General features: G+C 49.4%; 2 protein-coding genes and 1 long non-coding RNA gene across 8 annotated transcripts; 1 reads left to right on the forward strand and 2 right to left on the reverse strand.

Annotated features, from left to right (window-relative positions):
* Window positions 1-11109: 11109 nt before the first annotated feature.
* On the reverse strand, window positions 11110-17042 carry ROPN1L (rhophilin associated tail protein 1 like). The gene is made up of 6 exons (XM_037530326.2): window positions 16973-17042; window positions 16270-16438; window positions 14911-15034; window positions 14170-14331; window positions 12582-12757; window positions 11110-11337 (listed from the first exon to the last, which is right to left on the reverse strand). The coding sequence occupies exons 2-6, from the start codon at window positions 16398-16400 to the stop codon at window positions 11274-11276; spliced, it is 657 nt and encodes a 218-aa protein (XP_037386223.1). The 5' UTR covers window positions 16401-16438; window positions 16973-17042; the 3' UTR covers window positions 11110-11273.
* Window positions 17043-17662: 620 nt separating this feature from the next.
* LOC119260525 (uncharacterized) lies at window positions 17663-61955 on the forward strand. Of its 5 annotated transcripts, none has more exons than XR_005128739.2 (6): window positions 17663-17839; window positions 19523-19606; window positions 19720-19801; window positions 26983-27094; window positions 31172-31349; window positions 60398-61955. It is a non-coding gene; the product is annotated as an uncharacterized LOC119260525 (long non-coding RNA). The 5 variants fall into 5 exon arrangements; XR_008549371.1 differs by lacking the exon at window positions 60398-61955 and adding an exon at window positions 31377-31630 and having other exon boundaries at window positions 31172-31232; XR_008549370.1 differs by having other exon boundaries at window positions 17820-17839; window positions 19526-19606.
* MARCHF6 (membrane associated ring-CH-type finger 6) lies at window positions 24287-86461 on the reverse strand. Of its 2 annotated transcripts, none has more exons than XM_037529476.2 (26): window positions 86390-86461; window positions 69792-69888; window positions 68973-69046; window positions 66867-67010; window positions 65312-65384; window positions 59642-59810; window positions 57905-58094; window positions 55573-55634; window positions 54941-54973; window positions 52813-52864; window positions 49262-49320; window positions 47412-47492; window positions 47076-47144; window positions 46921-46995; window positions 45950-46084; window positions 43472-43591; window positions 42371-42471; window positions 39581-39718; window positions 38318-38522; window positions 36331-36400; window positions 32710-32891; window positions 30759-30893; window positions 28618-28707; window positions 27163-27295; window positions 25736-25871; window positions 24287-24653 (listed from the first exon to the last, which is right to left on the reverse strand). In XM_037529476.2, exons 1-26 carry the CDS (start codon window positions 86406-86408, stop codon window positions 24563-24565), a joined length of 2733 nt encoding a protein of 910 aa, XP_037385373.1. In that variant the 5' UTR covers window positions 86409-86461; the 3' UTR covers window positions 24287-24562. The 2 variants fall into 2 exon arrangements, with proteins under 2 accessions (XP_037385373.1, XP_037385372.1); XM_037529475.2 differs by lacking the exon at window positions 86390-86461 and adding an exon at window positions 71479-71541.
* Between the last annotated feature and the right edge of the window lie 25801 nt (window positions 86462-112262).

Below are 112262 nucleotides of genomic sequence, written 5' to 3' on the forward strand. Positions count from 1 at the left end.
CCCCGCCGCGAACCCGCACGCGCTCCTGGCTCCTCAGTGCCCCCTTCTCAGAGGGGCCGACAGCGGCTTCGGGCAGCGGGTACCCTCGGCGGGGGCGGCGGGGGGCGCCGGGCGGGGGGCGCAGCGTCTCTGCTCGCCAGGCTGTGGCCGGGCCTTGGGCTGAATTCACAGCACGTGCACCTTTTGCTGTTTCTGGGGTTGTTGTTTTTCAGCTCAATAAACACTCATTGAGCGCAGCTGGGGTGGAGGCCGAGGCCCGCCAGCCTCCCGGCCCCCCACGCACACGCTCGCCTCACCGGGCCGGGGTCCCTCGGTCCAGCAGCTCCGCGGCTCTGGGTTCCAGCCACACTGCTGGGGGTGCTGCCAGGCGGTGCCTGGCACGGTGGCAGCACAGCCACATGCCCGTCATGCTCCATGACAGGTTTACTCAAGAAAGATGGGTCTCGGGCCTCCCTGGGGGTGCAGGGGTTCAGCCTGAGCACTATGAAGCTGTGGCTGCCTCCCCAGCGCAGTTCTTGCCGGGCCAGGGAGCTGCCCACAGGGCACAGCAGACCCCTCCTGTCTCCCCGCTGCTCCCCTCAGCAGGGTACTTGGGTCAGTCTGCCTGTTCTGCTCCCCGCTCTGTCTCTGGTGACTCCTCTCACCCCCCCACACCTCTGGCCTGTGCCCCAGTGCTTGGATGCATAAATAAATCTTTTAAAAAACAAAACAAAACCAAGCCCCAGGGGTGCACCCAGGTCGAGGTAGCGAGTCCTGCTCCACACCTGAACCTTTGTCTGCTGAGGACACCTCGGTCTGGGGAGGACAAGGGTTGAGTCCTAGATATCAGCTCCTCGATGCAAAAAGTTCAGGAAACTCCCGTTCGTGCAAAGTTCTTCTTTCCACTGCTTGATGATGTCAGTGGGAAAAGCATTTATTTCTCTGACAATTATGATTTCAGGCAATGAACTAAATATCCCCACCCACCCACCCATGACATTTAATTCAAGCACAAATTCAAACAAAACTCAGAAGTGTAGGAAGGAATAAGCAGAAACAGGGATAAGGAAGAAGTAAAAATAGAACAGAAGCAAGGGGCATGTTCCATCTGCTTTTGGATTTAAAAAGATCTGGCCGCTGAGGACTGCAGGTCTGGGGCCCCAAGGACACAAGTGGGGGGCTGGGGGCTTGGGGAGCCTTCCTGGTAGAAGAATAATCAGGAATTTCACCCTGCCTGGGGCAAAACAAAACAAAAACCCATGAGCTTTCTTTGCCCCTCACTTGAGGGGCAGGTGACAGCCTGGGGGAGAGAAATTAACCAAGAGGCAGGCGTTAACCACAAGGAAGTGCTGTTTCCTGTGTGGCCAGCCCACAGGAGCGCTGCGGAAGCTGCTTCCCCGGAGCCGAGCCGGAGCCAGGACCCTGACGACAGCGCCCGGGAATGCCCACGCCACCTTCTTGCTGCAGCCGCCTCTTCTTTGGAAAATGGCCACGAAGTAGCCCACTCGAGTCAGGTTGAGACAGGGCAAGCTGGGGTTATTAGGCAGTTTTAGGGACAGTGCAGGAGGGGACCTCTGAAGAATTTAGGGAGGCTTCAGAGATAAGGACAACCAAGGAATGTAACCAGTTCCACTGGGAAAAACAAACATCCTAGAACCACAGACAATCTTGTTAAGGATGGTCCTGGTTTTCTTCAGGTGATAAAGATAAGGTGTGGAGATGCTCTCCCGGAAGACTAGGCCATAAAGATAAAGATGCAACAAATGGGGAAAGAGAAAGCTGCTAGATAAGGAATGTGAAGATCCCCGCTCAGTAGCAAATTAAGTGAGACAGCCGAGACCTGACCCATCACAGAGAGACGGGTGGAGCTGTAGAATAATCAGGGAAAGAAGTTCTATGTTCCCTGAGACACGACTCCGCTTTGGCTTCCTTGCCCCTCGCAGGCCTGGTTCCCTGGCCCGGGAGTCCCACTTTATTTCTGCTCTTTTTCTCCTCAATAAACTTTTTCTTCTTCTAAACAAACCTGCCTCTGCTCGCTTGCTGGCCTGAGCGTCTGCGAAGTTCCTGCTGCGGCTTCGTGAGACACCAGCCCGTGGGGGTCTAGGGGCTGGGGCTCAGCGCTGCCCTGCAGCCTGGGATCCGTTCCTGGCTGGGAGACTAGGCCTGACAATTCCCGTATCAAGGTGATGGGCGTGGACGACCAGCTCAGCTCCAGGTGAAGAAACGCACCCAAAACCCAAAACAGGCACCGCGCACCAACCCCCCCATCGTTGTCACCTGGTCCGAAAGGCTCCAACTCGATGACAGTGAACCAAGTGACAGGAGGAGCCTCGCTTCTGCTCAGCCCCCTCCTGGAGGGCATTTCCAGGAGAATAAAGCAAGGGGAAAGGATCCGGAAAATGATAGAGTGAACTTGCATAAATTGGAAAAATGGCTCATTATTTTCTAACCTCATTAGTGGCGACACAGACGACCCTGCCGTCTTCACGGGGCAATGATGAGGCAGGAAGTTTGCTTGCGGAAGGAGCAGGGTCTTCATCCACCAACGACAAAAAATTAGAAAAGGAGAGTGATGAAATAAATAATAAAATTGAAAAATAATTTAAAAAATACAAACTCCAAGCCTCCCTGGTGGCGCGAGGGGTTGAGCACCGCACTACGAAGCAATCCGCAGCCTCTGCAGCACGGGTTCAAGCTCCGGCAGGCCAGGGAGCAACCCACCTGGCGCGGCAGCCCTCTCCTGTCTCCCCGCGGCTCCCCTCAGCAGTGTGTTTCAGTCCATCTGCCTTTTCTGCTCCCCACTCTGTCTCTGGTGAATCCTCTTACCTCCCCACACCTCTGGCCTGCACCCCAACTCTTGTATGCATAAATAAATAAAATAAATCTTAAAAATAAAAACTCCAGTGCTCAGGAGCGTGGAGCTTCTCAAGGTGTGCTGGTTGAGGGTGCAAGTGATTCTGTCCAAAAGCGGGTCCCTAATCCTGTTCTCTTTCCTCTAGCTCCCACCCACACCTCATTTTCGAGGTGAGCACTTTTCAGACACAGGACAGGGGATGCCGTGGGTGCCAAGGAGAAGGGCAGTCCCTGCAGGGCAGCTGGAGCACAGGGCAGAGAACGGGGCGGGCTCCCCTGGTGTGGCCTACTGCGGGGGAGGCGGCCTTAAACAGCCCATCGGGGGCAGTGGACGTGCCCGATCAGGGTGTGGGCAAGACCAGCGCCCTCTGAGACTCTGCTCAGACACTCCCCTGCTCTGGGGTGGCCCACGTGCTGCAGCTTCCTTGGCCCTGGGCACCCCCTCCTGCATCCATATCACCTGCTCCCTGTGCCCCCCTTCACAGGGCCTTCTACCTGAAAATCCAGCTCATTCTGGACTCGGGGCCCACCGGGCTCCAGTTGTCACCTCATCGTAAGTTACTCTCTGTTCCAAGGCGGCCCCATTTGCAGGATTTGGCGGGGACAAGGAGTAGGACAGGACTTCAGCGTCTTTTCCCCCAGGGGGACCCGCTTCAAGCCACACCGTCGCCTGCACCTGGTGGTCTCTGGGGCTGTGTTAGATCATGCCCCCAACCCCCAACCCCAGGCTGCCCCCCAGCGAGGAGAGCCCTCCTTGGAGACCCCGGGGACCGTGCCCGGGGATCTTGAGATGTAACTTCAGTGCCTGCTCTTCCCGGCCTCTCACTGGTGCCTGCTGGTGAACGCCCCCCCACAGCGCGCAGGAGAGAGGGCTGTGAAGCCCCCCAGCAGGGCAGCCAGCCAGAGGGCACAGGGCCAGGCTGCGGGCAGGCCCCATCCTCGTCAAGACCCGGGAGCGGGAGGGAGGCCGGTGGGCTGCTGTCACAGACACAGGGCGTGTCTCTGGAGATACCGGGCACAGGGGCTGGCACTGGGCTGGCAGGCAGGGGAGGTGGGTAGAGGGAGGAGTGAGCGTGGGCAGCCTGGCACGGCCGGCCAGAGGCAGGGAAGGGGCAGGAGCCAGAGGACGCGAGCCAGAGCGCAGACCCCCTGCGTGGATGTCCTTCCCCGGGGGACTCAGCTTCCTGTCCTGCCCCAGCCTCCTGCGCCAACTCCCCTGAACATTCTCCATGCCTGGGTTTTCACAGCCCCCCGCAAGCACCCCCACTGTGAACAGTCAGGACACCCTGATGCCCTTTCAGCATGAAGGTGCTGGCGAGGAGGGGCGTCTCTTCCAGCACCCGGAGGGTGTATTCGATCCCATGGTGGTCGTAACCAGGGACCCCAAGGGTGGCTGGGAACCCCAGAACCGAATCCTGTCCTGGTTCCGGAGACCAGAAACCTGGAGTGGCGCGTCCAGGGCGCAGCCAGAGGCTCTGGCCACTCCGGGCGGCAGACTCGGCCCTCGACTTGGCCATACCACCCCCAGCTCTGCCTCCAGGGTCGCATCTCCGTCCCCCTCTGATGTCAAATCTGCCTCTGCCTTGCTCTTAGGAAAACACCCGAGATGGCATCTGGGGGCTCTGGGATAATCCCCCGCTCTGCTGCACGCAGGCTTTGCCCTGGGAGACACCTCCAGACTCCGGGGATGCCGTCTGCCTCAGGGTGGGGTCGTCACCGGCCTGCAGCAGCAGGTGGCACCCGAACTGCCCCCTCCGCTCGCCCCCACGGGTGCCCTGAGGGAAGAGCACAAAGGGGGTCTTCTCTAAACTTTGCTCTGAAACGTGCCTTTTGCAGACACAGCGGGGCCTGGAGGCTGATCACTAGCCTGGGCTGGGCTCCGACGGCTGGGGCTGCGAGAGGCGCGCACAGAGGAGGGGGCTGGCCTGGGTGGGGGGCACCAGAGCTTCACAGCTCACTGAGCTGCAGAAAAGCCTTTTCCTGGCACGTGGGAACTGCCCTGAGATTGGCCGGTGAACTTCAGCCGCCTGCACGGTTCTTTGCCCGGCCCATTTTTTGGCCAGTAAAACTTAACTTGGTTTCAACTCTGGTCCCCAAGACTCGGATAACATTTCCTTCCTCGGCTGGTGTCAGGGCAGGACGGGCACAGAGCAGGGTCTCTGTGACCCAAGCACACGGGGCAAAGGAGGAGTCCTAGAGCCCATGGTGGCTTTTCAGGCTTTTATTGGGGTTGACCAGGCACGCGGCAGGCAGGGGCGCGGGGGGCCGGGAGGCTGGCAGGCTTCACCCTTCCCGGGCTCTCTCATGCTCTCTTGCGCGCTCTCTGCTTCTCTCTCCGGTTCTGCTCTCTGCGCCCCCGCGACGCCGCCCTTAAAAGCCCCATCTTAGCCCAGGGGCATCCCCCCTACCTGTGCCCACCCCCCACTGCAGGCGCCGCCACCAGGCGTGCATTCGGGACGGCAGGGCTCTGTGGTCCATCCTCATGGCGGGAGGGCAGAGAAGCCGGCTGCTGCGTCACTGGCCCTCCAGGTGGGAAGGCAGGTTGGCAGTCACTGCCAATTGCTTAGCAATGCAGCTCCTCAAGGTCTGCTGTCACCGCGCCAGCCTCTGCGCCCTCTGGAGCGAGCCCTGCCGCCCCACAGCCACCCCAGCTCCGGCCTCCGCTTCATCCCAAGAGGGAGAGCAGGACCCCCCGACAAGTTCCCCCCGGGCCTGGCCGGGGGTCTGAGAAGCCCCGCCTGCCTCGTCCTTCCAGCTCCTCTGCGGGGGACGAGCCCCTGGAGCTGGGCGTCTTGGCCTCCCGGAGAGCCAGCTCGCCTCTCCCCGGCCGGCCCTTCGTCCTCTAAGCCCGGCAGGCGTCTGTGAACAAAGCTGCGCCGCGGCTCTCCCTGTCCGCATCCAGGCTCAGGCCGGCCTCCGAGGCCGAGGTGGGGTTAGGAGCACCTGTTGTTTGTCTCCAGCCTCCCTCCCCATCCTCTAGAAAAATCCGCAAGCCTCTCCCCTCCCGCGGGAGCCAGGTCATGTGGCCGCCCCCAGCCCCCGACTCAGGTAAATCCCTGAACTGAATCCAGACCAACCAGTGTCCCGCGCCGGCGCTTCTCACGCTGAAGCTGGGAGGCAGGCTGCTCTGGGGCGCTCCGGACGGGGTGGCCTCACCGTCCTGCACCCCCAGCTAATCCCCTGTGCTGCCCAACCCCTGGACACGCCTTCCAGGACCCTCCTGCGCCCGACACCTACCGGACACCTGCCCTGAGGAGGGCGACGGGTGGGGGAGGCCCTTCCCCTGTGGGAGGCGCACCCCAGGCGCGGAGGAGCGCAGCTCAGGGGCCGGCGGCAGAGGGAGTCCCGCCGGGCCAGGCCGGGTCTGGTCCTGAGCTCACCGAGGCCCCCCAGCCGGCCCAGCTGTGGGCCACGTTCCCTTTTCTGCCTGAGCGGGTTGGAATTTGGTTTCTGTCCTTTGCCACAGAGGCCTGACTTCGCACTCTCCTCTGGGAACCTCCGGTGGCCCGAGCTGGGCCCTGGGAGCTCTGCAGAGGCCTGCGCCCCGCGGCAAGCCAGGCCCTCAGCCACGGGCAGCCGCAGCCGCCCCACCAGCCACGAGCTGCCTGTCCCCCCCCCCCCCCCCCCCGCCGAGGCTGTGCGCATGGGGGTGGGGAAGGGGGGAGACCCAGGGCTCCACCCCAGTGTCTCGGGGTTCGGAATCCTAGAACACGCTTAGCCAGTGTGGACGGAATGTCCAGACTCGCCGTGGCTTTGAAGTCCCGCTTGGGGGATGTTTCAGCGAATGTCCCTGGAATCGCCAGAAGGCCTGAGGCCGTCTCTGTTCCTCAGTCTCCCCGCCGGGGAGCCACCACCGCCCGCTCAGAGCGGCCCCGGGGCTTGAAGCACTGAGGCCCGGCGCCCAGGACCACCATCTGCTTGTCTGCTGGAGGCTGTCTCCCCACCCCGCCGCCCCCTTCCTCTGGCACGCTGGCCCCGCGCGGGCACTGGATGAACCAGGGCGCTGCCCCAGGGAGTGTTTGGGGCCGGCTCTTTAGTAGGTAAGGAGGTCCACCAACACCTCAACAGAAAAGCAGAAAGGCCCCGTGGCCGCTTATCCACCCCCTTATCCCATCCCCACCATGACCCCGATTTCCAGCCCGGGACCCAGGGCGCCGCCCTCTGAGCTTCTGGACTTAAGCCTCGGCTCACCCCACTGCTGCTCACCCTGCTGGATCAGCAGCCCAAGGCGCTGAGGCGGAACCTGCAGCTGTACCCCCCACCCCCACCTGGGCAGACACACAGTGAGCGGTTCCGGCCCCAGGGCAGGCCTTCCCCGAAAGGTGCGAAGATGCATTTCCTCCCAAGCACCTTTCTGCTCTGCCTGCTCTTCTCTGGGCAGATTCACTAGACTATTTAAGCCTTTGAACAGTCCCTGCTGACTACCGGGGTTTCGCTCCCTGGGCCCCGGGCTCCAGCCAGGCAGGGGGAGGCCCAGCAGGTGGGCTCCGAGGTCACAGCGGGGGAAGGTGCTTCTGGGCACGCTGAGCGCTTGCTTGGAATGACACGTGCTGTCGTGTGTGAGGGAGGGAGCTTCTATGGGGGGCAGGGCAGGGGTGAAGGGTGAAGGGGAGCTGCGCTTCTGTGGGTCTTGCCTGTCGCCATCAGGCTGCAACTCCGGCAGCAGCCCCTGAGTGTCCTTGGGGAGGAGCCCTGGGTCCCCGGGCAGGTCAGAGGACTGTGGGGTTTGCAGGAAGAAACCGAAGCTCTGGACGCAGACATCCCCCTCCCGCCTCCCTGTCAAATGGGGGTGGGAGGAAGCAGAGCCGCTGGGCGGGCCCCCAGGCTGAGAGGGTCTAGGGCAGGCGCCCCAGGCTCCGAGGAGCCCGACACCCCGGGGGCTGGAGAGAAGGCAGCTCCCATTCGGGCTCTCGGGCTGGGCTGAGAGCTCATTTCTAGCAGGCTCAGGGGGATGCCAGGGGCTGGACCTCAGGCCTGGACTCACTCAACACAGCGGGCATTTGCTGCTGTGCCCAGCTGGGGAACCCCATACTCGACTCCACTGCCCCGCCCCAAGCGCACATGGCCCCCATCAGCGTGGATTCTTAATTCAGGGCCGAAACGCAGCACCGGCCCTGGGATCCACCGAATCTTTAGAGCAGGAGCCAGGGCCCTCAGCATGGCCCTGACCGCCATCCCCTCCTGCCCTCCCGGGGGGCCTGCCTCGAGTCCCCCCCAGGTCTCTACAAAGCAGGCAGCTGCACCCACTGCACGCAGCCGGGGGCCGAGCATGTGCGTTGCATTACCTCTGGGAAGCGTGTCGCTCTGTTTGTGTGTTTGTGGCTCTGGGGGCAGTGGAAAGAAACCCCCAGTGGGAATGTTTGTTTGTGGCCTATTTATTCATTCTTCTGCTCTTCTGGAAGCCAAGGAGGCCCTATTCTTAGCACCTCGTGCTCAAGCATGGGTTTCTTCTTTTTCCTTTGAGATCTCGTAAGGAGAGGCCGTCTCCCGGCCCCCAAACTGCAAGTCACGCTGTACACTCAGCAGCAGCGGGGGCGCAGCCCAGGCCAGAGCCTGTGCCCCGGCCCCAGGGACCCTCACAAGGCAGGAAAGGGGACCGCGGTGGTGCCCGGCTTCGGGGGTCTGTCCCAAAAGCACCCTCCGGCCTGGGCGAGGCCCAGCGGCTGACAGCGGGGAGAACTCTAGCCCGTGTGTCTGCGTGTCCCAGACTGACAGTGTCGTTTTCCACCCTTCCTCGCTGCTGAGAGATGCAGGGGGGTCGGGGGTCCCCCCCCCCTCCAGCGAGTGCTTCTCTTGGGCCTGAGAACAGGTTTGGCGAGTCCTCCCCAAATCTCTCCCCAAATGCGCCTCCAGCCAGAAGCCCTGAATGTGACCTTGTTGGGAAGCGGGGTCTTTGCGGGTGCCCCAAGTGAGGAGGCCGTCACAGAGTGGACACGCCCGCATCAGCCTCTGGTGTCCTTCGAGAAGAGGGCGAAGAGGGAGGCAGAGACAGAGCGGCGCCCCCACGAGCCCAGGGACCCTAGGGGGGTGCCCTCGGCCACAGACGCTGGACGGATTCTTCCTAGAGCCTGGTGGAGCGTGCCGCCCGCGGACACCATGACCGGCTGTCTCGCCTCCAGAGCCCTGGGGGTCCGCCCCGTGCGAGGAAGGCCGGGCCCTGGTGCATCGCCGCCGCAGCAAACTCCTCCGGACGGGGAACTAGAGCCTGGGAACGGAACGCCCAGAGGGGCCTCCCAGAGCTTCCAGAACATTCCTGGCTGCAACGTGGGCTTCTGCAACATGGGCCTCCTCGGTCCCATCTCATCCATCCCAGGAAATAGGCACCAGTGGGCCCAGCGGGTGCCACGAGGATGCCAGGGAGTCCAGGGTCCTCTGCCCGCCCCGCCCGACCAGCCCAGCCCCTCATCCCCGCCCGAACCCAGGGAAGGAGAAGCAGCTTCTGAGCAGAGCGTGTGTGTGCCCTGCATGTGCCCCCACGACGCCCGTCAGATGCCGGCCGGCCACGGCCTCAGCCCGGCGCGTCCCGTGTCCTTATCCGGCCTCCCCGAAGGGACGCGCCTCTGCCCCCGCAAGGTGCCGGTGACGGGGCGGGACCCGCGAAGGTGGCGCGTCCAGAGGACAGGCCAGGGCCTCGCAGGCCTTCCCAGCGCCCCGGGGCCAACCTGCTCGGGAAGCGTCTGGCGACATCTTCAAGGGGGTCAAGAGCGACCGCACGGGCCAGGGGTCGGCAGACAGCCCAGGAGCGATGGATTTTTTGCTGTGGTTTTCCATGTTTAAATAGTTGGAAAAAAACTGAACATCCTGAGAGATTCAGACTGTGCCCGTTTCCTTGGAACCGGCTGCTCTTGTTCGTTTGCCTGCTGGAGGCTGCTCCCCCCGCGAGTGGCTGTGGCGCGGACCACCCGGGGCTGGGGCCTCCCTCGAGGGGCTGCCGGCCTGGCCCAGCCTCAGGGCCCCCCACCATCGCGCTCCCTAGCGGGGTGACCCGGGCAAGTTGTTGTTTTTCCTCTCCGCCTCCCTCTCCACCCGTCCCGGCTTCCCGAGGCCTGGGGGAGCCTTGGGGGAGCCAACATTTTTAAGCCCTGAGAACAGCGCCTGGCACACAGAAGCACCGTGGATGGATTCGGTTATTTCCAGCTCTTTATTTTAATCCTCCGTCGCCCTAAATCCTTGAGCATCGCCATCCGCGCCGCAGCGGAGGGGCTGAAAATCCCAACAGGGGCGAGCGCGTCCCTCCTTCCCGTCCTGCCCCGTCCCCTCAGTGCCCTCCTCGCGCACACAGGTCTGGGCAGCTCAGCTCAGACTTCTCAGGCCCCACCGGGTTCAAATTCGCTACATTGGAGGAAAAACTGTTCCCGAGCAGGTGCGGGAGGCCTGCTGGTGAGTCACACCTGCCACCCCCTCACTTTGCAGCCTGCAGTGCTTTTTTGCAAGCGACTGAAAACAAAAGCCGCATGATGAGAATTTCCATCCGGCAGGAGGCTCCCTCTGTTTGGGGTGATGTGAGGGGGAGCCCTGCAAGGCTGAAACATGGGCCCTGGGTGTCACCCACGCCTGCCACCCTCTCCCTTCCACCACCTGACCAGCCAAGACCTCACTTCCCAGCCTCCTGTGCAGCGTGGGCTGGTCACGTGACTGCCCGCACCCCACCGGCCTGCATGTGGAGACGCCACTTCAGAGTCTGGGCCTGAAGGCTCAGTCCTCCCTGCCGCTGGAACCACAACCCGCAGATGAGGGGAGCCCCAAGGGAGCCTGGTCCCTGAATGACTTTGTGGAGCAGAGACCCGCCCCCCCCACATGCCCCCCCACCCCTGCTGGGGACTCTTGCTTGCTTGACAGAGTAGGTGTCTGTGTTCTCTGCGTCACCTTCTCGTGGTGGCCGAGCTCTCAGCCAAAGAGACACGAAGTCCCTCCAGTCCAGTTGATCACAGATGGGGGTGCACCCCCATGCTGCGACCCCCATTTAGCTGCAGAACCAGGTCTGGAGCCCATCTCCCACCTCACAGCCCTGTGCTCTGACACTCGACAGGCACAAAGTCTGCTCACTGCAGACAGGCCGTGGCTCCTCGGGTCCCGAGATAACCCGCCCAGCTCAGGGCGACCACTGTGCCCACGTGCCCAGGGGACAGTGCCCCAGCCTGAGCCCACCCAGGAGAGAAGTGACACCGTCTCTGCAACAGGGAAAGGCCAACGTGACAGTAACTAACGTGCTGGACTAAATCACTGCGCCCCACCCCCAGGAGCCAGGTCGATCGCTGCACCCCAGGAGCTGGGCGGCGGGACTGAGGCTGCCCTTGATCACCTCCTCCAGGAAACGCTGCGTGTGGTTAATGACAAGCTGTATTTGGTGCCACGGTGGTAAGAAGCACGATTATGACATTAGAACGCGTTCTTCTCTGTACTAATGGCCTACGCCGTCTAAGGTTTCTCTCCGAGGTCCCCTAAACCCTCCTCGCTGGAAAGCTGAAGTCTGAAAGGCCGACCATGGTCGTCTTCCTGGCCTCTCTGCGGGGAGAGGGGAGGCTCGTCAGGGACTTCCCACGCACGCCTCGGCGTCGTCATCAAGCCCAATTTGGAAGTTTTCCCTTTGAAAGGCCGTTCTTCACGGCGTCTGACCTGCCACCTTCTTCCACAGACAAGGCGCCGTGTTTCCTTGGACCAAGCGGCCTCTCCTCCCAGGTCAGGCGGCTCTGCTCTTCCAGACCGCGGCGTGGCAGAGCCCTGTGCGCGGCCCGGAGGACCCCGGGCCTGTTCTACCTGGGAGCCTGCGTCTCCCCCCTCCCTGCGCCAGGTGCTCCTCGCCAGAGCAGGCGCCGGGGGTCTCTCTACGGCGTCCACCAGGCGGAGCCGCGGGTCAGCCCGTGAGGCAGTGAGAACTGCGCGAGGACTCACTTTGGGGGTACAAGGAGCGCAGAAGCACTATCCCCCCTCCCGGGAGCGCTGGTGGGCAGCCTCCAGTGGCAGGTCAGGGAACGGGGGGAGACGAGGGAAAAGGGGGTGTTCGAGCCACAGGGGCCCCCAGCCTCTCCCTGGAGGCCCCAGAGGTGTCTTTGCTGTGGGAAAACCCAGCGGGAGGCCCAGGAACAGGCTCTGGAGGCAGAGCACGGCTGGGGCTTGGGGCTTCCCCAGGGAAGGGCCCTCATCCTTCCTGTCCCACAGGCAGCTCCCCACAAAGGCGCAGGGGCTGCTCCAGGGGGTCCCCAGGGCACAGAGCAGGAGCCCCAGAGATGCAGGCCGTGAGCAGGCCACCAAAAGGGGGGACTGGGGCCCCCTGTGTGGAGGTGGGGAAGTGGAAGGCCTCAGGGACCCGCCTCTTGGGGGCTGAAACCTGGGGGACCTGCTCTGTGCCGCCTCACCTCAAGCCCCTTCCTGCTCCCCTCTGGACCCCAGAACAGCTTCGCCTTCCCACAAGAACCCCCACCTGGGGGCTGGGCTCAGCTCCCTCCTCTGTGGTGCCCCCACGAACCGGCCCGCTCTTCCTGGGAGTCCCCCCGCAGAGGCCCCAGAACGGGCACAAATCCGGCGCCCCCTGCGCCTGAGCCCCGCTCTGCCGCCTGCCTGGGCGCGCCCCGCTCCGCCCTCTGACCTGCTGCGCTAAGAGCCCGGGTCAGCTTTGGGGGAACTTTTCTCAAGGACAGGACGGATGTTCCCCCAAAGGACCCCAAACCCCCGCCGCCCCCGCTCCCCGGCCCCGGAGACTTCGGGGGACCCGGCGGAGCCCCGCGCCGGCCGCCAGGGCCGCGACTCACAGGTTGGTCTTGAGCGTGGCCAGGTAGGTGTCCGTGTCCGCCGGCGACACGTCGCGGTCCAGCCCCGCCAGGTAGCGGTACGCGGAGGAGAAGGTCTCGAAGGGGATGCGCGCGGGCCCGCCCTCGGGGTCGAGGGTGAGGATCTCACACAGGTGCTTCATGGCGGAGTTCAAGGACTGCAACACGGGGGGCGGGGGGGGCTGTCAGAGCCCGTCAGAGCCCCCCAGCGCCCCCGCACAGCCCCCCCACGCGCCAGGAGGCGGCCGGGACCCGCAGAGGCGGAGCGGGGAGTTGTGGCCGGGCGCGGCCGGCCTGAAAAGTGACCGCAGACTTTGTCGTGGAGGAGATGGCCAGACTCGGGCGCCTGCACGCTCACTCGCTGCTGCTTGCCAAGACGCCATTACAAAGGACCAGGCCCAGGGCCTCCCCGCCGGCGCACGGGCTTAGGCACCTCACACGAGGCTTCCGCAGCCTCTGCAGCACGAGTTCGCTCTCTGCTGGCCAGGGAGCTACCCACATGGCGCGGCAGACCCCTCCTGTCTCCCCGCTGCTCCCCTCAGCAGTGGGTTTCAGTCCGTCTGCCTGTTCTGCTCCCCACTCTGTCTCTGGTGAATCCTCTCACCCCCGCCCCCCCGCACCTCTGGCCTGCACCCCAGCTCTTGTATGCATAAATACAAATTAAAAAAAAGAAAGCAAGCTGTGCCACCGGCCAGCAGATGGGAGGCAGCGGTGGCGGGAGGAGCAGCTGCTGGGCGGGAGTCGGGTGAGGGAAGTCGGGGCGCCAAGTGAGCGGCAGTGAGGCCCTGTAAATCAGCCGTCCTCAGTGCCTTCACTTCACTTCACTTCACTGCCGCCTTCTTAAAGTTTGGGTTTTTTTAACCCATAAAGAAAAATGCTAAGATGCCAAACCACACCAAGACTGTCTCCTGGAAGTCGCAGCCCCACGTCCTCAGGGACCCTGGCGCCGCGGGCACACCGCGGCCTGGACCAGCGGGTCTCGGCCACGGCCTGGCTCCCGCAGACCCCAAAGACACGGTGCAGCCAGGCCTTCCACACCTGCTCACCTGTGCGCCAGGAGGCTGCCCCGCCTCACCACCAGGCCCAATGGGGAAGGCGGGTCTTGCACACTTGAAAGGGGCCGTGGTGAGGCAGGGGTCGAGGGCCAACAGTCACCACCGTGCCAGGGAGGCTGAGTGAGGGCACCTGTGTGGGAGGAGCAGCAAATCCCAGAAAGGAACAAGCCGGCTGCTCTGGATGGCTCCGGTGCACACGGTGCGGCTCCGAGGGGAGGCGAGTGTCTCCCTCCAGACTCCCCCGCACCCGCAGGAGCCCTGAGCCTCCAACAGGACAAGGTGCTTTGTGTACTGGGTGGGAGGGGGCGGGGGTGGTAGGCATCATGACAATGGACCCCCAAAATATGAACTATTCTGCTTTCTCATCGTGATTAAAGTCTGAACTCACAACAACGTTGAGAGGTGCCCACAATGACCTTATCTGTCAGCCGGGCCCGCGATTGCGCAGAATTGTTGATACGCTCTGCACAGAATATTAATGTGCGCTTTGCAATACGGTCTTCACGAACACATACCCCGCCCAGCATGCTGCATCCGAGCGCTAAGAATTTCATCCACTCGATTTTGTTCTCACAAGGATCCAATTGCAAGAGAGCTCTGAATTTTTCTACCGGCAGACACAAGTTTTTCCATTTCTGCTCAAGATCGGCTAACTCCACGTAGGACTTGTGACTGCACTGTTTAGAAAACACAGGAGGACACAATTTATATACATTTTTAAAACCTGCAAAAAACATACAGTGATGCTGTGAATACTGAAATATACCAGGGGCGGGCTCTGAGCAGCAGGTGCCGCTCCGGCTCCTAATAACTCGTTTCTCTAAACACTAGACAGTGAGGCTCTCGGGACAGGCCCTCTGGAGGCTCGGAGCCCAGGCCCCATGCTGCCCACCACAGTGGCAGGTTGTGACTTTAACAGTTTGCACTCAGCTTCCATACATGCACGCTCAGCTTCCATACACGACCCTTGTGTCTGGATTCATAGTTGCTGGGTTTTGGGGTTTGGTTTTTGGCCAGCAGGATCCAGCATCTTAATTTGGATTTGGTATTTCAGTGTTCTACAACCTAACCACCAATAGCTATTGGGGTCTCCTTAATGAGAGGACAATGAGGCCCCCAGATTCCTTCTGAGAAAGAAACCTTGAAGGTTCACTGCAGGGAAAGTGAGCTGGCGGGGCCAAGTGGGTGGTTCCCGCCCTGCATGTAGGGGGTGGGCCCTGCTTCATCCCAAGTTTATCTCTGAGCCCCGAGTGTACCTGCTTGTGCAAGATTTTCAGCAGTCCTTGAGTGAGGCCTGTGTCTACTTTCTGAGTGGCCACAGGCATTTCGATTCTGTCCTTCACAGGAAGAGGATCTCCTCTGGACAAAGCTGAAAAATACCTGACAACACAGCCCCCTCTGAAGATTCATCCAATGCAACAGACCCCTGAATGGGTGGCTTCTGAGACGCCCCCAGCCCGGGGGGAGACAGCCCAGGGGGATGAGAGCGGCAGTCCCTCACTCTCCCCTCTGCTCTCCGACAACCCACTTGGTGAGCCTCAGTTTCTCAGTGGGCCCCTGGGGAGCACTGGCAAGGCACCTACTCAAGATTTAAGTTTATTCGGATACCTGTGATCCTAACATTGAGCCTCTACCTCTGCTTACTGAAAAGGGGCAAAGAGCTTTTCTGTAAAATCAAAAGGGTTCCTTTTACTAGCTCTAAAGTCTATTTTTGGCCCTCCCCAGTGGCGCAAGGGGCTAAGCACTGCACTATGAAGCAATCTACAGCCTCTGCAGCACGAGTTCGATCCCCGGCCGGCCAGGGAGCAACCCATATGGTGTGGCAGACCTCTCCTGACTCGACCGCTGCTCCCCTCAGCAGTGGATTTCAGTCAGTCTGCCTGTTCTGCTCCCCACTCTGTCTCTGGTGAATCCTCTCAGCCCCCACCCCCACACCTCTGGCCTGTACCCTAGCTCTCGTATGCATAAATAAATAAATCTTTTTTTAAAAAAAAGTCTATTTCCTTGTAACTTGAAAACGATGTGTTCTTGGAAATGGCTAGAATGCGTGCTGCAAGAAACTGCAGACTCACTGGCTATAGACTAAGCTGGCAGAGGTCAGCCTCCTTAGGATGATGACCCCCACATCATCTCAGCTGTTTTGGTGCCACCAGGAACCAGACTCTGAGGGGAAGAGGGATGGAGCCTTACACCGTGGAATACTACTCAGCCCTCAAAAAGATAAGCCCATGCCATGCGAGGCAACATGGATGGAGCCGGAAGGAATAAATAAGTCAGAAAAAGAAACAAATACCAGACGGCGTCACTTATACGTGGAACTGAGAGAAACCAAAGGGTCAAATAAAACCAAACTCAGCAGCCAGCCCTCGAAGCCGACCCCCAGCAGGAGCGGGGTGCGCAGGGTGGGGAGCGCGCCCCGTGGCCCAGGCGGGATGAGTGTGGGCGCCTCGGTCGTGGCCGCGCTGTGGGATCCCGTCCTCCCAAGACACACACAACAGTGTGATCCAACGCAAGCGCAACGAGAAACGAGAACAAAACATTGCGCAAAGCAAAAGAAGAAGCCGCCGCCTTGGGGAGCCGCCCCCAGACGGCAGGGCCCTGGCGGGCGCGCTCACCCCGCGGACCACTGCAGCACGTCGGCGGGCTGGGTGCGGATGGCCGCCTTGGTGAACTGCTTGAGGATGTCGGGCAGCTCCGGGGGGATGTGGATCTGCTGCGCGCAGAACATGGTGTCGGGGAGCGGCATCGCTGTCCGCAGCCCGGACCAGGCTGGAGAACCGGTGCCTGCGGGGAAGGGGCCGGTCGTCTCGGCTGCTCGGGCTGGGGGCTGGGGCTGGGGGCTGGGGGGCGGGGGCCGGGGAGCTGGGGGGGCTGAGGGGAGCCGGAGGGGCTTGGGGGCTGGGGGGGCTGGGGGGTTGGGGGGCTGGGAGGATGGGGGGTTTGGGGGGTTGGGGGGACGGGGGAGGCTGGGGGACGGGGGGGCTGGGAGGACGGGGGGTTTGGGGGGTTGGGGGCTTGGGGACGGGGGGGATGGTAGGACGGGGGGTTGGGGGTTGGGGGGCTGGGAGGACGGGGGGCTGGGGGGACGGGGGGCTGGGAGGGCGGGGGTTTGGGGGGGCTGGGGGGACGAGGGGGCTGGGGGGACGGGGGGACGCTGGGTGTTGGGGGGCGGGGGGCCGGGCTCGGGCGGGCGGGGCCGGGCTCGGGGCCGAGCGGGGTCCCGGGCTTGGGCGGGTCCCGCGGAGGCCCCGGGCGCCGTGCGGGCGCGGGCGCGGGCGCCCCGAGGCGGGCTGGGCGGCCGCGGTCGGGGGTCCTTACCCGCCCCTCCTGGTGCTCCTGGGAAAGTGCGGGCCAACCGCCCCTGCCAGCCACACCCCGACCCGCGGCGCCGGCCGCAGCTATTGTGGCGCGGCGGTATCCAGGCAACCGGACGCGCGCGGGCCCCGCCCCCTGGCTCGGCGCACGCGCACTCGCCTCTGGCAGGCACCGCGCTTGCGCAGTGCACCCCCGCTGGCAGGTGCCCCAGAGCGCGCCTCGGCTCCCCCGCCAGAGGCGAGGGCGGGGTCACGGGCGACCCCCTGCCCCTTGCTCTGGGCACCAGAAGACTCGGGCCCCCGAGGGGCTCGGGCCTGCCTGTGCGCCCGGAGGCCTCGTCCCGCGTGCACGTGCCCGCCCGGCACCTGCCGTGCCCCCGCGGCTCGCCCCGCCGCCTTCGCACCTGCTGCGCCCGGTGCCCCCGGCCCCTCCAGATCTCAGTTCAGAAGGCACCTCGCGTTCATAGACAGTGGGCTGTTTGCAGCTAAAAGAAGATGCTAGTTTTCCTGGCTACAAGCCACCTCTTCCGATAAATAATAAACAGGCTCTGGTCAAAGGGCGGGAGAAACGCGTTCTGGGGGATGCTGACCAGGGCAGCGGGCCGAGTGGACCCGGGGTGAGGGAATACTGGCTGGCCGCCGGAGACCACCCCACCCCACCCACCCCCCTCACAGGGGAAGATGAGGACTAGGATCTGGGGTCCAGCAGGGCGGCTGACAAGGCTCTTCCCTCCCGCAGGCATCCAGCCCCAGCACGGCTGCTCGGGCCCAGCCACGCACCCCCAGTGAAGACACACATGCTGGCAAGTCCTCAGCACCAGCACGGGCTGCCAGTCGTCACCATTTCATGTTGATGACTTGAGTGTTGCTAGTAAGCTGGGGAGCAGAGGGGGGCATTTATTACCTTAAATATCTTTGATTTAATCTTCTAGGAACCCATGCTACACAACACTAGTCTGAGCCTATACACGTTTATCATATTACATTAAACCATGGGCTGTCTTCTGGAAAACACCATAGCTTCATCCATGCAGTGAATACAGCCTGACCCTTGAAGTGAGTGGCTGCTATGGACTGACATAAAAATAATGCCCTTGAAATTGAAGGGCGGAAAGCTCCCCATGGTGCTCTCTGGGGAGCCCACCCCTTGCGGTGATGTGGAGCCACGGAAGTGGGCCATGTGGCCGATGGTGGCGACCTCTGAGAAGGGCGTGGTACTTTCAGGTTGTATTCTAACCACACATCATTTTGATCCATTTACTCAGCATACTCAACACCAGCTAGGTCCCAGTGACTATAATCCCCAGCTGTTATTTTAACCTCTGGCGTAACAGGCAAATACAAACAAGACAGGTAAGCTATTCCCCCTCCCCAATTACAAGGATAATAGAGAAAAACAGAGTGGTAACAATGAACAATCTTGATGTTACACTAAGGTGACCCTTGAGGGGCCTCCCTGGCGGTGCCAGGGGTTAAGTCTCAGCACTATGAAGCTGTCCGCAGCCTCTGCAGCACGAGTTAGATCCCCAGCCAGGGAGCTACTCACATGGTGCCCCGGACCTTTCCTGACTCGCCCGCTGCTCCCCTCAGCAGTGTATTTCTGTAGATGTGCCTGTTCTGCTCCCCACTCTGTCTCTGGTGCATCCACTCACCCCCCTCCCCCCACCTTCCACCCCTCTGGCCCACAGCCCAGTTCTTGTATGCATATCCTTAAAAAAAAAAAAAAAAAAAAAAAACTTTGTAACATTTTTGGCTTAGTAACTATAATCCAGCCAGTCTCTACCCACTAAGATGGGGACATCTGCAATGGTAGATTTGGGGGAGGGGATCCCCGTGTTGTTTGAGGGCAGCTGCAAGGGCAGCTGCTCAGATGCATCTGAAGTCCCAGGAAGAAGAGGGAGTGGTCAGCACACAGATGGCCTCCGCGGCCACCAGATTGGGTGACATCAGCAGTCCTGCCAGAGCCCTGGGACCAGACAGGCTCAGCAGAAGAGCTGATAAAGGAGTCAAGATGGGGAGGGGGGGGTGTTGAGTGACAACACAAGGGGCACCTCCCCAACCCCCTACACGGTGGGGGAATGTGCATTTGGCACAGATGCAGGGGAGCGCAGATGTGATGGTATGAGTGAGCAAAAAGCTGAGGGTGCCCATCCTTTCTGTGAAACAGGAGGAAGCCATCAGCCAAACGTGAGGAGGAGGGTTCAGGCCTCTGAGACAGCCTATGCGAACACACAACTGCTTTTATAACTTGTGGTATAAGTAACACGCAATCCATTGCACAAAATTGGCTTGGTTTTAAAAATAGTAGCTTCACTAGGAAAAATCGTACACCACCGAGTCTTGGTGGATGTCCACGTGCACCCCGAGTCCCACCAACACAGTGAACAGGCTTCACCCATTTTCTACATGTTCCTTTCAAGTCCAAATTCCTCCTGACCACCCCCTCCACCTCCACCCCATCTGCTTTGTAGATATTTCTGTGGGTTACTTTGCATTTTCTGGAATTTTATATAAAAGAAAGCACAAAGTATGTTTCTGGTGGATTTTTATCCAGCAGGTGTTCTGGGACTTGCCTGTTGTTGCTGAGCGCTGTTCCCTGGCGTGTGCACGGTTGCTGGCTGGGCTACTCCAGACACAGGTACGTGAACACTCAAGTTCAAATCTTCATGTGGACTTAGAAGTTCTTTCCCCTTAGCGAGGAGTGGGAAGTACATGTTGTAACCTTCCGAGAGTTCTCAAACTGTTTTCCAGAGTAGCTGCAGCGTTCTGATGGCTCCAGCAGAGTCTGACAGTTCCTTCCCTCCACAACTTCCTCAAGCCATACGGATATGAGGTAATGTTAGCCATTCTACAGGGGACGCGGTGGTATCTCACCGTGACTTAAATTCGCATTTTTCTAATGCTTCATGACATTGAACACTTATGTGCTCGTTTACCATCTATATCCTCTTTAGTCAAGTGTTCGCTTAAATATTTTGCCACTTTTAAAGTATTTTCTTTCCATCAGGTTTTGAGACTGCGCATTCGGAACGCATGTCCTTTGTATCAGCAATGTTTTACAGACGTTTGCTGCCACTCTGCAGCTTGCCTTTGTCTTCTGAACACTCTGCTCAACGAGCAGATGTTTTCATTCCTGAGAAAGTCCACGTCCATCCTTCTATGGACTTTTTTTTTCTCCTTTTCTTTTAGAGCTCGTACCACTTGGGGTTTTACATTGGGACTATGATCTACTTTGAGTTGATTTTTACATACTGAAGACATGGGTCAATTTCAGTTTTGCTACTGGATGTCCAGTTACTCTGGCACCATTGGTTCGACTTTTGCATCTTCGTCAAAAACCCCGTCTATATACAAATGAGCATCTTCCTGGACTATGTTCTGTTCCATCAGTCCAATGGGTTTGGGCAGCAAAGAGCAAAGGAGTGACTGGTCCCCTGTCATGAAGCCTCTGTGCAAAACACACACGGGGAACGGAAGACCTGGTGAGGCCTCGCTGCTGGGCCCTGCTGCAGAGGTGCAGGCGGGCAGTGGAGACGGTGTGTGACTCTGGTGCGGAGAAGGGGTGTGTCCTGTGCAACTCGACTTTTACACTTCCACTTAAAACGATGGCGAAGCGGTCAGCACATCTAACTTGAGTCACTTCTTCTTCTAACTATCCTATTAAAAATAGCTAGATTAGGGCCTCCCTGGTAGCGCAGCAGTTGAGCGCTGGGTTGCAAAGCTGCCCGAGCCCCTGCAGCGCCGGTTCGATCCCCGGCTGCTCCCCGGCCACCGGAGGAGGGTCCCACATGGTGCGCAGACCTCTCCTGCCGCCCGCTGCTCCCCTCAGCAGTGTACTTCGGTCCTTCTGCCTGCTCTACTATCCGCTCTGACGCTGGTGAATTCTCTCACCCTCCCGTGCTTCTGACTGTACCCAGTGCTTGCATAAAATAAATCTTTAAAATAAAAAAAACAGCTGGATTATAGCTACCTCTGCGGACCAGTAATGCATGTTTCTGTCATTTTGAAGCATTCTTGCAATGAATGCAAAAACCGCAAGCCGAGGACTTAGGCTACTGCTAATATTCACTTTATTCAATTCTGTTCTCCCAGAAGGCAACAAATGACCACATGAAAAAGGAAGCATTTGAAGATATCCACACATAAAATCAGTCTGGGTATCTAGGTGTTTGCTTTAATAGAAAATGGACATCCCAAATAACTAAAAGCTCTGATTTAATTCAACAACCGTCATTTCTAGGTCTTACAGTCATTCCATTTTCATTTAAGACACTATTCCTCTCGTGACTACAGAATAGAGGGGGACAAAAACTGACGTGCCCATCTGCTCTGTACGCTGGGTTAATGCTGAAGCTATGTCGGGAATGACTTAAGGAAGTCCTTACGTGATGACTGTTTCAAAACATGACAGAGGGTGGTAACAGGCCGAAAGGAAAGCCACTAAGGCAGCAAATGAAGGCAGCCAACCAAGGGAGCTGGAGATCTCCGGGAGTCTGTAATTCCCACTTCAGGGATGACACATCTGAGTTCTCTCTCCCGGATGGCAACTGGACAGTGACGCAACACCCGGCGAAGTAACTCTCTATGGGAGGATTTTAAACATCATCATTAAATTTCACAATGTAAAATTCTGCAGTAAGTAGAGAGCTTAAACTACTGCAAATCAGAGTAAGTAGTAAATTTATGAAGTTTAAAAAATGCCAGTGTTCTCACATGGGTGCAACATCCTCTGGTGGACGTGTGTGCATGCACGTGTGCACAAGTGTTCCTAAAGGCAATATGATGTAGAAATGTGCAATGCTTCTCTGTTTTGTCTTAAAAAGCCATCAATTCAACCTAAATTCAAGAATTACACTTTAATAGTAACGTTCTACCAAAACAGAACGGACATATCTAAGATCAAATTTGAGGGAAAAGTTATTCTCTAGTACTTGAATATGGGAAAGAAAAAAACACAAGACAAGAAATCCACAGTAATAACAGTTATATTAATATTGAAATAAAAATTACTTTTACATCTGGAATTGAGGTGCCCAATCTCCACTGTTTCTCTAGAGAATTAACAAGATAAAATCACCTAAAAACATGGCGTTCTCGTAAGGCCAGCTACACATATTGGCATTTTTCTTCAGTTTTCATCTCAACTATTAGTACTTAATGGTTTAAAAATCAAACATAATTTGCTAATAATAAGCAACTGCACACTGCAGACTATGACCATTTGGTAACTGGTTGTAAAACTAACCCCAAATGTTGATTTGTTTTCAACTTATAAATAGTACAAATACAGCAAAAGGTCTTTCCTAATTCACTTCCGTTGAAAACTGTTTCATAGCCCGATGTAAAATAAAGCCAACGGACACTACCGCTATAAAAAAATTGTACGCAACAGGTAGCAATACTCTGACCTAGAGGTTTTAAACAGCTCCAAGACTACTGTAGTTAGTAAGATCTTGATGCCACCCAAGCATGCCAGGAAGTGCTGCGAGAGGAAAGCACCCCTCTCACTGACAGGAACAGGACAACCACAACTGAAAACCAGGAAACTCCTGAACAAAGACAAGACAGAACCATCCGCCAGGATAATGGAGCGCAAACATTCATACTTTTTTGTTATACAAAATATTTGATAAGATTCATTCAAAATTTTGTACAATAACAAATTTTACTCTTTTGCAGTATCTGCTTAGTTCTCTTTCTGGTAAAACGGATAAATGTGCCCCAACCACTGTGTATCAAGAGCTACAAATCTCTAAAAAACTAAAAAAAATATAAATTAATATAAATCAAGTTATAGGCCCAATTTAGTATTTTTTCTCCCAAAGAGAACAGTTTATATAGACATACACCGTTACAGGTGACATTAGTTTTAAATACTCCTAATTTTTCACAGCAGGATTAAATTTCCAAGTAAAGGTAAGGATAGCAAAGACCTTATTCCAAACACTAGAGAAAGGGCTAGTTCCTCAAAGTGCTGGGAAGTGTAACACTGACTCCTATGTCAAGCTTTTCTTCTGATACTGATATTTAAAAATATATTTTAGAGTAAAGTAATTGCTTACCACTTCAGGAAAAATTGTGGAACTATAAAGCAACCAGAACATGTCGCTTTTGATTTTGGTAGCTTATGTTTGGCTGGCTTTCATATTTTAAAAAACCCTCAGATTTGAGTATATGAATTTTAATACTATACGGAAATTCTTCTAGTTTCTGAAGACGTATGCTGTCCATTTTCTCTGAGAACATCTAAGTTATCATCCAAAACCAACACTCGCCTTACAATGCCCCATCCTACAACACTTGGATGGCGGGCCTGACTACTCCTCACTATTTCTCTCATCTTCTAACTTGAGCTTTGGTTATGTGGGAAACCAAGTTCAACCGTGCATTTTCTGACTTTACAGTTCATCTCCAATGAAGTACAGCCTGCACTCCTATGTTAAAAGGCCAGCTCAGCCAGCTTCCTTCTGGACAAATAAAATCAAGATGGTTTTATTTGTAGTTTTATTTTGTAAACAAAGTGTTCTCACAGGAAACTAGGAGAAAAGTTCTTGCCAATCCTCACCAAATGATGCCAGAACCAGCAGGTCTTGGTGCTCTGACCGGTCTCCTCTAATGCTGTCCCGATCTAGACCAAACACCACACCCACATGTAACACATATCTCAGGACGGCCTAAGTTCCAGTTTGCTGCAGTACCGCTGGTGCTATTATTCTGTAGGATTTAAAATCAGACATGGACCTTTGGCCACTGCTGCCAAAAAAAGAAAAACAGACAGCTCTGTGTGAGAAGGGGGGTAGGGGCTTACAAAAATTTTCTTTTGGATAGTTTTCCCTTCTACATATAACATGCCCCTAACAAGCAAAAAAACCCAGCTCCCAATGCTGATCACTAGAAATATTAAATTATCAAAATTAAAAATAATTTCCTCACCTACCACAAGATACTACACAATATTACAAACACAGACACATGGGAAAGAAACAGGCAGTAGAAAATGTACAACAGCTTTGGTGTTACACGAAATAACTTCCAAAAATGATTGACAGTGAAGCACAAAGTTCATGTTTTCTTACCACAGAGACTCCACTGGTGATTTCTACTTGCTTCCTTTTACCTTCTGGTAAGGTATGGACAGCCAAGAAAGACAGAATGTACAGCTTACTGGTGAGAGCCGCCAGGACCCGTGGCACTGGGTTCCAGAAGTCATTAAAAAGTCTCCCTCTGCCCGACGGCTCTGTGGCACGCTGCCTGTCAAGATCACAGCAGGTCCAAAATAAAGTGACAACTAGAATTTAATAAATTAATATACATTTTGTTTAAAGATGTACAATGCACATTCTGTTTAATCCAAAGTTTCGGGGTATCCAGGAACTTCTATTTACACATATACAGATCTCAGACAGCGGCGATGTCAGAAGATGCAGAAAGGGCAGCAGAGCCTTCCACTGCTGCGCTCCGAGGCCGAGACACAAGTCAAATACATTTAACTTAAAACAATGCTGAGAGATCACCAGGAAAGTCTCCAAAGAGAGAAGTCCACAAGAAAGGACACGTAAAGGCAAGGGAAGATCAAGGTAGTTGAGAAACTGCTTTATTCTTGGGACGACGCTGGCGGTGGAGGAGATGTGCCTTGCTTGCCTGATTTCCGCTCGTAATTCACAAGGCGCTGGCCCACCAGGTATCTAGGTGTAAAAAAGGGAGGTTACTCTCTCATATATATGATTGACACAGACAACATTCTTCTTAACAGTGGCAAGGGGTACATACATTCTTTTTAATGCCAATCCAATCGCTTCACTCCTACTTAAAACCCTTCCACGGTGAGGGAAGTACAGGGCGAGTCTAGAGCAAACACCTGCACAGGCACAAAGGCAGGCCGGCCCTCACGGCAAGTATGGGGTGGCGCGGAGTGTCGGGAGCAGCAAATGTCAGAGGCCCCAGGCTGTGGCGGGAGGACTTACTCCCACTGTAGAGCGGAATCCTCACTCACCAGCTCAGCTAGACTGAACTCAAGCAAGGGACTTATCTGTGATGGATCGTATTTTACCAAACGGTTTAGTGGAGCTATCTGAGGAAATGTATTGGCAATATCATCAGAAAGTTGGGTAGGGAGGAAAGCAGGGCCTAAAACTCTCTCCTTGGAGAGAAAAGGAGAGATCAAAGGACAAAGATGTCAATAAGGTCAAAGGGGTGATGGTGTGGAAGTGAGTGTATTATGCTAAGGAACGGGAGGGGGAACGGTCCAGGCCCTGGATTTCCCGTAGCACTTGGCAGTGACTTTGCTCTGTCTCTCCACGATGGTTACAGTAACCTGTTGGCCTTTAGCTGCACGAGGGATACAGCAGCACTAATTCTTAATGTAGGCTCTATATTTTTATCTAAAACTAATACAGTGTCAAATAAAAGAACATCTGAAAAGACACCGACTGCTATTTGGGACTCTTGCTATCTACTGCTACACCACTGGCGCCCTTAACACAGACCCCTACTTGCATGTTAAACACCAACGCTCCCAACCACTCTGCTCCAGTCTTTTTCACCTCTATTAAGTGACAGCTCCACAGCTCCAGGTACTCAGGCCACTGAGTCCTCGATCCCACTCTCTTTCACATCCTATATCCAAGCTGTCAGGAAATGCTGGCAATTCCACTCAAAATATATCCAGAATCTGAGCACTTTTCCCTCTTTTATCACACTGAACACAAAAATTAGGAAATGGGCTATCTTCACAAGAGCAGCGAGAGCAACGGAAGTCTACACTTACTTGTCATTTTTAATATGTTCATAAAGGCGCTTAAACTGGCGGACCTGGAAGGACAAGATGCCCATCAACACCACAACCATCAATAAAAAGGGATAAATCCGCCGGTGAACCAAGTTTTGCATTTCCGCAGTGACACCTGCAAAAACAAAAACAAAAACTCGTGAGTGTATACAGAAATAACAGTGGCAACAAAGTGTGTTCTTTCTCTAAGAAGCAGGGACTGGCATGAAACTCGGGATGACACTGAAGGAGGCCAGGAATGGGGCCGGCTTGGCGAGGCCTCAGCTAGAGGCAGAGCCGGGTAAATGATGGCAAGAATCGTGTTTTAAAGGTCACAGAGGGGCCTCCCCGGTGGCGCAGCAGTTGAGCGCTGGGTTGCGAAGCTGCCCGCGGCCTCTGCGGCGCCGGTTCGATCCCCGGCTGCTCCCCGGCCACCAGAGGAGGGTCCCACATGGCGCGCAGACCTCTCCTGCCGCCCGCTGCTCCCCTCAGCAGTGTACTTCGGTCCTTCTGCCTGCGCTGCTCCCTGCTCTGGCTCTGGTGAATTCTCTCACCCTCCCGCGCTTCTGACTGTACCCAGTGCTTGTATAAACAAAACAAACAAACAAACAAATAAATAAATAAAACATGCCTCTATTAAAAAAAAAAGGTCAGAGAGGAAACAACCCATCGGATGCTGATCAACAGGAACAGTGAGACTTGGTCTTTAAAAGGCCACTGTGGCCACAGCCTGGCAGCTGCACAGCGGGGACCCAGACCTAGTGAGGGAAGTCGGTGGGGGGCAGGGATGACCTCATCTGCACCTGCACCACTGCCACCACGGGCACAGGCCCCAGAGGCGGACAGAGCCCAGAGGTGAGATCAGGGACCTGGAAACACCTGAGTGTGGGGAGCAGAGAAGCTTGGGTGATGTGGTGACCTCTCAGGTTCTCTGAGTTATACAACTCGCCGGATGAGGAGAGAGGGAGTTTAGAAGAAAAGGATTCGGAGGGGGAAACTGTCCTTTCCATTCTGAACATAAGCTGGGTTTAGCCCAATGAAAAGATAACGTCTTGCTAGCTGCTGAAAAGTCACACCCTAGCATCACTTCTCCTTTTACGTTAAAGAAGATTTCTTAAAAATTAAGTAATAACTTTTTCTTAATTTTATGATTATAAGATCATAGCACTTCTAGACAGGGAAAGACAACCTGGAAGATATCTGTTCCTATTTTGGGGAGATTGTAAATGTCAATACTTTCTCCCTAGAGAGAAAAAGTGCGCTGAAGAGCTTTGTGACCCACCTAACGTTGTCCCAAGTAATCAAATCTAAGGAAAGTGGATTTTGACACCACCGCGCCAGCTGGATTTGTATTCACAGGTAAAGCAGTCTAGCTACTGACAAGAGTGCACCAGCACACTCTCCAGCTTCTTGCCAGCACTACTCACCAAGTAAAGGAACGACACCAGATGCTATGACGTAAGGGACGCACAGGGAAAGCAGAAGCACAGAGATCACTGGGGCTGCGAGTTTGCGAATGATATAGTGAAGGTCAATGTTCCGGATGCCATTTGCATAAACCTGAAAGGGGGGCAAGGGAGCATGGAAATTAGAACATTAAGACTACAAAACAGGGCCTCCCCGGTGGCGCAGCAGTTGAGCGCTGGGTTGTGAAGCTCCCCGCAGCCTCTGCGGCGCCGGTTCGATCCCCAGCTGCTCCCCAGCCACCGGAGGAGGGTCCCACATGGCGCACAGACCTCTCCTGCCGCCCGCTGCTCCCCTCAGCAGTGTACTTCGGTCCTTCTGCCTGCTCTGCTCCCTGCTCTGGCTCTGGTGAATTCTCTCACCCTCCCGCACTTCTGACTGTACCCAGTGCATGTATAAACAAATAAATAAAAAAAAAAAAAAAAAAAAAAAAATACGTGCCTCTTTAAAAAAAAAAAAGACTACAAAACAAATTCCTCTGGGTTGACAGAGTAACTTCTACTGAGCCATACCACATAGACTTGACTCTACCAGTCCTCCAAATTTCAAACTAATTTTCCAAAGTCAAAGCAAATTCTGAATGCCAACACGGGAGTGGCAGCAACAAGTTTTTTAAGAAATGCATTTCTCCACCACACTGTACAGTTCTCTCTGCTGAGGTGAAATGAGACTAACCTAACACCAGCTGTGCACTAACCCACGCCAGGTGGCATGCAGAGAGGCGAGCCGAGGACCACTGCGAGGTGAAGGAAGGGAAAGCGGCAGCTTTACTGCCTCAGCACTGTCACAACTTTTTCACTTGGTGCTGACCTAAAAGACAGGCTGGCTGCTCCAAGCACATTTTCTAAGTAATGAAAGTAAGTATCAAAATCTGTTCTGTTGGCTATTTTGGACAGAAATCTCGTTGAAATGAATGATTACAACGCCCAGCCTTATTATGAGAAGCTCCCGCGGTCGTCACCGCAATGACCCGTGACCAGAGACTCTGTGGCTCAGCATGGCTCTCAGGTGCTGCACAGCGAGGATATTTCCAAACAGCTCTGCTTTTTTTGTTATAATTTTTTCCTTCCTTTCCCTGTATACATTCCCTTCAATAACTTTGGTTTGTCTCTGCTGTAAGCTTAGAAAACACAGAGGATACACAGCATTCCTGCCCTGGAAGTCGGCACATGTGCTGATTTTTGCATCCACTATGGACAGGCTCGGGGTGCTTTAGTTAGGGGTTTACCATCCGGTGAGTTTCAGAGCAGCGGATGAAACGCACGGCCACATCACACACAGTGCCACTCTCGTAAAATAAACAAGTAAATAAATAAAGGTTATATATGCTCATTAAAGAAAATGCAGATATAAACTGTCCCATAAGTCAAACATGGTCACTATCACTCCAGCCTTTTCCTAAAAACTGACTTGCTCACCTGCTCAATCACGGTCTTCAGCCACCACTGAGGCCCCATCAGCGTTATCGCTGCAATGATCTTCGCATGCAGGACTCCAAGTGCCCAGTCCTAGGGCAATAAAAACATTTATCTAATTTTTTGGTTTGTTTTTAGCTATAAACCCAGCATACAAACTATATAAAATTTTCTTATTTCAAAACAGAAGTCTTACAAGATTGATAACAATTTTACATTAGATTAACATATGCTGGAAAATCCGGAGTATTTTCTCCCATCAGTTCAATGTTCCTATCAAAAATCATTCTTGTGTATCTTTCAGGGATCTACGTTTTCCCAAGATTAGTAGTAAAAGTGTGGACATTAATGGAGGTCTTAACACACAAACAAACAAACAGAACAGTGTCATGGTATCCTTTCACTACACTATTTTTACCTACAATAAAACAAAGTTCAACTTCATTCTTTTTAACTGCTGCACTAAATTCCAAAGAAGATATACCTGGCATTTTATTTAATCATTCTGTACTGGACATCTAGTTGCTTCTGACTGTTTCTGCCATTATAAAAATCACCTTCAAGTTACGGAGTCTTCCCAAGCGAGGCCCCAGGTAATACAGAGCAGAGAGGGGTTAACCTGCCCTCTCTGAATTTCTGATCCACACACTGGTGGCCCCAATAAATGGTAGTCTTTGATACGAAGTTGCTCGTTATGCAGCAGTAGTAACTGAAGACCCATCAACTTACACCTGGTGGGTTCAGCACTCATAGGCGTTGCTTGGTGGAATCAATCTGTTGACTCCCTCAGAACAGTGACTTTCTAATTCTGTTATTTAAGCCTTTACTAGCTGATACTGTTCTGTTAAAAAAACAGCTTTCCATCAGTCATCGATGCTGTGTGATGACGCTGCAATGAGGTTCATGCAGAAAGACAGCTTACATACTTCAATATTCCCCTTCATTCCTTACGTTTCTCTGCAATTCTGTGAGGACCCTGGACTGGAGGCAGTTCCCTAAGATGTGCTCTTGCTCATGTGTCTAGGGCATTCCCGCCTTCTTGGAAATACCTCTTCCTTTCTTATTGATATTTCGTCTCTACTAGGCTGTCCTGACATTATCTCCTACGGAAAACCACATCTGAACCCCCAAGTCAGGTTAAATGCCTCCCGACACAAAGCCACAGCTGCTTCCAGCAGTGACAGCACAGTTTACCTGTGCACATGTCTATCTTTCCCACCAGCCCATGATGGCCTCAAGAACTTCCTACATTGGGCCTCCCCAGTGGCGCAGCGGTTGAGCGCTGGGTTGCGAAGCTGCCTGTGGCCTCTGCGGCACCAGTTCGATCCCCGGCTGCTCCCCGGCCACCGGAGGAGGGTCCCACATGGCGTGCAGACCTCTCCTGCCGCCTGCTGCTCCCCTCAGCAGTGGACTTCGGTCCTTCCGCCTGCGCTGCTCCCCGCTCTGGCTCTGGTGAATTCTCTCACCCTCCCGCGCTTCTGACTGTACCCAGTGCATGTATAAACAAAACAAACAAACAAATAAATAAAACATGCCTCTATAAAAAAAAAAAAAGTTAAAAAAAATGCCTTAAAAAAAAAAAAAAAAGAACTTCCTACATTATAGTTTGAAATCCACCTAAGTTACTTAGTGCAGAGGTTAGGCACACACTAAACACTCAGGTAGGTATTTATAGTTATGAAGTCTGCGAAGGTTTCCATGAACTCTATGGCCTTGCTGTAACCGACAAAGGTTCCCTCTGAATGCGCATTTTTAAAATAAGACTGCAACTTTGTGGGAAAACGTGCTGTAATTACTGAAGAGAGTAAGTCACTGCTTAAAGTTTTAAAGCCAACAAGAGGAGGAGACCTCACCCTAATCAAAAGGTGAAAAGATTAACATTTTAGTTTATACTGATGAAGAAGCCTAAATGAATAGCGCCATTTTAACCTAGAGAGTAAGGGCTTTTACACAGTAGTTATAGGACCTATGTGTTTAGAAAGCAAAAAATTAAAATATGTTATTTAATCAATGTTCCAAGGGTCCCTAGAAAAGAAAAAAAATCACCTTTCTAAATAAATTGTTTAAATCACATTAAAAGAACTAAGGAATTTTATAACCCCAAATCCATAATGAAATATCATGAGCAAAAGAGACAGACTTACCTGCCATGGATAAAAAAGAGGAGTCTGATCCAAGGGAACCCTCAGGGGAGCGACAATGACCAGCTCGAACAGGAGCCCCAGGAGGAGGGGGACAACCCCAGCCAGCAGCACCGCAACGACCAAAGTCTTCATTATCTACAGGGGGACGAGGCTGTGTTAGCAAAGACTCTAGCTTTCAGCCAAAGGCTATTCCATTCCAAAGTTATTTTTCTTTTTTCACCCCATGCCTGACAGAATAGAAATCTTACATCATCTACACACATTTTATGTGTTTTAATGAGACTGCTATTAAATACCTAGGAATATTATAATGAAAACATGAAATTAGGCACTGCTGCTATAAAATTATAGGAAATTCATTTTTCTACATAAATTAACCAGATGTCTGTGCTGTTTTTCTATCTCATTCCCAGGAATAGGCTTTTTTTGGTCCAAGAAAAGCTACGGGTCCCTGGCACAACAGCCCACCCACAGGTAGATCGGTTACTGCTGAGGTAGCTGGCATAGAAGGGCCATTAAGATGATCCATTAAGCTGATTGAAGTGGCTCCCTTGGAACAGCGCGGTCCATCAGGACTTACTATAATGACAGGTATGTCCTCTGTGTTGCCCAATACAGTGGCCACTCACACACAGCTACAGGACAAAGTGGCCCTATGAAAATTCAGCAGGACAGAGAGCAAAGAAGAGGCGCAGGGAAAGCACCACTAGGAGCTCCTGACAAAGCAGCAGTCTTCATGGTGGCCCTAGCGGCCCGTGACCCCAGGTAACCTCAGTGAATACGCGGCTTCTGCTGACTAATAGGGTGTGTGTGAAGACACATCACTTGCTTCTTTACACACCAACTTGTGGTGACATGATTGAAGACCATATTTAAATAGTGGAATGTCTCACCCTTATGGCTTAAACAGCAATGAAATCCCTTCACTTGGGGCCTCCCTGGTGGTACAAAGTGTTAAATCTCAGTATTAAGAAGCAATCCACAGCCAATGTAGCATGAGTTCAATCCCCAGCCAGGGAGCCGGCCCACGTGGCACAGCAGACCTCTCCTGTCTCGCCTGCTGCTCCCCGCAGCAGTGTGTTTCAGTCACCCTGCCTGTTCTGCTCCCCACTCTGTCTCTGGTGAATCCTCTCACCCCTACTCCTATTCTTGTATGCATACATAAATAAATCTTAGTAAGAAAAAAAAGAAATCCCTTCGCTCATAACATACATGATCTCTTATGTTTACAGTTTTGTTTCATTACTAGTATTAAATGGTTGTTAAACTTTCAGTGAAATCAAAACATACAAATTGAGATACAAAACTAGAATTGATTATACAAACAAACAGGCTTACGCAAGAGGCCTAAATATATTTACCAGTCATACTTGAATGATAATCTTACCTTTTTCCCGACAACATCTGTAGCAATTAGGTTCTTTACCAAGAGTATTAACTCATTCCATTACTTATTACACTTTTACGTTAAGTCAAGACAGTCTTGAATTCTAGCTTTAGGAGGAAACTATAATTAAAGGAATTCCGTTTATATTGAAAACATGACAGGATCCTCAAGTCAAGATTTACATATTTAAATAGTTCAAAATAATCAAATTTTAGAAAATCATTATAATGAAAATTCCACGTCAACTAACTTGGTTTTATATTCTACAGGATATCTTATTCCTTAAAAATACAATCAATCCCCTACGTTTCTACTTATGGTACATACTTGACAGCCTTATTGGATCACTTAATAGCATTGTTTTCTTTTAACCTTCAAATACACCTGTGGTTCTTAGAATGAAGCAGAAAGCTACCGTCTTAAAAGACCAGTCCTTCTAATCTAAAAAGATCAGCTCTCTAGACGTGATCAGAATAATGAAGAAGCCGAGTGTAAGGATTTAAATGTTTGGAAAAACATCCACTCTACCCATCAGACAGATCAGTCCTTATGACTAAAACCTACCATGAGGGACCACTCTTTAACCTTCTGGAAGATCACTCTGCGCCCCTGGGGCATCCATGCCACCAGCACGGTCACTGCCCGTATGGTCAGCCAGCAAACGTAGAGGCCACAAGCGGCAGTGTAGAGTTCATGGATTTTGGCAGTCCCCGTCCAGAATGACATTAACCAACGGCCGGCAAATACTGCAAACAGAAAGGCTGATAAATGAGACACATGGCTATACAGAAAGAACTATAATCTTGAGGTTAACGTTCTATTAGTATTTTCATATTGGTAAAAAGACATCACATTTACTATATATCAGTGTTTATGTTTTTAAAAAAAAAAAACCAAACCACAAACTCCATTTGATGAAGACAACCAACACACAGAAGTCCCTGGGGAGAGGTGCTCCTGAAATGGCAAGTCAATTATCTGTTTCTTTGGGGACTGAAAATGCATGCGGGGTTGTTGGTCTCATTGTTTTTATCACCAATTCAAATCATTATGTACATAATAGGACAAAAATGAGGATTTATGTTTATTATTTGTGCTTTTTAAGAACATTACAATAATTTAGACTTTCTTCTACCTGGCTCACTCATCAAGACAGAATACTTGGTTTATTTTAGTAAGTAGTAAGGCAGGAACATTTGAAAGCACAATGATCAAAGAATAACATGGTATTTTTCTTAGGGACAAAAGTTAAGACTAAGTTACACAAAGAGCTTGGACACAGGCTGAGGGTCGTCTAAGGGACTGCTCCCCACGGAAGCCTTACCAATGGGCTCAACAATGTCCCATCGACTCCTCTCAGGCGTGATCATTTGCGTAGTGAGTGTTCTTTACATGGTCACTTCTAGAGAGGCTAGACGACACCAGCAAAAGCCCAATCTCCAGTATCAATGGATTGGTTTCTCCTTAACAGCATAATGAAGCTATAATTTCTGGACACCTCAAAGGACCTAGTGCTGTGCTAAGCACATTCCACACATGATCACATTAATCCCCCAATGTAGCTACCACCTTCATTTGGAAGACTGAGAAACCAAGGGTCAGGAAAAGCACTTTGCGCAAGCAAAGTCACGCAGGGTGGAGGCTAAAGTGAACTCTTTTCTACGCGACAGAGCTCATGCTCTTGACCACAACCCGTGCTGGCTCCAACATCAAAGGAAATCAGGCCCAAAACTGATATCACGGGCTGCCTTCAACTTCACAAAATAGTGTGGATTAAAGTTAACTCATTCTTACAGACAAACACATGGATATGTTACATGAAATAAGCACCTGTGCATGTTAATTTGAAGATCTAAAAATCATCACTGATAATTCTGTAGAAATGTCTATGGTGGTATGTATATACCTACTTAAGCATTTTTTATTGTGGAAGGTTTTTGTTGTTGCTGGTTGCTTGTTTTTAAATATTTATCGGCCACCTTCTATCCCACATTTCACATACTGCTTATCAAAAGTGTCTTTAAAAGGACAGATTATTTTTTTAGTTTGTAGTAACTTATTATCAGCTGGCTGGAGCTGCAGGAAAGCAGCTCCAAGGACATGCGCGCACGCCCTGGGAGCACCTGTGATGCAACAAGTGCAGTGCCCATCAGACAGTGGGTCAGTTAATCTTTAGTGGAATGTAAGGACTTTTATTTCCCAATTCAAATAATGAAACGAGTAATTTTTGTTGACTTTTTCTAACTTTTTTTTTTTTTTTTAAAGATTTATTTATTTATTTATACAAGCACTAGGTACAGTCAGCACTGGGTACGCGGGAGGGTGAGAGAATTCACCAGAGCCAGAGAGAGGAACAGAACAGGCAGACTGACAAAGTACACTGCAGCGGGCACGGCAGGAGAGGTCTGCGCGCCATGTGGGAACCCTGACTGGCGGCCGGGGATCAAGCCAGCACTGCAGAGGCTGTGGGCAGCCTCGCAGCCCAGCACCCAACTGCCGTGCCACCAGGGGAGGCCTGACTTTTTCTAACTTTTTAGAAATATTTCTTTGATAAAAGCATGACAATAACATTTTATAAAAGCCACAAATGTAAAACTAAGTTTCACACTTACATAAAGTCCAACAACTAAGTTTCCTCAGCAATATGCTTACTATCCTGCACCCAAAGGTTAACTATACATTGCCATTTCAAGAGCTGTTTATAAGGAATAAACAGCTTAATAGCAAAGTTCTAAATGCCAAAGATCATTTTGCAAAACACACACAAAAAATTTTTTTACTAATTTTAGATAAAATTACAATTCCATTGGGTTAAAAAAAGTGTATTATTTAGAAACCTCATGCAAAATAAAATTTCCCAGTTGCTTTTTCTCAGGTTTAGCACTCACCAGGAAACTTGAGTATTTAGCATAACTTTTACTTACAAATTAGATTATACTGCATTAGTACTATGATCAAGCCACTACTTCAATAGACATTTATGTTTGATAAAAGCTATAAATCACCTTCTACTATTTAAGTGGCTAGCACACCAGCGTGGTATAGAGTTTTCTAGCTGGCAATAACACTACCGGGGAGGCTAAGCAGGCCTGCCACACTATCACTGGCTTTGAAGCTCTCCCTCACCCCATCACCAGGGGCCTCTGGGAAAAAGGACAAACTACTATATTTAATGCACAGCTTCTTATGTGTTAGATGAAAATACGTTTGGCTGAAACTGAAAGATAAGCATTTGTGAATACCAAATGATAAAAGAAAATAACCTGGCTTCCTGAACATCATATAGTGGCTGGGAAAGATAATTACATGAGAGCAAATGTGACTGATATTGGGCCTTCCTGGTGGCTCAAGGGGTTAACAAGCACTGCACTATGAAGCAATCCACAGCCTCTGCAGCACAAGTTCGATCCCCAGGTGGCCAGGGAGAAACCCCAGGGTGCGGCAGACCTCTCCTGTCTCGCCCGCTGTTAGTCTGCCTCTGTTCCCCACTCTGTCTCTGGTGAATCCTCTCACCCCCTGCATCTCTGGCCTGTACCCCAGCTCTTGTATGCATAAATAAATCTTTAAAAAAAAAATGACTGATATCAAAAGACTGGCTTGAAATAATGGCTTATATCACACAGATGACATTGTCAAAATTCATATATAGGGCCTCCCCGGTGGCACAGCGGTTGAGCACCGGGTTGCGAAGCTGCCCACAGCTTTTGCAGTGCCGGTTTGATCCCCGGCTGCTCCCGGCCACCGGAGGAGGGTCCCACATGGCGCGCAGACCTCTCCTGCTGCCTGCTGCTCCCCTCAGCAGTGTACTTCGGTCCTTCTGCCTGCTCTGCTCCCCGCTCTGGCTCTGGTGAATTCTCTCACCCTCCCGCGCTTCTGACTGTACCCAGAGCTTGTATAAATAAATAAATAAATCTTTTTTTAAAAAAAATTTCATATATTAGTAAGACAAGGTCCAGGAAAACTGAGTGATCACAGTGCTTCACTTGCAAAAATGAATCATAAATTACATCTTGATTTCACCCAGCTTTACTCTAGAACCCTAAATGGATTCCAGAGTTCATAAAAATGAGGGGAAAACTATTCCAAGTCTGTATTTTTGGAAATATCACATCTCAGCAAAACACCCTTTTAAAACGAAGCCTCTTTTCATGCTGTCATTGGCTAAGAATGAGGATCGGCTCATACCTGGCAGAGTAAGGCAGATGAGGCTGGCGATCAGTAAGGTTACGCACATGAAGACAATCAACAGGAAGATCTGCAAGGCAAGACGTAAAAGCCTGAGTGGGCCGCACGAGAGTAACACTGTCTGTCCGCCCCCCAGAGCCAGCACTGCCCCCCAGGAAAGACAACTAACTGCCTGGAATCTGTACTTCCAGGTTTCCTGCCTTTCACACAGAAAGAAAATTTTATTTTAAATAAGATTACCTTTAATTTGTGTCAAAAGGAAAATAAGTATCTTCATATAATCAAATATATCAGCAAATAAAAATGTTTAAATCAGAAGCATAAAAATAAAGCCATCAATTTAAATTTTCCAGATTAACTGAAATTAAAAATTTTCATTTTATCAAATTCTCAGAAATAACTTCTCACAAAAGGCAAGCTCACTCTAACAGTGTGTCCAATTAGACCTTCCTGTGGAGACGGAAACGTCCACCCTGAACACCTGACAGGAGCCACTGGTGTTACGTGGCCACCAGGCACTTGACAGGGGTCAGTGTGTCGAGTAATGGCAGTTTAAAGAGCATTTAAGGGAACACGTGTGTGCGTGTGCGTGCGTGAAGTGCCTGTAAGTGACAGGCAAAGCTTCTCATGGCCAGCCCTCCTGAGGCATAACTGACAGAACTGTAACATATTTGGAGTGTACGATGTGATAACATGCATACATTGTCACCACAGAGATGTAATTAACACATCCATCACAATTTATAAATTGTATTACTTTAATTAAATTTAAATAGAAAATGCCACGTGCAGGAGTGGCTCCTCTGCTGGGCAGGGCAGATAACAAGCGCATACCGAGGGAGGCGGCAGCAGCGGGAGACCGGCAGTCACCACCACAGCCCTGTCCCTGACACCGGGCACATGCCTCCCCAGGCCCAGCGGGCAGAACTCAACTGGAAAGGACAGACCTCCCAGTCCAAGAGGAGGCTCTGAGGCACTATCAGCTGCCACTGCCTGAGACACCCACTAGTGACAAACCTGTCTGTGACTCTGCCTCCAACCTGGACCAGAAAGTGCCTTTTGCAGATCCATGAGCCTCATCTCTCCTGGCTCCTCCCACTGCTCGCTGCGCACACCCTGAGGTATGTTCAACTCCCTGCAGCTCCCGGTCACCACGTCTACCCTGTGGCTCGTTCTGGCCCATGCCTGGAATGCCCTCCCCAATTTTCTCTCTGCCTAGCCTGCTAACTTTAAAGACTTAGTTCTGGGCCTCCCCTGGTGGCGCAGCGGTTGAGCGCTGGTTCCTTCCCCGGCCGCTGGCAAGGGTCCCACAAAAAAAAAAAAAAAAAAAAAAAAAGACTTAGTTCTGACACTACCTCCACCATGAAGATTCCTGAACACCTTCCAAACATATGCTTTGCAGACCAAGGAGTGATGAATCATGTCTGAACACTGTACTAACATAGCAAATGAGGTGAGGGCCAAGACCAGGTCGCTGGAGTTAAACAGCACGACAATCACCGGTCCCTTGGGAGGAACAGTTTTGGTACAGTTTAAGAGAAAAGTCTCGCTAGGAGAGAGATGTCCTTAACCAATCTGGTCTTCAGTCTGGCAGATATAAATGTGAGATCACTATTTCTACAGCCTGCAGTATCTGGATGAGGATGAAATGGGGAAGGCAGAGACGGCCCATGGCAGCTCTTGACAGCAGCTGCAGTGTATCAGAGTGTTACCCTCTTATTTGCTCCAGAATCTTTTCAATTGTTCCTTTCAAACGGTGAGGAGCACCAGCAGATGGAACCCCAAATCTATAAACCAGCTCTCAAATTTATAAACTTATGAACACTTACACATATTATGCCGTGTAACAGAGACTACAACACACGCGCTTGTCACGAGACTGGGGGACATATCGACAGAGGGAACTGCCTGCTAATACAACAGCACCACATTTCTCAACATAAATGTGAAAAAACTCGACTTTTGGTTAAGTTTGTATAGTACCTACCCTGAGTGGGAAATTTAAAGGCCGGCGGTAAGGCTGAAAGCCAACAGGCCCTCCCTGCTGGAGTATGGCTTGGTGGGCTGCATGCAGGCCCTCCCCCACCACGGGAATAGCATTGTTATTCCGAGCATGCTGGTTATTGTTAACTTGTTGGTTTGCACTGTTCTCGTTTTCTTCCTGGTCTCCCAATAAATAGGAATGAAGATCCCTGTGTAAAAATTACATCAGTGAAAATTCTCACTACAGATTACAGTACAACAGCAGACACGAGACTTACGTTCTTACGCACAGGGGAGAAAATGCACAAGTGGAACGTGCACACGGCTCCATCACTTGATTCAGTCTGGATGCTGTGCGTGCTTTACACTAAACCTTACTGCTCACTAACATGCAGAGTACCCACAATCCATCTATTTCACGTTCTCTTCAGCCAGTACCTGGGAAATTAGTAACTGAAAACAAGAAAGTACAATGTGCCAGATACTCTGACGTGATGAACTTCAAGGAAAAAAGCAACTTCTTTTCTTCTCATCAGAAGGCTGCGGTGTTTGCCCATTAGAGCCTCAAGTCAGTCAGGGCAAAAATAAGACAGGCATGGTTCAGGCAAGGCAAGGGGCTTCAAACAAGGATAAGCATTTAATCAAATATAAGCAAGTCACAATTCACATAAAGATCTCTGCATGATGTCACATATTTTCTTAAAAAAAAATTTATCATAAAAATTCAACTTTTAGATAAGTAACTTTTTTAGATAAGCACGACAGGCCCTCGAGTAACACTGTCCAGTTCAATGTCACATGACAGTGTAACACCAATGAGAAGAGACAACCCTGGTCTAAACGAAGCAGGGAAAACCTGTGGAGGTGCCTGTAAAAGGCAAAGTTCGATAATACAAACGCAACCCACTGACTACATGACTGGGAAACCCAATGTGAGGAGAGCTCACCGGCCAGAGGAAGACATCTAGAGTAAAGAGGAGTTGGTTTGTTTTTAATGCACTGAAACCAATTCTATTTTTACCCTGTGTAAGGGAAGAAATCTGGGACAGCTGCAAGCCTCCAGGAGAATAAAACACGCCTGCATTCCCCATAAAAGGATGGACAATGATTAGAAAGTTTAAAAGTTTTGAGAGTATTATTTACCTTCTTACTCTTTCAGCGGACCTCACTAAACTGTCTCTTAGCACAGGTGATTTTTCTCGGGTGGGTCACGACACTTTTCAGAAAGGCAGTGACAGTGACATGGCGGCGCCCTGCCTGTACTTACAGCAAGTACCCAGCGGTCACCGTCCAGGCTCGCACCAGCCCCTTCAGCCACTGCCGTGTGTGGCCCTGTTCAAGTAGCGCCGGCAGGACAACCTGAAGCAGAAGCAGCTCAAGGGACAGCTCGCTCACGGGGGCATCACTAAGACATTACAGAGAGCATCACTCACCATGTGAACTCTGTTTTGCAGAACCACATCATATTAAACATTTAATGGATGACAGCAAAACTCCTGAAGAGTCACGTGAATTCACATCTTTGGCACCTCTTCTCCACAGTACCTTGAAGCAGCAAGGCTTTTCCCCTCACTGCACCAAGACAGTTCCCCACAGGTTGCTAACTGCACTGTCCTTCTCTTTGTTATTTGAATGTCACGTGACTAGTCGCTCCTTGCTCCTAAAACACCTTTTCCTGAACACCTGCCTGAGACCTCTCTCCCCAACTGGAGCCCCACAATCTGTCCTCTCTCCTCTCTCCCCACATGCTCTTGAGGTGAATGTAAACGCTCAAATGGTCTACACTCACCTTTTTGTAAATTTCTACTTATTACTCTAACATCTTCCCTAACTCCAAATTTACTTATCTAAAGTGCCCACTTGACACTTCATGTAGACATCTTAACTTGGCCGTGCTCAACATCAAATCCCCATACTTCCTTTTTAATCCTGCTCCTCCAGTCCTCACCTCAGTAAATGGCCACTCCACCCTTCCAGGTTCTTGGGATAGAACTCTGACCTATGACTGCCTTTTTTCTAGCCCACTTTCAAATAGCCAGAGGGTCCTACAGAGCAAAAGCTGAAAAGATCCTAAATCTAACCCTTACCTCCTTATCTCAGTCACTGCCCTTCCTCTCCACATCAGGATCACTGCATTATCCTTTCTGTCTCTTTCTCCTGGCCCCGGCCACCCGGCCACCCTGACAAGGTGTCTTCTCATCACAAAAAGGGTGATGCTGGCTAAATCTATGCCAGATCGCGCCTCTGCTCAACACTCCCCAGATAACCCCACAAAGCATTCAAGTCAAAATCAAAGTGCTTAGGATGGCTGAGGTGCTCCAGAATTGACTTCCAAGATCTCGCTAACCTCATGGCTAACCACTTTGCTTTGTTACCTGTATTCTGCCACACCAGCCACCCTGCTGCTCCTCAAACAGGCCTTAGCACCACTGCCTTTAGGAACTAGCATTGACCATTCCCTTATCACCCCTTCAGAGTGCTCCTCAACTGGCCTCATCAGTCACTTCTAGATCACGGCCCCACCCTGGCTACTCTCTCCCTCCTCTCCTTCCTTTGCTTCATTTACCCCCATAGCATGTAGGGTCCAATATACTATTTATGTGCTCTATGTCATTGGCTATCTCCCCCACTGAAATGTAAGCTCCACAAGGCTAGATTTTTCTATTCTTTTTGTTCACGGTTATGTCCTTAATACACAGAAAAGTACCTAGCCTTTAACAACCCCGCAATTTTGTTGGATGAAAGAATGGACTAGACACTACCACACAGCACAAAGTTTTCTAACACGTCTAGGCACAAATAACTACTAAAACAGGCCTATTCCAACAAGACAGCCAGAACCTATGCTTCCTGGTCCCCGTATGACCAGGCCAAACACCTAAGGAGGAAGTAAAGATTTCCTCCACTTAGGGAAAAATCAAAATGAATAAAACCTGATCTGGATTTGAAAGGAAGAGCACAATCATGGCAGGCAAACACTGGACTGGTCAGTCCAGACAGAGAGGGCAAGACAAAGAACAGCCAGGCATAATGGGAGACCCGGTGGAGGTGGATCATGGCTAGAGAGTAGAAGTCAAGTCAGACTAGGCTGGGATAAAATGCCGGGGCGGCAGCATGCACTATGCCAAGGTTGTATGTCATTCTAAGTGACCGGACAGTACCACGTAGACTGTGGAGGAAGAGGCAGGGGTGTTAGGATGGATGCAAATGAACAAGAGAAAAGCTTAACAAAGGTAGTGAAAAATCAAGATGGTAAAAAATTTTAAAGAAGTAGCATTAACAAGACTTAAACAGGGCCTCCCTGGTGGTGCAAGGGGTTAAAACAAAACCTATGAAGCTGTCCGCAGCCTCTGCAGCATGAGTTCAATCCCCAGCCAGGGAGCTGACCCACATGGCACAGCAGACCTCTCCTGTCTCCCCCGCTGCTCCCCTCAGCAGTGTATTTCAGTCGATCTGCCTGTTTTGCTCCCCACTCTGCCTCTGGTGAATCCTCTCACCCCCACAACTCTGGCCTGTACCCCAGTTCTATGCATGAATACTTAAAAAAAAAAAAAAAAAGATTTAAACACTAATTTCAAGTATATTTGAGGAAGAAATTCAATTTGCCTGGCAGGCCTCTGGCTCAGGAGCCATAGTGTAGCCCCTGGAGGGAACACAGGAGGAGTGGTTAAAAATTAGCTTTCCAGGTGACTTGGATGTTTCAGTCCAAAGAGATTTCCAACATTCAGCTCTGAATCCTTTGTTAACCCAAAATTAAATGTGCAACTATGGCTCCATTCCTTACAATGTGCTCCTCGTCTGAAGAGGACCCTACTAACACGCTCTCACGAGGTGTGTAGACATGTCAATGCCAAGCAGAGGCACACTCCATCTACAGGTTAATCCGCCTCCAGGAAACGCTATACTAAACACACACTGACGTGACCCGGGAACAAGGCAAAACTTAACTACCAGATGATTCCAAATATCTCCGAGAAGTGAGTACTGTAAAGGTGTGAACTCGACCCAATCCCTAAACAGAGGGACTGAGTAAAGCTTCTGAATTCTAAACACTTACCTGTAGAGCATTACATTGTACGGAAGAAAGTGCGGCAGCAGACTCTTGATTATACGTATGGGAAGCCAAAGCATCAGGAGGACAATGGAGCCAAAGACAATCTGCAGCGAGAGAAGGGCCCGTCATCTCTGTGCTCGGCTCCCACGAGACGTCTACACACCCAGGGCCCAAGCATCCTCACATGACATGCCCCACTTGGGTGCTCTGTGTCAACAGCAAATGTCTAGGCTGCTGCTCCCTTCTCTCTAGGACACAGGGCTCAAAAAGGAGACACCAAAAAATAGCCACCCCATGTTATGGGAGAAGAGAGCTAGAGCTCACAAGGAAGGCTCCGAATCATCTGCAACTTAACAAAACACCCATAACCACAGGCATTCCATAAGAATGGCCACTGCAGGGCCTCCCCTGTGGCACACGCGGTTGAGCACCATACTGTGAAGCTGTCTGCAGCAGCCTCTGCAGTGCGGGTTCGATCCCGACCAGCCAGAGAGATTCCCACATGGCGTGGCAGACCTCTCCTGTCTCGCCTGCTACTCCCCTCAGCAGTGTGTTTCGGTCATTCTGCCTGTTCTGTTCCCCGCTCTGTCTCTGGTGAATCCTCTCACCCATCGGCCTGTGCCCCGGTTCTTGTATAAATAAATAAATAAATCTTTAAAAAAAAAAAAAACAAAAAAAACACACAGGAATGGCCACTGCAGTTTCCAAAGGACACAGTGCTGCTCTTGGACTCCTACTGTGGAAAAACTTAAAATTTAACCAGGTAATTTCTTCTTCCAGGCAGGGAAGAAACTTAGAGATACTTCTGTTGAGAGTTTTAAAAGCTATTAACAAGTCTCCATTGCTTCTCTATAAATTAAATGTAATTCAGAAACTCACAGTTTGGCAATCAATCACACTACAAAAACTAGAGGGTATTTCTGTTGTATTATCTATTTTAAAAGCATTTTATCAAAAATAACCAATAAAACTTGACAACCAAGTTGCACAGGCTGGGATCAAACATCAACTATTCAATCTACCAATCCCCCAACAACAAAAGGCAAAAAAAAAAACTAAAGGGTAGCTGACCTTACTTCAAAAACAATAAAAAGGTAGGCTTACCACTGACAAAATAAATCTTCGGAGATGCCTATAAATGGGCAAGTGGATCATTTCTTGTACTGGATTAAAATCCGGATCATTCAAATTCCTTAGAAACCACAGGACACCAGGTCGAAGTACCTGCAAATATATTTTAAGGTCTACAAATATGCACCAATGTTGTTATGATCTGCACAGGTCAGGAATATTCACTTAAAAAAGCTCTTAATATTATTTTGGTCTCGGGTCTCCCTGGTGGCGCAAGGGGTTGAGATACAACCTATTAAGCTATCCGCAGCCTCTGCAGCACAAGTTCGATGCCCATCCAGGGAGATACCCATTGGCACAGCAGACCTCTCCTGGCTAGCCTGCTGCTCCCCTCAGCAGTGTGTTTCAATTCAGTTGGTACGCTTGTTCTGTTCCCCACTCTGTCTCAGGTGAGTCTCTCAAGCCCCCGCACCTCCGGCCTACACCCCAGTTCTTGTATGCATAAATAAATGAGTCTTTAAAAATATATACATATATATACATATATACATATATGGCCTCCCCGGTGGCGCAGCGGTTGAGCGCTGGGCTGCAAAGCTGCCCGCAGCCTCTGCAGCACCGGTTCGATCCCCGGCCGCCGGTGAGGGTGTCCCACATGGCGCGCAGACCTCTCCTGCTGCGCCTGCTGCTCCCCTCATCAGTGTACTTCATCAGTCTGCCTGTTCTGCTCTCGCTCTGGCTCTGGTGAATTTTCTTATCCTCCTGCACTTCTGACTGTACCCAGTGCTTGTATAAATAAATAAATAAATCTAAATACATATATATACACACACGTAATTTTTGTCTCCTATAACATGGACCCCAGAAAATTCATAAGGCTTTCCTAGAAAAAGATATTCCTAAATCAAAATCTTTATGAAAACGATCCTGTGTTTGATATCCTTTGATGCTTTTAATCATTCAATTAAAAAAAAAACTACTAAGTACAATTTGTCAAGAAATCTAGATCTTCATTCTGGTGTCCTCCGGTGAGGGGGACAGGAGCACTTTATAAAAGTCCTAATCTGGACCTCCCCAGTGGCGCAGCGGTTGAGCGCTGGGTTGCAAAGCTGCCCGCAGCCTCTGCAGTGCCGGTTCGATCCCTGGCTGCTCCCCGGCCACCGGAGAAGGGTCTCACATGGCGCGCAGACCCCTTTTCACTAAAAGCACTGTCACTTACTGTAATGTAGAAGTAACTGATTATAATTTTTAAAAACACATACTGCACTTGCTTTTAATTTCAAATTTGTTTAAAAAAAAGATTACGGGCCTCCCCTGGTGGCGTAGCGGTTGAGTGTTGGGCTGCGAAGCTGCCCACAGCCTCTGCAGCACTGGTTCAATCCCCGGCCGCCGGGCGAGGGTCCCACGTGGCGCGCAGATCTCTCCTGCCACACCCGCTGCTCCCCTCAGCAGTGTATTTCGTCAGGTCTGCCTGTTCTGTTCCCCACTCTGGCTCTGGTGAATTCTCTCACCCTCCTGCGCTTTTGACTATACCCAGTGCTTGTATAAATAAATAAATCTTTTAAAAAAAGATCTTTAAAAAACAAAAAGATTACAAGGCTTTATTTGCAAATAGAATTTATTGAACTTACTCTACATGACTGTGGAAAACATTTTGGTTCCAGCCCTCTCCTCAACTCCTGAAATCTCTCAGAGCAACGCACACCAAGGATGTGGGCACAGTCCTTTGTACTTCTGTATTCTGTTCAGAGTGGACTAGCTGGACTACCCCTTCTGGCCCTGCCCATCTCCATTACCACTCTCAATGGAGTGAGCTTACTGGTTTAATGGCGATGCTGCTTCCCAGGAGGCATGATGGAGAAAGGGGCTAATGTCTCTGTTCCTCGTGTAGTTACTATTTGGGGGAAGAATGCACAGCAGCGAGTACAGTTATCAGAATTACCTCGTTTTGTACTTACTGCACCAGAAAGACTGAGCATGAGCTGTACACTAATCCAATGCTAACTCACTTTCACTGTCTTCCAATCAGTAAGGACCATATTCTGAAAGCAGGACTAGTGAACTGGAGTCATAACAGACTCTCACTTAACTCCGTATTTAAGGTGCCTGCTTCAAGACCATTTCACATGTTTGCCTTTGGCTATTTCCAGCATCGCACTTCCTATGCAATGAATCCAACACAGGTTCATAAAACACAAAATTCCAAGAGTTCATATTAAGAAATGATAATAGTACATACCAAGTAAAGCAAGTACTTACACTTTCCTCTTTAATCTACTCATCTTTCAAGCTCTTAAGTGATTACAGAAATATTGAAACTTGTCAATTTTTCATTCAAATTACTGGAAAAAGTTTAAAGCAATTAAGTCAAATTTATCTATCAGTTATTCCCTCTTAGAAGAAAATAGAAAAAAATGATTTGGTTAGAAAACTGCCACGGACTCTGAGGCATGACTGTGCTTAAGTCCTCTTCATAAAGGCGTGCCATCAGCTTGTCCCTGAAGAACTCACCTCTCTCAGTAACAGAATGAAGGAGGCAAAGTAGAAGACATAGACCATTCCCACCAGCCAGTGCAGAAACATGGTCGTCCCCGGAGCTGACTGGAAGCTCAGTTCTCGGTCTTTCAGAGTTGCATCGAACATTTCCTAAACCGAAAGAGGGCAGGTGAGAGCCGTGCACCGCCTACATCTGACAAATGAGCATCTCCGTCGCCCAGGAACTGAATCGGCAGCCCACACACAGGTGGCAGCGGGCAAAGACGACAGCTGTCTTAGTACCATTTCATGGTGTCACAGAAACACAGTGATATAAAGCTGGATGCTAGTTCAAAGATGTACATGATACTTTAAAGATTTTAAATTGAAGAGGCAAAACTGATAAACCATTTGGTGAATAAAACTTTACTGGTACTGTTAAAAGAGACCTTTTTTGTTAACATAATCCCTTCTTTCCTTGGCTATACAACTGCATTAATGACGAGTTTTAATAGTAAGGCATGTGAGAACATGTTATGTCAGAAGGAATGGCAGCTTTTTCCACATATAAATTATTTCTGAAAAGCCAAAAACTGATGATCACTGACAGCCATTTAAAACTATAACCAAGACAGGAATCTTATTTAAACAGTTAAGGCTAAATTTACTACTACAAAGATATTCTTATCAGGTTGTTCTCTTTATGCATATAATGTTTTGGCACACTGTAAAATTTAGAAGAGCTTAATAAGTCAAAAAAAAAAAAATCAATCTCCACTGATTTTAGAAAAGTTCTAGTCAAAATACTGACATCAAAAATTTACACAAACCTCACAAAAATCAGTTACTCAGAAATCAGCAACATTAAGTCTCCACAATGATATATTAACAGAAGTAAAAATTATCAAATACTGACTTTCCTTCAAAAGGAAACAATCCTAAATCCTTTTTTTTTTTTTTGAAGCCTTTAAACTATGAGACTGTATGATAATGAATAAACAACTCACCAAGGAACAGATATCCAGCCACCAGCCACAAATGAGCGGGAACACTCCGATTTCTACCACCACTAACAAAGAGACCTGAAGTAGAAACAAAGGCTGTCAGTATCACCCAAGTGGGGAGAATATCACTGCCAGTTTTAACTTACAACAGGAATTACCTTAACAACTATATAGCAGACGCCCAGCAAGCGACGGGACCTGTGAAATTTCACAAGAGTTGCCAAGCCCTACAGCATCTAGTCAAGGAAAATGGCGCATATAACAGCACGGTAAAACAGCCAACCATTTAAGCAACATTAGTATTTGACAGACACAATTAACTTATTTCATATTTTGTCTGCCTCATCTTTACTACAAATACCTACAACTTACACTAAGAGGACACAGGGAGAGGAATGGGGGAAATAGGGAAAGAGGACATGTATTAACAGGAACAATTGCTGGTTGGTATAAATAATATTACTGTTCTCCCAAGTAGGTTCATTAAAGGATACATGACAGATTATCAGTGTTATTGCTAAAAGTATATACCCAACTATGGTCGTGATTAGGCCTTCAAAATGAGATGCTTGGACCTAGAAAAAAGAAAAGAAATTTTAAAACTTTGGCCTCCCTTGGTGGTGCAGGAGTTAAAGTCTCAGTACTATCAAGCTACTGCCAGCCACTGAAGTCTGAGTTTAATCCCAGCCAGGGAGCTGACCCACATGGCGCAGCAAACCTCTCCTGTCTTGCCCGCTGCTCCCCTCAGCAGTGTATTTCAGTAGATCTTTCTGTTCTGCTCCCCACTATGTCTCAGGTGAATCTTGTCACACCCCCATCTCTGGCCTACACCCCAGTTCTTGTACGCATAAACAAAAATAAACCTTCAAAAAATATAAAAAACTGTAATTTTACCACATAGCCTATACCCCAGTTTAACAATGTACTAAACAATCCAAGAAGACCAAAAGTAAACCATCAGGGCAATCAATGTATAACAGAAACAATTGCAAAATCCCCTTCTGGTGACATCTCTGCAAACCAGACTCTTCCACTGACCTCTATTACAAAAGGATGAGGAAAAATTCAAGAATGTCACTTTACTCAAGCAAAGTAAAAGTGGAGTGAATCAAATTTTACAAGCTAAGGAAAAGGTCACGATCCAGTAGCTGCACTCAGTCCGCTCTGAGATGACTTGCCAAAGCTGAGCACCGAGAGCAGTGATTGCCCGGGGACACCTGCAGCATATCCTACCAGCAAGCTGCCACCACGAAGTGACCATGCAAGCTGCCCGGGCTTTCCACATCTGCCCCATTCTCAACCAATAGAAATTAAGTCTGATAATGACTAAGACTGTTCCTCTTTTTCATTCCTGATTTTCAGACATCAAGTGGCAACAGCTTAGATTCAAACCACATCAAAGCATTTATCTGAATACTTTGAGTTCTTGCTTTCAACTAACAGGGTTCAGAGAGCTGTATTAAATGCCATAGCATGTCACCTCTGTCCTCTTAGGCCACCAAGAGTGAGAGCTCTCCAGAGTCACATGCATGAGCAGCACAGTGTGGTTCAGAAAGCCAGCTCTCCCCTTACATGACTGAGTACTTCTAATCTCCCAAATAGCACTTTTCATCCAACTATTTACCTACCTCTGAAAAACAATGGTAAAATGTCAAAATCGAAACAAATTGTATAGCCCATCATTTCAAGACAAACTAGCCCCCTTTTTTAAAGATTTATTTATTTATTTATTTATACAGACCAGATGCGCAGGAGGGTGAGAGGATTCACCAGAGACAGAGCGGGGAGCAGAACAGGCAGACTGACCGAAGTACACTGCTGAGGGGAGCAGCGGGCGGCAGGAGAGGTCTGCGCGCCATGTGGGACCCTCGCTGGCCAGCCGGGATCGAACTGGCACTGCAGAGGCTGTGGACAGCTTCACAGTGCTGTGCTCAACCACCTGCGCCACCAGGGGAGGCCCCAAACTAGCCCTTTTTAATTTAACAAATTAAGTTTGTTAGTTTTTAAAATTCATCATATCTATGGGAAAGGAGAGAAGGAACACACAAGGTGTCACACCAAAAATCAGCCGGCAGGAAAGTTTTCCTTACTATGCTTTGGGTCTGCCCAAGAGGAGAGAAGTGCATCAAGGGACTTCAGAGCACAACTCCTTGGCTGGCAACATGGCCGACTGTGTCTTGAGCCAGTGGTTAATGTTAAAAGAACAAGGCCTGTGTTGGCTAAACTACCCCTTTGCATAAGACAGGATGAGAAATGAAGTTAGGGCTGTACATTATTAGTGACTCAAGAATTATCAAATTTGGAGGTAATTAATGAAAGTAAGTTTATAAAATGATATACTCACATGTTCTTCAAATCCCAAACCAACAAGGGAGAAATGACCGATGTGGTAAGGGCAAAATGCTAAAAAGAGGGAGGAAAAAAACTCAGTGAAACTTCAAAATAAAAACAATGAACACTCCAAATACAACCCCCCCCACTAAAAGGAACTAAGGTTTCTTGAAGAAATGGAATTCTCCGGAACTAAGACCAAAAACGTATTTCCTGTGACCGTCTCTATAATCAAGGTTTACTAGGGCTTAGGGCAAAAGGACACAGGCACCATTGTTAAGAGCGAGCCACAGGCCCGAGAGAGGCTGGCACAAGCATCAAAAGGAACAATGATCCAGACTGATGGGAACACGTGAATACTGACAAATCCAGTTCATAAAACTCAAGAAGCAGGACAGCAGAACACCCAAAACAAGAACTATTAACAGCAAAAACACAACATAACAGAAAACATTTTCAACAACAATGGAAGTAGTTAGCATCAATTCCTCACCCTAAAAACTGTTAAGGAAAAAAAAATCTGTATATCTGTCCTGCTGCTTCTGAACAAACAAGTTCAGGTTAACTAAAAAATTCTAGCTGGTAAGAGTAAGTAGTTGTTTATAGAAAAACCAGTCAGTAAGTGTTAAAAATGAGAGAATACAAAAACCATCATTTTGTAATGCTAAGCAGGGAACATCAAGGGATAATTTAAAATTCACCAGGTGGATGCTACACTGACAAAGCAGGATAACCAGCCAGACATCATCTACCTCCTGACGTGTGGCACTAACAGACAAATGTGCCCTAAACATACTGGCCTGGATCTAACCCGGCCCTGAGACTTAACTTCCAGTGTAAAGAAAACAGGAGCAGGCTTCATCAGGAAGCAGTGGACCTACGCAGAGCACAAGCTCTCAGGACTGCCACTGAGGTCTCAAGTCAGTGTCAACACTAGCAGGGGCAGAAGGGGCAGAGAGAAGCACTCGAGATGGAAAGGAACTTAGGACTGCACAACCAAAACCATTGTGGGCCCTATTTGGATTTTCATTCACTCCAACTACACAATCAATGACATTAAAGGGACAATCTCAGACTTTTAACAAGATGGATTATTTGCAAATATTAAATTCTGCTAATTTTGTAAATTATGGTTGAACAAGAAAAAAAATCTTAAAAATTTTCAGTCTTTTTATAGTCTTTTCCTCAAGGGTTGTTTTTTTTTTTTTTTTAAATGATTTATTTATTTATACAAGAGCTGGGGTACAGGCCAGAGGCACGGGAGGGTGAAAGGATTCACCAGAGACAGAGCGGGGAGCAGAACAGGCAGACTGACCGAAGTACACTGCTGAGGGGAGCAGCAGGGAGACAGGAGAGGTCTGCCGCACCATATGGGCATCTCCATGGCCGGCTGGGATCGAACCCGTGCTGCAGAGGCTATGGACAGCATCACTGCACTGTGCCCAACCCACTGCGCCACCAGGGAGGCCCCTCCTCAAGGTTTTCTTGCCATGTTAATAAAATTTTCATTTGGTCATAATAATAAAATTTAATTATCTCAATGGCAAAAATAATTGTACGGCATAGATTATTAAGGAAGGAGGCAAAGGGGACTCAATTAATAATGCTTTTAAATCATGCTGGTCAAGTATCCCAAGGGTAGAAATTTTTTTGAAGAGGTACTCCCAATATACTTACACTTATTTACAAGCTATACACATGTATTATTTTACATACTGTGTATATTGTAAGACAAGAAATTTTTAAAGTAAAAAACTATGTAGAACTTTTCATATTCTGCTCTCACGCCCAACTCTGAGGTGGACTCGAGAAGGTCCCTGGGAAAATCGACCTTTCAAGTTTCCACTCTTTACATGCATGTATTCACCTGAAGCACCAACCGTAATGATCAATTTCCACCCCATTAACCAGCAATTACTAGATAGGTATCCAGAAATTTAGTCAGTTTCTCAGGATCACTCCCTTCTACTGGGAGACTTTAGCCTTGTAAAGGCTATGATTCTGCAAAGTAAACCACCAACAAAATTCAAGCAAGGCCAGTGGAAAATGCAGTGTCCCAAACGGGAAAGAACACTGGTGTGCTTACTCCCGAAGACCGTACTCACCCCAAAAGAAAAGGGTAGCCCTCAAAACAAGACTTGTTCATTTCAAAAAATCCTAAGTATAATGTACATAAATTTACTACAACAAAACTGTTTTCATGGTATAAGCTTAGGAAGTTTGATTAGGAAAAAAAATTTACTTGGCTGAGATTTGATTTATGTAAGCGAGCTCTTATTTCCATAAAATGAATCTCATAAGTCACTTGTTCCTCCAAACATTAATTCTGCATAAAACTGTTCTTGTAAGAACAGACACTAAATTCTACAGATCAATTTTTCTCTGACGAAAACCTGGTCAAGATCAAGAGACTTCCACACTCAATTATTTTACATGATGGAAAATAAACACAGAGTAATCTGCAGATACATATTTACTCCCACATGCAAGGACACCACAAAGGATGAGCTTCCTCTTACTTGCACAAACTTAAGTATCTACTGAAAAATAAACAATGAAACTTTAAAAAAATATTTTCCTTCAACAAGATACCAATACATTTCTTCCATCTTCTACAAATAATATTCAAAAATTACCTTCCTGTCACCTCCTCTATCTACATATTCAGTGTCTTTTGAACACATGGTTTCAGTTGAAAACAACTGTTCTCTGGATCACCATGTGGCCCCAACACAGAGAATAACTTGGAATTCAGTAGAAGAAACTTTGGTAGTTCTTACTCTTCTGCTCCATAGAGCTAAGGGGACTCATGCACTAAAGGAAGGAATTTCTCAAAGACCAGCCCCACAGAGGTGTGCAGCCAGAGGCATCTCTCTGAGACACAAATCACATCACGGCCTAACAATAACCCACTCTCTGGGACCCGGCCTTCTCTCCCTGCAGAGACGCAGAAACTGAGTTCTAAGGCCTTGGTTTACGTGACTCAACTGACTTATCGTTTCCAAAGAAAAATCTATCAACTGCCGTCTCTTCAACCCTGCCTTTCCTTCCCTAATTACTCCCAATGAGAGGGATTCTTGTGTGTTGTCACAGAACCCTTGCTGCAAAGTGTTTGGAAGTGGCTACATATGACTGATTCCAAGGGGAATTTACACTTGGGGAAAGTTCACTGTCTTTCTTCAGGCGTATTTTCCACCTTTGGTTACAGTTTTCAGACCAGGGTCACTGGCAAGGCCTTGGTCAGGCTATTCACAGGTGGAAACAAGATCTTTTGACAAAGGGAGAAATACACAGAGAATCAGCACAAAATTCAAGAAATGGGGCACTGCATATTCCCAAGTCCATAAAAATCAGCTTCCAAAAAGATGGAAATGTCCTACAGAAGCAGAGAGGTAGTTAAAGTTGCTTAGTAAAATTATTTAACAGGGGCCTTCCTATAGAGGATTACTATCTAAAACTGCCTCATATGTTCCTATGTATAAAAGCAAAGCAAAACCTCCAACAAGCGTCTCAGATATCTGAACTCCTACCCATAGCATAAATGACAGCACAAATACCACTTACCAAAAACAAGAATGAACAGCGTGTTTAAAGACACCACCCAGAAGACATGTTCCTAAAGGAAAAGAGCATTAATGAATCACATTCAATTCCTACTTGATGTTCAACAGGACTATTCCACTTCACTAGTTAGGAGACTCAATTTCCCTCTTTCATCTTGAAATTTCATTCTAGAAATGATGTACAGCTTTCCATTTTTCATTAGGTAGTTCGTAAAGCCAAAACTCAAAGTTCCTATCTGTTACATGTAGAAAAAGAAATCAACCCATAAGCATCTCCTTTTCAGGAATTAAACTATACAAATTTTCATAATTGCCAGATTTCATTGAAGTCAAATAGTAATTAAAAATTCCAAATGAAGAAAAATTTTAAAACCACAAAGATTCTCAATGCATTTTTGTCAGCTGTGACTCCTTCACAGTCCACGCTGCTCTCGGGCTTCTGCAAGGTCACTGACCTTCTCTGGCCCCCTCTGCCCCCCTCTGCCCCATGGCGTCCGTGTCCCCATCCGCATGCTCGTCAGGTCACCGATGTCCGCAATCCTGTGAGCCCTCCCATGTGAGCGCCACCCACTCCGCCCACCATGCCACACACTTTGCCCCACGCTGACACTCACTGCCTCACACACTTGGCTCCACGCGGACACTGCCTCGTCCAGACCTATGACCCTCCCCCACTGTCTCTTGAGAAAGACTCCTCTCACCAGGTCCCCTGATCTGCCACAAACCCAACTGGCAAGCAGGTTACCTTGTTCGCCCTAGAGACAGCTGCTACACTCCTGCTCAACAGGCTGGCTGTCACCATTTGAATTTTTTCAGCTTCTGTCCTGAAGGACACCCAAATTGTCCTTAACCCAATAGCTTTTGCGCCTGAACCTCTAAGTCACCATCTCTGAAAATTCCCTGCTGCCAACTCCTCACTCCATCCCACTAAGAAATACCTGACCAAGCCCTCTCAGCTTGTGTCTCCGCGTATGATGCACATGTTTTCTCATGCGTCTTTAACACACAGTATCTCCAAAGCTCCTTACTTACATGTTTGCTTCTCTCTACTAAACTATAAAGCATCTCTGAGAACACAGACTGTGTCCCTCATCTCTGAATTTCCCAGGAACTATTATAACAGCTGTTGTGATAGATACTACGTATTTTTCACTGGGGAATGAAGACATCCTGTGAACATTTCCCCAATAATCAGAACAGGGTTGCGAAAACACCTCTGCCTCAGCAACCTGCTCCTCCTGCACCAGGGCCTAACAAGGTCAGTGAGGTAAGTATACAGCCAATCTTAGCTTCCAGAGAGACAGAAACCAAACATTGAGTAGGCACTCATGAACATCACAGCCTCACTAACCTCCAATTAGTAACCATCAGATGTACTTCTCGAGGTCTTCATACTACTAACCTCAACTTCCTATCCTGTCCCCTGCCACCCAGCACCCACCCAGCAGCCTGCGGAGGACATCAACGCTGCAGACAGCAGAGGAGATGGAAATTATCTGGGTCTCTGATAACACTGTTGGGCCTCTGGATCAAGCAACCCTCAAACCCACCCTTCCTCTGGGCTTCCTCTTATTGCTTTAGTCAAGCAAAGGTTTTCTCTTGTTGCTACCAGCTATTCTCATAGTCTAAACTTTTGAAAATTCCCCCAGCAAGTGATTTTTGTATCACAGAACCTTCAAAGAACATCATTTCTCCCTTAAAGAATTGTTCCTCACCTTAGAATCATGCTCTTCACGAGTGAGGTAAAGCTAGAGGGGGCTCAACACACGGGGATACAGGGACCCGGCCCTCAGCACAATGTGCACAGAGCTGCCCCGTTTACCGGCTAGGCCTGGAACAATTGCAAGGGGGGGGGCTTTAAAAGATCAAGTTCTTAATTACCACTTGTTTTCTACTTTGTTTCCTGTTCAGAAAACCAGTATTAAATAGTTTCCTTTTAAAATAATATTGCCTTTATGCTTTGGCAATATTTTTGACACACATCAAGTAATTGCCAACATATCAAGTAATCAAAAATCAATGACCTGTAGTATAAAAAGTCTGCACATTTTGTAAATTTGATATTATTGAATCACTGAGATGAATACTTAAGTCACAATTCCATTATGAAAAATATTAGCTTTACTTACTAGAAAAACTAGTGATCCATCAAGTCCTAGCATCTAAAATAAACAATAACATACATTATTTCAAGATGCAATAGAAATTTCTATTTATTAAAAGGGCTCAGGCTGCTTTCAATTATCTTTAAATATGATCCTTATCTACTACTTCCCAATATGGCCTGTCATTCACAGAGAATAAAAAAAAGTCTGTTTATTAAAACTTTATATTTTGGGTCTCCGCTTATTTTAAGTCATATAATCACAAAATCAAAAAAAAATTCTATCCGGGGTTTCTAACATTGGGTATGGAGCCAGTCAACATTTTATGAAACAGCTGTATTCTTTTGTCAACTGAAGCATCAGAATATTTTAAATTGTTACTTAATTTTCCAAAGTCCAAGATTTCAAGTGAAACATTCCAAGTAGAGCAAGGTTTGCAATAGAGACCAAAATATAGAAAAAAGGTCAACAATGAATTGCTGTAATAGTATTTTCACCACAAAAATATATCACTAATGTTCTCTAGAAATTAAAGTGTCAGTAATTTTGTTTTCATCAACCATAACTAAAAAAATGAGCACAACATCTAAATATGCACAACTTCAAAACATACAATAGGGTTAAAACTGTGTGATACTCGATAAAGAGCTACTCACTCTTTCCCATGTAAGCTCCTCTGCAGCCCGGTCCCACTCCAGAGCATTCCAGTTCATGTCATCTGGAAGCAGAATTGCAGTGTCAAGATCACTGATGGGACTCTAACTGCATGATAATATGCACTCTCTAAATTGGTATTTTTTTTTAAAGATTTATTTTATTTTATTTATTTATTTATACATGCACTGGGTACAGTCAGAAGCGTGGGACGGTGAGAGAATTCACCAGAGCCAGAGCGGGGAGCAGAGCAGGCAGAAGGACCGAAGTACACTGCTGAGGGGAGCAGCGGGCGGCAGGAGAGGTCTGCACGCCATGTGGGACCCTCCTCCGGTGGCCGGGGAGCAGCCGGGGATCGAACCGGCACTGCAGAGGCTGTGGGCAGCTTCACAACCCAGCACTCAACCGCTGCGCCACCAGGGAGGCCCACTGAATTGGTATTTTTAAAGCCACATTTAAAAGTCTTCTACACTGAGTATCTGCTTGTTAGGTGATAAATTAAAATGCATATAAATAACTACAACATATGAAACAAAACGGCACAATAAGGTGATTCTAGAGTGTGATGAGTGCTAGAAAAGCAGCAGAATTTTATTAAAGAGAGGAATTCAACAGCTCTGAATCAGGAATGAATCTGGCAACTTTTGAGAAAAGGAAGGAAGCCAAGAGACCAAAATTCTCTGGATGAGGAAGAGTGTAATAGAAGAAAGGCCGACAGGGATCAGATTACACAAGAGGAATGTGAAGCCTGCATTTTATTTTGTCCCCTAAGGAAAACCACTGCAAGATTTTAAAGCCAAGAGAAAAACACTGCTAACACTATGTGGGAATGCACACTGGTCCAGCCACTATGGAAAAGAGTCCCTCAAAATATTAAAAATGGAGCCTCCCTGGTGGCACAGGTGTTAAAGTCTCAGTACTATTAAGCTATTGCCAGCCATTGCAGCTCGAGTTCAATCCCTGGCCAGGAAGGTAACCCAAACAGCAGAGCAGACCTCTTCTGTCTCCCCTGCTGCTTCCCTCAGTAGTGTATTTCAGTAGATCCCACTCTGTCTCTGGTGAATGCTCTTGCCACACCGTACCTCTGGCCTATACCCCACTTTTTGTATGCATAAATAAATTTTTAAAAAAACTTTAAAAAATATATGTATTAAAAATGGATCTACCAAATGATCCAGCAATTCTACTATTTATCTACCTAAAGAATGCAAAAATGCTAACTCAAGGGGATATATGCTCTCCTATGTTCACTGCAGAGCTGTTTACAGAAGTCGAGTTATAGAAACAACTTAGGTGCCCAAGGACAGATGAGTGGACAAGGAAGATAAGAATATACACAATGGAATACTGCTCAACTATAAAAAAAATAAACTTTCGCCATTTGCCAACATGGGTGGAGCTGAGGGGATAATGAGAAAGCTTTTCAGAATGAGAAAGTGAAACACCAGGTGGCTTCTCTTCTTTGTGGGATACAGAGAAATAAAACACAGAGAACAGGGCCTCCCCTGGTGGTGCAGCAGTTGAGCGCTGGGCTGCGAAGCTGCCCGCAGCCTCGGCAGCGCCGGTTCGTTCCCCAGCAGCCAGGCGAGGGTCCCACATGGTGCGCAGACCTCTCCTGCCATGCCCGCTGCCCCCCTCAACACTGTATTTCATGTGTCTGCCTGTTCTGCTCCCCGCTCTGGCTCTAGTGACTTCTCTCACCCTCCCGCGCTTCTGACTGTACCCAGTGCTTGTATAAATAAATAAATAAATCTTTAAAAAAAAGCACAACAGAGACCAGACAATACCAAACCTGTTACAAAACCCTAGAAATCTGACTGCAGAACTGAGGTTGCCAGAGACGGGGTGAGGAGGAGAAGGCACAGTGGACTATGGTGGAAGACTGTGCGTGCCTTGATAGTGGGTGTGGTACAGTCACATATACCTGATAGGTGTGAGCCTGTACCTACAAACACACACACAACACACACACACACACACACACACACAGCCTTTTCAAATTAAAAAGTAATACTTTCCCATTGTAAGTTGCACTGACTTAATAAAAATAGCAAAGGAATAAGGTAAATGTGTGTCAAATTCTTTATATCACCTTACAAATAATTTCCTCCTGTCTATCCTACAGAAGTCCTACGTAAAACAGGATTTTTAAAACACAAAATGTACCCTGCTTCACAGACAAAAATATTCATGCATGCATAGCTCTAAGTTTGCCAAAATAAAGCCAAAAACAGGTTAGAAATGTAGCTTCGTAACATTGAACTTTGCAAGCGCTCACCCGGCCCCAGGGCGAGCGGGCGTGGACTGTGAGGGAAGGACACAGGCAGGCCTTACCCTGAGCACCGTTGTTGGCGTCAGCCGCGTCCTCCCCACCCGCGTCGTCTTCCTCCTCGTTCTCCTCCTCCTCCTCCTCTGCCTGGTCGTCCTGAGCGTCGGGGTTCTCCCCCACCACGGCGTTCTCAGCGGGTGGGTTAGCAGGCTGGTCGGGGGCAATATTTTCAGCACCATTTCCTCCTGCTGGAGCCTAAAATGACCATAAGAGCCCAGAAATTTCACTACCTTATCCCAGTTTTGCTTGTTTTCAAATCATACTATCCTAAATAAACAAAACTAGCAAACAAACACAAGCTTGTTTAAAATTAAAAAAAAATATTCTACGTCATCTTTCTAAATGTATCTGATTTTGGATCAACTTGGTATTGCAGGACATCAACTCTTCACAGGATATACACTTAGTATAACTCAGGAATTAACATTTCCCAAAAGATGATAGGAAATGGGCTAAGGGGTGGGCTATTCTGAAGACATCATTTTGCAACCCTTGTTTGTAAGGGCTCTCCTATCTTTAATGACATCCTCTGGGATGAAGACCTATTTATGTATCTGTTCCTTTACACATCTACAGATACATAACAATCTTGTAATCAGTTGAACACTTAAGGAAAAGGACTCTAATTTCTGTTCAGTAGGGACGTGCGTCCCTATGGACCGTCGTGTCCACATTCACCCCACTCTGCCAGCTCTTTTGAGCTCTGCTTCCTACAAATGGCAATTCCTAGTCGTAGTTCATTAAAGTACTGAACTTCCATGGAGATGATAAAAGTTATAAAAGAATAATGTATTAGATGCTTCAAAGTATTAGGTATAATGATAAAGAGTATTAAAGTGGACAAGAAGAGCCCTTTCTTTACAGTCTTTCATTTCAGGTATATGGTTTTCAAAAGAGATGAGGCTCTCTTAATTGTGTAGAGGAGAAGGTATAGCAGCAGTCTGTAAAATTAATCAACAATAGCAAAAGATACTGGGAAAAAAGTCTAAAATGAAACATTAAGTTGCCATTTGTCATTTTCAGTATTTTACAATTTTTTTATAATAATTGGCTTCACGGGCCTCCCCTGATGGCGCAGCGGTTGAGCGCTGGGCTGCGAGGCTGCCCGCAGCCTCTGCAGCGCCAGTTCGATACCCAGCCACCTGTGAGGGTCCCACAAAAAAATAATAATAATAGTTGGTTTCACAAGTAAGTGGCTATTTTTCAGACATTTTTAATCTGACAATCTCTGTGCAAGCAAGATAACAAGAACTATTTATTATATCTTCTTCCTCTTCTCAAAGCTTCTGGCAGTGCTCTTACATCCAAGCATATCATCTCTCCTAAAGAAAAAGTAAAACTGCACTGGAGTGTTGTAACAGGGTTTCAATATTTCTGCTTTGGGTTATGATCCTCCCAGGAAGAATTAAAGGTGAGGATTTCGCATACAGAGAAATTGATGAACAGAGAGAGGAGGTAATGCTAATGCCACAAGTCAGCAGTATATGCAGAAGTTTGTATCTTAGCTTCCAGGGCAGCATTAAGCAGTTAACTCAGGAATACATCTCAGACATTGTTCCCTTTCCCTGGAAAATTAAGAGGTAAAAGCACAACAGCATGTGTTTGATCTTTCACTTCACCCTTAACCTCCTCCCAAACTTTTTCACTTTTTGCAATAGCAGACATGGGTTTGGGTGTGAGAGGGTGACAACAATTCTCAAGTCCTATCTAAATAACATCAATTCCAGGGTGAAGACACGTACCTCATTTTGGTGGTGCCCAGCAGCGTTGAAGGGTGGAGCAGCGTGCTCCAACCAAATTGGTGCCCCCCCGTGAACTATCTGCTCTCGCAGCCACACCAGGCTGATGAAAGCACACAGCGTGCAAGTCACCACAAAACAACCCTGCAAACAATCTGCCAATAAATTGTCCCTATTAAAAAAAAAAGTTTGTAGAGTTACTCCATAGAACACTTAAAAGATATAAGTAGGTAACAGTATTTCATTTTACACTAAAATCTCAGTAAGAACAGCCAGAAAAATCATTTTCTGGGTCAAAATTCCGTTCTTTAAACGTAACTATTTATTTTTATTTTAAAGATTTATTTATTTATGCATACAAGAACTGGGGCCAGAGTTGCAGGGGGGTGAGAAGATTCACCAGAGACAGAATGGGGAGCAGAACAGGCAGATCTACTGAAATACACTGCTGAGGGGAGCAGCGGACGAGACAGGAGAGGTCTGCCACGCCATGCAGGTCACCTCCCTGGCCGGGAATCGAACTCATGCTGCAGTGGCTGCCGATAGTTTCTAGTGCTACGTCTTAACCCCTTGCTCCACCAGGGAGGCCCCGAAAAATAATCATTTCTGAGGATAGTGAAATTCTATCTTATAAGCTGGCCAGATTTATTTATTCATATATTCATATTATGTGTGTTTATAGTTTATCAGGCCAAAAAAATAAATAAATAACCCCAGCACTACATGGAAATGAGCTATCTACCATCTCTCCTTGAACAGGGCAGAGAAGCACGAAAGCAACAAAGAAAACACCAGAAACTCCTGTCACCATTTAAACAGGCCAGCAGCTGTCGAAGGCGGAGGAGCACACATGTGCCGACTACTCCAGGCAGTTGAACAACTGTCCACCCCTACGAGGAATATCCTTATCCTTACTTCACACGTGTTACCACATCAACGATGGCCCAAACAAATGAACAGCAGCAACAAAACAAAGTCAGAGAAGGGCCTCCAGGAAGACCCCAGGGCAGGGAGAGAAGGAATGCTTTCTGCAGGGAGGTACAGAGCAACCGTGTCTGCCACACACTGCAGAACCTGTCACTCAGCAAGCAGGTGAAATGTTTATGCTAACTGCAAATATACTAAAAGTATATTAGTTCCTCAACAAATTCAGACAAACTCTACTACCTTTGGCAATCGTACACGAAATCGTGAAGTATCATAACACTGAAGACATCTTTGTTCTTTTCCTCTCTGAAGAGTTTTGTTCTTCCCTATATGTCTCATTCCAGAATAATTCCAGGATAACTGGAGAATCTTGGCAACCATTAGAAAATCCACTATCATAATGAACTGACTTTCCACCATAGAAAAGACAAGGATCAACAGATGTTGGCCTAGCATCTCCAAATTTAACTAGACTCACCTGGCCCTCAGATTTTATATGAAACAGACCCAAATCAAGAGGGCTCCTGACCGTCACCATCCTTGTTAAGGAAGCCTCCATACCATTAAAGCTGTGATAGGCTGGGTCTGAAATATTAACACCTCTACGCCTTTGTATCAGCATTAAAAATAACTACTGGTTGCAGATTTTAATTAGAGACAAACTCTTTGTGTAATTGCTTTTTCCTCACACACTGAATCTGGGCTGGTTTTGTGAAATGCCCAGTAATGCTGCCCGAGTTCCAGCCTAGAAGCTTCCACTCTGACCCTTTCCAATGCTGCCCCGAGACCACCATGGAAAGCCTGCGCTAACCGTCTGGAAGATACCAGGCCAGGTGAAGAGAACTAAGGCACCCCAATTAGTGACATCCTGGACCAGCCAACTCAAGGGCAACCCAGGGGCAGCTGAAGCAGGCCCAACCCATGAACTCAGCTAAGATTAGTCCAAATGGCTGATCGCCAGAATTATCAGCAAACAAGTGATTATTGTTTTAAGCCACTTTATTTTGGGGACAGGATGTTTTGCAGCGATAGGAAACTGATACACCGTGCCTAGAGATGACCTAGAGACTGAGCTACACAACAGGAGCAGCTCTAAGAGGTTAAGAAATTTAAAGTATAACTTCAGAATGTAATTTATTCTATATATAAAACGAACACCACCTCTAAAAAGTTCATTACAAGAATTTTCAGAAAAACTGGTTCAGTTCTTCAAACTGTGAAAGGCAGCATGGTTTATAAAAACAAGCCATATTTACATTTTCTTTGAACTATTCCCCCCACCCCCACCATGCCTTCAGCATCACCCCAGAGTGGATGGATGAGTGCTCTCAAGGAGGCAACTCAGGAGGCACCCCCGCCAGCCAGTCAGATGAGGGGGGAAGAGCAGCCTGCCAAGGTAAGCTACCCAACAGTGCTAAGCTTCAGTGATTTGACTATACATTTTAACAAGGTACTCAAAATTTTACATATTGTTTCTATATATATATTTGTGAATTTAATCTCTGAATGGCCCACTCAAATCACTAAGGTAAGATCTTCCTCATTTTGCAGATGAGGAAAAAGGATTAGAAAGGTCCACTATCACCAGAAAATGGCAGATGCAGGGGACATTTTTTTTATCCCAGTGTGAGTGTTCCTTCTGTTAAAACCAACTACCTAAATGATCCCACTTGCCAAAAAGTAGACATTCAATGCTTCCACAACAGGAAGTAAAGGTGGCAGGTAAGTGGAAGACTACCTTCTTTATCTGGCATTTCCACTGACAGAGAGTTCATAAAAACCTGTTTTTCATATAGCCGAAGCCTACCAATTTAAGCATATAATTTGAGCATTGGTAAACATTAACATATTTTGCCATTTAAGACAAAAACCAGGGGCCTCCCTGGTGGCGCAAGGGATTAAGTCTCAGCACTATGAAGCTACCCACAGCCATTGTAGCATGAGTTCGATCCCCAGTCAGGGAGCCACCCACATGGCGCAGCAGACCTCCCCTGTCTCCCCACTGCTCCCCTCAGCAGTGTATTCCAGTCAATCCACCTGTTCTGCTCCCTGTTCGCTCTCTGATGAATCCTCTCACAACCCCCATACTTCTGGCCTGTACCCCAGATACTGTATGCATAAATAAATCTTTAAAAAATAAATTAAAAATGGGCCTCCCTGGTGGCGCAGGCAGCTGAGTGCAGCGCTGCGAAGCTGTCTGCAGCCTCTACAGGGACAATTCAATCCCCGCTGGCCACGGAGATGCCCACATGACGAGGCAGACCTCTCCTGTCTTGTCCGCTGCTCCCTTCAGCAGTGTATTTCATCAGTCTGCCTCTTCTGTTCCCCACTCTGTCTCTGGTGAATCCTCTCACCCACCCGCACATCTGGCCTGTACCCTGGTTCTTGTATAAATACATAAATCTTAAAAAAAAATTTTAAAGGCCTCCCCGATGGTGCAGCGGGTTGAGCGCGGCGCTATGAGGCTGTCCGCAGTCTCTGCAGCGTGGGTTCGATTCCCCCTGGCCAGGGAGATTCCCACATGGCGTGGCAGACCTCTCCTGTCTTGCCTGCTGCTCTCCTCAGCAATGTTTTTGGTTGTCTGCCTGTTCTGCTCCCCGCTGTGTCTCTGATGAATCCTCTCACCCTTCTGCATGTCTGGCCTGTACCCAGGTTCTTGTATAAATAAATAAATCTTTAAGAAACAAATTTAAATAAATAAATAATAAAACAAAAAAAAACCCATTAAATCAGTAATATAGCTCTCACAAATGAGAACTCATTTTACCCTTTCTAGACAACTGCGTTACTAACTAGCTGCTACACTACACTCTAAAAAAATAAAAAAATAAAAAAAAAAGCATAGAATTTTAGCAATGAACTAAACTGGAATAAGATTTCCCTGTTTGAACTGATTTTTATTAGTTTATAGGTACTAAAATGTAACTTCCAACAATCTTAGCAGTCACCTTTTGTTTTTCCCTGGCCTTCCCTCACTGCTTTTCAAATGCATCTGTTTCATACACAATTCCTAGATAAAAGTCAGAATTGAGGCATCTCTAGTGGCGCAAGGGGTTAAGATGCAACCTATGAAGCTATCCGCAGCCTCTGTAGCATGAGTTCAATCCCCAGCCAGCCAAGGAGCAAGCCACATGGTGCGGCAGACCTCTCCTTTCTCCCCGCTGCTCCTCTCAGCAGTGTATTTCAGTCTGCCTGTTCTGTTCCCCACTCTGTCTCTGGTGAATCCTCTCACCCCCGCACCTCTGGCCTGTACCCCGGTTCTTGTATGCATAAATAAATAAATCTTAAAAAATAAACACACAAGGGCCTCCGCGGTGGCGCAGCGGTTGAGTGCTAGGCTGCAAAGCTGCCCGCAGCCTCAGCAGCGCCGGTTCGATCCCCGGCTGCTGGCGAGGGTCCCACATGGCGCACAGACCTCTCCTACCGCACCTGCTGCTCCCCTCAGCAGGATACTTCGTCGGTCTGCCTGTTCTGCTCCCCGCTCTGGCTCTGGTGAACTCTCTCACCCTCCCATGCTCTGACTGTACCCAGTGCTTGTATAAATAAATAAATCTTTTTAAAAAATTAAAAAAAAAATACACACACACACAAAAACCCCAATGTAAACAATGTTCAAGTTCAAAACGTCTTCATTTATCTGGTCCCTGTACTGCCAAGGACACAGAAATTAAATAACCTGCCTATTCTAGTCAACAAGGGAGAACCAATATGTACGAAAATGTGTCACAGGCAAGTTTAAGTTTAATTTTTCTGAAATTTTCAACCACGATATAAAAAAACTGATGCAGACACAAGAAATCTCCTCCTTGATTTGTTTTCTACCAGAAATTTAACCTCTATTCTGCTGTATTCTTTGCCACTCGGCTCGTTTTTACAAAATAGCAATATTCTCTGAATGCTTCTCTTGACAAGAAAGTCTCAACACTGTTTTTTTGTCTTTCCTGACATAGGGATCAGAAACCCAAGGTCATCTGAGCACATACAAAAGAAGATTTAGCAAGTAGGTACAACTCTTTTGTAAGCTTCAGAATCTGCGATCATGATATGGTTCATTATTTACATCATTTCTAATTCTGACATTTTTAATGAAACACATGGGCCTTTCCCCCAAAAATAAAATTTACAATAGCAAATAATGCAACTAATACGAACGAGTTTTTAGAATCAGAAAAAAAAAATTAAGATTTATTTATTTATGCATATAAGAACTGGGGTACAGGCCAGAGATGTGGGGATGAGAGGACTCACCAGAGACAGAGTGGGGAACAGAACAGGCAGATCTACTGAAATACACTGCTGAGGGGAGCAGGGGGCAAGTCAGCAGAGGTCTGCTGTACCATGTGGGTGAGCTCCCTGGCTGGCCGGGGATCAAACTCATGCTGCAGAGGCTGCGGATAGCTTTACAGTGTTGTGCTTAACCCCGTGCACCACCAGGGAGGCCCCACAAAAAAAATTTTTTAATGGATCTGATTTCAAATGTATATATGTTGTTAAAATGTCATGTTTAAATAAACTCAACATAGGAATGCACAGTATATACCTTGTACTACACTACAGTCTATTAAATAATCTATCCCACCATTACAGTCCTTTAAAACAGGCATGTTTTAAAACAAACATCTTTTATATATGTAGCTATAACTGTTACAATATGAGACATAAGTTATAAAGTTTGTCCTCGAAACAGAACATAAACAACAGCTGGAGGAAGCAGTAGCTCATACAATCCTCCTATACAATACTCACGTGGACAGCATGTCCAGCGGCAGTGTCAGCAGTGAGCTCACGGAGCCAGTAAACAAGCACTTGTAGATGCGGCCTGTCAAAAAAGGCACATTAACTATGGTCACAGCTCTCTGCTGGCCCTCATTATTTTTAATGCCTCATTACACCACATTGTCCCATCTATATCTCAAGCATCTATAACTTCCTTACGAACAACTTTAAAGGCTCTCATTTCTAACCGCTCCTCATAATTTCTCCCATGCTAAGGATCATCTAAAATTTCATTCAACTGTTGCCAAAAAACTACTTGTTCCTTCAGCTTAACAATGGCGCCTTGGCTTCAGCTGCACTTGTTTCCTGCTCTTCGCTGCTCACCCTTCTCTAACTCCTTGCTCGGCCGAGGAAAGTGACCCCCTCTGTGAGCAGTCTGAGGTGTGTACACTTTACAAGCCCTTGCATCAACTGAAATGGATCCTGTCTTCATCTTGAGACTAATTTACAGGTTGAAGACTTTAGTTTCAATTTTTTTGTGAAATTTTGAAGTTTCTTCTGCTTCTGGCATTCAGTGTTGTTGGTTTAAGTCCAATGTCAGTCTGACATCCATTACTCCATAGGATAATGTGGAAGTGTAACATCTCCAACCATCCTAACTGTACTGGAAGGTTCAGAATGTGAATGTCTTAGGAGTCTGTGTCCTCCATCAGTCAGTTCACCCTCATTCTATGTGATGCCTGCATCTCTCATCCCCAGTCTCTTCTACGTCCTGGAACACTCACCAGACAAGGAGCAACAAGATGCAGCTCCATCTCTCTGCTTTTCCCTCACACTTGCAACGTTTTGTCTCTCTGAGCTGAGCTATATTCGTATGAGAATGCAGTGCTCAATCTTCTAAGGTCACTAACTCAGCCCTCAGCAGTACCTGTTTTGCTACATGGTATAGTAACCAAACTTTTCATTCCAATCCTTTTATTTTAAGGAGACAAAAGGATATTAACTATTCTTGCTTAAAACCTTGTCTGCATTTAATGCCAAAGAGTCATTTTTTATAGACTCTGGCTCCATACACTATCTACATCTTCTATGTATTCAAGAACAAAGACTCAAAAAAGGATCAACCAAGGGCTAGTATACTAACTTCCCAGAGAGTCTTCTATGTTTCAAAGATAAGCTTCCCAACTATTAAGGACAATTAGATATGAGTGTCTTTAAGAGGGCCGAGGGGGGTGTAAAGTTCTCCAAAGAATCTATCTTTCGCAATACTTGAGCGCTCTAATATACTTCAATGAATAAAATTAAAATTCCTTCCAATTATGGCCTGATTTTTGCTTTTCCCTTCTTTTGTGCACTTTATCAGTTACTATATGAGGTGTTTCTTTTCCACATCATTCAAGAAATTGACCAGTTAAAAAACAGTTAATAAAGGGGAATAATGTTTCTAAGCAAGGTTGTCCTAACATATGACACTATAATATCAAATAATTAAATTTCAAAATGAAATGGACTATTACTTCATAATATTAAATACTTAATGCAATGTTTAATAACTCTACCCACAAAAGACTGAATGAATACTCACATGCTGTGAGAGGCACAACTCCCAACCACGCGAAGGCCACAAGTGTATAATGAAACCAGTATCGTATTGCAGTGCCAATACTTGTAACCAGTCCAGCAAATATGTCTTGGATGGGAAGCCGGGAAGGCATATCTGGGGAATAGACTATTAAAGGAAAAATGTACATAAAACTTCATAAAGATTTTATATATCTAAATATGAAAAAGGCATGCAACACTATCTTAACTTCCAATATTTGTAATGCATTTAAATACTTTTCCTCTTTAAAAAAGTGAATCAAATCATTACAATAATACCACATTTACCCAGGAATCTTTTATGACAGCAAATCACAAGCAAAATGTAAAAATCACAAAAAAGGCTTCTGAACAGGAAAAAAAGATTCAACAGACGTTCCCATTCCTCACTCATAGCCATGTTCACCTCATGCAAAGCTAATTTACACGTAACTTAGCATTCAATCAAAATAATTATCTTGTTTTCAAGTTATAAAAAAAAATCAGATAAAGCAAGCAGGAGCAAAAGGTGAGGTCAATGGCTGTCCACAATAGCCTTCCCCCACACTGCCCAGACACCACAGCCTGCCTTGCGCCGTGGGAGCAGCACCCCACTGGAATAGAGCGCTGCCGTATTCCAAATGGGAGATTCAGATCTTATCGATTTTCTGCAGATGTGATTCAACACAGAGAAACAGTTCTGCCATGCTTAGAAAGGTTCCCTTTTTAAATGAGTCCAATGAAAACTACTGTTTCACCACAGGTAACTCAGAACACACAAGAGGAACAAATGACTCTTTGTCCAATGAGACCAAAACAAGGAATTATGATGTATGAAGTTTTAAAGTCAATGAGCTAAAATTAGGAGAGCATTATAACATAACTGGTCACAACTATAAACATTTAGGATTAAACAATGAACAAGCAGCAACTTTTTGTAACATACCTAAAAAAATAAGGGGATATTTAATTCACAAGAGCAAATCATTACACTAGTAAAATACAGTTTGAGACAGATAAAGAAAGTAAGAGCATGATTATCAAATGAAATCTAAAATGTGCAAACACAAGCTTTTACTGGGCTCAAAGAAGCTCAGTATTTCCTATCAAACTTTATGAAGATATTGAATGACTTAATCTTTCACACTTTGCTGTAAACTTTAATGTAGTTTTTATTCTCTATTAAAAAAGACTACAAAAAACAATTGCCATTTCTCGATGGCAATGAATATAAATCTCCAAAAGTGGAAAATGTAATCATTTTAATCCTATTTACCCCACTATTCAGCATCGCAAGATGCTCATTAAAAAAAAAAAAAAAAAAAAAAAAAAAACAACCCACGAAATTCCAGGATAAAAATTATACTTCAAATTCTTGATAATTTGCTAAAATACACCTCATTTAAGTTATATTTACACTAAATATCACCCAACAGACAGAAGAATTATAAAATATACTCGAAATTTTAAAGACCTGCGAAATATTTACCACAGGCTTACAAAATACTAAGATTTGGGAAGTCTCACTTTTAAAAAGGCAATTTAAAACTTGCCCTATTATTTTCCCACCCTATACAATTTTAACTCAAAAGTATCCCAAACTTGGAACTGGACAGTTGATAAAATCAAGGCATTGGTATCTGTTTTTCCAAGTGAATATTATTATAGTTATGTTTGTTAAAAAAAATCCCTACTTTTCAGAAATACATACTGAAATATGCAGATGAAATAATAAATTTGCTTTTAAAAGGCTGTATTAGTGGGGAACAAGAGCACAGATAATGCCATGTAAAAGTCATGAGTTGAAAACGGGTAAAACTGAGTTAGGTTATCCATGGGCTCATTATACATTTGTATATGCTTGAGCTTGTTTATAAAAAAAAAGAAAAAAATCCCACAATATACTTTTCTTTCTCTTTCATGCTCATACATGTTGCTGAAACATACATGTGTTTAAAGCTGACATGAAGTTTTTAAAAATATTTTCCAAAATGTTATAATACTATTACTAGCAAAGACAAATCAAAAATAATCGCTTTGAAACTGTGTATACATCTTTATACAGCCAGCTAGTCCCAAAACTCACAGTGGAAACTCCGAAAGAACTTACTTGGTGTGAAAGCAAATCTGTGCTTGCATAATTCACAGTATTCTTTTCGACTGTGTTTCAGCCACTGAACTAAGCTGCAATTACAAATACTTTCATTAGTACAGTGTTCATAGTAAAGAACTCCAAGGTTTAATTGAAAACTAATGTTGTTTTATTAAAACTTTACAAATTATAGAGCTTTTTCAATTTTGACATTTTCGAATTTAGAATATTCATAACTTTATAACTAATATCTAAGAACATAGAACTATAAAAGGTAAAAATAAAAGCAATGTTTTTCTGATTATGTAAAAGGCTCAATTAATCTAAATTGTACTTTCCTCAAAAGTAATTGAATTTCGAAGACTCTCCAAGCATCAATATCACTTCTAATACTTGTGTGATAATCCTGATACTTGGCGGCTAAGTCTGAATTCTGGTTCTGTTACTAACTGGCTAACTGTCTATGCTTCATTTTCTTCATCTGCATAATACTCCAGCTCACAGTTTTGTTTAGCATTAAGTAAATTAAGGTATGTAAAAAGCACTGAACATTTACCTGAAACAAAGCACTTGATAAATGTAAGCTTTTATCATGCCAAGCAAAACTAGGAAACTGTAACGCAATGAACAAAATAAGCTCTCCATGATAGAAATAAACAAATGGGTACTCAAATGTAGCTGGAAGATAATATACCAAAATGACAGGCATAAAAATGTGAGTAATTTCCAAATTTTTATTACAAAAAATTTTTGAATACTAGTTATAGAAACGATCCCCTTCATTAAACAGATGACAAAAAAAGCTCAGACATAAAATTTTCTAAAAAGATGACTCACCATTCTTGATGAATAAATTTAATACTGCCAGTACATACACAAGGGTGATAAAGAGGTTTCTCAGGTGTTCCTTCTGACCGGCACACCCTACATATGTCTGTTAGTGAAAAAGAACAGTTGAATTATCGTTAGTTATAACTTTTTTAAAAATACAAACCACAGGGCCTCCCCGGTGACGCAGCGGTTGAGCGCTGGGTTGCGAAGCTGCCCGCAGCCTCTGCGGTGCTGGTTCGATCCCCAGCTGCTCCCCGGCCACCGGAGGAGGGTCCCATGTGGCGCGCAGACCTCTCCTGCCGCCCGCTGCTCCCCTCAGCAGTGTCCTTCGGTCCTTCTGCCTGCTCTGCTCCCCGCTCTGGCTCTGGTGAATTCTCCCACCCTCCCGCGCTTCTGACTGTACCCAGTGCTTGTGTAAATAAATAAATAAATAAATAAATCTTAAAAAAAAAAAAGAAATACAAACCAGAGACCTAAAATAGTACATGTTAAAACAAAACTCTATTACTTGCTAAAACATTACTCAACAGCACAAATAACTAAAAAGTGCGATTCAGATGGTAATTGAGTAAACTTCCTAACACGTAAGGTCCGGTGCTCCGTGAGGGCTCAGGAGGCTGCCGGCCGCTCTCCCGCAGCGCGGATCACACAGAAACGTGGAACCCGCCAACAGCTGATTCTGTCCTGACCAGACCCCACAGCTTCAGTCCTAACAGGGAAAGTCCCAAGTCCAGTCTTCACAGTTTAAAAGCCACAAAAACACACCTGCGGACTGAGCGCGGCAAGTGCGGGAGAGCGCGCACGGCACCCTGCGCCAGCGCCTCGCGCCGGGGGGCACCGCTGCCCGCGGGCGCCCTTCCAGGCCGGGCAGCGCAGCCAGGTCGCAGCCAGGCCCGAGGACCGCGGGGCAGAGGCCGGCCGCGCCGCAGGGACCGCTGGCGCCCGGAGGGCGAGTCCCCGGCGCGGACCGCTGCCCTCGCTCCCGCCTCCGCGCGCCCGCGGGCGCCCCCGCGCCTCCCCAGGCGGCGGCACGCAGCGCGGAGGGGCCGCTGGCCCCGCGCGCTCCCGACGTCCCCCGCAGACCGCCCCTAGGGGGCCCGACCGCTCGGTGACCGCCCAGCGCTGACCCCGGCGGAACATCTGCCGGGGACCAGCAGGACGAGCTCGCGGCCCACTCTGGAACCCTAGCCATGGGGGTGACTGCAGTTCCCGCCCCGTCGCGGAGGGGCCGGAGGGGGTTCGCGCCCGCTCGCAGACGCGCGGCCCGAGGCCCACGCGCCCCTCCAACTGCCCCCTCCGGCGGGGCCGCCCCCTGGAAAGACGGGGCCGCGCAGAGCGCTCGGGGGCCCGACTGGTGCGCACCCCGCTGTCCCGCCGCCGCCGCGCCTGGCAAGCGCGCCCGCGCGGATCGGGCAAGCTGCGCCCGCCGCGCCACCCACCAGCCGCCAAGGCGCCATCCCGGTCCGCGCGGTCCCGGGTCTGCGGTGCCGGTTTCTCACCAACGACAAGGCGGGGCCTCTCGGCGCCAGCTCCGGACCCGGACCCGCACCCCCTGGCCACCCCACCCGAGGGACCTGGTTTCCCGGGAACGGCCGGAGGGCGACGGGCGCGGCTGGCGGTCGGCAGCAGGACCCAAGCGAGGAGCTGCACCTCCCCAGGCGGGCTCTAAGGCTTTCCAAACCGCCACGGTCACCTTCTTCCTCGACGAATGGAAACATCCTGGGCAGCCGCCGTCTCTCGGGTGAAGGCGGCCCCCGCCCTGCCGCCGCCGAGCTTCGCCAAGTTCCGACCCCTGGAAACCGCGCCCACCCCAGGCCGCCACGCGCTGCGCCGCGCACTCCCGCCCTCGCCGCGGCCTGGGGTCGGCAGGGCGCAGGGAGGCGCCCAGAGGGCATCCCACACGGGCCGCAGCGCAGCCCGACTCCCCGGGCAGGACTGACTGAAATGCACGGGGCGCGACAGCTGAAGTGGCACAGGGGTGTGCCCGGGGCGAGACATGGCGCAGGCACCACTGCGCTCACCCGAAAGAGGGTCCTGAAGTGGCCTCCAGGAGCACGGTCCTGGTCCAGCACAGAAACGCCACCTGGTCAAGCACAGAAACGCCACGCTGTGCTGGGGCAGGGCAGGGAGAGCTCTTGTTGGCACACGGCTGGGAACGTGACGCAGGGACAACAGGGGAGTGACATCCCCGTGGGAGCAACGGCTGCACCCCGGTGGGCCAGTCCCGTGACAGGAACCAGCCCCGCCAGGGCACCCCAGATGCACGTGGTGTGACTGAACTGCAGGGAGCCGGAGGGGCACTCTCCTGAGGAGGGGCACATCTCCCCAGACTCCCCTCGTCCTGGCGAAGGCCTAGGGGTGAGTGACATTAAGAGTTGGGGGAAGGGCCTCCCCGGTGGCGCAGCGGTTGAGCGCCCGGTTTGCGAAGCTGCCCGCAACCTCTGTAGCACTGGTTCCATCCCCGGCTGCTCCCCGGCCGCGGGCGAGGGTCCCACATGGTGCGCAGACCTCTCCTGCCGCCCGCCGCTCCCCTCAGCAGTGTACTTCGGTCCTTCTGCCTGCTCTGCTCCCCGCTCTGGCTCTGGTGAATTCTCTCACCCTCCCGCGCTTCTGACTGTACCCAGTGCTTGTATAAATAAATAAATCTTTTTAAAAAAAAAAAGATTAAAAAAAAAGTTGGGGGAAGGGGACCTCCCTGGCGGTGCAGGTGGTTGAGCTCAGTGCTGTGAAGCTGTCCGCAGCCTCTGCAGTGCAGGTTCAATCCCCGCCCACCGCTGAGGGTCCCACATGGCGCAGCAGACCTCTCCTGTCTCCCCGCTGCGCCCCTCAGCACTGCATTTCGTCAGTCTGCCTGTTCTGCTCCCTGCTCTGTCTCTGGTGAATCCTCTCACCCTCCGACACCTCTGGCCTGTGCCCCGGCTCTTGTATGCATGAATAAATAAATCTTTAAAAAAAAAAAAAAGGAGTTGGGGGAAGGACTGGAGACACCAGACCTCCATATTAAGGGGCCGCGAAACATACACGAAGATAGGACACTATTTTCAGAAGACCCCACCCTTCTGAGTAACAAACAAATACAAAACTAAGCAAATTACACAAATTCAAATCTGGGGCTCTGCTTAACATAGTCTAGAGCAGAGAACTGGGATTCACCTGGCCCAGGCAAAGTCAAAGCTATTTTAGTCCCAACTCTAGGACAGTTGCCTTTTGTCTTGCCAGCGTACAGTGGAGTTTTCCAGAGACTGCATGAGGTAACTGGCTGAATGCGGCCACAGAAAAAATAAAATACTCCAGCCTCGTCACATTCAACCAGACATTTAAGAGACTTGCAAATGTAAAATCTACTCTTCTAAGTCTTTTTGGTTTGGAATATAGTTATTTTCATGGGGAAAATGATATTAGGACACAATGGGTGTGTTAAGTGAATCAGTATGGCAGAGCCAAGTTTTTCTGAGTCTATATGGCCTTAAGATTCTAAAGAGGATGGGTCTCCCCGGTGGCGGAGGGGGTGAAGCCTCAGCACTACAAAGCTACTGGCAGCCAGTGCAGCACCAGTTCGATTGCTGGCCAAGAAGCTGACCCACAGGGTGCAGCAGACCTCTCCTGTCTCCCCGCTGCTCCCTCAGCAGTGGATTTCAGTCAGTCTGCCTGTTCTGTTCCCTGCTCTGTCTCTGGTGAGTCCTCTCACTCCCCGCATCCCTGGCCTGTACCCCAGCTCTTGTATGCACAAATAAATCTTAAGGGAAAAAAATCATTTAATATGAATGACTCTAATGCAGAATTTAGTCCAATAAATACTATCACAAGTATCTTTCGCAGTACTGTTTTTCCCCACAGGTGGTTAAGTAATTTTTGTTCAAGGGCACCTTATGAATAATTATCTCCCCTAAATAGAAAGACAATTTACTGGTATAAATCAGCTAGCATGGTGATAAGCCTTCACTATAAAATACTTGTATGGCAAGCACTCAGCTGCTGAGCAGGCCCCTGTCCTGCTCTGACTGCATAGTGGGCACAACCACAATCCAAGCAGGCATCCAAGGAGATCTGACTCCTTTTAACCTTCACCCCCTTTTTTTTTTCCCTTAAAGATTTATTTATCTATGCATACAAGAACTGGAGTACAGGCCAGATAAGTGGGGGTTGAGAGGATTCACCAGAGACAGAGGGGGGAACAGAACAGGCAGACTGACTGAAATACCCTGCTGAGGGGAGCAGCGGGCAAGGCAGGAGAGGTCTGCTGCGCCACGTGGGTAGCTCCCTGGCCAGGGATTGAACTTGTGCTGCAGTGCTGTGAATAGCTTCATAGTGTTGTGCTTAACCCCTTACACCACCAGGGAGGCCCCACCTTGAACCCTCCCTCATGCCCAAGGCACCTTTCACAGTAGTCTATATACCTTAATGCTTACTCTCTCACTATATCCTAATAATTCTTATCATATGATCCCCAGTACTATTCCTGGGTATTTAACCTAGCAAAATGAAATGTCCACACACACACCCCTCTGGTTAAGAGGTACCAATGAAGACATGCATAGTGGTTTCATTCATAATTCTCCAAAACTGTAAAAAAGACACAAGCTTCTACAACTGGGAACAGACCAGCTGTGGGACATTCCTACAACAAAATGCTACTGAGCAATAAAAAAGGATGAACTATGCTAAAGCAACAATGTTAACAAAGCTGATTTTCATCAGAAGCGCCTCTGTGGGGTCAGAGGACAGAAAGGGTGGTGTCATTTCCTACTGCTTGCTCTGAGAACAGCAGCGACAGCCTAGTGCAAGTACTGCAGCTCCTGCAGTAGTCACAGAAGTGTGGGGAGGGGTGGAGGGATTGGCCAGCAGCGCAAGCAAATGAGTTCAGCCGCAGAGGAAACAGAGGGAATGCCTCCAAACAGTTCAGTCCGAGCAGAAGCGCCAGGTGTCAGTGTGCTCTATCAGTTCCCAACTCGTCCTTTAGGACCTGCTCAGTGAGAAAAGACTGAACTCTCAGGCATTGCTGAGCAGCGGGGTTTGTCAGTAGGGTGCTGGAGGACAAGGAAGGTAGTGTTTTCTTGCTCCTGCTGCAGTCAACAGGTTGTAGTGGCCAACTTCCCACAGCCCTACTGATAAGAATCCACTCGCTACTGGTCTTGCATCCACAGTGGCATCACAACTACCTCTGCATTCCTACCCATCGTCCTTGGCGCTCACTCTGGGGCTGTTTTCTGCTCACTTAGAAACAGTGGACTAGCGCTGGCTTGGACAACTCCACGTTTCACTGAGGTCAGAACCACAGCTTCAGTAAGAAGGGATCCCAGTCCTTCCAAGTTTGTCCCTCCTTGAAACTCCCTCATGCTCAGGGCACCCTTTATAGTATTCTTCATATCTTTTAATTACTCTCATCATCACAATTTATTCATTCTCTCAACTTCTTCTGGTTGAATTATTGTATGTTTTCTACTTTCTGACTAGACCCAGACTGCAGAGAAAACAGAAGTTTTTTTAAAAGATTTATTTATTTTTATGCATATAAGAGCTGGGGTACAGGCCAGAGGTGGAGGCAGGGGCAAGAGGATTCACCGGAGACAGACTCAGGAACAGAACAGGCAGACTGACTGAAATACACTCCTGAGGGGAGCAGCTGGCAAGATCAAACATGCTACAGAGGCTGCAGACTGCTTCACAGTGCTGCCCTTAACCCCTTGCGCCACCAGGGAGGTCCAAAACAGAAGATTTAAAGGAGAAAAATACAGGGACTGTGTCCTGGACTAAAGATAAACAGCAACGGCTGCCTCAAGAAAAGGCATGGTATCATTCTTTGGAGTAGCCAGATGAACCAGCCGCTTTTTTACTGAAGAAACACCATTAATGGGCCTCCCTGATGGCTCAAGGGGTTGTCTCGGCACTATGAAGCTAACAGCAGCCACTGCAGCACGAGTTCAATCCCCGGCCAGGGAGCTGACCAACAGGGTGCAGCAGACCTCTCCTGTCTCGCTAGCTGCTCCCCTCAGCAGTGGATTTCAGTCGATCCACCTGTTATGCTCCTCACTCTGTCTCTGGTGAATCTCTTACACCCCTCCCCCCTCACCTCTGGCCTGTACCCCAGCTCTTGTATGCATAAATTTAAAAAAATCTTTAAAATTATTAAAATGGAAAATGTTTTACAAACAGCAACTATTCGGGCAGATTTGGATATGTGGCAGGCATTTTGTCACAAAAGACTGGAATGAGCCAAAGAAAACAACCAATAATATTTGGCTGCCAAAGATAAAAATCAGGGCCTCCCCGGTGGCGCAGCGGTTGAGCGCTGGGTTGCGAAGCTACCCGCAGCCTCTGTAGCGCCGGTTCGATTCCCAGCTGCTCCCCGGCCACCAGAGGAGGGTCCCACATGGCGCGCAGACCTCTCCTGCCGCCCGCTGCTCCCCTCAGCAGTGTACTTCAGTCCTTCTGCCTGCTCTGCTCCCCGCTCTGGCTCTGGAGAATCCTCTCACCCTCCCGCGCTTCTGACTGTACCCAGTGCTTGTATAAATAAATAAATAAATCTTTAAAAAAAAAAGATAAAAATCAAACTTTCAAGTAAAAATTATAACTTTATACAAGACCGCCACAATGACAGCTTCTCCAATATTTATTTTTTAAAGACTTATTTTTTATTTATGCATACAAGAACTGGGTGCAGGCCAGAGGTATGGGGAGGTAAGAGGATTCAGTGGAGACAGAGTGGGGAGCAGAACAGGCAGATCTACTGAAATCCACTGCTATGGGGAACAACAGGGAGACAGGAGAGGTCTGCGGCCTCACATATGGGTTAACTCCCTGGCAGGCCATCAAACTCAGGCTGTAGTGGTGATACTGCTGAGACTTAATCCCTGTGCCGCCAGGGATTATATATTATATATTATATGTTAAATATAAACTATATATTATATATTATTATATGTTAACCATATAATAATTCAACCAGAAGAAGTTGAGAGAATGAATAAATTGTGATGAGAGTAATTAAAAGATATGAAGAATACTATAAAGGGTGCCTGAGCATGAGGGAGTTTCAAGGAGGGACAAACTTGGAAGGAAGCTGTGGTTCTGACCTCAGCGAAATGTGGAGTTGTCCAAGCCAGTGCTAGTCCACTGTTTCTAAGTGAGCAGTATTCTTCTCCAGTATTCAAAGACTCTTCAAGATGAGACAGATAGTAATGGGAACCTTTATAACACATATGAAATATGGAAGATGCACAACACTCATCCATCCAATATGTAGTAAAGGATCAATACACGACATTACAAAACCAGGCCTGAGTAAGAGATAAACCGTGCAATAACACGGTAAGTATATGTTTGTTTACCTTTTTAAGAAACTGCTATAGTGATTTCTAAACTGACTGTACCAATCTACACTCCCACCAGTAGAATAGGAAAGTTTTGTTGCTCCACATTCTCAGCAACATTGGGTACAGGCAGTCTTCATCATTTCAGCCGCTCTAGTACGGGTATAGTGATCTCTCACTGTTTTAACTTATTAACAGCTTTGCTGGAATGTAATTTACATACTATACATATTCACATACTACGGAAAGGCAACTTTAAGTGTACATGTCAACAGCTTTGAATTATTTAGTTAAGCAACAATACCACAGTCTAGTTGTTAACATCCTCATCATCATCCCAAAAGAAACTATTAAGTCATCTCCCCATTCTGTTAGCTCTACCCACTAGTTCACTTTCTCTCCATATAGATTTGCCTATTTCATACAAAGTGGATCATATAAAAGGTGGTCTCTCATGTTTCTTAGAATGTTTATGAGGCTCACCCACGCTGCAGCATCTACCAGTACTCCATTCCTCTGTACTGCCAGAAAACACTCCCTTTTACACACATTCCACATTTGGCTTATCCACTCATCAGGCGACAGACAGGAGTTGCTGCCGCTGTCTGGGAACTCCATCATGAATTCTCTTTGTATTCATCTGGGAATGGGACTGCTGCATCAAGTGGTAACTCAGTTCAATTTTTTGAGAAAACTGGCCAAAATTAGCCATACTATTTCACATTTCACTAGCACTGAGTGAAGACTTCAATTTTTCCACATCCTTGCCAACACGGGTTTTCTGCCCCTTTCGCGCACAGCTGTTCTAACAGGGGGGAAATTTCTGGCTGTGGTTTTGATCTGCCTATGAATTGTGAGGTGGCATTTTCTCACGTGCTTACTAGCCACATGCATATATTCTTTGGCGAAGCATCTGCGCAAACCTTTGGGGCTTTCTTCTTCAAATGACTTATTTGTTATCTTGTAACTGAGCTTTGAGAAATTTTTATATACTCCAGCTAAGTCCTTTACCACATACACGTTTCACAAACATTTTTGGTGGCCGACCTTCATTTTCTTAACAGTATTTTTCAAAGAGCAGATGAGTTGTCATCCTATTTATTAAATTCTTCTTCTGTGGATTGTGCTTTTCTGTTGTGCCTACAAAATCTTGGCCTATCCCCTGATCACAAAGTTTTTCTCTTATATTTTCTTCAAAAAGTTTCATAGTTTAGGTTTTTCATTTAGGTCTACCATTCCTTTTAGTTAATATTGGTATATGGTGCAAGACGTGGCATGAAGTTCATTCTTTGCCTCTGGGTATTCAGTTATTCTAGCACTATTTGTCAAAAAACTATACTTTTCCCACTGTTTTTGTGCCTCAGTTAAAACTCTTTGTGGCCTAGGTGTTAAGTCTCAGGGCTAGCACCACAAAGGCCCATCGAGACAGCATGAGTTTGATCCCCAGCCAGGGAGCTGATCCACTCAAAGTGCAGCAGACCTCTCCTGTCTTGCCTGCTGCTCCCGTCAGCAGTGAATTTTAGTGACTCTGCCTATTCTGTTCCCCACTGTGTCTCTGATGACCCCTCTCACCCTCCCCCCACTTCTGTCCTACACCCAGTTCTTCTATGCAAAATGAAAAATCATTTTTAAAAAAAGTCCTATGGGTCTCCATCTTAAAGAGTATAAAGAAATTCTGAGACCAGTGGTCCTCAAGCTGTCCCATTCAACACAAGTGCAGAACTCTGCAAAGTTTAAGAATGGAAACAAAATCAATGCAGGAAACACTGCACGAAGGCCTAAGCACACAGCTGGCATTCGACTTCTTTTTTTAAGATTTATTTATGCATTTATGCCTGAAAGAACTGGGGTGTAGGCCAGAAGTGTCGGGTGGATAAGAGGATACACCAGACACAGAGTAGGGAGCAGAACAGGCAGACTGACTGAAATACACTGCTGAGGGGAGCAGCAGGCGAGACAGGAGAGGTCTGCGCCACGTGGGTCAGCTCCCCGGCAAGTTCTAAGTCAGGACTCAATGGTGATAGCTGATACCACTGACACTTAACAGTTCCACCAGGTATTCGATATTTGGTACGCAGAGATGAAAACAAAAAAGGACAAGGAATCTCCAAATCCTACATCTCAAAAGTGCTACAACAGAATTGCACATTATGTCTTTCATGGACTGAACTGTGTCATTTCCCTCACCACCTCCTCCAAAATTCCTAAGTTGAAGTTCTTTCCACCAGGATGCACAATGACTGCAGTGTTTGGAGATGGGGTCTTTAGAGAGGTAATTAGGTTTAAATTATGGTCATTAAGATGGGACTAGGACCTTATAGTGGGAATATGACTAGTGACTTTCTAGAAAGAGAAGGTCAGGACACAGACATGTACAGAGGAAAAACCAAGTGAAGATAAAGAAAATGAGATGCTCTGCAAGCCAAGGAGATAAGTTTAAGAACAAACCTGCCAAAACCTTGATCTCAAACTTCCAAGACTCAAGATCTGTGAGAAATAAATTTCTGTTGTTTAAACTACCTGTGCTATGTTGTTATGACAGTCCTTGCGCACTAATACACTATCCAAAACCAAAGATTTCTTCCCATTCAGTTGATATAAACTACACAATAAATCATTTTTCATTTTTTAAAGATTGACTTATTTATGCTTACAAGAACTGGGGTGTAGGCCAGACATGCAGGGGTGAGAGGATTCAGCAGAGACAGAGTGGGGAGCAGAACAGGTAGATCTACTGAAATACCCTGCTGAGGGGAGCAGCAGGGAGACAGGAGAGGTCTGCTGTACCCTGTGGGTAGCTCCCTGGCTGGCCAGAGATCAAACACGTGCTGCAGTAGCTGCAGACAGCTTCATAGTGCTGTGTCTTAACCCCCTGTGCCACCAGGGAGGCCCCAACAAATCTTTTTTTTTTTTAAAGATTTATTTATTTATTTATTTATTTATTTATTTATTTATTTATTTACGCAAGCACTGAGTACAGTCAGAAGCGCAGGAGGGTGAGAGAAGTCACCAGAGCCAGAGCGGGGAGCAGAGCAGGCAGAAGGACCGAAGGACACTGCTGAGGGGAGCAGCGGGCGGCAGGAGAGGTCTGCGCGCCATGTGGGACCCTCCTCCAGTGGCCGGGGAGCAGCCGGGGATCGAACCGGTGCTGCAGAGGCTGCGGGCAGCTTCGCAACCCAGCGCTCAACTGCTGCGCCACCGGGGAGGCCCCAACAAATCATTTTTTAAATCCTCATCTCTACACTGCTACACAGTCACTTTTTTCTATTAATTCTACCCTGATCTGTTTTTCTTCTTTCTCATTCTTTTCCTTCCCACTGCATTAAATGCCTGTAGTATTGCCTAGTCCACTGCAACAGCATTCTAAGGTATTATAATCTGAAACAGTAAATTTCCCCCTGGAGTCTTAGTTCCTTGTTCCTTTTTTAAGAACTTTTCCCATTATATCTTTATTATACCAAAAAAAAAAAAACAAAAAAACAAAAAACTGGTCTTCATGTCCTTACAGCAGAGAAGTAAATAAAGCACTATTTTAATAAGCCTGGTCTGGGGCCTCCCCTGGTGGCGCAGCGGTTGAGCACTGGGCTGCAAAACTCCCCGCAGCCGCTGCAGCGCCGGTTCAATCCCCAGCTACCAGCGAGGGTCCCGCATGGCGCGACAGATCTCTCCTGCCGTGCCTGCTGCTCCCTTCAGCAGTGTGTTTCGTCAGTCTGTTCTGTTCCCCGCTCTGGCTCCCATGAATTCTCTCACCCTCCCACACTTCTGACAGTACCCAGTGCTTGTATAAATAAATAAATCGTTATTAAAAAAAATAATAAGCCTGGTCTGGTAGCAGCAGGTCTGGTAAAGCCAGCATTAAGGGTGCCCAACATTCAAACCTATTCTATCTAGTTCAACAATGTAGCAGACATCTTTTCTCCTGCCCAGATTATCAATGAACACAGCCAGTCATGATTTTTTTTTAAATGTAATTTAATAGCTAACATATTTAAGTGTGCAACATGATTCAATGTATGTATATATTATGAAGAGATCACAATAAGGCCATCAGCACAGTCACAATCTTTCTTTCTGTGATCATAACTTTTGAGAACTACTTTCTGAGCAACTTTAAAATACGTAATACATCAGTATTAATGATAGCCGCCATGCTGTGCGTTACAGCCCAGGCTTACCTTATAACTCTGAATTTGTACCTTTTGACTTTTCATATCATCTTCTTACCACCACCCAGCTAATGGGTTATAGATGGGCACCTGACCCAATGCGCCAATCAGAATCTAGCTCCCAGAAATTGGGGTTTAAAAGTTGATCAGAAAAGAGGCAGACTGAGGGAAGCAGCTAGTGAGTGTCAAGAAAATTTGCTTTGTCTCCCCAAGCTCCCTATCTCATGCTTGTGTAAGTCAACCTAAGTCTTCCACTAGCTCCCTCTCTACACTCTCTACTAGCCCTGTGAAGTCAATGACTTGTATTTTACTTATCTTTCCAATTCATTCATTCCATTACAGATACACCAATCTCCTGGCTACTTATTTATGCAAGAGCTGGGGTACAGGCCAGAGTCATGGGAGGGTGAAAGGATTCACCAGAGACAGAGTGGGGAGCAGAACAGGCAGACAGACCGAAGGCACTGCTGAGGGGAGCAGCGGGCGAGTCAGGAGAGGTCTGCTGCACCATGTGGGATTCTCCCTGGTGGGCCGGGAATCGAACCGGAGCTGCAGAGGCTGTGGACAGCTTCACAGCATGGCACTCAACCCACAGTGCCACCGGGGAGACCCACTCCTGGCTACTTCTTGAACATTCCTGGCATTCTCCCATCTTCGAGATTTCACACTAGAAACACCCTCTGTTTAGAATGCTCTGAATAGAGCATCTGAATGTCTAACTCTCCTCTCACACTTCTCGGTGAGGTCCTCCTCTGCTGCCACACTTAACACAGCAGCACTACCCTCATACCCTAGCACTCCTTACTCCTTCCTGATTTAACAGTTTTCCACAGCACTTATCCCCTACTAGCAAAGCCTCATAATTTACATTTTTATTTTGTCTCCCTTTCCTCCCCTACCAAGTCACAAATAAGAATGCCAGCTCTAAGAAAAAAAAAAGGATTTGTTTATTTTGTTCCCTGCAAGCACATAAAATAGTGCCTGGCTTATAACAGGTGCTCAATAAACATTTGTCAAAGAAGTGCACGGATGCTTTGGTCATCAGCATGCCAAAGCAGTGAAAGTTGATCTGCGGTGAGAATGAAGCAGACACATCTGGAAACAAATGAAAAAGACCACGTAGTTGTAGAAAGACAGTAACTAGCTGTCTGATCCTCACAACTTCCCTCCTTTTAATGCATTTCTTCCAAATATAAGTCACCGCAAGTTTTTGTCATGGTGATACAGACCATGATCAATTACAATTACACTTCAACTTCTTACCTTCCCAAAAAAAGTGTCATAAAGCGTAAAGAACAAATGCCTTGGCATTACACACACACAGGCACGCTCACACACAGCTCTGACAAGATTTTGTATTACAGTCTGCTACTGTAAGCAGCAGAACTTAGCAAAATAAAAAAAGTCAACTCTGTATCACTGGGCTGAAATGAAAATACTCTAACAAAATAGTATCTTTATGAACAATGTAGGAACACTGATACTTGCTTGCAACATCTGTCCCAACAGTGCCATATTTTTCCTTTAAAAAAATGAACATCAGGGCCTCCCCTGGTGGCCCAGCGTTAAGAGCGGGGCTGCGAAGCTGCCCGCAGCCTCTGCAGCGACGGTTTGATCCCTGGCCCCCTGCGAGGGTCCCACATGGCGCAACAGACCTCTCCTGTGGTGCCCGCTGCTCCCTCAGCAGTGTATCTCGTCAAGTCTGCCTGTTCTGTTCCCCGCTTTGGCTCTGGTGGATCCTCTCACCCTCCTGTGCTTCTGACTGTACCCAGTGCTTGTATAAATAAATAAATAAATAAATAAATAAATAAATAAATAAATAAATAAATAAATAAATAAATAAATAAATAAATCTTTAAAAAAGACAAAAAACTGAACATCAGACAGATATTTTTCCCTAAAACCGGAAAATTCTTAGTATATTCCAGGATCAGACCTCTAATCCATTAAACGATGATCTCTTACAGCTGTGAAATGTAAAGATTTGATGATGGATAGCAGTGTACGTAACACATCTGCACTTACACAACTACACACAAACAATAAGAATGATGTACTCCTCCTGTCTTATAAGAATGGATTATAAACATTGTTGATTTTACACACACAAGAAAAAAAAATTTTAAATGAACACTTTAGAGATCTCTAAAATTTAGCAAACTCTTAATATGAAGGACCAAAATCCAAAATCCTTATGGCAAGTTATCAATTTTCTAACAGAATTCAACACTGTTTATTATAAATAAAAAACATTCTGAATATTTTATTAAAACATCATAGATGGTACCTTCAGAGGAAAGCAACATGCTGTTTTGTAAAAGAAAAAAATTATTTACACAGTTGGTATTTTAGAGACTTTTTTTTAAAAATGGAAATATCAGTTATTTTAACAATACGTTTTAAGATTAAAAGATTTAACTCTATTATTATGTATAGCCATTTTTTTAAAGATTTATTTATTTATACAAGAGCTGGGGTACAGGCCAGAGGCACGGGAGGGTGAGAGAATTCACCAGAGACAGAGTGGGGAGCAGAACAGGCAGACTGACTGAAGACACTGCTGAGGGGCGCAGTGGGCGAGGCAGGAGAGGTCTGCCAAGCCATGTGGGAATCTCCCTGGCAGGCAGGGCATCGAACCTGCGCTGCAGAGGCTCAGACAGCCATGTTTTTGAACTGTGCCACAAAAAAAAACTGTTTCTTCTGTAGTCAGATAAAAACAATTATACTTCTTTAATAAAGAAAATCTAGGACGGGCCTTCCTGGTGGTGCAGTAGGTTGAGCGCAGCGCCATGAAGCTGTCCACAGCCTCTGCAGCCCAGGTTCGATTACCGGACAGCCAGGGAGATATCCATACGAGCGGCAGACCTCTCCTGTCTTGCCTGCTGCTCCCCTCAGCAGTGCCTTCAGTCCGTCTGCCTGCTCTGCTCTCCCTCTGACTCTGGTGAATCCTCTCACCCTCCCGTGCCTCTGGCCTGTACCCAAGTTCTTGTATAAATACATCTTTTTAAAAAATCATTTTTAAAAAAATAAAATAAGAAATAATCTGGGACAACAGCAAATAGAACAGTTGTTTCCAGGCTTTTGGGCACCTTTATTTTAGCATTTTTATCATGAAATCCTCCCTCCCTTTCCTTCCAGTGTTTTTTCAATTTTGAAAATTTCTGAGACTCCCAATTTCAATTTTGCAGAAGTAGGTATGAGGTGTATTAAAATCCACTTTCGGGGCCTCCCCGGTGGCGCAGCGGTTGAGTGCTCGGTTGTGAAGCTGCCCGCAGCCTCCGCAGCGCTGGTTCGATCCCCGGCTGCTCCCCGGCCACCGGGCGAGGGTCCCACATGGCGCCCAGACCTCTCCTTGCCGCCCGCTGCTCCCCTCAGCAGTGTCCTTCGGTCCTTCTGCCTGCTCTGCTCCCCGCTCTGGCTCTGGTGAATCCTCTCACCCTCCCGCGCTTCTGACTGTACCCAGAGCTTGCATAAATAAATAAAAATAAATCTTAAAAATAAAATAAAATAAAATCCACTTTCGCTTCATGACTAATAGTTTCAGAAAACAAATGTAAAATAAATGATTATGTAAATAATTTATTCTATAAAGCAAGTTACAAAAATAAGTTATTTCAACACTGGATAACTGGATAGACGCTAACAAATACCTAACTTAGCCGTGGAATCGCAACACACCTGAGTCTGACCGCGGCCTCTGGCTGCCGTGCGGGCTCGCACCGTTACGAAACCGCACGAACCCTCGTCTCCTCTGCCTTCCTCAGCCTGAAACTGTTGAGAGGCTGGAACGCGACAGATGAAGTGTTCAGCACGCGTCCAGAGTCAGGTCTCAGAAGTGTGAAAGCCAATAAAAACCATCTCCATCTCACCCTGATTACAGTTTTACGTGGAAGAGCACTGTTCGAGCGCCAGAAGGACACTGGAATTTTCTCTTTCAAGACTTGATACAATGTCCAGATTCTGCCAGGCCTCCGCGACGAGCGCGACCCCGCACCCGGCGTGCAGACCCCGAAGCAGAGCCCTGCTGCAGCGCCTCCGGCACCCGTCCAGGGGCCCCGCGCGGCGGGCCGGGCGGCTGGACAGGGCGCGGGCGGGGACGGCTGCCGAGACCCCGCGTCCGCGGGGACCCCCGGGCCAGAGCGCGCTCCCGCCGGGGGCCAGCCCCGGCGCAGCTGCTGTCCCTCCGCCTGCCCCGCGGGGCCTGGGAGCGGCCTGCACGGCTCCCCGCGCCACGCGCGCGCCGAGGCGAAGGGCACCCCGGTGGTGGCCCGAGCACCCCAGTTCCTACCGCGAGCGCGCGGCGCGGACGGGCGGGTCGGCCCCGGGAGCCCCCCGGCGCGCTCTGGACTCGGGGTCCGCGGGGAGGCCGCGCACGGGGCGAGCAGGCCCGCCAGCTCCTCACCCCGGACCCCCAAACTTTCTCTCCCGAGCGCAGCGCGCCGGGCCGGACCCGACATCCCCACGCGGGACCCCGGGCGCCGCGCGCCCCCGCCCCCCGCCGCGGCCACGCGCGCCCGAGCACGGCCCCCCGCCGCGACCCCGGCCGGCCCGGCCGCTCGCCCCCGCGCCCCGCAGACGGCTCCCCGCGCGCCGGGGCCGCCCCGGCCTCCCGAGGCTGCGCCGGCAGGGCCGCGGGCCGCGGCACGCGCGCCCCAAAACACGCCGGGCCCGCGGGGGCGCCGAGAAGCCGCCCCCGAACAAAGGGGCCCGAGGGCCCCGCGCCAGCAGCAGCCGCCGGGCCTGCGCGCCGCGCCGCGGACACCCCGGGCCGCGCCGGGTCCGCCGGGCGAGCCGCGCGCTCGCGGCACCTGCGGGTCGGCGGCCGAGCTCCGCGTCCACAAAGGGGGCGCGCGGGCCGGACGCCCCGGCAGACAAAGCGGCCCCCGACGTCCCACCGCCCCCGGGCCGCGCGAGCCCCCCGCCGGGCGCCCCGCGACGCCCCGGAGCCCCCGGCCCGGCCCGCGCGCGGGAAACGGCGGGGGCGCCGCGGGGTCACCTTCCGCCGCGCCGCCGCCCCTCGCGCCGGCCGGGCAACGGCCCGCGGGCCCCGCGCCGCCCCGGCCCGGCCCGGCCCCGCCTCGAGCGCCGCCGCCCCGCGCGGGCCGGCCCGAGCCCGAGCCCGGCTCACCTTCCTCGGCGGTGTCCATCTTGGCGGCGGGCGGCGGTGACGCAGCCGCGAGGCTCCGCGGCAGGCCCGAGCCTCCCGGCGGGGCGGGGCGTGGAGCGGCGCCGGCAGGTGCGGGCGCCGGGGGCGAGGGCAGCGCGGCCGGACGCGGGACGGGACGGGACGGGACGGGACGGGACGGGAGAGGGAGCGGCTGACAGAGCGCGGGCGGCCGGGAGGGGGAGGGGCGGGAGCGCCGCGGGGCGAGGCCTGGGCGGGGCGGCGCGGCGGAAGGGGCGTGCGGCGCCGGCGGGTGGCGTCACTTCCGGCTGCGGCGGCGCAGAGGCCCGGCCGGGGGCGGGGCCGGCGCGGCCGGGGCGGGGCGGGGCGGGGCGGGGCTCCTCGCGGGGGGTGCGGGGGGCGGGAGCGGCCGGGACTCGGGGTGCAGCCGGCGGCGGAACCAGCGAGGCGGCTCCACGAGAGGCGACCCAGCGGGGACCAGCCGGGGGTTCGGGGGAGGCCGGGGCCTTAGGGTGCCTAAGCATAACCGGGGGGCGCCCCCTCCCCGGGCCGCGTGGCTGGGGCGGGCCCCGGAATATGCACTTGGGCTGGCACCCGGGTGGCACCGACGCCCGTTTGGAGGACGTGCCCAGACCGTCCTGAAAGAAACGCGAGGAGACAGGCTTGCCCCCCACCCCCGCCGGCCGCGCGCGGGAGGCTCCGGGGGCCGCCGCTGGGGCGGGGGCGGGGGGCGGGTCCCCCGCGGCGGGCGGGGGTCGCTGCACACTCGGAGCTCCGCGAGCGCGCGGCTCGTGCAGGAGGCGCCGCGTGGTTTCTGGAGGACAGAGTCACCTGTCGCTAATTGCCTCGCCTGGTAAAGGCCGCTGCCCCGCCAGCCAGCACGGCGCCCCTGTCGCGGGAGTCCGGCTGCGTCTGCACAGGAGCCGTTTCAAAACCGCGCTCCAGAAGGGGCACCAGCCTAGCAGTGCCTGGGCAGGAGCCAAGATGTCGCCCCCCTTCCCCCCCCCCCCCAGTAAGTAGGTTAAACAATGCGCAGACACCGAGCAGAAGCAGGCCCAGCAATGCCCGTCCTCTCGGGTGGCTGGAAGGGGCAGAGCTGGGGAGACCCTCCCCAAGCCGCCTCAGAATGAGCCGCAGAATGAAAGGAGGGGGCCGCAGAGGTGTGACCCTAGAAGACCTTCCAGATTTTGTAACAGGGGGGTCCCCAGGAAAGGGGGAGGTTCCAGGTTCCCTGCCCCACCCAAGGGAGGGTGGAGCTGAGCAGGGAGAGAAGAAGCTGCAGAGGAGACTGAGGAGGGAAGGAAGCGGGATGGAGCCAGCAGGAGACCTGGAGGAGGCACATGGGGCCTAGAGACACGTGAAGAAACTGCGCTTGCCTTTTGGTAGTGGACTGGGTGACACAGATGTGGGTGAGAGACCTGTGGGGAGGTGACAATGGTGGTTTTTGTCTTGATTTTGATTTTGCTCTTTTCCTTCCGGGCTTGTCTGGTTGTTTCTGACCCTTTTCTGTGGGTCCCCACTGGAAGGTGCTTTAGACCTGTGGCAGGCTTCGAGGCCTTGCTCTGGGCCAATCCTGCTTGGATGGACTTTTACGCACAAGGGGACGGGGCACTTTGGATGCTTGGTTTAGAAACTAGACTCTTTGCCTTTCCTGTATTGTTTCCTAGTTGTATTAAAGTTCCTTCCCATTAAAGTCTCATATGATTTGTGTTGATGCAGCGGATGTCAAAACCCATTAAGAATACGCAGGTTTGGGCCTCCCCTGTGGCGCAGCGGTTGAGCGCTGGGTTGCGAAGCTGCCCCGCGGCCTCTGCGGCGCCGGTTCGATCCTCGGCTGCTCCCCGGCCACCGGAGGAGGGTCCCACATGGCGCGCAGACCTCTCCTGCCGCCCGCTGCTCCCCTCAGCAGTGTACTTCGGTCCTTCTGCCTGCTCTGCTCCCTGCTCTGGCTCTGGTGAATTCTCTCACCCTCCCGCGCTTCTGACTGTACCCAGTGCATGTATAAACAAACAAACAAACAAATAAATAAATAAAACATGCCTCTATTAAAAATAAATAAATAAATAAAAATATTTAAAAAAAAAAAAAAAGAATACGCAGGTTTGCAGGGTTTGGGCTGCCCCTCTCCCTGCCCTGTAACAGATTTGGCGCCCCACATGATTTAGGACAGAGCCATCCATGGTTAGTCAGCCAGGTTTGCAGGGTTTGGGCTGCCCCTCTCCCTGCCCTGTAACAATTTGACAACATCACTCATGGTACCCAAGGCAGAAAAGAGCTCAAATTCTTGAAATGGCGACCTTGAGAAATGAGGGTTCTCAAATTCCTGAGAGGTTTCCACGAGCCTGTCTCCTGAGAAACAGAATACAGAAGCTCACTCCCCAACCCCATCCCTCCCGCCATAGAGCAAGAGTTCACCTTCCCCATCAGGGCAAACCTCTTCTCACACAGCTCAGTCCTGGGGCACAGTTCAAGACCACCAGGCCCAGTCTTGGATGTTGCATAGCATAAGAAGAAGGATTCTTAGAGCCAGAGAGAGACAGATTTGCTGCAGGAGGTGAGACAGCCCAGGCAGGGAAAAGAAATTGAGAGCCTTAGTATGTGCGGCCTAAGTGCCGTTTGAACGGTGGACCAAACAGTGGACGAGGAAGTGGTTCAAATAATTGGACCCACCACCCTGACCTTCAGGTGCCACCTTAACGAAAAAATGTTAAATCCTGACTAGCGATGATCTCCCAATTTCCTCCAGCCAGGGGGTTGAGAGCCAGCATTCCGAGGGGGGTGGTGGGTAGCCAACCCGGGAGGTGACCCTGCTGCTCTGCAGCCCTCCTCATGGACTTGCTCTTTCAATATCGCCTCCTAACCCCCTTTGAGGACCCAGGCAAGCACTGGTTCCCTCATGCAGGAGTCTCTAGTAAACTAGTGCTCTGGTGAATTCTTTCCCTAGAGGGCAAAGTACCACACTTTTTGGGGTGATTAACAGAAGTACGAGTAGTACTTCAGGATAGGTATGTGACCGTCAGCTTGGGCTGCATATATGCCCGAGTGGCTGAGACCACTTTTTTTCTTAAGATTTATTTATTTATGCATACAAGAACTGGGGTGCATGCCAGAGGTATGGGAGCTGAGAGGATTCACCAGAGACAGAGTGGGGAGTAGAACAGGCAGATTCACCAAAATTCACTGCTGAGGGGAGCAGCAGGCAAGACAGGAGAGGTCTGCTGCATCATGTGGGTAGCTCCCCGCCTGGGGATCAAACTCATGCTGTCTAGGTGGGCCTTTGTGGTGCTAACTCTGAGACTTAACTCCTAGGCCACCAGAGAGGACCCCTGCCATGGGGCTTTTGTTATACATTTATTAAAAGCAAACACAAAACCTTAAACTTGATACATGAAAACATAAGTAACTATGATAAATGTAGTGTCAGACATTAAAAAAAACTTTAGTGAGAAGAAATTTTCTTTAATGAGAAGAAATTTTTAAATTTTAGTGAAAAGAAATTTTACAAATTTCTTTTATGTCTGCATCATTAGCAGAGATTGGATTTTCATTTCTGTCTCTCCTGTTACTCTGTTGCCATATGTTATGGTTAAAGTATATGAAGATCTTAGAGATAATTTAAAAAGGGAGACATCTTTTCAGATAATTTTGGATATTCTTTAGTAATATGCCAAAACTGAGCAAGTGGTAGTTCATTAAGATGTGTTATAGGGCATCTTTAAAGACACATTACCCAAAGCAGTGATAGTGAAGGAAAATGTAAACAGATGGGACTACACCAAATGAAAGATCTTCTGTATAGCAAAAGAGACAGTAACCAAAATAAAGAGACACTCCACTGATTGGGAGAAAATTTTTGCACACATGATAAAGGACTGTTCACAAAAATCTACAAAGAGGGGCCTCCCCTGGTGGCGCAGGTGGTTGAGCACAGCACTGTGAAGCTGTCCGCAGCCTCTGCAGCGCCAGTTCAATCCCGGGCGGATGGACAGCCGGTCAGCAAGGGTCCCACATGACACGGAGACCTCTCCTGTCTTGCCCGCTGCTCCCCTCAGCAGTGTATTTCAGTAGATCTGCCTGTTCTGCTCTGTCTCTGGTGAATCCTCTCACCCTCCTATACCTCTGGCCTGTACCCCAGCTCTTGCATGCATGAATAATTAAATCTTTAAAAAAAGACACTAAAAGGTATAGCATATACAAGGTCCCCATTATGTGTGTGTATGTGTGTGTGTATTTACAGTGCCATGAGGATGCTATAATCTAATAATGCTGGGTTTCCATACAGCAATAAAATGAATAAGAGGGGCCATGCAGAAAGACACAGTATAATTTTTTGAGCACTACCTCTGACAACAATAATTAACCAAACTCCCTATCACGCCCACTCAACATCAACAGCAATCCTGGAAGTAAATCCTGTGCCCATTTCACAGATGAGGAATCTGAGACTCACAGCTGCTAAGTACCTAGCTCTTGGCCATACACATAGACAAGGAACCCCACTGTTTTGCCACGAGCAGCCTTCCTCTCCACACCACCACTGAACTCTCAATTTTTTGCTCTGAGCCCAGCCCATGTTTATATAGAGAAACCCATGCCATTGCAACAGTAGCACACAATTGCTGCTGAGCAGCATAGACATGGTCATTAGGCAAAGGCCTCATTATAAGCTTTCAATTATTTTTTAAAGACTTATTTATTTATGCATACAAGAGCTGGGGTGCAGGCCAGAGATGTGGGGGGTGAGAGGATTCACCAGAGACAGGGTGGGGAACAAAACAGGCAGACTGACTGAAATACACTGCTGAGGGGAGCAACAGGGAGACAGGAGAGGTCTGCTTTGCCATGTGGGTTGCTCCCTGGCTGGCCTGGGGATTGAACTCGTGCTGCAGAGGCTGTGGACTGCTTCAGATTGCAGTGCTTAATCCCTTGCACCACCAGGGAGGCCCTAAGCTTTCAATTATCAACACTAGCAAATTACAGAAGCAATTTATAGCCTCTTAATATTAAACCCTCCCCTTTCTATCTTCTCTGCCATCCTGTCTTCTCTCCTCCCATCTTCCTTTTCCTCTCCATATTTCTTTCTATTTTTTGTCCCTTTGTGCAATGAGACACAATGGCAACATGGACCAGAACATGGGGGTTGAAGGGAGAGCCATGAACGGACGGGGAAGGCTGGCGCGGTTGGACAACTGATAACATAGAGCAAATAAACACAGATATCGATGAGAGCGCAATGAGAATCAGATGGCCCACTGCTGGAAAAAACAGTAGCACGGAAAAGGGGGAGGCTAGAAAGAATCTTGAGGTGTTGGGGTGGGAAGGCAGGCATCACCATGAGCTCATTTTACAAAATATGAACAGGACCTCCCTGGAGGCACAGGGCTTCAATCTCAATGCTCTAAGGTATCAGCAGCCACTGCGTCCTGAGTTCGATCCTAGCCAGGGAGCAACCCACATGGTGCAGCAGACCTCTCCTGTCTCCCGCTGCTCCCCTCCGCAGTGTACTTCGTCAGTCTGCCTGTTCTGTTCCCCGCTCTGTCTTTGGTGAATCCTCTCACCCTCCTGCGCATCTGGCCTGCACCCCGGTTCTTGTGTGCATGAATAAATAAATCTTAAAAAAATAATAAATCCTTAAAAAAAAATAAAGTGATGGTATGGCCAAATTGTTCATTGATTTTGCGTAAGTAAAGAATCCTCCAAAAATCCAAGACAGGCTTCAAAGAGCTTCCAGGTTGACACGTATGTGGAAATTTAGGGAGAACCATCCTGCCGCAGAGAGCATGACTGACTTGTGCCCTTTCCCGTTATGTGCCCAAAGCAGCTCTTCCATCGGGCTCTTTCTAAGTTATATCATTTGTAATAAATCTAGTGAGTAAACAGGGTTCCTGAGTTCTGAGCTACTCTGGCCAATTCATTGAACCTGAAGAGGGGGCCTGGGAATCTCAATTTATATATCCAGTCGTCAGAAGAGCAGGTACAAGCTAGACTTGCAACTGACACCTGATGTCTAAGGGGAGGTGCTGGGCGCCCTGGACACACAGCCAGGCAGTCAGAAGCACATGGAACAGCCGGCGCTTGAGACCAGACCCTGAAGCTGAGGGTGATCTTGGGAGCGTGAATCCTTATTTTGCGGAACTAATGCTGTAGGCGGCCTCAGAACTGAGTAGAATTCTCAGACGCCCTGCTTGTTGGTGTGGGGAAGCCTCTTTTCACGCCGGACATTGAGTGTGGGAACCCTGAACGCACACCGAAGCCACAGTTCTTCAGGTCCTTTAATTCACAGCTTTTTCATTAACTAGAACGGCCACATTTTTTAAAAAGATTTATTTATTTACACAAGAATCATGGTACAGGCCAGATGGACGGGAGGGTGAGAGGATTCACCAGAGACAGAGCGGGGAACAGAACAGGCAGACGAAGGACACTGCTGAGGGCAGCAGCGGGCGAGGCAGGAGAGGGCTGCCGCGCCATGTGGGACCCTTGCTGGCGGCCGTGGATCGAACCGGCGCTGCAGAGGCTGCAGGCAGCTTCACAGCGCGGCGCTCAACCGCCTGCGCCACCAGGGGAGGCCCGAATGGCCATATTTTAAAGTCATTCTTAAATCTGAAATGGTATGCTATCATTCAAAACATTCTTGTTGATATTTATGACAGGTGTGTATTGTACAGAACCTTCTAAACTCTTTACCCAAAATGTACCCATAATTTATGCAGTGAAATAAAACCTCATTCTGTTTTTGTGTCAATCTCCAAGTCTTACCAATAAATAAAAAAGTCACCATTGATTCTAGCAGGTGACTGGCAACACCCTGAGTGTCTGTCCTTGTGAGGTAGATCAGGCCCTGGCAATTCCTTCTGAATGAAGAGGCCAAAGAAGGCCAAAGAAAAGTTGGAAATCCTTTCTTAAGCTGCACAGGATCCAGATGGAGCAGCCACACCTCTGATTTCCTTGTTCAATGCAAGCAGATACAGGAGGTGGGCGCTTTTTTTAGTGCTCAGGCACGAAAAAGCTTGCCCACAAACAAAATGTTCCCCAACTATTGTAAAGGGGCAGAGTGCGTGGTGAACCACGGGGCTCCAGCATGGCTGAGGGCACTGTGCCCTCTGTGCAACACTGAGCAAGTCAGTAACTCCTGGGCACACCCTGGACTCCTGGGGTGAAGCAAGACTGCAGCAGGGGAGCAGGTGCCTCATCAGGGCTGGAGTCCGTGAGCGTCAGCAGTTGGCATCAGCGCTGGGAGTGTAAATAAAGTCAGAAACGAGGCTTAATCTGATATTCTGAAATTCTGCCAACCCAAAGGAGACCTGGCATGACATGTGCGCCTGCATGGCCTCCCCAACAGGTCTCCCTTCCAAAGCGAAGCATGATTTATGAGTTAGGAAGAGCTACGGGCAAGCTGAGGAACACTAGGCTTCTCTGCTTTAGGATTTCTGGGTACCTTCAGTCTGTCAAAAAGTGTTGAGAATCTGCAACAGGGAAATAAGGCCACCGGTGCCGTCCACGTGCCCTCGATCACTGAACCTCCCCGCAGAGGCTCTGTCACCCAGCATGCACCCTGCAAAATGCCCGGCCAGACCAGCCCCATAGGTGTCAGGGATAAAAGAACCAAGATCTCCCTCACCAAGAGTAGGAAGCCTCTAACTTGGCGATGGCAACTTCCACCTCCGGAAGATCCTTTAGCCCAGGAATTCCTTGAAGTTGTGTTGGATTTCCCAGGCTAAATCAGAACGCCAGACTGGCAATGAATCCCATCTCGGAGGGCTATGCCAGGCTACCTATTGTGAGCTCACGGGCTCAGCACCAGACGTCTCGGGAGCTCTGGGCCGGTGGGAATGCATCTGCAGGCGTGGACCACGACTGCTCCATGTTCTTGCCCCTGGAAGGAGAGTGTAGTGACTAAATGGTGCCCTCCCCTTCCAAAAGATGTGTCCTCGCCTTAATGCCTAGAAGCTGTGGGTGTTACCTTATTTGGAAAAACAGTCTTTACAGTTGTAATTAAGCTAAAGATCTTGCGGTGAGATCATCCTCCCAGATTCTCCAGAAGAACCATAAATCTTGTGACAGGCGTCCTTATGAGAGGCAGGTGGGGGCAAATTTGAGACATAGAGAGACGATGATGTGAGGCGGGAGCAGCCCAAGGGGCACCAGGAGTCGCCAGAAACTGGATTCTCCTCAGAAACATCTCTGCAGGAAATGTGTCCCTGCCCACACCTTGACTCCAGACCTCTCACCCACAAATATGAGGCAACACTTTCCTGTTGTTTTCAGCCACCAGGTGTGAGCTTATTTGTTATAGGACCCCAGGCAACTCTTACAGAGGTTAGGGACTCTCCATGCTCACCACAAACTTCATCTATTTATTTATTTTAATTTAATTTATTTATGCATGCAAGAACTGGGGTACAGGCCAGAGGTGCAGAGGTGAGAGGATTCACCAGAGACAGAGTGGGGAACAGAACAGGCCGATCTACTGAAACACACTGCTGAGGGGAGCAGCCGGTGAGACAGGAGAGGTCTGCTGCGCCATGTGGGTAACTCCTTGGCCGGGGATGGAACTCGTGCTACAGTGGCTGCGGACAGCTTCACAGTGCTGAGACTTAACCCCTTGTGCCACCAGGGAGGCCCCTAAACCTAATATTTTGAGTGTACAAGTTATGTGCAAGCTCTAAATCAATCACAGTGAACTCGGATGGGGCGCCTGGCCCTGCCGGGCTCTATCCAGCCCAGTCAGTAACTCATTCAGTTCCTTAAACTGATGAGGTTCGAGCTCCAGAGGACACTCAGGCTGTGTGTTACACAGGTTCCACATATCCGAAGTGACCCACTTGGCATCTGGCTGCAGGTAGGGGCCAGCAACATCCCCAGCTCACAGGAGACTCTGTGGGTCTCCCTGGACCCTGCTCCCTGGATTCTGGTTCGGGTAGGTGTCCAACCTTGCCTCCCTGCCTTCCTTTCCTCCTACTGATGCTCCCTATCCCACCGCTATGTCCATTGCGCGGGGCCTCACCCCCTGGTGGGGACCATACAACTGACTGTCTAACTTGTGGGCCCTGAGAGACATGGGACAATGGGTGGCCCGACCACGCAGGACAATGGAACCCTGACCCATCTGCGGCAGCCGCCAGTCCAGAAAGACAAACCGTGACCTCAGCTGCACTCCGCCCGACCTCCCAGGCTGCCCTCCTTCTCAGTCTGCCTGCAGCTGCCAGGGGGCACCAGCCTCCAATCAGGGCACCCCCAAGCCCTCCCTTTTCCACTGTGAAATTTCCCATTTCTCTGCCTGCCTTTGAGTGTCTGCCAGACCGGAGAGTTGGTCGCCGGCTCCTTTTGTTCGGCAAGCTCTGGATCAAGAGACCCCCATCTCACCTGGGTGGTCTTTGTTTCCACATCCTTTTGATTTTAACGGGTTCTGAGAGCTTGCTCCCTGGCCTGGTCGACTCCTGCCCTTCAGGTGACCTTCACGGATCTTTTCTGTCTGTCTCAAATCTCAGATCTGTCCCATTTCTGCCTGAATGACCCTGCCCAGCAAGCACCTGCCTGTCCCCGCAGTGACTCATCAATTTCCTCATCAGGCCTCTCATTTCGAGGCAGGTGAGACCTCCAGTTACTACAGGGACACCCACAGAGCTGCAGTTTAGCCCCCACCTCCCCTCACTGGGAAGCAGTTGCCATAGTGATAGATGCAGCAGCCTGGAAGGCGAGAGGGTGGCTCCCAGCAGCCTGCCCACGCCAGGGAGGAGTCGTCCTCTGCTCGGTCTGAGCAGCTCAACCCCATCCCCCCGGGCAACCCGAGCAAAAGGGACTGGGGGTGGGGGCTGTGCCTGCAGGTCGCTTCTGGTTGAGCACATCCCCCACGTCGGCTGTCAGTGATTGGCGTCACTTGGTGGTTCAGCTTAGACTGTGTCGCTTAGCAACGAAATAACAAACAACGTAAATAGAATGTTCATTGAATCTGCCTTGAAGGTCTTGTTTACAGGGAGCAACCCCCCCCACCCCCCCCCCAGCGCTGAGGTGGGGCTGTGGGCGGGCTCAACCTTTTCAAACGAGGATTAGCACATACAATAGAAAGTGCACAAAGCTTTGGTACACATCTTGATAAGTAGTTATCACCACCCAGATCAAGAGACAGAGTATTTCCAGGGCCAGAGAATTCCCTCCTGACCTTCCCAAGCAGGCAATACCCACTCTCCAGGGAGGTGGATGTGACTCATTGTTATCAGTTTGTTCTGTCTTTGAATTTCACTTGAATGGCATCGGACAGTCTGGGCCATTGGTCTGATTGATTTCATTCATTGCGGTGGTGAGATTCCCCTGCTGTGTGTGTAGCTGGAGGAGAGGGAGATGCTAGAACACCATGTTCCTCCACCCCTCCATAGAACTCTCACAACTTTGAACTTCAACTTGCTAGCATCTGAGCACCTTCCCCTTTGAAACTGCCTGGATGGATGTCCCTGTAAACCAAGCCCAGCTTGCCAAGCTGTGACAGGGCAGGGAGAGGGGCAGCCCAAACCCCACAAACCTGCCTATTCTATATAGGGTTCTGCCATCTGCCGCATCAACACAAAACATGAGACTTTAATGGGAAGGAACTTTAATAAAACTAGGAAACAATACAGGAAAGGCAAAGAATCTAGTTTCTAAATCAAGCACCCAAAGTGACCCGTCCCTTGTGGGTAAAAGTCCATCCAAATGGGATTGGCCCAGAGCAAGGCCCCAAAGCCTGCCACAAGTCTAAAGCATCTTCCAGTGGGGACCCACAGAAAAGGGTCAGAAACAACCAGACAAGCCCGGAAGGAAAAGAGCAAAATCAAAATCAAGATAAAAGCTGCCATGGTCACCTCCCCAAGGGTCTCACCCACATCTGGGTCCCCTGTCCACGATCAAAAGACAAGCGCAGTTTCTTCACACATCTCTCGGCTCCATGTGCCTCCTCCAGGGCTCCTCCTGGCTCCCTCCTGCTCCTTCCTTCCTCAGTCTCCTCAGCAGCTTCTCTCCCTGCTCAGCTCCACCCTCCCTTGGGTGGGGCAGGGAACCTGGAACCTCCCCATTTCCTGGGGACCCCTGTTACAAAGCCTCCTTGGACACTGGCCTCTCTGCAACTGGGTGAGACTGTGAGACTGGGGGTGCTTCCTGTCCAGTTGCCCAAAACTCATTTCTTCCCCAACAGTTAGTGCACCCTGCACCCCTCTTTTCACAGCCTCTGAGTTAGGGCCCCCAGAGTCCTGACCCCAGACAGTTCATTGCATTTGAATGTCAGGCAATAGAATTGTGTGTCCTCTAGTTAGTGTCTACCTGTCCAGTTCACTGACCTCCTTCTATTACTGCAAACTGCTTGTTTTGAAACAAATTTAGATTCCAGTAAAATACAAATTTTCCTATACATTTCACCCACTTTCGCCAAATGTTAATATTTTGCCACGTTTGCTGCACCATTATTTGTCTCCATACATGAATAATATTTTTATTAACTTTTCTGGGGCCTCCGCGGTGGCGCAGCAGTTGAGCGCTGGGTTGCGAAGCTGCCCGCAGCCTCGGCAGCGCGGGTTCGATCCCCGGCTGCTCCCCGGCCACTGGAGGAGGGTCCCACATGGCGCGCAGACCTCTCCTGCCGCCCGCTGCTCCCCTCAGCAGTGTCCTTCGGTCCTTCTGCCTGCTCTGCTCCCCGCTCTGGCTCTGGTGAATTCTCTCACCCTCCCGCGCTTCTGACTGTACCCAGTGCATGTATAAATAAATAAATAAATCTTAAAAAAAAAGATTCAGTCCAGATATGTCAACAACACACGGGCCATACACACCCCTCAAGGCTGCGGCCGGAGCATCTTGTGGGTATGCGAATTCCCAGGGAGGGATGAGAAGCTGCAGTGGTGCAGCTGGAAGCTCGCCCAGGCTCCCCCAGGCTCCCCACCCCCCACGGGGCCGTTGGCACACAGGCACCTACAGTTCCCGGTGATACCAGAATTGTCAGGCCTAGTCTCCCAGCCAGGAACGGATCCCAGGCTGCAGGGCAGCACTGAGCCCCAGCCCCTAGACCCCCACGGGCTGGTGTCTCACGAAGCCGCAGCAGGAACTTCGCAGACGCTCAGGCAAGCAAGCGAGCAGAGGCAGGTTTGTTTAGAAGAAAAAGTTTATTGAGGAGAAAAAGAACAGAAGTAAAGTGGGACTCCCGGGCCAGGGAACCAGGCCCGCGAGGGGCAAGGAAGCCAAAGTGGAGTCGTGTCTCAGGGAACATAGACCTTCTTTCCCTGATTATTCTACAGCTCCACCCGTCTCTCTGTGATTGGTCAGGTCTCGGCTGTCTCACTTAATTTGCTACTGAGTAGGGGATCTTCACATTCCTTATCTAGCAGCTTTCTCTTTCCCCATTTGTTGCATCTTTAAATTTATGGCCCAGTCCTCTGGATGGACATCCCTGCATTGAAGTTAAACAGCTGCCCTTCTAATGTGTCCATAAATGAAACCACTCTCCATTTCTCCAATCTCCGCCTCCCTTTACCACCTGGAGGAAACCAGGACCAGCATTAACAATGTTGTCCTTGGTCCTGAGATGTTTGTTTTTCCTAATGGAATGGGTTACTTTTCCTTGCTTGTCCTTATCTCTGAAGCCTCCCTAAATTTTTCAGAGGTCCCTCCTGCACTGTCCCTAAAACTGCCTAATAACCCTAGCTTGCCCTGTCTCACCGGGCCCAGGAGGGAGGCCCTTTGGAGGGCTCGGGGTCCTACCACCACGTGTTCTGTCCATTGTTAAATGAGGAACACACGTTATTTTGGTAATAAAAATGTTAGGGGGAAAAGGCTGTCCTAAAGCTAATCCCATACAGGCTTTGTGGACTCCACCCCCACCCCAGGCCAAAGCCAAAGACACTGGGAACTCCACATCCCATCACCACCAAAGGGAAGGTGGCTGGGACCTGAGGGTGGGGTTCAGCAGCCAGGTGGGTATAAAGCCAGATACGTGGGCTTTGGGGGGGTCCCCCATGTTGGCTCCCCGCCAGCTCGCAGGGTCCGGCCAGCTCTGAGAGTGCCTTTGGGTTTCCAGGTCGGCGGATCGGGTAGGACGCATTAAAGACTTTATTTCCCTATTTTCTCCCTGAGTTGTACATTTTCCTTCTTTCCTTTTCCCTTGTAAATAAACCTTTCATGAACCTTCTGTGTGCGCCTGCGGTGGAGTATTCGTAAGTCCCTTGTAAGCGCGCGGGTGAGGACCCACAGCCAGGCACCCGCTCAATATCGGGGCTGCCCTATAACAAAAACACCAGTTGGCAGAAAGAAGGAGCAGATGAGGTTCCTCCTGCTCACCCCTTCACCCTCCCCAGACCCCCTGCGCACCCACCGGCTCCTGAAGCTCCCCCCACTTGGGGTCCGCAGCTGGCCCCGGGCGACCCCCGTGCGGTCAGCGCCAGGTGGAGGCCTCGCTGCTAGGTGGGGACCCTCCCCAAGGCCCAGCACCCCCGTCCGTCCCCCCCTCCCCCCCGCTCCTGCCCCTGGCGCGCGCTTCGGAGGCGCAAGCGGCCGCGGGCCGGGGTGGCCTCCCCCCGCCGGTGCCTTGGCCGCCGCGACCCCGAGTCCCCGCGCGCCCCTGCTTCCCCCGGCGCTTCTGCCCCGCGGCCCGCGGGCACCGACACTCCGCGCCCCTTTTCCCTCCCCGCCGTCCCGCGGGTGGGCGTCCTGCCCGCCGGGCCCAGCCCCCCGTCCCTGGAGGGGCTCGGGTCTCCCCGGACCCCGCATGAGGTCGGAAGCGCCCCGATCCCGGAGCCACTGCCTCGGCGGCCCTGGAGGCCCGCCCTGGGGTGGGGGTCGGCTCTGCTTGGCTTGGGGGTCTGGGGAGGCCGACGGTGGTGTCAGGTGCTGCCCCCCCCAGGATCGCAGCCCGGGGTGGGGGGTTCAGGGGGGCGGGGGGGCAGGTGGGAAGCCCCCTGCGCACGTGCAGCTCCTCGGGAGCGCCTGCCGGGGGTGGGGGGGCCTGAGTCACCCTCCCTCCAGGCTGGCGCCACCGCACCCCAGCGCAGCCTCAGCGAGGAAGGCGAGGGAAGGGGCAATGGAGCCGCCCAGAGAAGGGGAAGGGTCGAAAGCCAGAAGCTGTTTCCCAGGCGATTTCTGGCTTAGAACAGAGACGACCTGAGGCGGGGGCCAGTGGGTGGGTACAGGGGTACAGGGGGTGGGGGTCTGGAGGTGGTGACTCGCGCAGGCAGGCAGGCGGCTGCAAGGCTGTGAGCCTGGAACCAGCCGCTCCAAGCCAGGAGAACAGAAGTGAGGCAGAGCCCAGCCTCTGCAGCACCAGGGGCTCCTCCGGGAGTGCTCTGAGGACCACGACTCCCAGGCCGGCCATGGAGGGGCTCACACAGGCCATCCACGCCTCGTGTGCAGGTCGCAGCTTCCCTGTGTCCAGGGCTGCTGGGTCATCCAGCCCCTCGTGCACTCGCGGTCCATGTAGACTTGACTGTTCCCCAGGCGTGGTATGAAAGGGGGTCTGGTGGGGCTGCCCTCAGCATGTGCTTCCAAGGCCCATCTGTGTTGCTGGCGGGGAACTTCCCCTTTTCCACCTAATAATCTCCCATTGCAGGGAGAGAGCACTTTAGCCTCTGCTGGCCGCTGGGACTTGGGTCCTTCCACTTCGGGCCACCCTGAGGAGCTGCTGTGAACAGAGTGGGGAGCAGAACAGGCGGATGCACTGAAATACACCGCTGAGGGGAGCAGCGGGGAGACAGGAGAGGTCTGCTGTGCCATGTGGGTCACCTCCCTGGCCAGGGATCCAATTCCAGCTGCAGCAGCTGGGGACAGCTTCATAGTGCTGAGATTCAGCCCCTTGTGCCACTAGGGAGGCCCTCTATGTGCACTTTTTCCTATGGACCTGTTTCCAGTTCTCTGGGCTCTGTTCCTGCCAGTGGCATTGCTGCCTTATAGGGTAACTCTAACCTTTCTTTCTTTTTTTTTTATAGAGGCATGTTTTATTTATTTATTTGTTTGCTTGCTTGTTTATGCATGCACTGGGTACAGTCAGAAGCGCGGGAGGGTGAGAGAATTCACTAGAGCCAGAGCAGGGAGCAGAGCAGGCAGAAGGACCGAAGCACACTGCTGAGGGGAGCAGCGGGCGGCAGGAGAGGTCTGCGCGCCATGTGGGACCCTTCTCCGGTGGCCGGGGAGCAGCCGGGGATTGAACCGGCGCTGCAGAGGCCGCGGGCAGCTTCGCAACCCAGCGCTCAACCGCTGCGCCACCGGGGAGGCCCGGTAACTCTAACCTTTCAAGGAAACATCACAGACTTAATTTTAGCTTTTTGGGGAAGAGGGAGGTAGGGTCAGTTCAAAAAGTAATTGAATGGATGTGCCATAGCACCAGGTAGCTGAGCTCACTGGAGCTGATGGAGAATCCTCTGTGCAAAAAGTCTACTGTGAAAGGAGATCTAGAGAGGAACTTGTCACTGTATTTGTTATAGGGCAGCCCCGATATTGAACGGGTTCCTGGCTGTGGGTCCTCACCCGCGTGCTTAAAAGGGACTTATGGGGCCTCCCCGGTGGCGCAGCGGTTGAGCGCTGGGTTGCGAAGCTGCCCGCAGCCTCTGCGGCACCGGTTCGATCCCCGGCTGCTCCCCGGTCACCAGAGGAGGGTCCCACATGGCGCGCAGACCTCTCCTGCCGCCCGCTGCTCCCCTCACAGTGTCCTTCGGTCCTTCTGCCTGCTCTGCTCCCCGCTCTGGCTCTGGTGAATTCTCTCACCCTCCCGCTCTTCTGACTGTACCCAGTGCATGTATAAACAAAATGAACAAACAAATAAATAAAAATAAAAAAAAATGCCTCTAAAAAAAAAAAAAGGGACTTATGAATACTCCACTGCAGGACACACAAAAGGTTCATGAAAGGTTTATTTACAAGGGAAAAGGAAATAAGGAAAATGTACAACTCAGGGAGAAAATAGGGAAATAAAGTCTTTCATGCGTCCTACCGGATCCGCCGACCTGGAAACCCAAAGGCACTCTCAGAGCTGGCCGGACGCTGCGAGCTGGCGGGGAGCCAAAATGGGGGACCCCTCCAAAGCCCACATGTCTGGCTTTATACCAACCTGGCTGCTGAACCCCACCCTCAGGTCCCAGCCACCTTCCCTTGGGTGGGGATGGGATGTGGAGTTCCCAGTGGCTTTGGCTTTGGCCTGGGGTGGGGGTAGAGTCCACAAAGCCTGTATGGAATTAGCTTTAGGACAGCCTTTCCCCCTAACATATTGAGATGCCTAAGAACGGACTTAGGAAAGGCTTGATCCAGGGAGGGCTTCCTTCTCCCAGTGAGCAGAGACAGATATTCCAACCCCCAGCTGTAACCTACTGCTACTCCCAGCTGCGACACAGAGAGGACAGAAATCCGCAGGAACTCCCAGCAGAGGCTGGTTGGGGTGGAGGTTCTGGTGAGGTTGTGGGGAAGAGCACAGCTGAAATAATATTTGCCTCTACCTCCCAGAGACACTGTAGCCCGGAGGGGACAGGGTGGGTTAGAGGCCAGGCATGTGAACTTGATGTACTTGGCAGCGGTGAAAGGAGAGTAGGAGTGGGGGATGGAGGCCCCGCAGGGTAAACTGAGACTTCAGTGTCACATACAGGACTTTGAGCTTGAACCTGTAAGCCCGGGGAGACATCTTAGGCCTTTGGAGGGGATGGTTCCCCTGTGTCCTGGATCCATAGCCTCAGAGGAGAGGAAAGCAGGAGGCCTGAACTTGGGGGGCTTCCTGCTGGCAGGTGGACTGAGAGTGAAGACCTGAGGGTGGGAGGAAGCAGGAGGCAGCCGAGAATATTGATGGGATAGCAGGAAAGGTGGGAGAAAGCGAGGGCCGGGGAGAGGCATCTCGATGGTAAGTGGTTATTTCTTTCCCAGAGAGAAAGACTTGTCTGTGACATTACAGCACCAGGGCCGTCAGGCCACTGAGGGCTTTAACTGCACCTTTGGGCCAGCTGAGTCCCAACAAGAAGGTCGCTGAGACGGGAACTCAGAATGAATGTTCAGGGAGGCTTGCAGATTCTTTTGGTTTGGGACAAAACCTACACCATCCGTGGCCCCCTCCTGTGGCACGCACAGCACCCCAAACCCACGGCCCGCTACACATTTGCTAGTCTCCCCAGACTCCTGGCTGGCAGGAGGGCCCCCTCGGGATCATCAGGAGTGTGGAAGGAGGTACCTGTTTGCAGAAACATCCTTTTCCTTCCTTCTTGCCTCCTTTCTCCGTGTCTGTGTTTATTCTCCCCGCTCCCTTGTCTGTAAGAACCCCAAATCTTCCTGCACCCAGTCTCTGAGCGTGGTGCCACCGGCCCAGCATTAATGTTCCAGGCTCCAGCACAGGCTGGGGGTGCAGAAAATGCCCCCGATTGAAGGGAAAGGGCCCTCCTTGAGGAAGGAGGTGGGTGGGAAAACGATCGATCTGGGAGCCCTTCCTGAATGTCAGGTCCTTCACTTGAACTTTTACCCTCTTTGTTATTTATCCTGTTAATGGGATAGGGGAGGGGGGAGGGGGGACTGCTAATTCAGAGGCTTTGAGGGGCCTCCCTGGTGGCGCAAGGGGTTAAGTCGCAACCTACAACCTATGAAGCTAACCACAGCCACTGCACTGAGTCCAATCCCCAGGCGGGGAGCTACCCACATGGCGGGGCAGACCTGTCCTGACTCACCCTCTGCTCCCCTCAGCAGTGGATTTCAGTCAGTCTGCCTCTTTTGCTCCCCACTCTGTCTCTGGTGAATCCTCTCACCCTCCCCCACCTCTGGCCTGTACCCCAGTTCTTGTATGCTTAAATAAATAAATCTTTACAAAAACAAAAAAACAAAGGCTTTGACATGAGGACAGAGATGATGACTAATTGAGGCAGGTGTGTGGGCAGGTTCCTGACCTTGATTTTTTGCACTTCCTCCCAGGGAAATCTTGGAATGAGCCCAGACGACAGAGGTGGTCAGATGTCAGGGCGGCCTTGGTCTCCATCCAAGCAACACTCCTTATTGCCAGAGTGTGACAGCTGGGGGCAGAGGGGACAGCAGGCTGAGCTCTCCAGGTCTCCCTCTGTGCCTTCCACTCCAGGGACACCCAGCGTTCCTGCTCTGGCTCAGGTGTGCCCGCTTGTGTGCGGTGTGCCCACCTCCTCTTGGGAGCAGATCCAGTTCATGTTTCTACAACACTGACATGTTTAGACATCAGGAGTCCTAAGAGAGCCAGCATACAATTAGGTAATAATAGTGCATTTAAATAGCTAATGGGTTCTGTGGGACTTTTCTCTTGGTCGTTAAAATGCCCATAAAACCACAGGGTCGGATTTCTCTGACTCATCTATAAGTGGATTGTGATCATTTTCAAATAAAGATTAAGTACATCTAAACCTGGGGTGAATTCGCCCTTCTGATCCAAAATGTATCTTGAGCCTAATTTCATCCAACTGAGAGTTTCCGAGCCAAACACTAATCTAATTAGAGGTTCCAGGAGCTTTGAATGTCATTAACAATAATGTGGAGCATTGTCACAGCCAGGCCCCCCCATGAATGCTGGCCCAGCGCCCTCATTCCTTCACCATGTGATTTGGCTGCTTCTCCCTAAATCCAGACGTGGCACCTATTTCTTCACCCTTGACTCTGGGCTGCCCAGTGACCTGCGCTGGACACTGGTATGCAGCAGTAGTGACCCTGTGTCCCCTCGGAGACCAGGCCTTAAGAGATACCGTCAATGCCATTTTCAGTGTCAGAACACCCAGGGAGCCCAGGGAAAGAGGGGTCCCGCTGACAGCGACGCAAGGCCCAAGGCGTGAGAAGGAGGCTGTCTTAGCCCTTCCAGGCTTAGCAGTGCCACCAGCTGTCTGACCCCAGCGGAGAGCAGCAGCAACTTGAGAAACTGTATATATGTGGTTATATACATATTGTAGGGGCAGGACAGGACACGGTGCAGGTTTTCTAGGATGCAGCAGACCGGGTAAAGGAGGAGTCAGAGTCCTCAGTGGCTTCTTGCAGGTCTTTTATTGGGGTTTACCAGGTACACGCCAGGCAGGGGTGCTGGGGGGCAGGGAGGCTGGCAGGCCTCCCAGCCCCCAGCAAGTCTTCACTCTCTGGGCTCTCCGGCCTTTTCTCTCTCTCTCTCGGCTTCTGCTGCTTCTTTCTCTGCTTCTCTTTTGGCTTCCTGGCTTCTGCTGGTGTCCCTGTGACGCCACCCTTAAAAGCCCAGTCTCAGCCCAGGTGAACCCCATCTACATGTGCCCACACCCCGTCCCAGGTGCCGCCATCAGGCATGCACTCAGGACCGCAGGGTTCCGTCATCTATCCTGATGGGGGGAGGGTAGAAAAGCCTGGTACCTTTTACCTTACCCTACACATATACACACATCTCTTCATATATAGAGAATTTTGAAAATATTCTATATATATATGTAGCTTTATATGTTGCAGACACTATATATCATTACTTTAAGTCACTAAATTTTAAAAACATTTGTTATGCAGCAAGAGATAACTCATACAAATAGCATATTATGTGGTAATAGAATGGAGTTCTATTAACACACAAGAGTTATATTATTTTTTATAAGATTTATTTATTTATGCATACAAGAGCTGGGGTACAGGCCAGAGATGCAGGGGGTGGGGTGAGAGGATTAACCAGAGACAAAGTGGGGAACAGAACAGGCAGACTGACTGAAATACTCTGCTGAGAGGGGTAGTGGGCGAGACAGGAGAGGTCTGCTGCGCCATGTGGGTAGCTCCCTGGCTGACCGGGGGATTGAACTTGTGCTGCAGAGGCTTCGGATTGCTTCATAGTGCGGTGCTTAACCCCTTGCGCCACCAGGGAGGCCCAAGAGTTATATTATTTAGACTACAAGCTAGTTAGGGAGGAAAAAAGAGAAATGGTGAGGAGTTCGGTGCTTGCTTATCTTGGGCCTCCAAGATAAGGTATTTTCCCACTTTCCAGAACAGTAAGGTAAAATTTTCACTTGTGAAATAAAGAAAGAAGATTTGTTCGAGCAAGCCTGTGAATTTTTATTTGAATGCCAAATATAATAGTGTTTACCCATTTTTTAAAAATTGAGTTATCTTATTTAGACTACAAGCTAGTTAGGGAGAAAAAAAGAGAAGCGGTGAGGAGTTCGGGGCTTGCTTCTCATCTTGCCTTACCGATCTGCACTTGGCTTTGAATTAGCAACATCCTGCTTTCCTTTCTGCAACACCTTCACTGGGAGAACTGTTCTTGCTCTGATATTCCACTTTTCTCTCGAGGAGGAATGGAAGTTAAACATATCCCCAGATGGGAGCCCCCGGAAACCATACTGGTATTTCAGGGGAGACGTGAGTGAGGTCAGTTCGGGGTGTGTGTGAGACTCTAGTTGCAAATATGGACCTTGGCGGTAAAGTGCTCTCGTTTGGAGGACACAGAACTGAAGGTCAAGAAAGGACCCGGACACTCGGGGATGTGTATTAACACTTCTTAAGATTTAAGATATTTTACAATTCTGTGGGCAAAGATGATAGCATGTGCAACGTTGATAGTGCTGCTGGTGATTCCTATTGATAGCAGTTGGGATTAATTTTGTCTGGTAGAGATGCAAATGACTCCTGTCTGCTTGCAATGCAATCAGAGATGTTTTGGTTACAGTGTTAATGTCTTGGAGGTTTTCTGCCAGTTTTTTAAAATCTAATTTAGCAATCATTTTTATTTTCTCCAAGTTTCTTTCAACAACTTTAACCAGCCTGCTGCTTCCCTCATGAATGAGTCGCATATTTGATACCTTCAAAAGAGACTGCAAAAATGTAGCTTTGAATACAACATGTGGACCCTCTTTGGAGACTGTTCTCCAAGGAACTGATCCTAATGGCATTTTTCAGGAGATGGAGGACATTTATATAAGATGATCTAGGTATAAAGGAATTATTTTAATGTTGTTAGGTATGATGATGGACTTGTGGTATGAAAGAAAATTATATGAATGTTTAAGTGTACTAGTTATCTGTGCTGTGTAACAAATTACCCACATAATTGCATTGTTTATTTATTTATTTATTTTTGTGTGACCCTCGCAGGTGGCTGGGGATCGAACTGGCGCTGCAGAGGCTGCGGGCAGCCTCGCAACCCAGCGCTCAACCGCTGCGCCACCAGGGGAGGCCCCCCACATAATTGCATTTTTATTTATTTTTAAAAGAAAGATTTATTTATGCATAAAGAATGGGGGTGCAGGCCAGAGGTGCAGATTCACTAGAGACAGAGTGGAGAGCAGAAAAGGGGATCCACTGATATACACTGCGAAGGGGAACAGCAGACGAGTCTGCTGCACCATTTGGGCCGGCTCCCTAGCTGGGGATTGAAGTCTGACCAGCCCCCTAGCTGGGGATTGAACTCAGGTCATAGAGATGACAGCCTGAGACTCAACCCCTAGATCACCAGGGAGGCCCCGCATTGCTGTATTGTAAATGCAGGCTTTATTGTAGTCCTTTAGGCAAGGGGAGGTCTGCAGATCAGGAGGTGCTTCCTTGAAAAGAGATTATTACACAAAGAGAAAGGAAGCCACTGTATCAAATGGGCCTCATGGGGAAGCTCCAGGCCATTCAGTGTGGAGGGGGAGGGGGGAGATGCAGGCAAGGGCCTTCTCGTGGTCTCCATGGAGAGGAGAGCAAATTTACGGCTGCTAGGATTTTTTTTTTTTAAACATACTCCTTTTTTTTTTTTTTTAATTTATTTATACAAGCACTGGGTCCAGTCAGAAGAGCGGGAGGGTGAGAGAATTCACCAGAGCCAGAGCGGGGAGCAGAGCAGGCAGAAGGACCGAAGGACACTGCTGAGGGGAGCAGCGGGCGGCAGGAGAGGTCTGCGCGCCATGTGGGACCCTCCTCCGGTGGCCGGGGAGCAGCCGGGGATCGAACCGGTGCTGCAGAGGCTGCGGGCCTCAACCGCTGAGCCACCGGGGTGGCCCCTCTGCTAGGATTTTAATAGGCTCCGAAGCCAAGGGACTGTCCCAGGTCTGTGGATGGTTAGTGCAGGTAAACAGTGTAAGTCCAGTAAAGGTGGTGGTTGGGGGATAAGCTCTAGATTAGTTGGTTTTCATATAAAAAAGTCTGCACTCTCTCTGGGCACCTGCTAGCCCTGGAGGGCAGGCTCCTCAGGGCCTGCCACACCCTGTAGCCAAGTACCAGGAATGCAGTGACTAATAGAGTGACTTGATTTTTTTTTTTTTTAATTATTTGATGCTGTCTCTGGGGATCAGGAACCTGCCCAGCACACAAGCCTCCCCTGCCCGCTGCCCACGCCACAGTCAGGGTGGCAGAGTCAGCAACACGCCCCCAAAATGGAGACAGATGAACTGGAATAAACTCTCCCTCAGGTATTATTTTGAGATGCTTCGCAACACACCAGCACGTTTTCTGATTTTGTTCCAACATTTCTTTAGAGGAGCAGTTTCCTGGAATCTTTTTCCTGAGCTTGCCTTCAAGGTCAGTGTCAATCACTGGGTTTCGCTAAGTCAGCAGGCTGGTTCAACTTTGCCTTTGTCCCGTTTGTTAATCCAGCTTGGGTTTACTCAGCCCCCCCTGGAATCCATTTCTTTATTTCATCATGAAAAATAAAACAACTTGCAAGGGGTATCCAGCGGGGACCGCTGAGTCATAGCTCTTTAAATTATTAAGGAACACCATGAAATCCCAGTGCTCATTTACACTCAGTTTCTGTAAGAATGTAACTTTTCAGTTTTTTTGAAAAACCTGGTTTAAATATTAACTTGGGTAGTGAATTTTCCAGGGGAGTTTGGAACTAAAAAGGGTAAAACTGAAAAATTGCCAATTTGGTGTTGCAAGGAGCTTGTGCAAGGGCATCGGCAGTGAGTGATAACGGGCGGCTTGTGGCAGCCTGGCTCGGCCAAAGGGCATCTTCCAGAATTCCCTCTGCTTGTCTGTTTCCTGGCTGATTGTGACCCTGCAGAGTCACATCCCCGAGGGCAGGACCCTCCTCTCCAGGTGAACCTAGAACAGGATGTGGTGCCAGGTCAACTGACATGGTCCACACGACCTGCAGAGGCCCCCAAGTTCAATGGGGGCTGAGCCTTGGCCCATTCCAAGAGCCATCTGGGGAGCTTTTTTTAAATACTCCCCGGTGCCACCCCTGAAGATTCGGCTCAGTGGGGTCTGAGCCCAGGACATTTGATTGTCACAGGTGGTTTCAGTGACCAGCCAGATGGGTGTGCTGGTCACTGCGAGGCTGCCCCGTGGTCCAGGCTCAAAACATGCTCCTCGAGCCAGGAGCATCTGCGTCGTCACTGGGAGTCCTACTGGACAGGCAGATTTTTAGGGTCCACCTGGACCTCCTGAATCAGAGGCTCTGGGGTTGGGTACTCTGTGGTTTAACTAGTCCCCAGGACAAGGTGCCCACTAAACTGTGCATGGTTGAACTGTGCAGGGACCAGGCTGAAGGTTGCTAGCAAGCCCTGATTGCTGGAGAGGCCCAAGCAGAGTGGAGATGCTGACATGTGCTGTACGCCTTGTGCTGCAAACACATGCTAATGTACTATCTCACCTGCAAGCAAGAGAAAACGCTGGGCCAGCAGAGCAAGCTGCAGTTTTTCTTTCTTTCTTTCTTTTTTAAGATTTATTTACGCATATAAGAACTGGGGTGTAGGCCAGAGGTATGGGGGGGGTAAGAGGATACACCAGAGACAGAGTGGGGAACAGAACAGGCAGATCTACTGAAATACACTGCTGAGGGGAGCAGCTGGCGAGACAGGAGAGGTCTGCTGTGCCATGTGGGTAGCTCCCTGGCTGGCCAGGGATCAAACTCATGCTGCAGTGGCTGAGGATAGCTTCATAGTGCTGCGTCTTAACCCCTCATGCCACCAGGGAGGCCTCAGCGAGAGGCCTCAGCAAGCTGTCGCTTTTAAAACATGTTTTCAGGGCCTCCCTGGTGGCGCAGAGGCTGAGCGCTGGGAGTTGTGAAGCTGCCCGCAGCCTCAGCAGCGCAGGTTCAATCCCTGGCTGGAGGAGGGTCCCACATGGCGCGCAGACCTCTCCTGCCACCCGCTGCTCCCCTCAGCAGTGTACGTCGGTCCTTCTGCCTGCTCTGCTCCCCGCTCTGGCTCTGGTGAATTCTCTCACCCTCCTGCCCTTCTGACTGTACCCAGTGCTTGTATAAATAAATAAATAAATAAATAAATCTTAAAAAACAAAACAAAACAAAACATATTTTTAGTCAAATGTTGAGGAAACAAAGAGAAAGACTTTTCCCTAAATATCATGGTGAACCTACCAGGGCTTGACTTCTTTCTTCCTCAACTGTATGACTGAGCCCGGGGTGCCTCTTAGGCTTTAACCTGCAGCTGCAGCTGCCACCAGGTGGATATACTGCACATGCCCTTGAGCCCCAACCTCTAGCCTCCTCCCAGCTGTCCCTTTATAGTGTGACAGTTAACTCATGGGTGACCTGTACACAGCCAGGCACAGCTATTCAATCTCTGCCGTCCCTCCTGGCAAGATACTATATGGTTCTCTTTAAGAAGACCTCCTGGGGGAAGGGTGGAGCAAACATTGTTTAAATGAGGGCCTCCCTGGTGGCGCAGGTGGTTGAGCGCCGCACTGTGAAGCTGTCCATAGCCTCTGCAGCGCGGGTTCGATCCCGGCCAGCTGGCAAGAATCCCACAGGGCGCAGCAGACCTCTCCTGTCTCACCCGCTGCTCCCCTCAGCAGTGTATTTCAGTCAGTCTGCCTGTTCTGTTCCCCGCTCTGTCTTCGGTGAATCTTCTCACCCTCCCGCGCATCTGGCCTGTACCCCGGTTCTTGTATACAAATAAATAAATCTTTAAAAAAAATGAACAATATTGTAAATATATATAAATAAAATAATAATAACTCACTGTTTTAGCAGCCGATCAACTTGGAGTGCCTTTTATTCTGGCTTGTTTTGTTTTATTTATTTTTCTAATTTATTTTCCTATTTTTCTAATAGAGATGTGAAAGGATAGCAGGTTCAAAGTTCCCGATGAAGAGATACAATTGATGTTTTCTGCACATTTGTATTTCAAACAAGGGAGCTAAAACTTGAAATAAATTCCTCCTTTGTCATTTTTGGCTTAATGAATAGCATTTATTCAGTATGAAATCTTTACACTACAAGTTCCACGAGCTAGGAATGTGTTAAATGTGGTTTAAAATCAAAAACCCAGCAGAGAACCCCAGGGATTTTGAGCCAACCTAAAATGGGAGACTCAAATCTGGAAACGGAGCCTGAGGGAAATGCAATGGTTTAAAGCAAGATGGCTCCACTCCTTGAGCTCTGCTATTTTAGGGGAGAATCCTCCCAGCCACTGTCTTGAGAACCCCCAGTTACCACATTTGTGAAAAAGAGGCTTTCTTTCACCAGCGAGGTGATACATGACCCAGTGACCCAGTTTGTAGCATGAGATGCCAAAGGAATGGTTTCTTAGGAATGCGGACAAGGGAATTGTAGACAAGTCAGCCTTTGGGGAAGAATTCCAAAAGCTGGATCAGATTTGCACAAAGGGAGAGAGAGGGCAACCCTTTCCTCCAACTGGGACACCAAGGGAAGGAATGGACGCCCTGGGAAGTTTCCAGCCTGGCGCCAGGGAGGTGCAGGTTCAGATAACAAACATCTTTCTTCTTGGCAATGCCCAGCCTCTGCATCACGAGTTCGATCCCCAGCCAGGGAGCTGACCCACATGGCGCAGCAGACCTCTCCTGTCTCGCCCGCTGCTCCCCTCAGCAGTGGATTTCCGTCAGTCTGCCTGTTCTGCTCCCCTCTCTGTCTCTGGTGAGTCCTCTCACCCTCCCATGCCTCTGGCCTGCACCCCAGCTCTTACATGCATAAATAAATAAATCTTAAAAAACAAAACAAAACATTTCACCCTTGGTGGCTGCTGGGAGCTCAGAGGGAAGCAGTTACCAG

The sequence above is a fragment of the Talpa occidentalis genome, unplaced genomic scaffold, assembly GCF_014898055.3.
Source record: "Talpa occidentalis isolate TD23 unplaced genomic scaffold, MPIMG_talOcc4v2.1 talOcc4.6, whole genome shotgun sequence".
Taxonomy (NCBI): domain Eukaryota; kingdom Metazoa; phylum Chordata; class Mammalia; order Eulipotyphla; family Talpidae; genus Talpa; species Talpa occidentalis.

What these genes read in the sequence shown, in the direction of transcription:
- ROPN1L (XM_037530326.2), bottom strand. Translation starts at nt 16,400, where the DNA reads ATGCCGCTCCCCGACACCATGTTCTGCGCGCAGCAGATCCACATCCCC. An exon ending in GATGCAGCATGCTGGGCGGG is followed by an intron (nt 12,758 to 14,169) that starts GTATGTGTTCGT and finishes CCCGTGTTGCAG; the next exon opens with TCCTTGAACTCCGCCATGAA. An exon ending in GCCACGCTCAAGACCAACCT is followed by an intron (nt 11,338 to 12,581) that starts GTGAGTCGCGGC and finishes CTCTCCCCGCAG; the next exon opens with AGAGGCCAGGAAGACGACCA.
- MARCHF6 (XM_037529475.2), bottom strand. Translation starts at nt 71,503, where the DNA reads ATGTTTCCATTCGTCGAGGAAGAAG. An exon ending in GGCTGGATATCTGTTCCTTG is followed by an intron (nt 46,085 to 46,920) that starts GTGAGTTGTTTA and finishes CTTTCGGTTTAG; the next exon opens with GAAATGTTCGATGCAACTCT. An exon ending in TACAATGTAATGCTCTACAG is followed by an intron (nt 39,719 to 42,370) that starts GTAAGTGTTTAG and finishes GTAATGTCTTAG; the next exon opens with TGATGCCCCCGTGAGCGAGC.